This window comes from Mytilus edulis, chromosome 14, assembly GCF_963676685.1.
Source record: "Mytilus edulis chromosome 14, xbMytEdul2.2, whole genome shotgun sequence".
In the NCBI taxonomy this organism is placed as follows: domain Eukaryota; kingdom Metazoa; phylum Mollusca; class Bivalvia; order Mytilida; family Mytilidae; genus Mytilus; species Mytilus edulis.
Genome location: NC_092357.1, coordinates 43,733,210 through 43,877,388, shown reverse-complemented (window position 1 = coordinate 43,877,388; position 144,179 = coordinate 43,733,210). Strand labels below are relative to the sequence as shown.

General features: G+C 31.9%; 1 protein-coding gene across 1 annotated transcript; it reads left to right on the top strand.

The window, feature by feature from the left end:
* The first annotated feature begins 41,436 nt into the window (after window positions 1–41,436).
* Window positions 41,437–143,240, top strand: LOC139503270 (uncharacterized). Its single transcript, XM_071293030.1, has 18 exons — window positions 41,437–41,580; window positions 42,046–42,357; window positions 43,097–43,163; window positions 47,003–47,073; window positions 49,921–49,989; window positions 50,694–50,753; window positions 54,699–54,968; window positions 57,903–58,160; window positions 70,913–71,041; window positions 78,052–78,195; window positions 79,407–79,535; window positions 85,525–85,920; window positions 88,294–88,439; window positions 116,921–118,126; window positions 134,272–134,376; window positions 135,609–135,713; window positions 140,611–140,715; window positions 143,166–143,240. The coding sequence occupies exons 3-18, from the start codon at window positions 43,108–43,110 to the stop codon at window positions 143,238–143,240; spliced, it is 3,324 nt and encodes a 1,107-aa protein (XP_071149131.1). The 5' UTR covers window positions 41,437–41,580; window positions 42,046–42,357; window positions 43,097–43,107.
* The last annotated feature ends 939 nt before the right edge of the window (window positions 143,241–144,179 follow it).

Sequence of the window (144,179 nt, the reverse complement as noted above, 5' to 3'; positions counted from 1 at the left end):
AAATGTTTAACGGTAAATTTACAATACTTCTGCAATTTTAGTTCAAGGGGTTCAACGGAAAATACGGAAATAAGGCATTCTGACGTCTTCTTTGTGTGACATTTCAGTGGAGTTCAATGCACATGTTTTTAATGACATTTCAATCCGTCATAGAGTTCAAATGTCAACCTAAATTAGGATAATTTACTATCCATTTTGTCATAACAAGGACTTTTTTTATATTAACTATGCAGTATTGGTTTTGCCAATTGAAGAAGGCCATACAATCACATATAAAATTGAGAAAGGATATTGGGGAATGTGTCAAAGCGACAACAACCCGACCATAGAGCAGACAACAGCCGAAGGCCACCAATGGGTCTTCAATGTAGCGAGAAACTCCCGTACCCGTAGGCGTCCATCAGCTGGCCCCTTAAACAATATGTATACTAGTACAGTGAAAATGGACGTCATACTTGCTTAAATAGATGCAAAATAAGCTATGCCGGATACATGTTATATTGGTTAATACATCACATCGCTTCATCATGGTTATTTATTTTGTCACATAATTTACCAAACAAATGATTTTGGAATATTGTGACGGATAATACATGCCTACCATCGCTTTTTTCGTTAGTGGTCCTTTTACATCTTACACTATTTGTAATAGATGTAATTCTAACTTCAGACAATTTACAAAATATCTGGTCTATGAAATCTGTAAAATTGATTGAAAATCTTTGATTTTAATTTTAGTCCAGAAGAATTTGGTTCGTCACAGTTTTAGATTTAGTGAGTTTTCTATGCATTTTTGACGCTTGCTGCTGCTTGCTGTTAAACTTTATCTTTTTGTCATGATATAATCTTTCTTTTTCTATTTTGTTTGCAATGAGATATCTGCTTCACCTTTTTCAAGTATCAACCCATGTGCCAAATGCCTACCTGGACATTCAACTTTTCCAATTCCGATTAAGATTGGTAAAGAAATCAGAACAATAATCAGCAAAAACAAAATTACTGGTTTGAACTTGTTGAACACTGAAATGAAATTCATGAAAATTCAAATAATGAGATAAACTTAAGAATTTAAAGTAAGAATAAGTCTACATATCATATACTTTTTAAACAAATTTTTTTGCAGGGGTTCGTGTTGCTGAGTCTAAAGTTTGCTATTTTGTTTTCTTTGTTTCATTTTAGTAATGGCGTAGTTGCGCCTTATGAGTTTGAGTGTCCCTTTGGTATATTGCGTCTCTTTTTATGTCATTTTATATATAATTAATAAAAAAAATCAGGGAATATGCATAATTACTAGAATCAATGTCAGGGATTATACTTAATATCTGGAAAGAGGGAACAACGATTTAAAGTTAAATGATTTATTCTATCTAAACATATTCACACACAAAATTAATATTAAAATTTAAGCACAATATTTATGTACAAATCAATTATTTTTGGAAACGAAATGTAAATGGTAAATTTGGATGACATCTACTATGAGTGACAGGAAGGAGTTGTTCCTAATATCTTTATTTTTAAATATTTGATATTTGAGATCTTTTTAATCTATTTAAAACAAAAATATTTAGCCAATTTTTCTCTATTCTGTGTATTAAAACAAATCAAAATATTCCCCATTCCTCTCTATATTTCTATTTTCTTCGTTTAAAGCCTTTATTTCGCATTTATTGTCCTTTAATCGGTGTCTGTAAACCACATTCAGTCCCTTTCCTATTGCACATTGCTTTGCTGTTTGTGAATAGTTTTTATTGGTGACAATAACAAAACAAAAATCCCTAAAAAGTTAGCCTCCACATATTGGTATTGAATGCACGTGGAAAATAAATTAAAGTTGCTCAAAAGTTCCATCAGATATCTCTAGTTAATTTTTTTGATAAATAGATATTTGTCGAAGTGGTAATTAGAAAAATGCAAATGTTGAAATAAAATAGCAATATTTAAACATGCAAGGTGTGCAAATCGTAAAAGTCAGTGAATCATGTACATATTAATGCGAAGTGTATATGCTACTGCATATGAATACTAAATATCATTGATCTACCACAAGTAATTTTCCATAAACTAACCTAGTCACAAACAAATACACGCAAGAGTTACAAAAGTCACTAGATCATAACTGAAGGGGTGGAACCAAAAATGCTCAACAAAATGATTGTTGTATTATTGATAATCCCTGATATCATTTCAGGTATTTGTAAAATAATTCTTAAAATTTTAAGTTACTATGTCGAATCACTCTTCATTTACACAAAATAGCATACACTAACTAATGATTCTAGTGATAATGCAAAATCTTGGATAAGACAAAGTCACTGTAGCAAATACATGTATTTTTAGATAATGAAAGTTAATGACAAACACTTTTTCTCAATTTTTAAGATATTTTATGATTGTTTGAAATATTCATAAATACTTCATATTGTGTACACACGTTGTGGGTGTGCATGGTTGAAACGAAAACGATGTATAACTGATACTTTGCTTCCGAAGAAGGATTTGAAATAATTATGTAATGTTTCTGTATGTATTTGTAGTTAAAACACTACAAATTATGAAATGTACAATTAATTGTAATAATGATTGAATGCGTAGCTGTCATAACAAATTCGATACGGATATCTCGCTTATTTAAACTTCAAAATACGATAAATGACGTTAACCCTACTTCTATTCGATTTTTCTCGTTTTCACACAATTTAAAGGATAGCGACGTACATACCTAATACGCATCTTTTATTTGTGCATTGCTCAATATATTTGCAGTTTCGTTTCCATTGTTGGTCTTTTAAAAGATATGACAAAACAATGCTTAATATAAAACTAAAAGATCTCACAACCGATAACTACATAAAAAGAAAATTGTTCATCGTGTTCATTGTCTATTATACGATACAAAAGAAGAAACTATCACACGTCTAACATCGGTCAAATTATGCACTATGCCGATTTCTATAGAAAAATAGTTCTAAACTATTTATCATATTTACACAAATGATCTATTTTGGTTATATTATACTATGCAAACGCATTTATCATTTGAAAAAGGATGCAAGATATCTAGGTTGAAGGTTGCACTTCTGTAAATAAAGACAATGTAATTTCCCAAAGGATCTCCCTTTGTGGCTAAAGCTGTGCCACTTTTACTATGAAGTTTTGCAAAAAAATTATATCCTAAATCGGAAAGTTGATATGCACAACTTTTTTATTCAAAGGTCAAACCATAGTGCTGTATGCAAATTTTCATTTTTCATTTATATGACCCGAACTTCTAATAGTTTAAACTTATACCAAATTTCTGTACTACCCCTATCTTAACGATGGGTCTTTCTCATAATTCATTTTTCACAGAAACTATGTGTTTTTGTACTGGTAACATTCTATTTCTCTATAAGATGAAACATAAAGATCATATCTTAGAACCAGTACGTAAACACAAATTAATATCTATGAATATTACATAATATATCCCTTTAAGAGGCGTGGCTTGCCAAACAGCTGTATTTACAAAGTGCAACCTATAATGAGGATAAATAAATATTTTTTCGTTTGCACACCGATTACATGATATGACACTGTAAATATGTTAATGAGAATATGTTCATAAGTGAAGGGAGACGTACCTAATGAATTAACTCTGCTGACGCACTGATCACTTGGTTTGCACTCCTCCTGCTTTGTTCCTTTTACTATAAGTAATGATATTTTTTAGTTTGTTGCTGTTTATGCTGTGCAAAGAACGTTCTGCATATTAATTATGATTTTAGAAACACTTTAACTTAGGCATGGAAGGTTTTGTGGAATGAAATTGTAGCTATAGGAATTTTTTGCTTACACGTCCGGAGCACCTGATATCACCCCCAGTTTTTGGAGGGGTTCGTGTTGCTTAGTCTTTAGTTTTCTATATTGTGTCTTTTGTACTATTATTTTTCTGCTTGTCTGTTTCTTTTTTAGCCATGGCGTTGTCAGTTTATTTTCGATCTATGAGTTTGAATGTCTCTCTGGTATCTTTCGCCCCTTTTATATATACACTTATATACATTGACAGCACAGTAAACGTATTAAGGTGGCATTTTGGATTTGTACAACATTCTGTATTAATATAAAAATTCGTTCAACTGCATATAAAAGTACATTTCCCCTACTATGTACCTTAACATAAATCTACAAAAGAGGGGCGACGATACCAGAGGGACAGTCAAACTAATTGAAAATAAACTGACAACGCCATGGATTACAGAGAAAAAGACAAACAGACAAATAATAGTACACACGACACAACATAGAAAACTAACGACTAAGCACCACGAACCCCATCAAAAACTGGGGGTGATCTCAGGTGCTCCGGAAGGGTAAGTATATTCTGCTCCACATGTTACACCCGTGGTGTTGCTTATGTTATTACAAATTCGGTAGGTCACATTCGTGAAAAGGGAAGGGGATTGTAGTTACGACATAAGGAACATATGCGATATCATCTGTTAAACGGTTATTCCATAACTGTGAACCAACTCGTGATTGCGTTCGTAAAATTTACGAAGGGATGATTTTAACTTCACCATTTGGAACTTTTGGTTTGATAGCGTCCTTGTGATCAGCAATTCTCTATCAAGGAAATCATGATAGGAAATACAAGCCCGGGAATATCGTATCAATTGGGAGATATATACTCCGTATGCAGGCGCTGCTGGAAAGTTGCTACATAGAAATGGAAAGTTCACAATTGGGAAGCTGAAATCAATTCTTTTGTCGTAAAGTTTTGTTTTCAACCAACCCTCATTGTCAATTTCTAGATGTAAGTCAAGATATGAGGCAGACTTAACTGTATCTGTTGTATCCTTTATCTCTAGTTCGATGGGATAGATGCGTTCAACATAGTCACCAAATTTTGAATTATTTAATGAGTATAATCCTTGTCTTTTGATTTTTTAAGTACGATAAAATTGGGAATGAAAATGGGAATGTGTTGAAGAGACAACAACCCGACCTAAGAGCAGATAACAGCCGAAGGCCACCAATGGGTCTTCAACGCAGCGACAAAATCCCGCACCAAGAGGTTAGCCTCAGCTGGCCCCTAAATTTAAATGTGTACTAGTTCAGTGAAAACGTACTAAACTCCAAAACATATAAATGTACTATAATAAAAATAAACCATACAATGCCAGAGGTTCCTGACTTGGGACAGGCGCAAATACTCGGCGGGGTTAAACATATTTTGTGAGATCACAACCCTTTAGCTAACAAAAGAAACTAAGCAAAATGACCTTGATCAATAAATTAACAAATGATTACTAGCAGTTACTGACATGGGAGCTCCAGACCAGATTCAAAAAGCGTTTCTTATAAAGTTAGTGGTTATTCAGATACATTTGAAAAAAAGCATGGAAAATTTCATAACAATCCGAAATACCGCTCAAATACGTAAACTTTGCCTTGAGATGCAATATAATTTGAACATTTATACTGTTTTGTATATATTTTCAAATTATTAAAATCTAGTTTGGCACACTGGTTAACAAACCACTGGTTATAATAAACCACTTTCTAGTTCGATGCATTTCCGTCAAAAACTTTGGTTTTAGTGAACATCATTCGTGACTTCTTTTCCATGTTGATAGAGCGCTTGAAAAAATATGATGCTATGTTGCTCGAATATTCGGCATACTTAATTCTAGTAATTGATAATCAGCACTGATTTCATTAAGGAATTGTGATAAAGACAAACATTATTTCTATTTATTCTGCATAATGGTAATCACGAAGACGCTTGGTGGACCTTCATCATGTTAAAAGAGCAGGAATACAGGCGTACCACTCTATCTATTTTCACCGATTATACGCGGAAAAGCATACTATTTGACTAATAAGAAGACAAAATAAAAATAAATGGAAAAAGAATGTTTTGGGATAAGGCTTTTATAATATTATTTACCAAAAATTAAAAAAAAAGTGAAATTTCGTCGTACTCGATTTATTGAATGACATAATGTATAGGTCGTTAAAAATAGTAAATAATAAAACTGCTCTTATAAAGCATCGTTTTAAATTATTTAAATGAACGAAAACAATTCTGTGCAGACATTATCAGCATATGACATTTAAATTAATTTCTATATTCAAATAAAAGGGAACACAAATAATTTGTACTTCTGCATTAAAAAGCCAGACCGATCGACGAAGACAGAAGACTCCAATACAAATTTAAACGATAGTAACTTTACACATATCCCAATAGCACAATAATTCGAAAGTTTTATTCTTAAAGTATTACTTGTATTGTTCAAGTACAGTTTCAAAGAATCGATGATATTACAAAACTCTTAATAAAGGCAATATCTAAAGAAAGTAATCAAAAAGATTTTATATTTTATAATTTAGTGAAATACATAAAGTGAAGAGTTACCTTTAGTGATGCAATGAACTATATATAAGCCAACAATGGCTATGAGAACACCGACAAACGTCCATACTGTATTCTTTTCCCAGCAACACTCGTCTGTAATTGTAAATTAGATTTATTTTGGTTAAAAAGTAAATATATCCATTGTTGTTTCAAATCATTATTCAAGTCAATAGTACAAAAAAGCCAAACCAAGATCGGAAGATAGGCTTTTGACATTATCATGATAATGTCTTATTTACACGTTCACTGAGTTGATTAATAAGTTAAGACTTTCACTTCCATCAAACTTTGCTTATCACTCAATTACATGAAAGTAAAAGTATATAACAAATTAAAAATTACTGAAAAAAAGAGCCTAAAGATATCAAAGGGACATTTCAACTCAAAAGTCGAAATTAAACTGACAACGCTTTGGCGGAAAAAGGAAAAAGACCAAAAGACCTATAACAGTACACAAAGCACAAGATATTAAACTAATGACCGAACGCAACACGATCCTCATTAAAAAAAATGGGAATGACACCAGGTGCTCAAAAAAGGTAAGCAAATATTACTCTAAATGTGTTGTTCATATAAGTACACACCCAGTGACAAGTCTTTTAAATCCGTATGTCCAAATCAGATAAAAGAATTATGTTGTGCAAATATTCGCATACATAAATCAAAACACAGTAAACCAACATATTTTCACCGATTCTTTTTTTCGCATTTAGACCGACTTGGCGACTTTGTAGCAGTTAATTTTAGAATTAACCGTTTACATTGTATTCCTAACTTCAAAATCAATGGGAATAAACATTTTGTATCATTAAGTGAGTAAACACCATCTTCATAACACATGTAACAGAAGACAAAGTTAGGGATAGAATAAGTTGTTTTATCATCCTACTCGAAATTTGCATCATACGTACAAACAAACATGTAAAAAATATGTAGGTTCCCTTTTTTGAAAAGACTTTGTAGTTCGGTATCGGTAGTTTTGTTATCACATCCCCCCCCCCCCCCCCCCCCCCCCCACAATCTTAATGTCGAACACATAAGCCAAACGATATAACAAATATGTTGTCAATAAAAATCAATCATCTTGATAATGTCAGTTTTAGGTATCTTAATCAAGGTGTGCTTTCTTACAAGGTACGATTTATCATTTTTTAAACATCGCAGATAGTGTATATCTTATCGACAATGGACATTTTTTTTTGCGTGATATGAATCTGTCCTGAATTTTACAAATTTTACGTTTAACATTTTAAGCAAGTTTCATATTTTTTCTAATTCATTTTGGTAGATAATATTTGATTTCTCTAAACGTTGTCTTCAATCTGTAGTTTGGAAATAAAGCAGAAATAAATACGTGAACGTACAAGTTGAGATCAATGATCTTAATTTAATATTTGATGATTAAATATCTAAAAAAGATTATCAATACATTACGTTTTGAATTCTAATTATTAGTTATAGATTTTATGCACAAACATTAATAATAAAACGTTTTTACTGAGACAAGAATATTACACCGAATTTTATATCTTTTTTAAATGCCGCACCACGTTAGTATGTTCTTACATATCACAACCAATTAAAGATATCAATTAAAAAATGCTGACTTTTTATTTTCCATATATATTGTAATTTTTATATTGGTAAATGTGTTAATACCATTTCTAGGTGTGTTTTTCTTTTTATTGTGGAAATTTTGATCTTCCACATAGACTGATCATATATGCAAGTCTTTTTTGTACGCCAGACGCGCACTTTTTCGTGTACATAAAACTCATTAGTGACGCGCGAATAAATAAAATAAAAAAAAAGCTTTAAAAAACGAAATTAAAGAGCACTGAGACCTGAAATTTCGAAAAGGATTGCCAAATACAGTTATGGGGTAGAAAATCCTTAGTATTTCAAAACAAAAAAGAATACCAATGCAGTATGTACTTACCAGGTTTGCCATTTGGAATAGCTGTAATTAAGAAGAACGAATATAAATATCATATTTTTTGTTGAGCGCAGAATTATTGTTAAGTTTCTTTTGTCTTTTTTTAATTTATATTGTTTAAGCTACGAATTATTTATAGTTTGACATATCGTATAAACACCTGGCTATTATGGTAGATGGTAAATTTCACTTAGATGTCCATGTGTCTGAGCAGAAAGTTGATGAACCAGGGGTATGTCAAAGAACGTATTGTCCTTTTTGTAAAAAAAATCATCGGAAGGTACCAAGACCTTGTTGATAAATATTCCGTATCAACTTCACAAATAATATACGATAGTCTTGAAGTATAGATTCTGGGTACTTACGTGGTTTATCACCTCAATAACGTGTTATAGTATTCTTTTATTTGTCTTTATGGATATTACTTTTACTGTTTAGTCTGTTTTTGGTGATATCCATTTGACGTGACTCTGTACTTATACATTCCGTCATTGTGTTACTGTTCTATGATAATTTTTGTATTCTTGTCTTTCATTTTAGCTTATGTGCTTTGTCTATATGCCTTTTTGTGTTTCTTTGATACATAAGACGTGGCTCTGTACTTATACATCCCGTCATTGTGTTATTGTTCTATGATAATTTTTGTATTCTTGTCTTTCACTTTTACTAATGTGCTTTGTCTATATGCCTTTTTGTGTTTCTTTGATACATATAACGTGCCTCTGTACTTATACATCCCGTCAATGTGTTATTGTGCTATTGTAAATTTTCGTATTCTTGTTTTTCATTTTTGCTTATGTGCTTTGTCTATATGTCGTTTATGTGCTTCTTTGTGCTTCTTTGTTTTTATAGTGATTAAGATTATAACACAATGTTGACTGTTGTACCCTTATTTTTGACATTTTACCTATTATGTCTGTTTGTTTTGTTCACACATCGTTGTCAATATAATGGAATTTAATGCGACTGTCGTACAAGTGAGAGGTTTAGCTAGCTATAAAACCAGGTTTTATCCACCATTTTCTACATACAAAAATTCAGTACCAAGTCAGGAATATGACAGTTGTTGTCCTTTCGTTTGATGTGTTTGAGCTTTTGATTACGGCATTTTATTAGGGACTTTCTGTTTTGAATTGAACTCGGAGTTCAGTATTTTTGTGATTTTACTTTTTATCTGCTTCGCTAGGTCAATTTCTTATTGACGTTTAAACTCCTGCTCACTTTATTAACATATGAGTTGTATAATTACGAATCCTTTATAGCTGTTGGTAAGTTAAGACCAGTTAACGTCAGTTTATTTTATTGGAGTACTTTTGTAACCAGTATATACAACATACCGACTTGAATTCAAGTAACATCAGATCTAAAAATGGGGTAAACATATAAGAACAATCTGCCCCAAAACAAATAATACCATCAGTTTTCTAAAAAGAAACTTAAACATCTCCAATAAGTTTATAAAAGAAAAGCATATACGTCCCTTGTCAGACCAACATTGGAATGTGCCAGTGCAGTATGGGACCCGTACCATCAAAATGATATTCAAAGATTGGAAATGGTTCAAAGAAGGGCAGCAAAGTATGTTACTAACAGTTATCACAACACTTCACTGTTAGTCACATGTTTGAACATCTAGAATGGACTACCTTGCAAGAACGAAGAAAACAGAGCCGATTGTTAATGATCTATAAGCTTAATATCTACTATGTGAAAATCGACACATCAAAAAAGCTGATACCAAATGAACGTTCTTCCAGAAATACCATCGATTAAGCATTCAAAATACCACCATGCAAAACAACAGTTCGGAAGGAGTCGTTCTATCCTAGATCAGTCAGAGAGTGGAACACCTTGCCCAATTGTAACATGTGTAAGGTCTGTGCCCCGAATCCTAAATCTTTCAAGGCTCAGCTCCGTCAGTAACTTAAATGACGTGTTTTTATTTGCACCTGTATATAAATGTCACCCAAATTTTGTTTTAGTATAAAATTTTAAATTGTTTTCACGCGCACAAAATGTGACAGGATAGTCAATCAGTTGACGGTGGCCGGAAGAAGAAGACACATGTTAAACACTTAATCGTTATTTAGAATTGACGATTGTTAAAACAAGAATGCACACACTGAACCACCTTGCGTGCTTTACTGATTATGATTGCATTTATGTTGAAAGTTTCTAAGATTTACTAAAGGTTTCATATAAACATAATAGAATCAATGATCTATGTAAATAAAGTCAAGGACAGATGAACACTGCCAGAAGGACATATACCTTCCATAATCGCTGTTTGCATAAACAGAATAAATCTTATCTATTGCTAACAGTATCTGAAAAACAGACCTAACCACGAAAACATGAGGTTGGCAAATGAACTATGGAAATGTGATCAAGGTCCGATGAAAACTGCAAGACGTACATGTACATCACCAATCATTCTATACACACAATAAAGTTGGGGAAAAACACAAAAACCTAACATTGACCAAATACAGTTAACAAAAGGACCGTACACCTCACAACCATATATACACACACTTTAGGTGGTCTACTGTTTATAGTATCACTAAACTTCAACTTTGATCACTGATTGATGGAATGAGTTCAAGGTCAGGGGAACCGTTTAGAACGTACAAGTAGACATTTAAAATTTTCCTTGTATTTTAACTGAAGAGTGCCATTATTCACAAATAAGTGAAAAAATTCACGGGACAAAAAACCCGTTTTTTAAAGAGTCGCCAAACCATGAAAATGAGGTCAAAGACAAAAGACATATCACGAACTATAATTTAGTAAGAAAAGAATCTGTATACGGGGTATGAAAATTCCTTGTCTTCTTCATCAGAAATATAAAGCCTTATACTATAACTGAAAATGAAAAAAAATGCAAATGCTTTTAGAAGTACAATATTGTTTTAACTAGTACACCAGGAGCAGCACCGACCTTGTGGTTGTTATATATTTAAATATAAAAATATAATATAAATTGTTGTTACATAACACTTACCTTCCCGCAATACGGTGACATTGACAACCGCCTTACCTACGTTTGTTCCATGATAACATGTCCATCCACCATTTATGCTGTTATCGATGCGCCCTCTTACGGTGAGCATTGTGATGTTATGTAGAGCGTCTTGGGTAATTGTGCAATTTCTAATTAGCGAGTAACAATGAGAAAATGGTATTGGACTCATACAATATGCTTGCTCTTTGTGAAACTGGTTGAAAAACTTGACTTGCCATGACAAGGCATTTACCCTGCATTTAAAGGTAATCTCGTCTTTCAGCGCACTCCAAGTAAGACATACTTTAATATTGCAACTATGGGTTTCTTTAAAGAAAATATCGAATTATTAATGAGTGATAAAGTTTGATAAAATGGTGTACGAAGCTAACACGAGAGCAGTACAACTGATCGGAAGCATACAATAGGACGAAAATTGTCACCATAGTATTGTGATGTTACACTGTTGTTTCAGTTAAGGGTAAAGGTTGCATTGGTACCTATCAAAACGTTTAAACCCGCTGCATTTGTTTGCACCTGTCCTAAGTCAGGAACATGATGTTCAGTGGTTGTCGTTTGTTTATGTGGTTCATAAGTGTTTCTCGTTATTCTTTTTTGATATAGTTTAGACCGTTGTTTTTCCCGTTTGAATGGTTTTACACTAGTAATTTTTGGAGCCCTTTTTAGCTTGCTATTTGGTGTGAGCCAAGGCTTCGTGTTGAAGACCGTACTTGACCTATAATGGTTTACTTTTACAAATTGTGACTTGGATGGAGAGTTGTCTCATTGGCACTCATACCACATCTTCTTATATCTATATAACACTACTAACAAAAATCTACAGATTGAGTTACCTCGCCCTAAAACGGGAAAGAATGCAGGTGTTCGAACAGAATAGAAATTCCTGCTCCACAAATTTTACCCCCAATGTTGCATAATTCAGTTATAAATTAACATGACATTATTACCACCAAACAAAGATTTAAAATATCTGTATATTTTTGGAGTTTTTTGATTTACTCATAGGGTCCTTGCATCGGAAAAAAAGCACATTTATTCTTAAACCAGTTGTTGTTTTAAACAGGTTATGTTCTACTCGTATATTTTATGATGGTATGATAATTTACCCCACCTCTTAAGAAATCAACCAATCCCTGTTCTTAATTAGCACCACGTGAATACCATGTATTACTTATACCCGGTTTATGTTTTAGCAATACCCTGACAAAGACCATGTATTTTTTATACCCGGTCACTGTTTTAGCAATACCCTGTCAACGATAGAGTTATCGTTCTTTGCTCTCAACAGAAAATTTCAAAATGGCGACAAAACGGTTTGCGTCCCTGACAGCAGACGAGATTGAAAAAAAGAAAATGCTGATTAATTCTAAAGAAACAATCAAAAGTAACCAAAAAGCAGCAAGACTTCTTAAAGCATATTTAAAAGCAACAGACGAGGACGAACAGTTTGAGGAATATAACTCAGGAAAACTAAACGAAGTGTTGGGGCACTTTTACATGAACGCACGTAAACAAGACGGTGAACACTACAAAGCTACATCGTTCGAAAACACCAGACATGCTCTAAACAGACATCTACATGGGGTTTCTTACAGCCGGAAGATTGATATAATAAAGGACCCTGAGTTTTGTGATGCAAATGAGTGTTTTAAGGCAGCGCTTGCAGAGTTAAAAAGGTTAGGTAAAGGCAGTGTTGACCACCACCAAGTCATCAATGAAACAGACCGTATGAAGTTATATGAATCTATTATAATGATCCCTGACGCAACAGAAGCTCTACTGAACAAAGTGCAATTTGATATCAGGCTATATTTTTGTAGAAGATCACAGGAAAATATGCATGGAATGACAAAATCTACATTTAAAGTTTTAAATGATCCAAAGACTGGACTTAAATATGTGGCAAAGTGTGAAGATGAACTCACAAAAAATCATAGAGGTAATGACAGAGAATCAACCTCAGGCGTTATGCCCGAGTTCCCTGGATCACCCTATTGTCTTGTCAAATCTTATGAAACATATATCAGCAAACTTCATCCTTTATGCACTAGTTTATGGCAGAGGCCGAAGGAATCATTCAATGATGACGATACAATTTGGTATTGTAACTTACGATTAGGAGAAAAAACATTGGCAAAATTCATGACAAAGTTGAGTGAGGGGCTAAACTTTCACAAATTTACACAAATCATTCCATTCGTGCAACTGGAGCAACAATATTGACAAAAAGTATGTTTAATCCATCTCAAATAATGGCAGTGACCGGACATAAATCAGTTCAGTCTCTCACTGTTTATCAGAGAACTGACACTGAAGAGAAAATTGCAATGGGCCATGCAATGGGAAAAAGTCTAGCCACCCAAAATTCTGCTGTTCTAGCATTGCCAGCACCTGAAAATTCCACTTTACTTGCCTTGCCGCCCCCTGAAACAGTGAATGAAAGTACAAGTATTGTGCCGATGATTGAAGAATGTGGAGATGTACCTTCAGCTTGTCGTTCAGTCGCCATTTCAGAGTTGCAGGGTTTAAATATTTCTGATCTCTTTGCTGACTTTCAATCAAGTTCATTGCAAACTGAGACAATTGCAAATATCTCAAATGTTCAAAATAAACCAATCTTGCCCGCATTTTCAGGATGTACAATTGGAACAATTAACTTCAATTTTAATGTTTCAAAATGACATTGATGATCTTTTCTTAACATTCAATGACACAATTTGTCAAAATTTACTGAGACTGTGATATTAGTTGTTCATGCCATGGTGTTGTTATTGTTGAATTAAATTTTTGTTTACACTTATATTTGTAGTATTTAACAAAGAAAAAGCCAGTCGATTCTTACATACGCAACATTTGGTGTTTGTCGTCTCAAACATATCCATCACTTGGCATTTGTTGTCAAAAACATGCGCATCATTTGTTGTTTGTCGTCTTAAACATGTCTATTTATATTCATGTATGATTTCTATCAGTATGCATTTGTCGTCTCATACGTACATGTACATCATTTAATGTCGTCTCAAACATGTCCATCACTTGGCATTTGTTGTCACAAACATGTGCATCATTTGTTGTTTGTTGTCTTATTCTAGTCCTTTGTTGTCTCAAACATGTGCATTACTTGGCAAGTTGTCTCAAATTTGTGCATCATTTGGCATTTGATCTCATTAGGTTTTTGTCGTTTCAAACATGTGAATCGATGGGGTAAATTCGTTACATAGTCATTTACTGACCGGGTACGGAATTAACCCTGGTCAGTAGGTTTGATACCTGACTCGGCTTCGCCTCACCAGGTATCAAACCTACTAACCAGGGTAAATTCCGTACCCGGTCAGTAAATGACTATGTAACTAATAATACCTCTAACGGACAGGATTTTGCTTGATTTTCATATGATGAAGAAATTATTTTTCAATCAATTTAATTCAAGTCTGGAGCTAGTACAGGCCTTGAATGGTCTTAACTTCCCAAAAAAACGTGTATGGTGTAATGGTGAATGGCATATGGTGCAATGGTAGAAGGTGTATGGTGCTATGGTGTATGGTGTAGGGGGAATGGTGTTATGGTGTATGAGAAATGGTGTGATTGTGTAACGTGTATATAAAGTGTGGTTATCAAAGTTTAAAACTATGCAAAATATTGATAAGAACTGATTTTTAATTTTATACATTAATTTACTAATATTTAATTAATATTGGGATCAAAATTCGTGTTTAAAATAAATAATTTTGTAGTCCCACGCTTTCTTTGAAATTAAATTGCTTTATGGGTAATTTCGGATGGTGTAGATAGAATGTGTAAGGTGTATGGTGCAAAGGTGTAACATGTATGGTGTAATGGCCCAGGGTGTATGGTGTAATGGTGTACGGTGAATGGTGTAATGGTGAATGGTGTTAGTGGGAAGTTTACACCATCCCAGGACTGTATGTCAGTTACTGCTAGTAGTCCTTTTTAACCTTTGTAGCATTGTCATTTTATCTGGTTTCTTTTGTTACTTATTCTGACATCGGACTCGGACTTCTTTAAAACTGAGTTAACTGTACGTATTGCTATTCGTTTGTTTATTCTACATTAACTAGAGGTACAGTTGGAGGGTTGAGATCTTACAATTTAACCCCGGGTCATGTTTTCGAATCATAAGCATCTGGCCCTTATAAGTCTTATATGTGTTTTTAGTTTTGGTCCAGTTGTATGTGCCGAGTTAAGTGTGACATCCATTTTCGCTAAAGTAGTACACATTTGTGTTTTGAGGCCAGCTGAGGCCCACCTCCGGTTGTGGGATTTTCTATCCAATCGTACTTAAGATAAAGGATACAACAGATACAGTTAAGTCTACCTCATATCTTAAACAAAATATTAAAATTGACATTAGGGTCGGTTAAAAAGAAAACTATTCGACAAAAGAGATGATTGCAGCTTTTCAGTTGTAATTTTTCCATTTATATATAGCAACATTCCAGCAGCGCCCGCATACGGAGTATATATCTCCCAGCTGATACGATATTTAAGGGCTGGGATCATGATGCTCTTGATAGAGGGTTGCTGCTCACAAAAAAGCTATCAAGCCAATAGTTCCAAGTGGTGAAGTTGAAATCATCCCGTCGCAAATTTTACGAACGTCATCACGAGTTGGTTAACTTTATTGAGTATCTGTTTCACGGATAAAAACGGAAATGTTCCTATTTCCGTAAGTACAATCCCGTCCATTTTCCCCCGAATGTGACCTACCGACGTAGACTCATCACCCGATTTGTACTAACATGAGCAACACGACGGGTGCTACGTGTGGAGCAAATTATACTTACACTTTCAGAGAACCTGTGATCACCCCTGTTTCTGTGGAGGTCATGTTGCTCAGTCTTTAGTTTACTATGTTGTGCTTTATGTATAGAACCACTTATTCGTGCAGAGTCAGAAAGAATATAAACGAAAGTAGGACATATTCTAAACGCATAGCTGTATTTTTGTCAATATGTGAAATATTTGGGTAGTTTTGGTATCAAATGAAAGATGGGGGACTTGGGATAACTGTAAAATGCTTGTGGAAATTTCTGATGAATAATAAAAAAGTATATAGAATTATCAGAGGAGGGCACATTTGCCCTATTGTTCAGATCAGAATTACCTGTTGTTGAACATCAAATATCCGGGAACCAGTACGCTCTAATATGCAATGAGGGGGGGGGGGCAAGGGGGATCCCCATAACAGCAAAACAGTGAATTGATTTGGTGAAAAACAGATAGCAAGGAATTGAAAATGGATAATAACAGATAACAGTAATGAAATATGAAAATGAATCTGTCCAGGACCAATCCATTAGATGACTCGTAGATCTTAGTATATAACTTGTGGTATGGACCTAGAAACTTTGTGTAAACAAGACATTTCGGCCATTGAGGCAGTTCTGCCTTGGTTGATTTTTTTCCGTAACTTGTACAATAAGTTATAGTATGGATGTTGAATTTTTCTGAACGAAATTACTAGTTTCTGTTTTTGATATAGGGATATTTTTAATCTAGGGCATTTGAGGGATCAATTTTTAATGATTTAGGGTTTTTTATTTAATGTTTGAAAGTAGTGCAGCCAGTGACACTTTATTATCAATTTGATTGTTAGATAAAAAAAATTCTGAAAAGCAATATATATACTTTACAAGTAATAAAAAAAACATTGATGCACAATATATTTTTTTTAATTTAATGACCTCATGATAACACTTACTTATAAAATACAAAAATACCCAGATCATTGGAGACAGGACTTGTAACTGAAACACGCATGACAGTTGTGGTTATTCTGATAATAGAAATTGACTCAAGTGAAAATTCTGTTAGTATAATAGAAATTGGACGTAGTGAAAATTTGGATGACACCAAGTGAAACACCAATCATGTATCTTATGTGAAATTATAGAATATGGAAAATTTTGGTACAGCATTGGAGAAGCTGTAGGATTTTAAAAAGGGTATTTGTTGAAAAATTAAACTGAAGACACATCTGTATTTGCATCAATGGTTTCTGAGCTTCACTTTTCGCCATGTGAAGCAGCTAAAAAGCTTTTAAAAATATGGTGATCAGGGTTCTCTTTCATGTAAATGAAAAGAGAAGGAGTAGCACTTATAATATAAATGCTAAAAGAAAAAGATGTAGTATAATTCCCAAAGCCATAATTCAAACCCACACCACTTAGTAATATAAAACAATTCAAAGGAGAAAGCTAACTGCCTATAATTTATCCACAAAATAGTGAACGAGAAACTTAGTAACAACAGTAACAAACTACAACTACTGAATCCAGGCTCCTGACTTGGAAATAGGCACATACAGAATGTGACTGCGTCAACTTTAGCATGCTAGTTGGTGTCCAATCCTCCCCTAATCAGGGACAGTGGTGTAATAGTACAACATAAAGATTATTATGTGGTCATTGAATAAAAAAGTCTATAGGGTGTACCAATGCCTTTTTTATAACAAAATCCATACTATAAGTTATTGTACAAGTAATAAGTGAATTATAATTTGTACAAACTGCTACATGTTCACAGACAATGTAATTTATTACAAAGGATAATAATAATATATACGGGAATGGTCCTGGGTCCAATTGATTTTATATGTTTATGTGATGTATAATACTGAAATTCTTCTGCAAATACAGGGCCACCCGATATTACCGGTAGAAAGACCCCAATAGATATACATTGTAAGAAGATGCGGTAAGCATGCCAATGAGACTATTATCCATTCAAATCACAATTTTCAATTATCTTCAATTTCGACGGAAGATTGGCTGTCAAAATGCTAACATTTCCAATTTTCAATAACAGTTAACAGCAAATAGATTCTCACAATAACAGATAACAAAATAGATAATAGTCGTATAACAGCTAACAAAGAATAAGACAATAACAGCTAACAGTAAATATATTTTCAGAATAACAGATAACAAAGAATTAAAATGCCCCATAACAACATAACAGTTAAACCCCTTGCCCCCCCCTCTGCAATTAAAGGTATGTTGAATTTTTCAGCACAAGTCAAGTCAGGTAAATTTTTGACATGAAATGACAGCTCCACTTTTTTAACTTAAGACTAAGTAACCAGTCATGCTCGAAATTGCAGACTTTAATTGTAGGAAGCAATGGGTCTGTGATCTAGTGGCTTTAAACCTTTATGTATTGGTGTTTGTTTGTTTGTCTTTTTCTTTTTCTGTCAAGGCATTGTCAGTTTTTTTCGACTTAAGAGTTTAAATGTCCCTTTCGTATCTTTTGCCTCTCTTTTATGGACGCAATCACGAGTTGTTTGACCATAATGCAATATTTGTTTCACAGATGACAACATATATGTTCCAATTACCGTAATTACAAAAGAGAGGTAAAAGATACCAAAAAAACTCATAATAGTTTTGGAATTACTGGAAACTAAAAAATGCGCTAAAAAGAACATTTCAATAGTAATATTAACGCAAAAATTTTGTTTAGAAGGAAAAGGGATGAACATAATACAAAAGTGTTCAAAAGTCGAAAACTAACTGACTATAAGATAAAAAGACCAACAGACACACAATAAATAGCACAAAAAACACAACATAGAAAACTAAAGAGTTAGCAACACGAACACCATCAAAAACAGGTGGTGATCTTATGTGCTCCAGAAGGGTAACCAAATCCTGCTCCACATGTGGCACCCGTCGTGTAGCTCATGTTAGTACAAACACGGTAGTAAGTCTTATTCGTTAGGTCACATTTGAGTAAATGGGACGGGTTTGTAGTTAAGCCATAAGGAACATATCTGCTATTATCTTTGAACGGATATTCAATAGCGGGGAACCAATTTATGATGGCGTCCGAAAAATTTACAATGCCGTCCTCCTTTTCAAGAATGTGACCTACCGATTTAGACTTATCACCGGGCTTGTACTAACATAAGCAACACGACGGGTGCCAAATATTGAGTAGGATCTAGTTACCTATCCCGAGAGCCTGAGATCATCCCCAGTTTTTCGTAGGGTTCTTTTTGCTAAGTCTTTGGTTGTATAGGTTGTGGTTTGTGAACCGTTGTTTGTGTGTCTTTTTTTTTAACCATGGGGTTGTTGGTTTATTTTCGACTTATGAATTTGAATGTCCCTTTGGTATCATTTTCCTCTCTTTTTCTCTCTCTTAACAAATATTGGAGATAACATAACTAATGAAATGTCAATTTTTAGCTAATTTTTCAGTTTTCAGTAATTTCAAATTATTATAGATAGTGGGAGATTTTTTAAAGTAAAAATGACAAAAACATTAAGATCATAATACAACATGGCTGAAGTCTTCATTTGACCCCTTATATTGGTGCACTAAACATTGGTACCGTTAAGGTTATTATGAGAGGTATTGCTCTTAAATGACATATTACTCTTTTTTGAGGAAGCTATAGTAGATACTGAGAGAAATTGTAAAAAAAAACCAAAAGTTTTCAGCATATAGATTGACAAGAATTCAACATGGTCAAAATTGTCAATGCCCGCTTAAGGAAGTTATTTGCAATGAAAGACAACTTTACCAAATATTTGTGTTTTTTGTCGAAACTATATTAGATATAGAAATATTTGCAAATCAAAGCTGTTCAACGAAATACGATAAAAACCTAAGCCAAATGAGCGAAATTTCCAATCAACCTATTCTAGAAATGCCCTTTGAATTTTATCTCGAAAACTTTACATGTTATAGATAGTAAGAAACTGTAAACAGCTTAATTTTGTCCGTGGATGAGCGGAGAAGGCTCTAGGAGCCTCTTGTTAATTTACAATTTTTTTTCCAAATTCGAAATCACATAAAATTCAAATATCGGCAGACTACAAATCAACGTGAACCGAATTCTGTCTTAAATGTATACATTTGTCTATTGTGCATTTGTCCATTGTCCATTTGTTCATTGTCAAAAAAGGTTTTTGAAATGCGTATAAATAGAAAATTAAACAGACGTTGTAAAAAGAACTTTATGTACACTTCTTTTCTGTAATGTTTTTTTCGGGAATTGTTTGTTATGTTCTGAGAATATTCGATTGTTAACATACTTAGTTTCCTTATTCTAATTTCCATTACAAGCGGTGCATCCATAACAGTCGACGTTTACGTAGCAAAAAACCCGATCTCGCTTTATTTGGAGTTCATACGGTTCCCTCTGTCTTGTTTCATAATTTGATATGTATTTTAATCGAATTATGAGATTTGAACATCAGTTAATTACAATTGTTAAAATTAAATCATACCTGAAATATATACCAAAGTGATTATGAGTATTACTAGAACAACGTCTGCTTCCTTTGCAAAAGGTTTTTCTTTAAAAAGAATAATTAAAAATAATTAAAAACCAAAAGAGAACAATTGAAGGTCTTTCCATCGAAACAAAACATGTATTTTGATATGAAAATAGCAAAATTCGGTTTTAAATGTCATTTCCAGCGTCAAATGATAGCATATTGTACGCTGATTCCAAAAATATATGGTTTCTATACAATAATTTTAAATAAGGGAGATAATTTGTTACTTCCAGTTTGAAAAATGTTACTTCCGGTATTATTTGAATGTTTACTTGACACTGATTCCAAAAATATCTGGTTCTACATACTTAAATATTTATTAAGTACAAAAATAGCTACTTCCGGTTTACACCAGGTCACTTCCGGTTGGCTTTTCCAAGGGTAAATGGCATGAAACCTAATGCAAAAAGTCCCATGGCTTTATCATGTATACATATGAGGTAAAAGCAAAGGTCAAAATCTAGAACGTCAATTTAACCTATGACCTTGAGCTCAATTTCAAGGTCATCAACTAAGGACATCAAATCAAAAGACTCTAGGTCTTAATTATATTTGGTTCATGAGTTATATCACCATATGCATATTTTTAAATAAAAGAGGAGAGCAAACCCTAATTTGATGAAAGCGTAGTACCCTTTTAACCAATATGTATGTGTTATGACATGTCGTAACTAACAATTAAGTACAAATATGTTGTCGATATCTTGTATCGTGTTTGAAAAGTGTTGAAAATAAGCCAAAATCCAAATTTGGAAATGACGTTGACCTTTGACCTTGACCCTATTTTCTTTTTTTTTGGACCAAGGACCTCAAATCAAAATACCATAAGTCTCTAACACTTATGGTTTACCAATTACAATAACATTTTACTTATTTTAAATACAGAAGGGGAAATAACTCTATATGGAATTTACAGACAGCTTCTGTCAAAATTATTTTTAAGATCCTGAGTATATAATGAGCAAATTGGTGAAATAATTTTTTTATAATCTTTAACGGTTGCGAAGGAGATTTGTACACAAGAAAAACAGTGTTTGGGGAGATAACTCTTACATTAAAAAGTTGTTCGGTTAAACAAGGTCAGTTTCAAAGTCACAATAACTGTTCGATATCATATGCAAAAAATCTAAGCGACATCTTGCGAAACAAAAAAGCACAATCAGAAAAAAGTGGCGGAGGAAGAAGAAAAACATAATAATAATTAAAAAGCAATTGTTCAGAGAACAATTGAAGGCCTTTCCACCAAAAAAGAATGTATTTTAATGTAAAAGTTGTAAAATTAAGTTTAAAATGTCATTTCAATCGTCAAATGATGAATTGTACGCTGATTCCAAAAATATATGGTTTCTATACAATATCTTTTAAATAAGGGAAATAATTTGTTACTTCCGGTTTGAACAATGTTACTTCCGATAATATTTGAATATTTACTTAACACTGATTCCAAAAATATCTGGTTGTATATACTTTTATATTAATAAAGTACAAAAAATAGCTACTTCCGGTTTACACAAGGTCACTTCCGGTTGTTTATTTCAAGGTTAAATGGTTTGATACCTTTTGCCTAAAGTCTCATGGCTTTATCATGTATACATATGAGGTAAAAGCAAAGGTCAAAATCTAGAACGTCAAACTAAGCTATGACCTTGAGATCAATTTCAAGGTCATAAACCAAGGACTTCAAATCAAAAGACCATAGGTCTTAGTTATATTAAGTTTATGAGTTATATCACCATACGCATATTATTAAATACAAGAGGGGAGAAAACTCCCTTTTACTTTCAATGTACCCTTACAATCAAAATTTACCTGTTACGACATGTCGCAACTAACAATTTAGTAAAAAAAATTGTTGATATCTCATACGGTTTTTGGGAATAAGTGAAAATAAGCCAAATTCAAAAATTTGAATATGACCTTGAGCTTTAACCTTGAGCTTACTTTAATTTTTTTGGACCAAGGATCTTAAATCAAAAGACCCTAGGTCTCTATCACTTATGGTTTACAAGATAGAAATGCATATCTCTTATATCAAATTAATATGGGGAAATAACTCTCATATGGAGTGTTCGTATTGCTTCGGTCAAAATAGGACAAATCATACGAAGGATTTAACGAGCAATTCTATAAAAAAAAATTGTCTTAATCTTTTACGGTTGCGAAGGAGTAGTGGACACAAGGAAACAGTGTTTGTGGAGATAACTCCTACAAAGAAAAGTATTGGGTTACACAGTGTAAATTTCAAAAGCACATAAACTGTTCGATATCATATACCAAATATCTAAGCGACATATTGCCAAACAAATATTTATCAGAGAACAATTAAAAGTCTTTCCACATCAAACAAATTTTGATAAAAAGATTGTTTCTTCACACTAATTCGATAAATAATGGTTTAATTACATTTTTGAGTGATGTAAGGGAGATAAAATGCTACTTCTGGTGAAATGAATGTCATTTCCGGTCTCATATGATAGCTTCTTTCACACTGATTCCAAAAATATATAGTTTCTATGTACTTTTGTATGTAGAATGGGAGATAATTGGCCACTTCCGGTTTGTTGGATGTCATTTTTAGTTTTCAGTTATCAGTTTATGTATCTAAATGACAAAATATATGGATTCTGAGTAATTTTATATGAAAAAATTGCAAAAAAAGCTACTTCCGGTTTTCTCAAGGTCACTTCTGGTTGTCATTTTTCAAGGTCATTTGTCACCTTACCTTGTGTACAAGGTCAAATGCCTTTATAATGATTTTAGTTGAAGTCTTAATCAAATAACCTCATATCAAGAAATTTCAGGGTCACCAACTCCTATAAGATGCCATTTAATTGTATCAAACATAATGCAGCATATCTTCATAAAAATAAAGCAGACATTTTGCACATGTTCTTTTATATGTATCTTTCAAAGTGTCAGAGAAAATGCAAAAACAAGCAAAAGTCACAATTGAGAACTTGACCTTGACCTTTGACCTTGACCTAATTTTCGAATTTAGGACCCATGGGACTCAAATAAAAACATTCCAGGGTTACATGATTTAAGGTTTATGAGTTAAAAAAACATACCGACAAATTTATTCCGTAAAGGTAGATAACTTCTATAAAATTTCATCGAATCGATTCGATCCAAATTAGCCAAAAATTCCGGAGGATGTAACGAACAATTTGTAAAAAGAATTTTGTCGATATCTTTTTTTGTTACGAAGGAGATGCACTCTGATGATAAACAGTGAATAGGGAGATAACTCTTACAAAGAAAATGGTTCGGCTTAACAGGTTGAAATTTAAAAGCACATAAACTATACGATACAATATGTGAAATATTTAAGCGACATATTGCGAAACAAACATTTATCGCAAGAACAAAATTTGGCGGAAGAAAAAAAAACAAAAAACAAAATAATAATCAGAAGAAAAACAATAAGTCTTTCCACAGAAAAGTGGAAAGACTTAATAATAATCAGAAGAAAAACAATAGGTCTTTCCACAGAAAAGTGGAAAGACCTAATAATAATAATAATAATCAGAAGAAAACCAATAGGTCTTTCCACAAAAAAGTGGAAAGACCTAATCAAGAAAAAAAACCGTAATCTTTACAAATTCATTAACATCGAAGCACAACATAAAATAGATGCGGACACATGTAATTTTAAGTAGAAACTTCATCATTCAAAATCCTCTCAGGCGATTGAATGAAGATGGAGATAAAATATTAAAGTGATTTATTAATAATGACTTCCAATATGGCCTCGACCATAAACAATTTAGGTTGATATAATTACCCACGTTGAGCACGCTTAAATCGAAATAAAATGTAATTAGTCCCATTTTAGAATTCATACATTAAAATATCTCAATTAAAATTTATGAAATAAAATTAATTATTGTCTTTATATTTTCTATTATAAGTGTAACCATTTCTATAATCGATTCAGCGTGTATTTTTTTTATATAAATGTTTATTGCATGAGTATGTTAATAATATTGCCAAAGCCTAAAAATTGATAAACAATAATTTTTATTTTTCTAAAATAACAAGCGAAAAAATATTTCAACTACTAACAACTTTTCTTATAATACTTACAGATGCCATGTCATTGATATTATCTTATTTTTAAACCAATACGAACTAATTTACATTAATTAATAATAAATACGAGGATATAATTTTGTACATTTGCCAAAACAACCTTATCTGCATAGCGTCGCATAATACATGTAACTAACCTCTTGTATTAACCTCTTTGTAAAATAATTCATATCCTTTGATACACGTTTAAATCAATAGAACGTAAAATCGATGTCTTGATTAAATCACGGATCTCTGTTTGAATACGAAGTTATTTAATCTTTTTTTGATAAATATTATAAAAGATATACACAAAATATATAGAGGACAAAGAAGACACGTTCTGTAGAGAACTATGTTCTACGTATGTATGATGTTTTATTTGTTATTATTTTCATTTTAATTCTTTAGTTTATTTCAAAACTTGACAAAAAGTAAAATGCCGATATAATGTATCAATGAATATTGGCTGTTAATGAATGGTTCTTGTAGAACATTTAATGTACGCAATATGTTATGACATTTTCCTTTTCGTTTCTAAGTAAACTACATTTATCAATATATATGTATATATATAACTGACGAAGAAAGGTAACACACGGCCAGCGAAAGCTCTTTTTTGAGAGCCCAGGTGGTCGTGTGGTCTAGCGGGACGGCTGCAGTGCAGGCGATTTGGTGTCACGATATCACAGTAGCATGGGTTCGAATCCCGGCGAGGGAAGAACCAAAAATTTGCGAAAGCAAATTCACAGATCTAACATTGTTGGGTTGATGTTTAGACGAGTTGTATATTTCTATTATATATATATATATATATATATATAATAGAAATAGATATATATAATAGAAATAGACCTACGGTTAAGCAACAACCCTCACACCAAATAAAGCAAAAAAAAAAAAAAGAAAAGAAAAAAGAGTGTACTTATGTGGTTCATGTCCCACTGATGGCACCATTGCCTTGTTCCTTGAAGGGAAATTCATGTGAACAAAATTATCTCGACATCTTTAGTTTCAATGTCCCCATCTAGCAGTGGCGGATCCAGAAATTTTCATAAGTGGGGGCCCACTGACTGACCTAAGAGGGGGGCCGCTCCAGTCACACTTCAGTGATTCCCTATGTAAGCAACCAATTTTTTTCCCAAAAGGGGGGGGGCCCTCTAAATCCGCCTCTGTCTAGATGATTATATTGTGCTCACTTTCCAATGAGAAAAGAACTGGAAGCATCAAGTTAAACAGTGCATTGTCGAGGATTTAAATGACGTTAGATTTTCAAACTAAGAAGGAAACTTTTAAATTAAAATTCAACTTGAAAAAAAAATCATTATACGTTTCCATCGCTACAAAATTGTTTCCACGTCATTACTCAAATCAGATAAATCATTTGTAAATATTAAAACTATTTCTTTTACAAATCTGGTATATTACCTTTTACGAAAGCTGTAATTCAAATAAATAAGATTGATGGTAACATAGAACACTCTATTCGGAAAAAGTTTAAAGACTCACGAAATTTGTTAAGTGCTAAAAGTGTTTTACTATATTTAATATCAGTATTAAAAAAAAAACCCAAGTGAACACATGATTGAAGTCATTACTGGTACAGCCAGTGTAAGTTGACGTTGAAATTTATAAATGTAATGCTGAATGTCACATGTGTTATCATATTCTTGATTTCATGACTGCTTAACATTTTAACAGAAAAGTGATCGTTCATGACCCTTAATGTCAGTACCAAGTCTATAAAAACGACCAACCAGCAAATTTACTATGTACCGGATCGTCTATAATAGGCGATACTATGCAGATAAGGAAAAAATTATATCAGTCTAAAGATTTGCACAACGGTACTGATATAAGATGTTATAATACGAAAATGTTGTTATTAAATCGTGTTGACAAATATTTCGGCTCAACAAATGGCCTTCTTCAAGTGTCACAAGTTTTAACAATACTGATACATAATGTATAAGGTGTAAAAATAGATCAGTAATAATACAGGTAAGTTTTGGTCGATTGATTTTAATCCAAAATCCTGAATATCATAATATAAACAAAACACTATAATTCAATATACGTGACTGTGTATATTAACAATAAAAATGAGTGAAAAACAAAACCGTTAGTATTTCTTATTGATGCCGTTTGGATGATGTACATTAAGTTCCTTTATCCAAAAGCTTTCCCGAACCTGTCGCTGGGCATCACTCCAGTGAATGTTCTGTTCAATCACTAGAATTTTCATGCGGTTAAAGTCATCAGGTTTGTGACCCGACTGTCTGAAGTGCTGAGAAACTGGGAGAAGTGGCTTCTTAGAGATATCACTCCTACGGCCATTGAGGCGTTTGTGGAAGGGTTAACAATTTTCCTGATTGTCAATTTTCGAGAAAAAAACAATTATTCAAAGTAAAGATGAAATGAAGAAAGACGATAACATGAGATCCGCACTTTTTTTTTTTATAGTTGATAGAATATTATTTATACAAAATGACTTGTATTTCACATAAAACTTAACAATTCATTGTTGTTTACTTCATACATTATCAGTAGTATTTTGATCATGTTTATTGTAACAAGACAGTGATGTTTCATTATATAGATCAATAAGTGAGTTTTGATTCCCATTATAAATGAGTCGTAATGTGTATTTCAGCCTAAACGCTCTTTTATGTGATCGATAGAATAAGATAAAATGTATGACAAAAATCAAGTAGAGACAATTGGAATTATCTCCCTTTGATGTTTTGTATGGAAAAATCTATGATTCCACATGTGGCCCTCCGTATAATTTATTATTGGAAACATAGGGTTTGAACTAATTATATTTATTAGCTATTTGCATATATAACTATTGTTTATGTTATTAATGAGATGATTAAATATTAAAGAGTTTTTGAACATGATTTTTTCAAAACATATAGCTCATGTTTAACACGACAAAGCGGTTAAATCATTTTTTTTTGTCGTCAGATCTGGTCGTAATCTTTGACACAACATAGATTATTGGTAAGATCCAACTAAATTGACAAGTATGAGTAAGCATTACCACAAGATATATGTATTTCTTTTGACAATTGGTCTGTTAATCTTCGTGGTCAAAGATCAGCTCAGTAAAAGACTTTCACTTCCACTTTCACTTTCCATTAACGACGAAAACAGATAGAAATGATTTGAATAAATCCAAAACATGCCCCCACAATAAACGAAAAGTACACGTAATAAATGCTTGTCGATTGTTCCATATGATATGTATATTTTACAACCAAAGAGAATAATTATTTCTTATTTGATCTCTCGTATGAAAGCAAAATTGTAGCATGGCATGATTTTCCAAAATGGCGAGGTCATCAACAGGGATACTCAATGGCAAAATCAAGCTATATTAAAATTAGCATAATATAAAAGGTGACCCGCTTGCCTTCAATAGAAAACCTGATAAACAGCATATGTGTATTGTATTTTTAAAAGTGATTCTGGTAAAGCCGTGTATTTTTTGGGAATTTAATTTCATTTTCAAATAAAATCGAGGCAAACACTATCTCTAAAAGTATCCATAAATCAAAACCAAGACAGACAGACATTCTGTAAACACCTTTAGTAGTATGCCAAATTTTTAGGTTGTTTTCTTCAATCTTTTGGAATAGTTGATTGGTGTTTGTCCTTCTATTTGTTTTACTGGAATTTGACTATAGCGGAACCTTAACGCTTTTAGTAAAGAAGTAAACTTACAGTATTCAATAAATAAGTTGTTTCCAAAATAATAAGGTTTACAGGTAAACTATGTGATCCATATAATCAGACATACATACAATTGACTGTCATGGCTACCGTCCCGTGGAAATGTACTATGTGCTAAACAGAAGAAACGTGGCCGCGAAATAATAACAACCAATCGAATACAACGATTTAAATAAATCCCTAATGAATATACTTTGAAAATAAAGTGAATATTATAATATATAAAAATAAGGTTTGCAAAAATAGTTTAAACTAAGATACAATATCAAAAATATGTAATTAAACTTATGTGTTAAATATAGTAATTAAATAACCGATTTTAACAATATCTAAATTGATTATAAGAATCACTCTGCTACTTAAACTATAACCATAATGTATCAGACTGTGGAGTTGGTATCAATGGAGAAAAAAGTATGTTTACATCTTATTTAACAGTTTAAAGAAAATACCCAGTAGACTAATCATTCTTGATCATTATTTAAATCCCGATCATTATATGTAGTGCCTAATTAATACATTGTTAAAAAAAAAACGAAAAGGAAAAAAAGATTGTGAATTAAAACATTAATTATTATCATTAGTTATCTTAGGTTGACAAAGTGGTCAGTAGATTCCTATAAACAATCTGCAGTAAGAATAATGACTGACGTTATAGAAATTGGTTATTCTACTCGAAAACATATATTGCTACCTAGCTGCACTCGTGTTTTGTTTATTCTCAAAATAAAGCGTTGATTGAGCATCTATTTGGGTTTTAATAATTGTCTTTGAAATCAATTTTCATCAATTTACCAACAAGTAATCGAAGCTTCAGTATGTCCTTCATTGTCGCTAGAAATATGTATGTTTGGTTGAATAATCTATAATGATTCATATCAAAAGATTAAACTGTCCTGTAAAGTATAAATAGACTATTATCTTTTGAACAAACAATTGTATCTTGTGACTTAGCTTACATCCCTCGTTAACATGACAATGGAAGGACGAAGTATAGATATTAGCAATTGTATTCACTGATGTACAACACACTATGCATTTGATTTATCTGATTTAATGTATAACCATAATGTATCAGACTGTGGAGTTGGTATCATGGAGAAAAAAAGTATGTTTACATCTTATTTAACAGTTTAAAGAAAATACCTAGTAGACTAATCATTCTTGATCATTATTTAAATCCCGATCATTATATGTAGTGCCTAATTAATACATTGTTAAAAAAAAAACGAAAAGGAAAAAAAAATTGTGAATTAAAACATTAATTATTATCATTAGTTATCTTAGGTTGACAAAGTGGTCAGTAGATTCCTATAAACAATCTGCAGTAAGAATAATGACTGACGTTATAGAAATTGGTTATTCTACTCGAAAACATATATTGCTACCTAGCTGCACTCGTGTTTTGTTTATTCTCAAAATAAAGCGTTGATTGAGCATCTATTTGGGTTTTAATAATTGTCTTTGAAATCAATTTTCATCAATTTACCAACAAGTAATCGAGGCTTCAGTATGTCCTTCGTTGTCGCTAGAAATATGTATGTTTGGTTGAATAATCTATAATGATTCATATCAAAAGATTAAACTGCCCTGTAAAGTATAAATAGACTATTATCTTTTGAACAAACAATTGTATCTTGTGACTTAGCTTACACCCCTCGTTAACATGACAATGGAAGGACGAAGTATAGATATTAGCAATTGTATTTACTGATGTACAATACACTATGCATTTGATTTGTCTGATTTAATGTATATGTTTTTCCCTTTTTTTAATATAGGGGTTTACTGAAAAAAAGACTCTTTCATGTAACCAATTAATGAAATATACTATGTACTTTATAGGTGAATTTTAACCCCCCCCTTCTCTCTCTCTCTCTCTGTTTGTTTCATGAAGTAGACAATATGTCGACCCAATTTGAAATTCAAACGTGCCGCTATGTGTTAATTATCATAATCAGCGATCATATGAAAGTGAAAACACATGTTTCACAAACCACAGTTATGAATGCACACAGACTCAAGTTTTCTTCATGTCGAATGTCATCTTGTTATAGAAAATCGTTTTTTAATTTACCATAGTGTACAAATAATATACAGCCCTTTGCAGCAAGTTAACATCATTCAATAATATGACTAAATATTTCAGGATTATACACTTTTTTGCGATACTCAGTGTTCGTATTTCTATACTAAATTGTTGAACAGATTGTTTTGATAGATACTTACGAAATTTAAGTACAGTTTTGGTTTGTTTGTTTTTCATAAAAAAAATAACAATTGCAACCGACTAAAAGTAACAACATACATTGAATAGAAGACTTATTCTCTTGGAAACAAATCTCTTTTAAGGATTAATCAGATTCGTACAGGAACAAGAAGTGGTTTTGTGTAAAATACGTGTTTGTGACGAAACAAAGAATATGATCTGTCCAATAGTAAATAACTATATTTTGAACTGGTATAAACAATTTATGGCAAAATAACTAGGTTGTATTTCTGTAAATAAAGACAATGCAATTTCCATTTTGGAACTCTCTTTACCGCTATAAATGCACCACTTGCACAATAAAGTTCCAAAAAAATTATATCCTTGAATGCAAAGTTGAAATGGTCAAAACAAAGGGATGTGCGGCATATTCTAAAAAGGTCCATGCCCGGAACGTCTAAGAGTATAAACTTATACTAACTTTCTGCACTACCTCTTCCTTCACTTTATGTTTAACTCATAGTTCAATTCCACCGCCTACGCTGTGCATTTATACTGGTAACATGCACAAGAATTAGACTATTTACCGGGTTTGTAATAACATGAGCAACATGTAGGTGCCACATGTGGAGCAGCATCAGCTTACCCTGTCGGAGCACCTGAGATCACCTCCGTTTTTTTGGTGTTGCTTAGTCTTTTCTAAGTTGTGTTTTGTGTACTTTTATTTGTCTGTTTGTCTTTTTATGTTTTAGCCATGGCGTTGTCAGTTTATTTTCGATCTTTAAGTTTAACTGTCGCTCTGGTATCTTTCGACCCCCTTATGTCTTTATGAGATGACATGTGGAGACCATACCTAGAAACCAGCTCGTAAACAAACGAATATCTATGATAAATATATATCTCCCAATAGAGGCGTGGTTAAGAAACAACTGTATGTACAAAATGCTACCAATCCTAACATTTATTCAAATAGTAAATTCTTTAAAAACACCTTTTCTTACAACACTACTTATTTATCAGAATCAGAGCGTTAAAAAAATCAGTATATATATTATTTTACAGTACATTTTATACTCTAAACCTGTTTCCATTTTTAATGACTTTGAAAACAAGTGATTGTCAGTTACCCTATGTGGTAAGAAAAGTATAGAATCTGTTTAAATCTATTCTGATATCAAATTAAAAGCATTTTAAAATACCATGATGTAATGTTTATTAATTACAATGTAATCATTACAACATTCAAGATTATATAAAATATCCTATTCGGCAATGGTCTTCGGTCCACATCAATTTTTTTCTGCATCAAATGACCAGTTAAGAAATCGTATCACAACAATATCCTATTTTACCAGAAATCTACATTTTAACTAAATTTAGCTCAAATATGAACTAGAAGTGTTTAAACAAAACCATATTTGAAATAGTTGTATATATGACGTTATCACTTTGATGTATGCATTCACTTAAAATTTTATGAATTGACTGCTTACATCTGTTTTTTTTACATATTGTTCAAGCAAAGTCATTGTTTACTTTACAAAAGACCTGTATAGTAATAAAATCATAGCATTTACAAGTTAAATTATTTGTTTTATGATCAAAGAGGTAAGCATTTTTCTCCATTTCGCCCCGGGGACTCAAAATGTCCTAAATAGTTCTGTACATAATACATGTAAGGATAGAATACACTATAGTTTGTTTTATTGAGGTGTATTTGTATTTCTGGCTTGCTTTGTTTATGCTGCAGTCACAAAACAAAAACACATTTAGGTTGTACGGCTTATTTTTGGATCATCAATAGGACGAAAATAAGCCAGCAACAGTGTTCATCAAGAGTCTTTGGGTTTCAATGACTTCAAATAGTATATATAAGCATTTCTAACAATTTGAATAACAAATATGCATATATAATGAATTTACTATGCATTCAAAGCTTTAAATAAACTATTCATACTTAAGTTTATAAATTTATGCTAATTCAACATAGTTAAAGCCCAAGGTCTTCTCAATCTTAACGAAATGTTTTTATAAAACTTTAAATTTTCTCTGAGATAATCCAAATTCGATGAAATTCTATATGTTCTTTTTTTTACCAAATATAAGTTGCTTTTCAGTTAATTTAAACTATACAAATTTCCATTGTGGCTAAAACTGTGCCACTTTTACCAAAACATTTCAGAAAAGTTACATTTTAGAATTGAAAGATAAAATCTCCTGGTGATATGTCATGTGATATAATTTGATATGTTTTTCTATTGCAATAAGTAATATCTTCGCTTGGAATATTTTCTGTAGACTCTATATCACAATATACGGCTCGATTTTTTAAATATATGGCATCAGTATACTCCAGATTTCAATGTTTGTAGACAATTCTCACAAAAGTTATAAAAGTACTAAGTACACTGAATTTAGATTTTCGCCTGCGATTTGCAAAATCTGTATGTGTTCTGTTTTAATAAAACCCTTAGCGGCGACTTGTCGACCCTTTGGTGTGACGTTTCGTAATAATTACGTATACGTATTTATTTGTTTTTGTAAGCAAGAGTATTGTTACTGGCATCACCCATACACAAACTACTTTCATGCATGCAAAGCACACCCGCTGATATGAATTTCAAGTTGTCAGATACTTGTTTTTGACATTACTGAAACATCGATCATGTTGCAAATCTGGACTGATTACAAATTGTTCAATAATTATGTTCGGATTCATAGAAGAATTACCTAATCCATCTGTTTTTAATTACTGCATGTTGATATAAAATTGTCATTTGGATACATATTTCAGTTTTATTTTAATGACTAGGTTTAATTTTTTGTATTGTGAACATTTCTACTTGTCCTTGTAGTCGTGGATATATATTGTAAAATGTAGTTTTAAAAAAAGATGTCTTTTACCCTTTCAAGAAATGTTGACATATTTGTACTGTTCCCATTTTACATTTACACATCTATTTCTTCGGATAAGTATTTACTTGTAGAAACAATGCTGTCACACTCTTTAAAAAAAACTGTAATTCATTTAAATAATCAATTATATTTTTCGGACAAAGAGTCTGCCTAACTACATCGCCGATGTGCTCAAATATATGATTATTCAAAACATTGTTCTTTAAAATTAGATTTTCGAAATCACTGTACAGCTACAGGAGAGTTAAGGACGTTACTAATGTAAAATGTTATTTTTGCGACGTCAAACTGTGACATATCAGGAACAGATGCATTTATCGATTGATTTTTATCATTCAAACTGGTTTCATTTGAAAACAAGTACATGGACCACTTATTTTTAAATATCATTAGGCTTTATTACGTATGAAGATTATATGCACCAATTATAGTGCAAAAGTCAATATTGGATATTTTTTAACTTGATAAATATACCGCCAAAAAAAATGCCGTTTTTTTTATGAAATCCTGAAACTTTTTTAAAAATTAATTACTTCAAAAGAACTGTTGGACATATTAAGATCATATTGATGAGAATAAGATTTTCATAAAGTTCATAAAAACATCCGCGTGTGAGTATATGTTAAAAAGTAAGGTGTGTCTATCAAAAGGATAAAAATGTCAAAAAACGAAATTTTTAGTAAATGTCTAAATTGTCAACCCCTTTGATCTCTTACAACAGCACATTAAGATATATTTTTTAATACATATTCGAATTGGTTAGGTTTAAAATATCTTCTATGCAAATTTTCTAAATAATTCAATATGGGATTGAAACTGTATCGTACAAAATGTATGCCTTTTAACAAACATCACATGTTAACATGTTTGCGACAGCAACATGTATACTGGTATCTAGGCTTTTCTGGTAACACCAATAAGGTGTTTTAATTTTCAAATAAGCGCTGACTTTTTATTTTGAATTCCAGAGTTTTTACGCTGTTCCTGATGCAATGACCAATTTATTATTTTTTGTTTTTTAGCATTTTATATATTTTTCTGTCACATGTTTATATATTGTGACAGTCGTGTACAAATTGCGATTTTGTACAGGTTACAACAAGTACACAAAATTTGTACGTGTTATCATTTGTACAATGCAGAAATACAAATTATAAGATGTACAAAAATACCTCGTACATGTTATAACGTGTACAAAACATTGCTACAAAATGATTTAAACCTGTACACAATTTGAAAGTCAAATTAGATAATGCAGAATATATTTTTGAAATTGATTAAATAATAAGGAACAATAAGCAACAGCAAAAGAATATGCATTATTAAGAGCATGCATAACATAGTACATTTTCATATAATTTAAAAACCATGATTTTCTTTACTTGTTGCTACAAGACAGAAATATGTAACACCTTGAGTTGCACTATCTATGTATAAGATTATAACACAACTTTGACTGTTGTACCCTATTTTGTCAATATAATGGAATTGTATGCGACTGTCATACAAATAAGAGGTTTAGCAAGCTATAACACCAGGTTTAATCGACAATTTCTACATGAGAACATGCAAGTCAGGAATAGGACAGTTGTTATCTATTCATTCGATTTGTTTGAAAATTGATTTTGTCATTTGATTAAGGACTTTCCTTGGGGTTCGGTATTTTTGTGATTTTACTTTTTTTTTTAAACTTATATCACTCATTATGACTTCAAACACATTTTAAGTTACATTTGCAAAAAGCAACGAACCTGTACATGTATCTAGTATCTTTATTTGTCCAACGTAGCCGTCATGTTCATTTATATTTACCGCCATCTTTTTTATATATAGTCGTCGGCAGGACCCCTATCAATTGACGGAATTGTAATGATAACGTTATCACCTTGGGAGAGAAAATTAATAATTTGTTTTGTTTTTTGTATAGCCATCAGCTTGTACCTGTTGGCAAGAACGGACCCTTTTTCGTACACGCTTGATGTTAATATTTGAAATTTAGACAAACCTCCGCTAGTATTGACATAAGAATATCACCCCCAGAAAGCACCCTCTTTCTAGGAAGGAAAACAGTAGATGTACACACTAACAAGATAGACAATAAAAAAATTATGGAATTATTATTTAGGTTAATGACATGTGTTGTAATATTGGAAACATATATTCATTTTCAAATTTTGAACAAGTTAAAACCATTTTTAAGCAATATTTGATATATGTTATAACATGTACGCAGTACTTTTGTACATCTTATAACTTGTATTTTCGTATACAACTCATAAATACATGTACAAAATAGTTGTAATGTTATAACCTGTACAAAATCGCATTTTGTACATGACATATACGCGCTTTAACCGTAATGTTGACGATCTTGCACGAATATTTTATGCCTAACCAAACGTTTTTAAGGGCGTATGATATAGTTTCGATCCCACGATGTATGTTTGACTTAAATTTGCAGATAAGCTTTTCTTTACCCTAATCAATTCAAATATGTAACAACAAATATACCTTAAATAACTACATTAAGATGAAATTAAGGTCGAATTTTAGACATTTACTTATTTTTTTTTTAAATAGACATACCTAAGTTTTTGTTTCAAAGATAAACCTGATTTTTGTAAAAACATTTAGAGAAACGTCTTTACAAGAGTATACTCTAGATTTGTATAACAAATCTTTGAAAATAATGATATTTTATCAAAGTTACAGGACTTTAGAAAACAAACTGTATATTTATCTAAATCAACGCCATTACCTCAACTGTTACTGTATCCAATGCCCTTAATAGCAGAAAACAATAATATTTCGTTTTCACTTCTTTTATTCCAAAAAAATGTTTACATTGTATTTATGATATAAGAATCGAAAAAATAGTTATATTTCAATGATTATGTTGGGAAATATTTAGTTTCAAGCGCTGTAACAGTAATCTGTTGCAACTTTTGTTTTTGGTAATTATGAACTTCAAGATACCAGTGTAAGTTTAATTTGCTATACTGGGTCGATGCCACTGCTGGTGGACGTTTCTTCCCCGAGGGTATCAACAGCCCAGTAGTCAGCACTTCAATGTTGACATGAATATCAATTATATGGTCATTTCCGGTTATAAAAGCATTGATTTGTTTTGAAAAACTAAGGAATAGATTACCTTAGCCGTATTTGGCAAAACTTTTTGGAAGTTTTGGTGCTTAATACTCTTCAACTTTGTACTTGTTTGGCTTTATAACTATTTTGATCAGATATGATATAGTGACAGTTGCAACAAAGTATCATAAAATACTCCCGAAACCGCTCATGTGGCTAGTCAATCATATAATGCATATAAGACAAAACAATCCTACAAACTTAAATTTATATCATTGGTATATACAATACTACCTTATAGTCAAATATTGTAACACAATACTTACTGTATTAAAGGTTTAATCTTTATATTCCAGTTATTTACGAATACATTTTCAAGTTTATAATCCGAGAATATGAATTAAAATACTAACTATAATACAGTAAACAAGCACACTGCCTCCTTATAAGCAATGCTAAACGACACGATAAATCATGTACAGACTAACAAATCAGAGTATTTTCAACAGCAATTGTGTTTTAATTCTGAGTCCCACTATCGATTGTGACATAAACAGAATGATTTAGGCCGTGTTCACACCAAACGCCGTGTAGAGTAAACATGTTTACAATTAGTTTAGTGTAGTGTACACTGGATTCACATTACATTTGTTCACATCTATACACCTTGTTTAGCTACCTGTACATAAGATTTGTTCCCACTTGTAAACTATATGTCATTTAAATGTTCATTACGTAGAACTGAATTCAAAATTTTTGGAATTTTTTTCTAGCGGTAAGGGAACAACCAATTGACTTCAAAAGGGGGGCGGAGGATGGGAATGGAAATATTCCGATCTCCAATTTGATAAAAAAAAAAATGGTCATACAGATGATAAAAAAAATGTTCTGAATCAAGAGTGTCCCCATACATTATAGAGTTAAATATTGAGAAAAAAAAGTATTTGATAACCAGCATCGAAAAAAAAGGAATAAAAACGTACGCGCGAAAAAAAATCTGACTCAGATAAAAAAAAAAAACTCTCCCCCTTTTTTTAAGTTAAGTGGTTGCTACTTAAAGAAAACCATTTTTATAATTTGCAGTAGTTTGAATATACAAGAGAAGTCTCGATAACGCATTAGAAAACGTTAGCTGCAACAGCGTGCTTACAGCCGAAAAAAAAAAGGATTGAGATATTAGGGATCACTACATTTTTATCTTTTCTGTTCGTTTCAAATGGTATTTCTTCTCCAAGGAGTATTTGGTAAAGGAATAGGGTAGCGGTTTCTTTATATTTATTTTACGTGTTATTTAATGGATCTGAGATACTAGACAAACATATCATTTACCTCACACCTGTTTTAGTCATGCATTTATGCGTGAATCGTTTTTTGAGTAAAGACCAGTGGCGAATATTTCTGTGTACGTCAAGTCAATTCGGGAAGACCTTTTCAAATGAATTAGGCAACAATTATTTACTTCATTTTTTGTGGAGGGGGAGGGGGCGTGAGCTATTGATTTTTTTCAGGACAAATTTTGGTGACAAGTCGAAATCAATTTTAGCATTATATATAGTGGCAGATGAGGGTGAAACAAACAATTTTTTTTCAGGGCCAAAAACTGGAAACTTTTTTAGTTTCCAAAACAAAATCCATAGCTCACCACCCCACTCCCCTTGCCTTTATGTTTTATACTCAACTATAATAGCCCCCCTCCCCGAAAATCAATTGGTTGCTGCCTTATGGGTTCAGCAATGATGCTGCTTTGAGTCTTGATTAGGGATTAATAAAGTACGTTAATTTTTTTTAACAAAAAAAATCTGTAAAAATTTAGACAACTTATAATTATCAAAAATATCAATTTTACTCAAAAATAGTTTCCTCCTTAAATATATACACGATAAAACTAATGTTCTAAAGGCCTAGTTTTGTGTACACTTAACCTACACAAGGCCTACATTGACTATCGACTGTGTGTAGGTAAAACATGATTTAAACTACATGTAAACATTGAGTTTTATCAATGGGAACGCAATTGTGTTTAGTTTACGTGTGAGTTACACTAACACAACACCAAATTTAGGTCAATGTGAACACGGCCTTAGATTTCTAGTGCTAGATAAGTTTGAAAATCCCAATACAATAAACATTGCATCTTCTCGTTGATCGAGTATAAAATGTATTCATTATCAACATTACCTGTATTTTTTCATGCCTCACATGCGCATTTCGACAATTCATTATCTTATTTGATGTTTAGTCACTAAATAAAGAAAATAAAAACTTTATAAAGTGTATGTAAATTATTTATGGTTTTAGTTTAGTTTAGTCATTTTATATAAGCAAAATTAAGCAAGAAATACTGTACCTTAGAATAAAAGACTATATCATGGAGATTTTTTCATAGATAATTCGTAGTGGGATAAAATGTAGCCAGTAATAATCATATGAATTGAAATTTACAACAAACTGTCAAAATCTAATAGTATATAATTATCATGATTACTTGCGACAATTGAATGGTGTATTTCTGCATTTCTTTAAATCACAAAAAGAAAATAATCATTAAAATTCACATATTTAAAAAGAAATTTATTTTTATTTTTTCATTGCGATTTCATTGTTAGTTGTGTTAAGCACAATTTACCTTATTTTACGTTTAAAGACTCCGTTACAACCATTTTTTTTCTAAATTACTGCGCTTAGGGTTAAAACTGAAAGAAAGAAAAAAATACAAAGGACCATTTCCTTAAGGTATTCAAATATGTTAAATGTTTGATTTCATATTGAGCCAGCACTATCCCATTATCCTGTATTCAAAGAGCAAAGTTAAGATTCCAATATAAATTTGATATTCCGCATTTAATGGGGTAAATAATCTACGAAGACTACATTACAAATATTGAAAAAAGCCGTATCTATTCTTTAACATGAGAATGCCTGTTTAACACTGTCTCTCACAAGATTGTGTTTATCTTTAGAATTTAATCACATTAGACATGTTAGAACTGGTTCAGAATGAAACAGGTATTGTATCATTTAATTTCAGTTTTATCCGATGCCGCAGAAATTTGTCACAGTTTTGTTTGGACTTTATGATTTGGTTAGAACTAGGACAAGCCTAACTGAGATCTGTTTACATTTTGTCTAGATTCAATAGATCTCTTTTTTAATTGGCCTTTGCTACCAGAAATTACGACACATCACCTTTCTTTCCAATTACACTTATTGCCCGTTTGTCGATTTTTTATGTGATCTACCAAATAAGACGTATCAACGGGTTTGTACTGACATGAACTGGTGATATATATGAAACAGAATCTGCCTACACGTCCACAGCTTATTAGGAATAACAGTTTCAGGTGGGGATTGTGTTGGTCAGTCTTTAGTTTTGTATACTGGATTAGTCGTTTAATCTTTTTTCTTTCATATCCATGACATTATAGTTTTATTTTCATCTATTAGTTGCATGTCTTTTGCCTGTCTTTTTTTTAATTTTTTAATAGTATTTGTGTTTTTTCAGATTAAGTATCTACCATCAAATAATAGTACACGATTGCAATGATGATTTGGGTACTGGTTATGGTAAGAATTGATTTAGGAAAAAGAGAGAAAGAGAAAGAAAACGAAAGACAGAAAGAGAGAGAGAACGAGAGGTACAGACAGACAGACATACAGGGAGAGAGAGACACAGAGAGCGATAGAAAAGAAATAGAATGAAATACAAACATAACAAGTAGTTGTATATATTTCGGTGAATACATCATACATGTATGATGTGATATACAAAAAACATTACATACAGTCCCTTGTGCGTCTTGGCTGTTTAGTTGATATGGTTTTGTTTTCTGGAAAAACAAACATTATAACATCTTGCAGCTTACCAGGTCAAGACTATTTAAAATAATTCATAGAATTTTAACGAAGAAGTACAATCACTTAAGCAACGAATCAGTTTTATGCTGATCGGCAGAAATTCCAATCCGAGCACACTGCTTCAAGATTTCAATATGACGAAAAATGACTAAAACATGACACTGAATGAATATTTGTCGTAGTGATTATATTAAATGAGTTTAAATAAATCCTCAATGGATAGTGCTTTAGGAAGATAGTTTATTGACCAGATGAGCAGTCGTTTAATAGAAAAAATTGTTTTGATGATGAACGCAACGAGACTAATCTTATGAGTAAAGTCCATTAGACACACAATGTGTGCCGGCCAAAATTCAACAACCATTAAAGACAATCTAAACTGAACAAATAAATGTACCCAGAGAATCAACGGGAAAAAGTATTCATAGCTAAATTGTCAAAAAAACAGTTTATAGGTATTTAAACGCTTTCTTTGTTTGAATGCTTGTTTTGCAGAAGGAATATCCTATTATCGTTTGTAAAAAATCTTACTTTTTCATTCCAAAAAAGATTAACACAATAGAATGTTGGTTTTTTTTTCATACAAAAATTTTCATCAAGTTGGACTTTAATTTCTTTTTTTTAGTGACCTGTAGATCCTGTTGGATATATCCTTTAGATACTTAGAAGTAGAAATATAAGTTACTCGATTTTTTTCATACAATAAGATATATCGGACTCAAATGCGTATTATTATGCAGTATGGTTATTTGAAATCTTTGCAAATTATATGTATTTTGAAATCTTAATATATCAGACGTAGGAAATTAGGTTTCTCTAAATTAAAACATGTCATGTAATCAACAGAACGTTGCTTATCATATTTTTTTCAGGTTCATTTGTGTTTGGCTTTCAAATTTAAATGTCCAGCACCAGCACAATGGTCAATTCGAGCAAAAGGTCTTTGTCCTGACCCGTCGAAGTATTTCTGTCTGAAGAATGATCTTATTAATGGTTATTCAGAAAATTGCACAATTTTCGATTTTCAACAGCCAGGTAGAGTTATTTTATTGATAAAACAAATATATTAGTTGTAAAGATGTGCGCAGTCACGTACTTTTAATTACATGAATGATTGATTAAAATATTGTTTTATGTCATGTCTATTATTTATGAACAGAAACAACATATAAGCGTTGGTTGAATGTCAAAGAAGATACAACAAGGTCTAAACATCTTAAATTAGTCAATGAACTAAAAGAATCAATCTTTGACTGACAATTACTCTAAAAATATAACCCAGACACTCAGAGAACAAACTGTTATTTACTAGTACCCAAATCTAATTTCATAATGAAAAAAAGACTCATTCTAAATACACATGAAATAAAATGTTTCTTAAAATTATTTGTCGCTATGTTGACAAGTATGGTGAAAGATTTCTAACTGTCTACATACATCAGCAATTTCGGAGATGATAGCTTTTAACAGTGGAATCTGGATTTTTTGTTATCGCTATAGGTAGAAAAGGTGTTCTTCGTGGAGGTTTAGATGCAGACATTTGTTCGTATGAACGTTATCAGCCATGGCCAATAAAATTTTACACAAATGTTAGTACCAACTGTATTTTTCGGAAATCTGGATGTAGTGAAGAAGGACAAGTTGTCTATGGTAATGGAAATCGCAATAAAGACAATACCTGCAGATGCGACTATTCAAGAAATTACAATTTTCTTGTGAAACCTCGAAATCCATGCTTTTGTGTCCCATCAGAAGAAGATTGTTCCTGTTATCTGAAGGCATGCAAAAACTCACAGTATGTGCTATCTCCAGGTAATGTTAATGCTTTCTTCACAATAGATGTCCTGAAATGTTTCAAAAATGTTTAGACCATCGGTTAATCCACTGGCCATCTTTCCATAATCTTACATTATAGTTTGATAGAAATAAATGATTTCTGGACGTTACCGATGAAAGAGGGAAAACACATTTAAAAATGATACAGTACAGATACAAAATTTAAGAAAAAGGGTATAATTAAAGCAATATGAACCTCTCTGAAACATTTAGGTGTAAACAAAGATGCCTAGGAACATAAGATAAAAAAACACGTTATTACAAGATATGACCAGTAATTCAATAAAATAACTAAACGAATATAAACGAAATTATCCAATGACTCCTTAAGCAGTTATTCCTTTCAACTAACGACTTTGGTCTAATAATCTTCATTTTCCTATTAAGTGTACTTTTGTCGAAAACATAAATAGCTAGTTGAACCTGTCAACTGCAAATATGATGAGCAGTCATGTACTTGTCAATAACCGTAAACATTTACATAGTCGTGAAGTAATTGTACTTGAATGAAGATTAAAGTACAAGTTACACCACCAAAGACTATGATACATAGGTAAAAACTGTTATCATCAGCAAAAAGATAAACAGTAGAAGATCTACCAATAAATCAATACGTGCAATCTACACAAATAAACTAATTGCGATAAAGATATCAAACGTATTCAAAATGAAAACCTTAGTTGATTTTAAAGATTTTTGTATAATACATTTTCAGATTATAAATGCATGCACTCAAAGACGAAAATACCGAAAGCTCAATGTAAACCAATTGTTCACAAAAGGTAAATACTATTTTACTTACATTTTATTATGATAAACTCGCTTTATAATAAAATAGCAACTTATGCAAGCTATAAATATCGCCAGAACTGATAGAATGTGTATAGTTTTAAACAATGCATGAAGCTTAAGTCAAATTCCTTCCTAATAATTTTTCAATTGAATGCAAAAGACAACAACAAGCTTGGACATATACACATGTTCAGTGAATAATATACAACTAAATGAACATGATATAAGTCTCTTTTATGAGAAAATATAATGCATTGTTCGCACTAATTTAGAGTGCTATAAAGATTTACACAATAAAGTGCATATATGGTCAGTTTTGGTTGATGCGGACAAATAATTTTGTTATTCAAGTCAGTCTGAGTTAATAAAAACTACTAAAATTTGTTTGCGATTCTACATTTTGAATAAAAAGAGCACATGCTAGCACTCTAAATTGATGCGAACATTTTTTTTAGTCATCATGTGTCAATATCGCTATCATTTGTATTATACAATCCATTCTTGCATGAAAATATAACTCATTTACTATGCAGCTATAAAGATTTAACAATAAAGTGCAAATATAGTCAGTTTTGGTTGATGCGGACAATTTTTTTTATTCGAGTCAGTCTGAGGTATGAAAAATACCGAAATTTGTTTATGATTCAATATATATTTTGAATAAAAAGATGACATGCTGGCACTCTTAATTGATGCTAACATATTTTTTTAGTTATTATGTGCCAATATTGCTATCATTTGTATTATACAATCCATCCTTACATGAACATATAACTTATTTACTATGTGGCTATACAGATTTTAAAGTTAAGTGCAAATAAGGTCAGTTTTGGTTGATGCCAATATTGCTATCATTTGTATTATACAATCCATGCTTACACGAAAATACAACTCATTTACAATGCAGCTATAAAGATTTACAATATGGTCAGATTTGGTTGATGCTGACAAATATATTTGTTATTAGAGTCAGTCTGATGTATGAATACTACTGAAATTTGTTTACGATTCTATATTTTGAATAAAAAGAGGACATGCTAGCGCACTAAATTGATGCGAACAAATTTTTTTAGTCATGATGTGCCAATATTACTATCATTTTTAATATACAATCCATCCTTACATGAAAATATAACTCATTTACTATGCGGCTATACAGATTTACATACTAAGTGCAAATATGGTCAGTTTTGGTTGATGCAGACAAATCATTTTGATATTCGAGTCAGTCTGAGTTAGTGAAAACTACTGAAATTTGTTAAAGATTCAATATTTTTAATAAAAAGAGGACATGCTGGTACTTCAAATTGATGCGAAAAAAATGTTGTATTCATTATGTACCTATATTGCTATCATTTGTATTATACAACTCATCCTTACATGGAAATATAACTCATTTACTCTTCGGCTATAAAGATTTATATAATAAAAAGCAAATATGGTCAGTTTTGATCGATGCAGACAAATACTTTTGTTATTCGAGTCAGTCTGAGTTAGTGAAAACTACTAAAATTTGTTTTATGATTCAATATTTTTTATAAATAGAAAAAAAGGTGGCACTTTAAAATTGATGCCAACAAAATATTTTAGTCATTATGTGCTAACATTGCTATCATTTGTATTATACAATCCATCCTTACATGACTATGTAACTCATTTACTATGCGGTTATACAGATTTACGCAATAAAGTGCAAATATGGTCAGTTTTAGTTAATGCAGACAAATAATTTTGTTATTCGAGTCTGAGGTATGAAAAATACTGAAATTTGTTAACGATTCAATATTTAGAAAAAAAAATTAGGACGAACATGTTGGTTCCAATATTGCTGTCAATTGTATTTTACTGTCCATAATGACATAATGATATAACTGAATTAGTACGCTGCTATATAGATAACTTGATAAAGGGCAAATACAGAAAACTGTTTGATGTTGGTGATGATTGAATTAATTAAATAAAAGGACATACTTGAACTTTATTTTGGTGAAGAAAAAGAAATTTACTAGGAATAATTTTGATTATTTTTTTTTAAGAAGTGTGAAAACATTATTAATTTACTGTATTCGTCAACATGTCAATTGAAACTGACCAGTTGGTTATTTAATTTTGATGTACCTTATCATTTGATATTTTAAGTCAGTGTATCCATGATACAATGACAATCTGCGTTAGTGAGTGAGCTTTACCTTTGACGAAAACAGAGGACGAACATTTTTTCTCGTTAACGCGGAACGTGCGGAAGTAAACGCGAAAGTAGACGCCCGTTTACTCTTTACAAAATTAGAAGACGCAAAGTAAATATACAGTAAATGACTTTTACATGTTTCACCGAAAATGTGAAAAAACAAAGCGGCTATTTAATTTTAAATGTATAATGCGGATTGAATTATCTTTTTTTAAATCTTAACATCGCACATTCAAAATATAATATAAAAGTACTTTTCGTAATTCTGTTTTGTTTTGGGTAAAAAGAAATGCATTGAATTATTTGTTTGTACATATTGTATTTTACGTCAAAAATGAAGAATTTAATATGCTCAGCAATTATGCATTTTTTCAATTATTGTTTTTCAAATTTTAGAAATGTCTTGTTCAGCAACTGAGAAAAAATCTCAAACTAGAGTATTTTCAAATATGCAATGATACATAAACTTTGGAACGTAAATCATGAATTCTTTCTAAAATAATGGAATTTGTGTTCAGATTTTGCAACTCAAATCAAACGAATCGAATTAAGACTCAAACAAAATTGCAGAACGCTGTATATTTTTAATATGTCAAACACATAGTAAAGTGATTAGACTAAATGTATACCGAGGATGTTCTATTTCAATTCATGGTTAATGTAGTTGTTATCTAATAAAACACAGCTACGCATTCATGTATAAACCGTAAAGTAAGCCAATAAGATTTCACAATACCTTTTATTTTGTTAATTTAAAAAAATCAATTTCAACGGCTTATGATAAGAATAATGATCAATTATCCTGTATGTCGTTTTTTTATTCATTGTAATTGTTTTCACACCGTTCCTTAAATACATGTTTCGTCTATTGTATGTGCATTAATTTGTATCTCTTATTTTTAGTCAAGATACAACTAACTGTTGTTGAATGCCTTATTCATTCCTGTCGTTAATCTGTTGTATGATGAGTTTTCTTTCATGATTTAGAATATTAGTATGAAGTGTTGGACTTGTTGGATGAGAACCATACTTAGATGAAAACATACTATGGTGAATCATTAACAATCGGGTACATCCGATTAAGCAAATAAATGTGATTTTGGGACCTTGCTTAACTCACTATTTGCAACACTAAATTGAATCATGTTATTGCGAGATTATTAAGAATATGCGTGTTTATGTCTTTCAAAAGTTTTACAGAAATAGTACATTTTGATTATGCTTGTCACACTTTACTGTGCAGAAATTTGGTCAATTGAATTTCAAATTCTTACAGCAAATCAAAATATATTTCAACTGTTAATTAAAAGGAAATGATATCACATCGGTCGTACTTTTGCAGTTATAAAGTGCCACGTTTTATTTTTGTTACAAGTTAAGATAAAAGATATAAAGAAATAAGTAACACATATTCAGGTTTTACGTTTTTATTGTCGTTCAAATCATCTAAAGTAGTTGGTATTGATTTTTGGCATTGATACAGCTCTATATTTTCCTGTTCTTTTTCGGGTGTATAGAGATACCGTTTGACTGACGTTCGAAATAATAATCGATAACACAACTCAAACAAAAAATGCAACGCGTGCAACTGAACACATCTGGATAACTTCTCGTTTCAAAGAGATAATGTTTATATTTCAGAACTAACATAGAGGTAAATGGAAGTGACACTGAGTACACAACACAAAAAAGACGATTTATTTCAAATCAAGGTATATATTTGTTCACATTACAATTCAGAATTCAAATAATTTCACATACTTTTTTTGTATTGATATTGAAACGTTACAGTTCAATTGTAAAATAATAATCCACTACTTAGCACACGATATATATTTAGATAGAAGAAACACCCAGATATGGTGTCATTGCAAATGAAACAACTCCTGGTATGAGACCAAATAACACAGAAATTAACTCGGTACTGTTATTAGAAAAGCCCATACTGTACCACATATTTAGCTATAAAGTGCCCCGAAGTGAACAATTCGAACTTGTCTTGGGACAGGTGCATACATAATGTGGCGAGGTTGAACATTTTTGGTGGGCTTATTATATATCATATAATGTCTTTGTTCACTTTTTTAAAAATCTAAAAAAAGATATGTTACTACTGAAACGATGTTAAAATAAAATGTGTAATGTTGTAAAGGAAATGATTGCTATTTGTGAATTATATGACATATGTTTTATTAAAGGTAAATATTTAATTGTGCAGTAAGTTTGTCGACTCTTCTTAAAAATGTTATTTCGACATTTTGTGTTGAACATTAATTATCACATATTTTTTTTTCGACCATTATTACTAATAAGTAATGAAAATAACCCCAAATTAAATCCAAACTGTTTTTTGTTGTAAGGAACATTTTACTAAAATGTAATAGAGAACGATATACGAATAATCAATGTATTGTCTGTGAACCAGACATATAATTGTTTTTGTTAGGCCTTGTTGGCCCTTAATTCCTAAACAGCTGACAATAACCTCCAAAATTAAGCCCTAACTTCCTATGTTTATATGGAACCGTGTGCTCATTTTACTAAATGGGGCATTTGCAACGAAACTAACCAAAAAAATATGACTTTATTGTTCAATCATAAAGCATTGATGAACGTGCAATAGTGAAATAATAATTTGCTTTTAGAAGCCAGTTTGGTTTAGATTTGTTTTAAAAAAAAGCAGCGAAACATTGCTGATAAGTGATTTACTTGCAAGTTACTAATTATACCTCAATGAATCAGTATGTATATGAACTGCTATTAAACTACATGTATGTGTGTTTGGCTATTAACAATAAATGAATGTCAACAATGTCAACAATAAAAATGAAACAAGGGTATACTATTTCGTTTACTGATGCAAACCTCAAAATCTCGTTCTTATACATGTTAAGGTAGTTTTATTGTATACCGACGTCTTGGATTGTACAATCGCAGTACAAAATCGGTCTCATTATTTCCCGAAATCTGCAAATTAGGAGACAGATTTGCAATTTATTAATAAAACTGTTAATATATACATAGAAAACTTGACGATTAATTGTATTATTCAAAATTTTTACACAAATATCAAATCTTGTGTTTAAAGAATCATTTTTTTTCAAACTAAGCCATTTAAGAGGATATAACTCTTTGGTAAAAAATGTATACTAGACTGATAGGGAAATGTTGAATTGTAGCAAGAAGTTCAGTGACACCATTGTTTCTTTTTATTTCCTTAAAATCTTTTATAAAACCTACCTACTAACAATTTATTTTATCTCATAGATTTATTTGTATGCACACAAATGTGTTTTTTCATGAACAATTTAACAACATTTAGGCAATTTTTAACGTCTGATAGCTTGGAAATAGTACGGTGACCCATTATTTTTATTATATATTCAACTTTGCAAAGTATAAGAAATTTTATCACAAAAATATTAACATATGGACTATCCTAAAACGGTGATAATCATATAATATGAAATCAAACAGACCTACAAAAATCCAAATTGCACGTGTTCGCTATCTATGTATATGTATATAAATGTTAACAATGAGTAACATGACCGTCAGCAGTTTTCACATCGATGGTTTATTAAATACCACCTATACTAACTACACATGACATGCGGATACATATTATTAAGTTTATGCAATGCTAATTGTTCATCTCAGTTCATTGTTTTTTTTTTTAATTTGAAACACGTTTAGGTAGTCAAATATGAGATTTTAAGTCAAATCGGTAAACAAGAATTTGACAGCTAATTTTGTGTTTCACATTTACCGTTTGATAGTGATGTTATAGTGCTTTTAACCCGTTTAAGTCAACAACAAGAATTACTTATTGAATTTTTTTAATTTTTTTAATTTTGATCATTTATATTTTAATATTCGTTCTTTAGCCACGTTTCTTTTATTTCTTTAAGAAAATAAATAATTCGAAAAAATTAAATGGTCATCGGTTTAAAGTATTCGATAGACATACACTGTATGCAATTAAGACATGTAGATTCTACTCAATAACTTTTTTGATAATTTGTTTTATAAAGATTGCATTTTTTTTTCAAATCTTATTTAAAGTACTATTGAATTCAACTAGTTAACAGTTTTACGATACTGTAAAAACTTGGAAGTTTCCCTTTAAAACTTCAAACAGTTTAAGATGCAACAGTTAATTTTTTATCATCTATCCATTAATAAAAAAACACAAACAGAAGGAATTGCATGAACTAAACAAGAAAGGAGAGCGTTTGTTTACTGCTATGTATGTTAATCCCGTCATACAAGGTTAACTCATTAAAACATATCATGGACTCTTTTGGTATCTTTAGATTTCAGATTTTCAAGACTTGTCACTATTTTCTTGATACACTGTCAAATATATATATCCTGAGCATGACCATAACATCTATGTAGTGTATAAGTTAATATAAAACTCAGTTGTCAGGCGTGTTTTGTCTTTCGCAAAGTTTACGCATGACAACAGAGGACAGACGCCAATATTATATAGATTCTGGGTTAAAAGAATCACATGAATGTATGATAAAAATAATATCATTTTTTTTTCTTTACAGGAGAGTATCAAACTAAAGCAGCAATTTTAATGACATCATTTTTACCTGTACTTATTTTCCTTTCTTTTCGTAAGTTGGCGATATTACTTATCGAACATTTAAAAGTCCATAATGCATTTATCGGAGACAAAATACTATTCGACAGCATGTGATCTTTACGTGTATAGAATTAATGTGTGTCTAATATTAGATGATTTTATGGGGATTATGTTATGTTGTTTCATTCAAGATGTATCAATCAAATACATCAGTCCATGTAGTATGTCCCCTCAAAATATGCTAATTGACAAGGCAGAAGTAAACTCAGCAATTATTAATTCCCCAAAAGTCGGGTGAAAACTCTTGTATAAGATAAAAAAAAAATATGTCGGTGTGATATTTTTAAAGCTATGGAATGCCTATAACGTTTGTTGAGAAAATATTAATGCTTTTTGGAACTTTCCTCTTAGTATTCTTGGAGTTGGGATTCGTGTTTCTTATTATTTAGTGTTCTATGTTGTGTCATTTGTACTATTGTTCGTCTGTTCGTCTTTTTCATTTTTAGCCATGGCGTAGTCAGTTTTTTTTTTCGATTTATGAGTTTGACTGTCCCTCTGGTATCTTTTGTCTCTCTGTTTTGGACTTTAAAGATGGCATCTGTGTTCCGATTTAAACATTAGATATAAAGCTATCAATGTTAATGCAATACGGACGTGTATTGTGTTTAAACATACTCAGATACAACAAAATAATCGCACTTTTAGACTTAAATTTATATCTTTATTATTTTGTAGCATTAGCCTTGGTTCTTTGGATTATGGAAAGAATTGTTAGAAATTGTTGCACAGGAGACAGTAAGTTTCATTGCCAGTAAACTTTAGAAAAAATTATATGTCCAAGAAAAATGTTCATTGAATTGCCATCTTATTTTGTAGTTATGTTACCATTGGAATGAAAGTAATTTGATAATTGATATTTGTTGAAAACTCTCGCAATCTTATTAATTTTATCAAAGCAATATTGAATGTATAATAAATATGTATACCGACTCCATTCAACGTAATTGCAGACAAATAATCCACAAATAGCTTAACATTTAGATTTTTCGGTTTTACACGGGAACCTCAATGCTAAAAAATATGACCAAATTGTCGTTTATTCGTTCCCTTGGATGTTGATAGTTCTTTGTCACCATCTTACGGTGTTTATATATATCACAACTTGCTCACTTTGCCTGTATCTCGCACATACAAATTACTTAAAACGTTTACTATTTTTTTCTATAGATATACATATTTGGTTTCGTAGCTTGATGGAATTTAAACGGAAAAACACATCCTCATTTTACGAAGATGTTGTTTACCGTGAACAGAAATTTAGAACGATCCTGATAAACTTATCGATCCTTAAATGAATTTATTGTAAAAGTTTCCAATTCATCGCTGTAATTATATCTTTGTTTTTATTGCTATTTATATTGATTTTGTTATCACTTAACTTATAGCAAACTAAATTTTGATGTTATATGTATATATACACACATTCAGGGATGTAAAATATAGATACCTGTTTTCTCTGACTGTTTATGACGACTTTATACTAAATTCATTGGATATTGAATGTGTACTGATTTATTTTTTAGTCATAGATCCATAATTTGTAGGTTAGTTGATTAGTTGATATTGGCTCTGAATTATCTATTAATAACTGCGAGTACTCTAAGATATATACTTAGTGTCTTTTTGTTGTTGGGATGTGCAAGTACTCGGTCATGCCAAACCTGTGTTTTTTTTTAAAATTCATATTTATATATATCCATCTAATGAGCTCAGTTTTTTTCAGCTGATTGTTTTAGTTCGTTCTTATGTTGTACTGTTACACTACAGTCCAAGGTTTTGGTAGGGTTGGGATCACGCCAAGATGTAACCCGGCCACATTCTACATGCATGTGCCTGTCAATAGTCAGTAGCCTGCAATTCAGTGGTTGTCGCTTTTAAAGCCGTACGGTGACATTTGTTTCTGTGTCATTTGGCCTATTGTAGAGAGTTTCTAATTAAATATTGCAGCTTGATTTCTTTCAATATTGGTGCATACTTGTAAAGAAAGCACAAAAATCGGCGAAAAACTTTCTAAAATTTGTCTTATAATCGACAAATCTCTCATTCTTCTCTATAGATTTTTCTTAAAAAAACTATATCTTAAAATTGAGAAAGGAAATGGGGAATGTGTCAAAGCGACAACAACCTGACCATAGAACAGACAAAATCCGAAGGTCAACAATGGATCTTCAATGTGGCGAGAAACTTCCGCACCCGGAGGCGTCCTTCAGCTGGCCCCTTAAAAATATGTATACTAGTTCAGTGATAATGGACGTCATACTAAACTCCGAATTATACACAAGAAACTAAATTTAAAAGTATACAAGACTTACAAATGCCAGAGGCTCCTAACTTGGGACAAGCGCAAAATTGCGGTGAGGTTAAAATGTTTATGAGATTTTAACCCTCCCCTATAGCTAATGTAGAAAAGTAAACGCAAAACAATATGCACATTGAAATTCAGTTCAAGAGAAGTCCGAGTCCGATGTCAGAAGATGTAACAAAAGAACATACATTTTTGTAAACAAAATGACAAGAATACATAAATAACTAGCAGTTAACTGACATGACAGCTCCAGACCTCAATTTTGACACAAAAACTTCTGTTTTAATGATATTAAATAATTTTATTGTCACCGACTTCGTTTGTTGTCTAATAATCAAATTGTTATCGTGTAGAGAATCAATACTGTACAGCCTGCAAAGCGGTGACGTTACGATTATTCCGACGTTTTGTTTGATTTTTTTTTTACAAAGAACATAACTTTGAATGAAATATACCTTAAAAACGAAGTCGATATCCTATTTAAATTTTGCATCAGTATAACGTAAATGTATGTAGCACAAACATATAGTTTTTTGAAGACAATTCTATGGAGCAGAAATAACAAATGTGATGAGTTGAGGACACATTCTAGACGTTTAATTTATGTCCGTTCTATACAAATGTGTATGCACAATTCTACTGAAAGCTGTAACAAAGTCCATTTACTGTACCTTCATCTGAAACTATTCAATGTTGATTGATAGGGAAACTCAATTTAATGGGCATTTTTTTTGTTAGAAGACAACTTTAAGCACGAGTTGCGTAATTCCAAATCCTATTTATAAATTTGAATATAAAATGTATTTGTATAATTCATAATAAAAACATTGCTTACACTAACATCTTTATTTAGCATCAACGAAACTTACTACCATATCCAAAATCTTTTGTTTTACGCAGGGCATTGTTAATCTATAAGTGTCCTTTCCTTTTCAAGTGTGGTCATATATTACGTTTGTATCTGTTGTAAAAGTTGCAGAAGCTAATATGTATATTTTCAATTCGTCAACATTTGCATGACTTATTTGACAATTTGGTGAATAAACGATATGAATGATAACATTCCGATATCAATCATTTGCAAAACTAGCTGTAAATGCATCGAAACATTAGTATAAATGCAAGTAGCAAACTAATAGAAATAGCAAATAATGATATATTAGATATTCTTGTTTTCGAAATGTCTATTTGTGGCCCCCCAATACTTTAATGTATTAAGGCCTCGGACGATAGCACTATTCACTACGTTTTATACATGTTATAAAAAATAGTGCAGCCATGTGTTTTTATGGCTGTTTTCTAATGTATTTTATTGAATTTTTTAGCAGTCATTTCAAAGAACTACCCAAAGCAGCCATTTCGACTTTTTGAAATGGGTCATGGCAATAAATGATTGTTATGATCTAAACTGAAGGCCGTATGTTGACCTATAGTTGTTTAATTCTGTGTCATTTTGGTCTCTTCCGGAGAGTTATGTCATTGGCAAGCATACCACATATTTTTGTTTTATATAACTTTTCAATGATTGATGATCTTACCATTAACTGAACGTATGTTTTACAAATCGACTAAGCTATAAACTTGTCGATAGAATAGATACATTTTGTTTAAGTGCAATGTTAACTTCAACTTGATTAGTTGGTTGGTGCATTGTATTGTATTTTTTGTTATTTGTGTAGCAATGGAATAGCCTAAATTCCTATTGCTTTAGTCACTATTTGAAAAAAAAGTCAGATTTTGACATTATCGAAAGATTTAGTTTCAATCATATACTACATCTTAAATGGCTGGAACTTAAACCTTTGAAATCAAATGATCTTTTCCAGTGTAAATACAGGAATTTAGATATGTATTAACCATTTGTGAATCAAAGATAAGGAAATGGACTTTTTCAAGTCCACATTTCAGCTGCTTTATTTTGCCTTTTTACTTATAACTGACATGTTTATCAATAAGGTATTCATGAAAGAGCTATCAAAATATTTCAGATTAAAGAAAAAGAAATAATATAACAAAAATTTCCGAAGCTCGAGAAAATTTTTCAACAGAAAGACATTGATCAAATGACGAAATCATTTCTCAAACACATCATACAAATGGATAACAGCTTTATTAGTCATATTCTTAACATGGTAAAGGCATTTTCTTATGTGAAAAATAGTGAATTAAACCTGGTTGTAAAGCTAGCTCACATCTCACTTGTATCAAACGTCGCATAAAATACTATTATTTTGTAAAGGTAGCTACGTATATATGACCAGTTTAAACATTGAGCAATATTAATCTTGGGGTTTGTAGGTACAGAACCTAAATTATATCTGTTTTTTTTTCACTTTTTTTGCACTGTGTAATCATTTTGTTTTCATATTCATCAGCTTATTTTTCCAAGAACTTGAGTACCGATGTCAAAATCCCAGAAGAAGGAGTTACCGTTACAATAAGATGTAAAGTATTTCATTCAAACCGTAGGATTGTTGCGCAATGGTATAAGGATGAAAAACTTCTAAAAAACACAGATCGACTTTCCATGAGCATGAACGGAAGACAGTATTTACTGGTGATAAAAGATTCTAATATTTACGATAGTGGCAATTACTTAATAGACTTAAATGGCAGAAAGAGCAGTTTACGACTTCACATAAAAGGTAAGTTGTGTTGAATCTTTATAAACATAAGTCAGACTTTTAATTTAACCTTAAGATTACTGTAATGTAAAGGAACTATATTTCTTTTTCTAAAACTCCAGTCCTTTACTTGGCAATCATTCATGTTTGAAGCTGTGCATAGTTTTTGGGAAGGGAAAATATGCATTTGGCATATATATATATATATATATATATGTCATTCCATATCAAAATGTTGATTGCATGGTAATTAAGATAACGCTCGTTCATATTTGAACCTTTTGCAATCTCAATTCTTCTGTGACATTCATAACCAAAAGCTCATTCTCTTGAGTGGACCAGCAGAAGACTATAAATTTATCATGAATAAATTTTCTGTATTTGCTTTTGATGCTTCACCTTAATTTAATAATTTTTGCACAAGGAGACAGGAACACTCTACTTCAATCTAGATTGACTAAAATTGTTTTCTAACCTATGGTTAGTGGTTCTCTCTGGGCGCTACGCTAAAATTAAATTACCTCATGTAAAAGGTTATATAGGGCTGAAAGTGGTGTAAAACACTTATTAACCAACAACTTAATCAACCATCCATACAGGTTTACTTATGCATGAGTAGAAATACTATAGATATTGTTATGAAATACTAAAAACATGACTGTGATGTAGTAGGTAATTCTTTCAATGGATCTAAACCTTCCCCGAAATGTTTGAAACCTTGCTTTTTGTTAAATTGCACAGTCTTATTATATTCTATATATGTTGCATAGATCGATAGAGAAAAAATAAATCCGGGTTACAAACTAAAACTGAGGAAAACGTATCAAATATAAGAGAACTAGGACACAACAGAGACACAACACCAAAATCATGGAAATGTAAAACACACAGAAACGAACTATAATGTAACAATGGCCATTTTCCTGACAGGGAGTTTTATGAAAAAATGGTGGGTTCAACCTGGTTTTGTGGCATGCCAAACCTCCCACTTTAATGGCAGTGTTAATTATAACATTAAAATGACAACATTACACGACAGGACTACAATACATAAATGGAACAAAATAAAGGACATAGAAACAAACAAATAACATGGTTTGGTTTGAAGATTATACATCATGACCCTTTCTATTATTCTTCAATTATATCTCAAAAACACTTTTTTTCTCAATGTCGATGTAGTACTTTTGACAATTTTTAAATAAGGAAAAGAAGATGCGCTTTTCGGTCAACTATGAGTTACTTCAGGTTTTAAAGGATACGTTATTAACGCTGACTCAAAGAATATATGTACGTTTGATTAAAATAATAAAAAAAGTCACTTTCGTAGGGTCAGTTATGGTAGACATTGTTCAAGTCCAGACTTGGGGTCAATTACATTGGAATGTAATTAATTAAATTACACATTACATTGCAAAAATGGTCAATTACACTAATTACACATTACACAGTTTTTGAAATGTAATTAATTAAATTACAATTACTTTACTAAAGTAATTAATTAAATAACACATTACATTTCATCATGATATTTTTTAACAATATTTTACATGTATATATGATGCATGTGTAAAATATTCATGTAAGCATAGTTTAAGCGTTGCATTTGATAATCATTTAATTTATTTATTTTAATGTTTTGCCAATTAGTCTGAATCTTCTGGTCTGAAAACAGCAATTGTAAATAGTCTTTCGACAGGAGCTAATGTTGTGCAAGATATTGCTTGATCAGGACATGGAAGTTTTATGATTAGAAGATCATTATATTGATAGGAGAGGGAATTTGTTCCTATAAACTTGCCAATACATCAAGGGGTATTTTGACATCTAAGAAATGAACTCATTTGAATTTAACATAATATGAATAAAGAAATTATAAATGAATTTAAAATATTTTTTTTTATTTTACTTTAAAAATATTGAAAAGTGTGCTTGTCACAATATTGAAAATAATTTTTAGTACAAACAATTTATATAATGTCTAAATATTAGCAATATTTTGCTAATTAGATAAAATATCTGTAATAGTGGCATTGCCCCTGGACATTTTAATCTGATTAATTGCTGTTTGTTTTTACAGCTGTTAACTTTTATTTCTATAATCCTTTTGTGTATACTAATTTGACAAAATGATTGTATGCAGTGATTTTAAATTATAAATGAACTGTCTCAGAAAGATGTTTCACAGTGACACATTTTATTGTTTTTGTTTAACAAGGTGTTAATTACTTATCAATCTATTTAGTTAAAGATCTTTCTTAAAAACTGAACAACCCTTATATGATGTATATATCATTATCACATTTTTTAAATTATAAGACTATTCAAAAAAAAATCTGTAGGACCAATAAATGATATAAAAACTTCAGAATAAATTACAGACTTCATATATTAAAAAAGCATTGATATTAATATTTGAAAAATATATATAATTTTACAATTTATATTATTAAACACAAATCCTTAACTGTAACACCATAAAAGTACATGTAATTGACATGTAATTCAAAAGTAATTGAGCATTACATGCTTTTTTCAATGTAATTAATTAAATTACCATTACATGTAATTAAAAAAATGCTCAATTACACATTGCATTCAATTACCTGGAAAATTGTAATGCATTACACTTAATTACCATTACATTTTTAATTACCCCATCCCTGTTCAAGTCATCCAACACCTTTGCAAAAGACCCGATGACTTCAAAACGCTTCGGTTTAAAAAAAACAGTCAATAAATTAATCTTCACTCCAATTATTTCAGGAAATATAACTCCCATGACATATGATAAATGTATGAGCGATTCCATATGTTCAAGAAAGGATTTAATATTTAGCTTGTTTAACTCATTCAAATTGTCAGTGGTCTACAACGTGTATACACTAGTGTATAGAATTGTATAGAAGAAACATTCATGCATTTGATAATATCATTTAGTTTTCTATGTTCTAGCCAAATATAACATTCCATTGGAAATACAAAGCATGACAGAAGTAGACAAGAAAAGATATCGCAAAATACTGAAAGACGGGAAGGAAAAAAGATACTACATAAAAATACTGATATTAGGAAAACACGGTGTTGGAAAATCTACATTGCTGAAAAATATACTTAATGAACCTATTGATGACGTAACACCAACTGATGGAATAGACATAGTAAAAAAAAGTAAAGTGAATATCCAGAACGGAGAGTGGATATTTCATGAAGGTAATATTCGTTAAACAGTAATTGTTCAATGTTATGGTTTTCTTGTCTCACCAAACTGAAATGAGAAGATATACCTCTTTATTAATTCAAATTATTTTGACCGATATGATTGATATTTTTAAAAGATAAATACTATGGGATTGGTGATGAATTTTCAATAATGATTAAACTTGGTCACACATTTTTAGGTCTTTCCACTTTTCCGTGGAAAGACCTATTGTATTTGTTCCGATTATTATTAGGTCTTTCCTTTGTCCTGTGGAAAGACCTATTGTATTTGTTCTGATTATTATTAGGTCTTTCCATTTTTCTGTGCAAGGACCTATTGTATTTCTTCTGAGTATTTTTATGTTAATGCCCCATTCATGGGCATTATGTTTTCTGGTCTGTGCGTCCGTCTGTTCGTTCGTTCCTTCGTCTGCTCGTCCGTTCGTCCGTCCGTCTGTCCTGCGTCAGGTAAAAGTATTTGGTCGAGGTAGTCTTGATGAAGTTTAAGTCCAATCAACTTGAAACTTAGTACACATGCTGCCTATGATATGTTCTTTCTAATGCTAATGCCAAATTAGAGATTTCCCCCTATTATCACGGTCCCCTGAACATAAAACAATATAGTTTGGATGGGGTATCTGTGTATCGGGGACACATGTTTTGTTTCCGCCTAGTTTTGTTATTGTGATAATTATCTGTTTCGCAATATTCATGATATTTTACTTTATATATTTCTCATATTGTATCGTATAGTTTATGCGCTTTTAAACTTCACCCTGCTAGACGAACACTTTTCCTTGTAAGATTTATCTCTCTATTCACTATTTATCAAATGTGAACATCTCCTTCGTAACAAAATAAGATATCGACAAGATTCGTATTTTAAATTGTTCATTGCATCATCAGGATTTTTTTGTCTAATTTGGATCGACGCAATTCGATGAAATTTTATAGGAGTTATCGACCTTTACCAAAAAAATTAAATGTTTTATTTGAGGCCCTTAGATCATTACTTAGAAAATATAGTCAAGGTGAAAGGTCAAGGTCAAGTTCTCGATTTTGAATGTTCCATGTTTTGGCATTTTATCCAAGACTTTTAAAGATATATATAAAACAACAAGCGCAAAATTTTTGCTTTATTGTAATGACGATAGGTCACATTTGGTCTGAAACATTATAGTGGCATGTTTTAGGAGTCAATGCCCGTGAACTGTCTGATAATAAGGTTAATAACTTTGAAAATTGATGTGGAAAGACCTTATATTGTTCTATTAACAATTGGTTTTCAAAAATTTGTTTTTGTTTGAATCTGTTCTGATTATTTGAAATATACGGTGAAGATATCAACTCTGATTTTCGAACAAAACTTTTGACACAAGTATATCGTGAATTTTTTATTTTATTTTAGAAAAATACACCTTGAGGCAAAGTTGACCATAGATGATTATAAATTTCGATTTTAATGGGGTTTTAAGTAAAGTATGGAACGCCGGAACTGTCTTATTGTGTAAATATTTAATGTGTTTTGTCGCTTTGCCTTTACGTCCTGTCATGTCTTCTTTATGTTATGTGAAAATGTCTGTATTTCCTGACACGGCATCTCTTTGTTATGCCAAATTAGTAATTTGTTTGGTCAAACAATTGTATGATATGTCATTGCTAAACTTTTGTGTAAAATATGCATTACATTATGCTGTAATTACTATATATTCTGTGAATACTTGGAAACTTAATCATCAACCACTTTTACATTCTCTCATATTTTATCTATGTTGTGTCTATTCTTCTTTTACGTAAGTCAGTTAATAATTGCGTCCTGTCTCAAGTGTTATTGTTATGTCAAATGTTCCAAACGTTTTGTTTTGATACACCTTTGTTCTATGTAAATGACATGATGTTATAGCCTTTTGGCGTTATGTTGTGTTTATACATATGTATCTCCAGTGAAAAACATAATACATCATGGTATAATTCATATGCGTTTTGCCTTACAGTTGATACTCTCTGTGAGCATTCATTACGTCATGTGCAAATGCCTTTTACATTATTGCAAACAACTTATACGTTTTGTGCAGACCTCGTTTACCTTATGTGAAAAAATCGTTCCCCCTATGTGCAAACATCGTTAACCTTATGTGCAAACGCCTATTGCGTTATGTGCAAATATCTATTAAGTTATGAATAAAAACTACATCATTATGTGCAAACACTATTACGTTATGTACAAATACCGCTGACATTATGTGCAAACACCATGTAAGTAATTTGCAAATGCCTATTACATTATGTCCAAACATCTATTACGTTATGTGCAAACACCTATTACGTTATGTGCAAACACCTATTACGTTCTGGTAAACGCTTTTTTGACACAGATTAAAACAAAACGTATCAATGATATGCATTTGGAAAATAAAGAAACTTAAGTTTGACCTTTCTAACAAACTGTGGATTTTTATATATTGATTGGTGTAAAAATGCTATATACATACAATGTATCTAGTTTTATGGGAAATTATTTTGCTCTATTTTAAGAGTGTGCGTTATGCATAAAATTAAGAAAGGAAATGGGAAATGTGTCAAAGTGACAACAACCCGACCATAGAGCAGACAACAGCCGAAGGCCACCAATGGGTCTTCAATGTAGCGAAAAACTCCCGCACCCGTAGGTGTCCTTCAGCTGGCCCCTTAAAAATATGTATAATAGTACAGTGGTAATGAACGTCATACTAAACTCCGAATTATACACCAGAAACTAAAATTAAAAATCATACAAGACTAACCCAGGCTAGATGCTCCTAACTTGGGACATGCGCAAAATTGCGGCGGGGTTAAACATGTTTATGAGATCTCAACCCTCCCCCTATACCTCTAGCCAATGTAGAAAAGTAAACGCATAACAATACGCACATTAAAATTCAGTTCAAGAGAAGTCCGAGTCCGATGTCAAAGAAAATAAATAAATGACAATAATTCATAAATAACAACAGACTATACTAGTAGTTAACTGACATGCCAGCTTCAGACCTCAATTAAACTGATAGAAAGATTATGTCTTCATCATATGAATATCAAGCACAATCCCTCCCGTCAGGGTTTAGTATAATACTATCATAAAATATATGAGAAGAACATAACCCGTGTCATGCCAACAACTTTTTTTTAAATAAATGTGTTTATTTCCGATGCAAAGACCCCATAAGTGAATCCATGCTTTGAAAATTTGTTCATTTTACTTGTTGAAAATTTTAACAAATATACAGACACGACTCTAGTTTCCAAGAGTTGCAACCGAAAGGAACAATACGATATAAAAAGGAAGATGTGGTACGAATGCCAATGTGACAAATCTTCACATGAGACCAGGATGATTTGTTTTAGGGTTTTTATGTAGCGAGAAACGTGTACTAGATTAATGCTACAAATGTAATGACGTCTCCCACGTTTCATGTAGCAGCTAAGGAATCCTACAAAAAGTTTAAGATTTTATTTTCGTTCATTTCCCTTAACAGTTGTGAATATTATTCCGAATAACCTTCCTAAGACTTATTATTTCCTCCGTCCCTGGCAAGGCGTGTTGAGACGGGTGGTTGTCCTGAAAAGGGGTAGCTAGGTGACCCGTCCCTCTTATCTGTCAATTTTTTTTTAAACTAACAGGGATTTGGGAAAAAATTTGATCCGATTTTGGATCAGACAGGTAGAAGGGTGTAACAAAAAGCTGCATTTTCTAAAAAAAAAACCTATTTTTTTTATATTAAAAACTGCCTTATCCTGTTATCCACAAGAATGACGCATACACATATTTCTTCTGAATGAAAGGATTATCAACCTTGTTTCACCTTCACTGGCCATACTCGAAATTAAATCCCGCAATTTGAAACTCCAGATAATGACTTTCATTTATCCGTATTTGGTCCGGTAACTTTTCGAACCGTGTTATCAAGAACGATACAAAAAAATACATATTCTAGTAAATTGTTATTGTATACCGCATAGTCAGCTAATTTATTTATTTTTTAACCCCATTTAATTTTTCCACCAGTTTTTAAAAAAATGGTTACAGTTAAGTAATTCGCTTTTATCCTCCAATTAGCTAGTTATTATATACAAATAACAGGTAAACAACATTTTTTTGCTTTTTTTGTACATGTACAAATAAATTTTCCTGTTACCCGCTTTCATATTGATCAATCGGTAACATGGATATTTCTTTCTGGGTAATAGTTTATTTGGGGGTTTTTGTCCGCGTTTCAATAGTTGTAAAAATCAGAGACAATGGTTAAGATTTAAACAACTTAGGCTCAAATACCAGGTGTAAATTGTAAACAATATATGTACATTGTCAGAAATATAAAATGTATTAGTTTTCGCTGCGAAACAGGAGAAAATTCGGCAAGCCTCGCTTTTCGTCCTGTTTCTAAAGCTCGTACAAATAAATTTCACGTTTACCGACAAAGTACATTTATAATCAATACATTATTCCACAGTTGTTGATATGAATTTATCTTTTTGTTCAATATCTCAACGATATTCGTATAAATTAGAAACATCATATTATTTTCCGAACGGAGAGTCATAAATTCAATGAATACTAGAACACACCCTCGAAATCGCGGGCATAAATATATATATACAGCTTGTAAACTGTTGTAGGATGAATTTTTGTTAAAGATATTATGACTGAATAATTTCATATAAGGTATCAAAAGCCCTCTCCCTTTTCCTAAGTACATTATGTGTTTCCTTTCTGTTAAATTCAATTATTTTTCGTGTTTCTGGCCTTATACCACAATTATTCTTCCCCTTTGCTAAAATGCATTTTTTGATAAAAGTTCAAATTAAATTAAAAATTTGCACCGCTATAAACATGAAATAAATGAAACTGCTTATAGACCATTATTATTCTAATAAAATGTGCTTTTAGGACAATCCATCAGTGCTTTTTCTTTCGAGAGCCCTTTTAACATGCCAATGGTAGGATTTGAATCTCGTATAAATGACTAAGGCATATTTAAGGGGTGATCTGAGGGGCCCGGATCCCGAAATTCCGGGCTAAAACACATGAAATCCCGAGGTGAGTATTTTAACGAAATTCATTTCCCGACATCCCGAATTTAAAAAAAAAATATTCCCGCATCCCGTAAAGATCAATCCCGTATTTCCCGACATCCCAAAAATAAAAAAATAAAAATATTCCCGCATCCCGTAAAGATCAATCCCGTATTTCCCGACATCCCAAAAATAAAAAAATAAAAAAATTCCCGCATCCCGTAAAGATCAATCCCGTAATCCCGAGTTTAAAAACAACCGATCCCGACGTCCCGAATAAGTCCTGCCTCCCTCTAATCTCTACCCTACTTTCATTTTGGCCAAATCAATACTTTCACTGTCAACGATAAATGTGTATGTCCCATTTATGGGACTTATATTTTCTAGTCTGTTCGTCTGTCCGTTCGTTCGTCCGTCCGTCCGTCTGTCCCGCTTCAGGTAAATGTTTTTGTCGAGGTAGTTTTTGATGAAGTTGAAGTCCAACCAACTCGAAACTTAGTAAATATGTTCCCTATGACATGATCTTTATAATTTTAATGCCAAATGAGAGATTTTACCCCATTTTGCGGTCCACTACACATAGTAAATGATAGTGCCGATGTGGCATCCGTATACTATGGACACATTCTTGTTTCCCGTCCATGTTTTACGTATTTCAATGCCCTTCAATATATGTGCAACTGGTATGACCCCTTAGATAGTAAATATTTCAGAAAAAAAGTAGACAGAATACAGAGAGTCTATGTATATTATAGTAGTATAATCGTAGTTTACAGGTGGATAAACGCGAAAACATAATTGTCTCTAAGGAGGTATACAATGTAATAATTGTGGTTCTTGCGATCTCAAAACCATGATATGGAGAACGCTCTGATTGGCTTATTTATTTTTCATTTTTATTATCTATCATACGATTGGTTGTTCTTGTGCACGTTTAAAACCGGAAGTGTTATCTATGACTAAAAGTCAGTCTGATAACGGAAACAATTTCCGGACAACTATTTTGTCGTTTTTCTCCCAAAATAACTCAATCTGAATAATCATAAGAATGAATGACAAATGCCACTATGCATGTTCCCAAAGAACACAGAGGCATAATGATTAATTTATTGTGGAAGGAAGATTGATTGTTGGTTGCTTAACGTCCAGTGGCAAATATTTCATGCATATTCAGGACGATGTGGAAGGAAGAGAAGCGACACACAAAATGAGGTCTTCTCGTTTAATAGTATAGATTATTACGGGATATACGGTATAAACGGTAAGCTTCGATGCGTTTAGTTATGAACGCGAATGGTTCGATAAATATAGCTAAATACACAATTAAATGTTCATAAAAGGGATTTACTGCACATCATTATTCTAAAAAATATAAAATTTCATACAGATATATTCTATCTAAATGTTATCATTCTAAAATTTATGTTTTGGCAGTTTCCGTTAAATATTGCCATTTTTAGATATATCGGTCCCCCTTTTCACGGCTACTGTTAAAGCGAGACGTGTTTTTTTTTTATTAATTGCTAGCGAGGCATGAAGTTCATATGATTCAATCCAAAGTATCCTCAAAGTGCGGAAACAATCTTAAATTGATGCAATCTTTTACGCCTTAAAATCGACGTAACATATTTAGTCAATTTTTTTTTTTTAAAATCACCTATATAACGAAAAGAAAACTGTGACAGACTTTAACACGAAAGGGAAGGCTTAAATTCTTCTGTAATTTACCTGCTACTGATTATAAATTAAGAAAGTTCACTTGTCATGTTTTGTATTGTTGGAATTTCGGAACCCTCTTGTTCACCCGTTTAAAGCACCATGAAACAACTGCCAGCTAACTCCCAGTTTTAAAAAATCTTTAAATGTGCAGCATGTCATTGATACGATATGAGTTCTCAAATGAATCAAGATAAAATAAGGATAATAAGATATTTGTAAAATATATAAAACCCGTGTTATGTTTTATTACTTTTTGAGAACATCTTTATGTGAAAGATATGAATCAAAGTACTGAAGTACTGAACATCGGATGGCCGCAAGTTCTTGTGGACGGTCACAAGCACTTGTCGCAGAAAACCAAATCTCATCTCTTTACCTGAAAGTGATGTTAAAGTACAGATATATATTTTTTCTGAGACATGTCCGTGCTTGGATTATAAATTCAACCTCATCGTTGTAGTGATACAAATCAGTAAACTCTGTTTTTTTTGTTATACATTATTTCAATATTTGTAAATTACAGTTACATGTATATATAATTTTCATCCATTTGTATATCATTCTATTGCACTATATTAATTATAGTGCTGTACAAGTGCATGGTGGACACTCTTCTGTAATAATTCGATTTTTCTAATAGATTGAATTCGAGTGGGACATTCATATTTTCCAGCAAAATATTCAATGTCCCACGCAGAATGAGGGAGCAAAGACAGATAACTCTGCATGGGCGATTGCAAACGTTCTTGAGATATTCTTCCGCATGCGGTAACACACTTTTTCTGTACGTGTGTATAAATATTAAAGATTTTTTACTTTATTTATGTTTCTAACGAGTATAACGACATTTTCATATTATTAATTTATGTTACAGCTTTTACATTAATGCTAGCAAGACAAATCTTTTTTTGGCTGCTTGCTTTGTTTTTATCAATGTTTGCTCAAGCATGGTAATTAAGATAGGCGGGGCTTCAGCTTGTATACATCATTCTTAAATTTTATTGGACGTTATGTTGGAGGTTAAGGACACTTAATTTTAAAACATCACATGACACGTATTCTCATATGTTTCCTTACCTGTAAATATACAATAGTATACAGATAGGATTTTACTTCGTCGAAATTATCTTCCTATTTCGCCAGTTCATTTTCACAATCGTAGAAACGGAAGACAATTTTATTTTCAGAGATCCAACTTAAAGACTGTCGTCAAGCACTTTTAGTAAAATAGCTATTCGAACACACCTACTCTGATTTTGTGATCCATTGGATAGATATTTCACTTGACCCCTATATTTCATCTTTTAGTACTGTGATTTTGTTTATGTTATAAAGTCAACCTGTAGCTTTGCTATATAAAATGATAGAGTCTGAAGCGAGATGATGTATCAAATACTCTTGTTTTGTACATTTTCAAGACAAAATATTCATCTCAAACACACCCTAACATAAAAAAGGTGCACTCGATTTTCTCTTCGATATAATTGTTTCCCAGTTTTTGGAATATTTTCTCGAGTTGCATAATCGAAGGACAGACATGGAAATAACTGACTGAACTAATAGATTGATATGTTAGATCAATTAATGTTGAAGGCCAATTTCTCAGCTCATACAAGAAAAAAGTGTTTCTTTCATTGACAAATTATTGTATTTTTACAGGTGAGAAAACATGTGAGAATATTTGTCATGTGATGTTTTAAAATTAAGTGTCCTTAACCTCAGACATAACGTCCGATAAAATCTAAGTATGATGTATACAAGCTGAAGCCCCGCCTATCTTAATTACCATGCTTGAGCAAACACTGATACAAACAAAGCAAGCAAGCCAAACAAAGATTTGTCTTGCTAGCATTAATGTAAAAGCTGTAAAAAAAATTGTGATAGAATATAATTTTGCACTCGATAACGTCCGCGTATTTATTATTATCATGTTTATATATCGGTTACAATCTCAAAACGAAGGTTACGTAATGGAAATTTAGGCGACACACATGAATGCCCTCACGGTCATCCGATGTAAAATAAATAGAGAAGCTGTTCATTAAGATATCATTAGATAAAAAAACACACGCACCTATTTTTTTTCTCTTTTTGATTTCTCATTCAATGACCAGTGGCGGAACCAATATTTTTGAAAATGATGGAGCTGCATTTGTTGAATCTATAAGCAGTTTGATTAAGAGGGGGCTCGGGACTCAGTTTTACCAAAACTCCCTGCCAATTAAAAAAAAAATAGAAGATGAGAGGTGGCGAGAAAATATCTTCGTCCTTGGTCAATATAATCTGAATAGACGCATATATAATGTGTTGACCTTGTCGAAAGTCTATAATTCATAAATGTAATTCGGCGCCTTCCAAAACCATGTTATGATTATGTATGCAAGATATGGCGACCTATGAAATGACCCGCTTGGTGCTGATGAAAGAGAACATTACACAAATAAGGCCGTTAGTGCTCTTGTTTGAATTGATTTACATAATCTTTTCAGGGCCTTTTATTGTTGACTATGCGGTATGGGCTTTGCTCATTGTTGAAGGCCGTACGGTGACCTAAAGTTGTTAATTTATGTGTCATTTTGTCTCTTGTGGCGAGTTGTCTCATTGGCAATCATACCACGTCTTCTTTTTTTTTATATCAACTTATTTTCCGTAAAGAAATGAGGTTGCATTTTGTTTTTTACATGTAGCTTTTTTTTTTGCTTCGAATAACAGGGCAGAGCTTTTAGTTTCAGTCGATATACACGCCATCTTTAAATAACTACTTGTCACATATAAATTCTGTTTGTTTGCTTCATGATGTGGCTGATATTCAGCAACAACTATTGGCTTAAATGAGATAAAGAATTACAGACTGTTCTCTTCTGAGGATATTAAGCCATCAAATGCCGGAAAATTAACTATGTGAATTACATTTCAGATCAAATGTTATTAATTCATGGTCGTTTTATTATGCATATATTACACACTGAAATTGAAAATTTAATATCATTAATACGTCTTTATTTGCATTGCTAATCTGCAATATGCACGATTTGTTTGCTAACAAATGTTCCTGTACAATGTTTTCAAAAATGCATTAAATGTATTTTATGACTTTTGTCAATCTAGGCACACCTCGAGAATCGTGTCTATATATTTGTAAATATTTTAATTTTCAACAAATAAAGTGAACAAAATATAAAAAGAATGGATGTATAACACACACTTTTAAAGTAGAACAACATCATTTCCACTAAAAACTAATTTTTATATTAATCAATATATAGAAGTACCACATTTCCAACACTAAATCAACAACTCGATGCTCACATATTACCTTCAGTTCACATTCAGCATCTAATGGATATTACCTTGAAAAAGAATACAGCGAAGTAGTTCAGAGCTTTTTAGAAAGCTAAAACTTATAATTTTCTTAATTTTCAAAGTGTATATCACTGATGCGTTTTTGTTTTAATCTGTGTCAAAAAAGCGTTTACCAGAACGTAATAGGTGTTTGCACATAACGTAATTGGTGTTTGGACATAACGTAATAGGTGTTTGCACATAACGTAATAGATGTTTGGACATAATGTAATAGGCATTTGCACATAGCGTAATCGGTGTTTGCACATAATGTAAGCGGTATTTGAACATAACGTAATAGTGGTTGCACATAATGATGTAGTTTTATTCATAACTTAATAGGTATTTGCACATAACGCAATAGGTGTTTACAGATAAGGTAAACTATGTTTACACATAGGGTAAACGATGTTTGCACATAGGGGGTAACGATGTTTACACATAAGGTAAACGAGGTTTGCACAAAACGTATAAGTTGTTTGCACAAAATGTAAAAGGCATTTGCACATGACGTAATGAATGCTCACAGAGAGTATCAATTGTTCGGCAAAACACATATGAATTATACCATGATGTGTTGTGTTTTTCACTGGAGATACATATGTATAAACACAACATAACGCCAAAAGACTATGATATCATGAGGTTTACATAGAACAAAGGTGTTTCAAAACAAAACGTTTGGAACATTTGACATAACAATAACACTTGAGACAGGACGCAATTATTAACTGACTTACGTAAAAGAAGAATAGACACAACATAGATAAAATATGAGAGAATGTAAAGGTGGTTGATCATAAAGTTTGGAAGTATTCACAGAATATATAGTAGTTACAGCGTGATGTAATGCCTATTGTACACAACAAACTTTAGCAATGACAAATCATACTACTGTTTGACCAAACAAATAACTAATTTGACATAACACAGAGATGCCGTGTCATGAAATACAGACATTTTCACATAACATAAAGAAGAAACGACAGGACGTAAAGACAAAGCGACAGAACACATTAAATATTTACACTATAAGACAGTTCTGGCGTTCCATAATTAAAAGTGTGTTTAAGTCTTGTACAGTTTTAGAGGTCCTACCTTTTTAAACTGCATAAAAAAACGTTTAATCACATGCTCGTTGAAGGTCTAAATATTCATACAAATTAGTATTTTCATGGATCGAAAATTACTTGAGACTCAGAAATATAATTTAACAAATTGAATGTATTTTGATCAGATGTTTTCAACTAATAACAAGGTTAATTGTGTATAGTCCTCTTCTCCCATATACCTTAAAACAAAACACAAAAAAAAACATCAAAATTATCATTTATTTGTTATCTTTACAATATAGTATGGTTCTTCTGAAACTTGAAGTGCCAACAAAATATCAATTAGTTATATTTGGTAATAAATTAATAGTACTTTCTGATTAACTGAACTATATCTTAAAACGAAATCAATATATTTTGGATCTAAGATTTTTCTGGAAAATTTTAATAATAAGTTTGATAAAATAAAATTACAGTAGTAAATTTCACTATGTGACACTAAGTATCATCTAGTTGAAATATAATATCACAAACTGGATTATCATATAAGGTAAGGCAGAAATAGTAGTAAGTAAATAAAAGTTTTGTAATTGCAAAATACAGATTCATTGTCAGAGAACATTTAAGATTGAATAAACATGTACATAAGAAAATAGCTAGAACATGCAATGTACGTTTGAAAATATTTTTGAATATAAGTACTGTATAACAGGTACATAGTTGAGCACCAAATAGAGTAATTTTATATATACAAAACAAACAATTTTTCGAAACATTTCAGTCAATACAAACAAAGAACAATATATTGACAATGATTGACGCAGCTATAACATACATGTTACAGAGAAAGAAAAAAACTTATGCTGCAATGTTGTCACGCTTAGGTCACTCCGAACATACAAAATGACTTCTTTTGCTGTGTACAATTTTTAAATTGCAACAGGATTAAGTCCCTCCATACAAAACTACAGAATTATCATTTAAATAAGGCTAATGATCTTAAAATGAAATATGACGTAAACGATATGTAATTAAATGATCAATTTTGATCATGAATATTCAAAAAATGTTTTACATAGCCTGGGCTCCTTTAACTATGCTGTACTAAGTCTAAAAACGTCGTCAAATTACCATCAGTGGTAATGCAAATCGATCCAAGCGATATGTTCCTCACTATGATAAATGAATATTGATGCTGATTTTCAGAGTATTTTCCACTTTGATGCACCATTTTTTTTCTATTTTGTCAAGGACCACCAAACAAGCTCAACAACATTGACCCCACTTTAAAAAGTATTAAAAAAATACCGAACTACAAGGATAATTCGGAAATGAGATGTCCATGAAAACTTACAAAAGCAAACGCTGTCAATCAACAGGTTATACACAATTGCCTTAGCAATATCGATCCAAAATTAGGCACTAACACCTCGCTGTCATAGTTGAGGTTTAAATCTAGTAGTTGTCAAATAATGTATCAATCAACAATTTTACTCTGACATCGCATATGCCTACGATACATAGTCTTTCTTTTCAGTATAAAAAGAGCATTACTTAAATGATGCCTTTACTACTCATACATCCATTGATTATACTTTGAAGGTGATACAATAGATGAAAGGATTGGTAGAGTTTTGAGAGAGACAGCCAACATAAGTCAGTCTTTGCCTGCTGCTGTACAAAACACACAGACGGAAACAAAGCCAGTTGATGTTATTCAAACGAAGAAAAGTAATCGTAATACAAATATTGATTCAATAATTTATAAATTGTTTTATGCTTATTACACTTCCTAGATTATTATTTCAATTATTTTGACAAAATTTCTTGATAAAAAGTTTCAGACATTGTTTTTCTGTGCATTTTCTGTTCATTCAAGATATAGATACCGTATTCATACTTCTATGCGTTCAATACACTATAGTTTAAATGAAGTTAAGTAGTTTCCATTGTTAGTGATATACGAAAACTTCTGACAGCAGACGTAAGAGAAGAACGACCGAAAGACATAACAAACACACAAAATAAAAAAAGTTTTACTGTCAAAGCCACTAACAGGATGACTAATTCAAGTTTGCATTGGCTCACCATCAACATGTTCTCACATTCTTTGGCCTTAAATCACCAATACATTCGTCTGATTCGTTTTTCAAACGGTTGGGTCCTATGCTCGAACATCACTGTTTGACAGACTGTAGACTTTCATTGCAGTAATGCATGCATATCAAGAGACCTCATTCATTCTTGCTGTTTTTAGAGTTTTTTTTTGGAGTGTTTAATAACCTCAGTGTGTGCTTGTAACATTGATCTGTTTCCTCTTAATCTTTACCTGTTGGTTCTAATCAGACGTTTGTTTTTACCCTGATACAAAGACAACATACTGAATAACCGATAATCTAATGAACAATAGTGAGTTGACTGTTTTGAATATTTTTCAGAGTTAAGTAATTTTGTGATTTTGCTTTTTAAGACTACAAGTCGTTACAAGTGTGGCGATGTGTGTGTGTGTGTTTTGTTTGTTGTCATGATGGGTTATACATGACAAATCAATGTATACTATCACAGTTGATATAATCCCTTTAACGATTTGCATTGTTGAAGAATTGCAAATGTAGAAAAAAAAAGAAAATAGTTTATTCGGATTGTAAAACTTAAATTGTCTGAATATATTGATTGAATTGCATCATTTGTGAACAATTTGTGTGTTCTGTGATTGAAAATTGTGTGATTAGAGCAATCTTGGATTTTAAGGATGGATTCTACGAAGTTAAAGTACCGTTGAAAGGCGACACACCTTCGTTACCAAACAATTATAATATGGCATTAAGTAGATTAGAAAACACAGAAAAAAGATTAAACAAAGACCCGAGTATTGCAAAAGTTTATACACAAACCATAGAGAAATATATTGAGAAAGGATATGTTCGCAAAGTATCGACTCAGGAGGATACTGTTGCAGAAAAATGGTATTTGCTGCATTTTCCAGTGATTAGACCGGACAAGGAAACAACTAAAACGCGGATTGTATTTGATGCGTCTGCAAAATTTCAGGGGATTTCGCTAAATGACACTATTCATCAAGGTCCAAGGTTACAGCAGGATTTGTTTGATGTACTATTACGCTTCAGAAAGTACCCCGTTGCACTTGTTTGTGACATCGCCGAAATGTATTTGATAATTAAAATTGCACCAGACCACAGGCCGTATCACAGATTTTTATGGCGCGCAATGAAACCTGAACAAGTACCTGAGGAATATGAATTCAATAGTGTTGTTTTTGGAGTAAATTCGTCTCCATTTCAAGCTCACTTTATTTCTAGAAAACATGCCGAAATGACGAAAGATTCATATCCGCGAGCCGCCGAAACAGTTCTCAAATCTACATACATGGACGACAGGATGATCTCTGTAATCAACGATGAAGAAGGCATCGAACTTTATAATCAGCTATCACAGTTATGGGCAAAGGCAGGGATGTATGCACGGAAATGGCTATCGAATTCAAAGGCAGTTTTACAATGCATACCAGAAGAAGATCACGCGTCACAAGTTGATCTCGATGAGGGATATTTACCGTCAGTGAAAACTCTAGGAGTTATATGGCAGGCAGACAATGACATTTTCACGTTTAAAGCTAACCCACCGGCAGATGATTTTAAATTTACTAAACGAAACATTCTAAGCAAAGTTTCTACTTATTCGATCCGTTAGGATTCATTGCGCTGTATACAATAAGAGGAAAACTACTACTACAAGAGATGTGGACAGCAGGACTAAACTTGGATGACCAGTTAGACGAAGAACTTGTTAATCAATCTAGAGAGTGGTTCCGTGAACTGGATGAACTATGTTGTATTAAAATACCGAGATGTTTGCAGGTAGACGATGACCTTGTTTCAACGAGTCTACACACATTCAGCGACGCTTCTCAGGAGGCTTATGGATCAGTTATATATGCTAGACACGAGTATAAGAGTGGAATGATATCTACGAGATTAATAGCAGCGAAATCGAGTTACTCCTTTAACTTCAGTCAGCATTCCAAGACTTGGGTTAATGGCCGCAGTTTTAGGATTAAGATTAGCACTTTCAGTTAAACACGCATTAGAAGTGCCCGAAGAAAACATGACATTCTGGTCAGACAGTATGAACGTTTTGTATTGGATTAGAGGCAGGAGTATAGAGTACAAGCCGTTTGAAGCGAATCGAATCGGAGAAATTCACACTTCATCGCATCCTTAACAATGGCGATGCCAACAAAAGTTAACCCGGCAGATTTAGTATCTTGAGGTAGAACCGTTGAACAATTACAGTCGGACGTAATTTAGTGGAATGGACCGGAATTTCTACAAGATGAGGAACCACAATGGCCGAACACTAATATTCAGATATAAAACGTACGTGATATCGTACTTAAGTGTCAAAAGAAAACAAGCAACAACTTAACTTACTGCACTACACTGAAAAGTATTCATACTAGTGATTCAGATTGGCGTTTAAATCCCGTACGTTATTCAAGTTTTGTAAGACTAGTTCGTGTACAAGCGTATGAGCACAGATGTATTGACAACTGCAGACTAAAACAAGAACAACGTCGTCAAGGAAGTTTACCTACCGTCGAATATGCAGATGTCGAATTGGAAATAATAAAAAATGCACAAAGGGAGGCATTTTCAGACGAATACAAGAGGGACGAAAGATACCAAATGGACAGTCAAACTCATAAATCTAAAACAAACTGACAACGCCATGGCTAAAAATAAAAAAACGCTCTTATGAAAAGTAAAGATTTACCGAAAACCAGCAAATTGTTAGGATTACAACCGCGAATTGATGAAAATGGACTAATCAGATGTGATGGTCGTTTAGAGTACGCCAAATTTCTATCGTTTGATGCAAGATATTCGATTATACTACAACACAAAAATTGGGTCACGAAGCTTATTATGAAACCCTATCACGAACTTGGAAAACATGTTAGTGGGACAAATCAAACATTTTCAGCATTATCGTCACGCTTTTGGATTATTTCAGGGAGAGAAGAAATAAGAGAATATGAACATGAGTGTTATACGTGTCGTAAGAGAAAAGCTAAAGTTGCCGAGCAAGTGATGGCTCCGTTATCGGAAATTCGTTTCAAAACGCCGTTACATGCTTTCGCTCGTACAGCAGTTGATTTTGTGGACCGTTCATAACAGTTCAGGGCAGAGGAAAACGCCGTCAGAAAAGATACTTATGTCTATTTACATGTTACACGGACTCATTTCTTAACGCATTTTATCGGATGGTGAACAGGCGAGGTCTTCCGAAAGAGATAATTTCAGACAATGGAACTAATCTAATTTTGCTGGAGCAAATAGAGAATTGAAAGAACTAGTTGCGCTTTTAGACAAGGATATAATACATAATTCAATTAGTAACCAAGGGATTAAGTGTCATTTCAATCCACCGTTAGCTCCGCATTTTGGTGGTATTCACGAGACAATGATAAAATCGGCAAAAAGGGCTATTTATGCAATATTAGGAAATGCAGACATTAATAATGAGGAACTTTTAACAGCATTTACCGGAGCTGAAGCACTGATAAATTCGAGACCGCTTACGTTCCAGTCTGCCAATCCGAAAGATGATACACCTTTAACACCGAATCACTTCTTGCACGGACAATTAGGTAGTCATTTCGCTCCAGAAACCGTTGATAATAGTGATTTTAACACGTGAAAATGATGGTAAAGAATACAGGAATTGATTAGACATTTTTGGAAACGTTGCCGGGACTTAACAAACGTGACAAGTGGACTAAAACGAAAAGGGACATGAAAACCGATGATATTGTGCTTGTGATGAATCCGAACGTTCCGAGAGGACATTGGCCGCTTGGCAGAATAATCGAAGTTTTCCCTGGCAAAGATGGACATGTTCGCGTTGCAAAAGTTTCACTTGGACAGTATTTTCCAAAGAATGTATTACTGTGTAGAAAGTTAATTCTTAATCTTAACGGTATTCCTAAATTTTATGACACCTTCAGTTGGTCAGTCTAGTCATTTTGAGTTCAAGTAAAATCGTCTGCACATGTAGCTGTGGCGATTTGATTTAATTACTTTGTTTTGATCATCTCTAGTAATCAGGTTAAATTAGTGTTAAATGTTATGTCCAATGTTCAGACGTAAACAGATCGTCTTTATCATGTGATAAGTTAACATCGAAAACAATGTTGTGAAATTTTAATACGAAATGATTGTAAATATTGTAAATATTGGATTAAAACTTAGTTATTAGCAAACATTCGAGTTAGTTATATGTTATGGATATAATAATTCTATTGGTATAACATTTTTGTCGAACTCCCAAATCCCAAATCGTCGAACTTTATATGAAACAATTTCTTCCACTGCATATTTCAAATCGTCTCCGCAACAGCAAATTCGGCCATAGATGATTATAAGTTTCGATTTTAATGGGGTTTTAAGTATTACAAGTGTGTTTAAGTCTTGTACATTTCTGTAGGTCCTACCTTTTTAAACTGCATAAAAAAAGTTTAATCACATGCTTGGTGAAGGTCTAAATATTCAAACAAATTAGTATTTTCATGGATCGAAAATTACTTGAGACTCACAAATATAATTTAACAATGTATTTTAATCTAATAATAAGGTTAATGAAGCTCCTTTAATTTAATTTAATTGTTTATTTCATTTGATTGTGTATAGTCATATTCTCCCATATACCTTAAAAAAACAAAAAAAAAACACATCAAAGTTATCATTTATTTGTTATCTTTACAATGTACGTGTCTTATCTTTGGTTATATCACATTTAGATTATTGCAATATTATACTTTTTGGAATTTCACAAACTGATTAATAAAAATTGCAACGTATACAGAATATGTGTGCCAAACTTGTGTAACACCGTTCAAAGTATGATAGTGCCAAGCAGGCATTGTTTGACTTACACTGGCTTCCGATCAAAGCCAGAATTACATTCAAAATCTTAACATATATGTACAACTGTCGTGTAGGTAATGCACCGTCATATTTGATCAATTTGTTAAATCCTCAAGTGTCGAAACGTTCATTAAGGTCGTCAGAGTCATCTATTGGTTGTTATGCAGTCCCATATAACAAAAAGAAAACTTTTTCAGATAGAAGCTTTAGTACTAGTGGGCCAAAGTTGTGAAATGAACTAGGTACAAATGAAAGGAAATCTTTGGATACTTTTAAATGTCGGTTGAAAACATTGTATTTCGAAAATTATTTTGAACCTTTCTGACTTTTTTCTTGTGTATTTCAGCGTATATTTTCAATTTTTAGTATAGTACATACATATTGTATTTTTGTATAGTATTTTTGTATTTCATATGTCATTTATGTACAACGCCATTGAATACATATTGTATATGTAGAAATAGGCGTTTAATTAAGTTTTCATGTTTCATGTTTCATGTTTCGTGTTTGATTCTTCTTACACTTGAAGTGCCAACATAATATCAATTAGATTATATTTAGTAATAAAATAATAGTACTTTCTGATTAACTGAACTATATCTTAAAACGAAATCAATATATTTTGGATCTAAGATTTTTTTTGAAAATTATAATAATAAGTTTGATAAAATAAAATTACAGTAACAATTTCCACTATGTGACACTAGGTATCATCTAGCTAAAATATAATATCACAAACTGGATTATCATATAAGGTAAGGCAGAAATAGTAGTAAGTAAATAGAAGTTTTGTAATTGCAAAATACAGATTCATTGTCAGAGAACATTTAAGATTGAATAAACATGTACATAAGAACATAGCTAGAACATGCAATGTACGTTTGAAAATATTTTTGAATTTAAGTACTGTATAACAGGTACATAGTTGAGCACTAAATAGAGTAGTTTTATATATACAAAACAAACAATTTTTCGAAACATTTCAGTCAATACAAACAAATAACAATATATTGACGCAGCTGTAACATACATGTTACAGAGAAAAAAAACTTATGCTGCAATGTTATCACGCTTAGGTCACTCCGAACATACAAAAATAACTTATTTTGCTGTGCACAATTTTTAAATTGAAACAGGATTAAGTCCCTCCATACAAAACTGCAGAATTATCATTTAAATAAGGCTAATGATCTTAAAATGACATATGACGTAAACGATATGTAGTTAAATGATCAATTTTGATCATGAATATTCAAAACATGTTTTAAATAGCCTGGGCTCCTTTAACTCTGCTGTACTAAGTCTAAAAACGTCGTCAAATTACCATCAGTGGTAATGCAAATCGATCCAAGCGATATGTTCCTCACTATGATAAATGAATATTGATGCTGATTTTCAGAGTATTTTCCGCTTTGAGGCATCATTTGTTTCTATTTTTTCAAGGACCACCAAACAAGCTCAACAACATTGACCCCACTTTAAAAAGTATTAAAAAAATACCGAACTCCAAGGATAATTCAAAAATGAGATGTTCATGAAAACTGACAAAAGCAAACGCTGTCAATCAACAAGTTATACACAATTGCCTTAGCAATATCAATCCAAAATTAGGCACTAACACCTCACTGTCATAGTTGAGGTTTAAAACTAGTAGTTGTCAAATAATGTATCAATCAACAATTTTACTCTGACATCGCATATGCCTACGATACATAGTCTTTCTTCTCAGTATAAAAAGAGCATAACTTAAATCATGCCTATACTACTCATGCATCCATTGATTATACTTTGAAGGTGATACAATAGATGAAAGGATTGGTAGAGTTTCGAGAGAGACAGCCAACATAAGTCAGTCTTTGCCTGCTGATGTACAAAACACACAGACGGAAACAAAGCCAGTTGATGTTATTCAAACGAAGAAAAGTAATCATAATACAAGTATTGATTCAATTATTTACATCTTCTTTTATAAATTGTTTTATGCTTATTACACTTTCTAGATTATTATTTCAATTATTTTGACAAAATTTCTTAATGGCCTTCGTTTGTCTTGATAAAAAGTTTCAGACATTGTTTTTCTGTGCTTTTTCTGTTCATTCAAGATATAGGTACCGTATCATACTACTATGCGTTCAATACACTATAGTTTAAATCAAGTTAAGTAGTTTCCATTGTTAGTGATATGCGAAAACTGCTAACAGCAGAGGTAAGAGCAGAACGACCGAAAAACATAACAAAACACAAAATAAAAAAAGTTTTACTGTCAAAGCCACTAACAGGATGACTAATTCAAGTTTTCGTTGACTCACCATCAACATGTTGTCACATTCTTTGACTAATCACCAATACAGTCGTCTGATTCGTTTTTCAAACGGTTGGGTCCTATGCTCGAATACATGTATCACTGTTGACAGACTGTAGACTTTCATTGCAGTAATGCATGCATATCAAGAGACCTCATTCATTCTTGCTGTTTTTAGAGTTTTTTTGGAGTGTTTGCTAACCTCAGTGTGTGCTTGTAACATTGATCGGTTTCCTCTTAATCTTTACCTGTTGGTTCTAATCAGACGTTTGTTTTTACCCTGATACAAAGACAACATACTGAATAACCGATAATCTAATGAACAATAGTGAGTTGACTGTTTTGAATATTTTTCAGAGTTAAGTATTTTTGTGATTTTACTTTTTAAGACTAAAATTCGTTACAAGTGTGTCGATGTGTGGGTGTGCGTTTTGTTTTTGCCATGATGCGTTATACATGACAAATCAATGTATACTAACACAGTTGATATAATCCCTTTAACGATTTGCATTGTTGAAGAATTGCAAATGTAGAAAAAAAAATTAGTTTATTCGGATTGTAAAACTTAAATTGTCTGAATATATTGATTGAATTGCATCATTTGTGAACAATTTGTGTGTTCTGTGACTGAAAATTGTGTGATTAGAACATAACAACTGACGTTATGCTTCCTGGCCTTTCATACTTTGGAGACTTTATATCGATCTAATAAAAAAAAAACACAAAATTAGAACTTATTGGACACAAAAAAGTATTACCTGCCAGTAGAGTAAACATAACGCATTGATAACTGTTTTTTAAAAACAGCATCACATGCTACTCTTCTTAAATTGGTATTACATTTAAGGTGACACAACAGACGAAACAAATGGTAAAGAAAAGGCAGATAACTCACTCAGCAAAAGTCAGTCTCAGAGTCGACAGAGTGGGACGCTTTCTCGAGAAACCTCAGTGTATCCAATAACAACAGGAGAAGGTAATCTCAATACTTTCATCGATTATTTAACGCACAGTCTACTTAAAAAAACATGCAACGGGAGGTCATTATGTTTGATTGAAACTATGTGGGCTTTGTAGAATGTTCTATTACATATTTTTTCTATTGTGTTTTTTTTTTATTTATTATTATCATTCTTAAGCTTGGACGTTCAAAACGCCTTCGTAATGATATTATTTCTAACATTAAATTCTCAATTCAACTTCAATATAAATGTTATAAAATTAGGGAGACGGATTAATAAAAAAATTTCCAAACTTGTTTCCGAATCCCATATTTGAACTTTATGTATCATTGTTATATCTATCTTGTTATTTGTCATTAATACATACTATTTAAAATGACATAAATGTAAATCGGAGTCAAACACATCACCACATTAGAATTTCGAACTTACAAACTCAGTGTTGATAAGCAAGTGATACAGTTAAGAACTTCAAAGACCATTCAGTCTCCGAAAAACCTAAAATAAAATATGGACCAATTCGATACTATAACTGAATGAATGCAATAATACATTATGCAATAAAAGTCATATATATAATCTTAATTAAACCGTAAAATGAAACAAGAACACAACGAAACAAACTGGATTTGCAACATATACTGAGCTAAAAAAGTTTAGCAACATTTTTTTTTTTTTTTTGTGGATTTTTTTTTTATCTAAACATCATTGAAATTAGTTTCACCTGTTATTTAAAACAGTCGTACGGTTTTCGCTGCAGTTTGATTGGCGCCATTTCAGCTTTGCACGTGTAATTAATGTTTTAACTTCTGTACCTGTACTTTAAAAACGATATTAAAAATCTTTTTTCACTAACGTTCAGAAACACACCATTGGTAAGAAAAACACATAAACCTTTGGAAAAAATTGCGTGGGGCGTCGCCCCGAAAATGACCGTCAGAAAGCTCTTGGAATGGTTGATGCTGAAATGAGCGTTGCTGACATCTTGGCCCGATTTAATGTGCATAAGGTAACAGTTTAGAGACTAACAAACAGATATCGACAAATTGCAACTGCACACGATAGGTCGATATCTCGTAGACCAAAAAAAAACTATCGTCAGGGGAGGAGCGCTACCTTCGCTTTACGTCAACACGTGACAAGTTTTTTTCCGGTCACAAAAGTAGTGCATGACTAAGGGCAGCTGCTAGTGTGACTGCCAATCCTTCATTGGTGGACTCAGGGCATGGCTGAGAAATTGATTTTGAATAACACTATACTCATTTCCGCATTTTGACCTGCTCGCGCTCCATACAAAGAAAATCCTAATGAATGTGAGTGATGAACATTCATGTTACTTCTGACATGTCATAACTTCATTTTGTTAGTATCAAAATTATATGTTGTTATGATTTTGTAATATATAAAAATTCACATTTTTGTTGCTTAACTTTTGTGGCTCAGTATATATTTCTCTAATTTATACGTTTTTTCACATTTCTTGCCCCTTGTGAGAAAAATAGTTCTTCTCACCAGTGAAAAATTTGTTCTTGGCAAATGATTGGCTGCAATTTAACTGTGACGTTCAATTTTCTTGGCTTCTTCTGGATTTTCCTATTGTGACGTCATGAAAAAAGGCGACCATGTCTGATGACGTCACATTAAAAGTAAAACTTTCTTCATATCTTTGAAAAGGAAGATTAAAATCGTAAGAGAAACAGATTCCACCACTATAACTCCTGTATTACGACATTTCTCCCCTTCAACAGTTACATTTAAATTATTTAAAAAGCTCGGAAAAAATGGCCGCATCCGTGTTCATCCTCAACTTTTATATATGTTATGTATTATCATCAAATACAACTAACATTTGAATATTATGAATGAACACGAAAGCGGCCACTTTCATTTAAGATGGTAACCATCTAAAATTTAATTAAAATGCTAAAACTGTGACGATTTTAGTGATTAAGCATGACTTAATGATGCTAGTACCCGATATACGTGCATTGAAACAGCCTATATTCATGCAGAAGAAGCATTCCACTTTGCAATAAATAGCTCAAAGATTACATTTTCACAATTTTTTAAAACTGCTATATTTTTGGGCCAAAAAGGGGTTTTACTGAACCATGCTCCTTTATTCCTTTGGCATATCATGTAGTATATTTTGTTAAAGGTGAACAATAGGGTAAAACATGTTATAATCCTGGTATCTTTGATAACTATATACACAGAGGAAAAAATTATCAGTGTTATTGAGTTTCTTATCGAAAACATATATCTGTTGAATTTGTAGTTAGACTTTTTCAACAAATTGTCGACATTCATATGGGAACAAAATGCGCGTCTCTCCTTGCCGACCTCTTCTTATTTTCATATGAATTGGAGTTCGTGCAGACTCTTGTCAAAAACAAGAAGATCAAGGAAGCCAGATTATTTAATTTCACTTTCAGAGATATTGATGATGTTCTTTCCGTTAACAATCCCAACTTTTCTGATTGGGTTTTATTAATATGTATCCCTCAGAACTAAAAATTAAAGAAACAACAGACGGCTTCCTCCGCCTCATATTTAGACTTATACCTCGAATTTGTCATACACAGTCATCTCAGTACAAGAATCAATGACAAATGAGACGATTTTTATTTTGAAATTATCAATTTCTCCCACCTTAGTAGCAATATACCAACTTCACAGACTTTATAAAAAGTCACCAGTGTCTTTCCAGAAAATTGATGAACCAGATGTTTGTCAAAGAACGTCTCGTCCTTTTACTAAAATCGGAAGGTTCCAAGACCTTATTGATAAATATTCCGTATCAACTTCACAAATAATAAATTATGGTCTTGATGTATAGATTCTGCGTATTGACGTTGTTTATCATCTTAACAACGTGTTATATTGTTCTTGCATTTGTCTTTGTTTTATTATTAATTTTACTTTTACTGTTTGGTCTGTTTTCTGTGATATCTATTTGACGTGGCTCGGTACTTATACATCCCATCAATGTGTTTGTATCTTTCTTTTTTGCTGAGGTGTTTTCTATGTGCGACCTTTTGCGTTTCTTTGGTTCATATGACGTGACTCTGTACTTTTGAAAATCCCGCCAATGTATTATTGTTCTATTAATATAATAAATTAATTTTACTCGCGTAGGTATTTTAACCATAAGTGGATTCTTAAAAATTTAAAAAAACTTCTGGATAATTTTCCATCTCAATCTGTTTCTGAAATAAGTTGTAACTTACGATTGCCTTTTTAACCATGTACACCCTATGTGAAATTATATTATTTTTTTTTTATAATTAGCGGGAAAATTAATCTTTATTTCTTCCTATGTGACGTTTACTTTTTATGACGTCAAACAGACACAGTAATGCATGTGTTTTTTTAAATATGATAGATGCTTTTTGTGCTTTTTTGTTAAATATTTGTTTGTTTTGAGATTGTGATACAGTGATGATTTTCGTTGTAAGTATAATGGAAATTTGATGCGACTGTCATACAAGAGAAAGGTTAAGTGCTTAAAAATCAGGTTAAATCCACCATTCTCTACATTTGAAAATGCCTTTACCAAGTCTGACAGTTGTCGTCCAATCGTTTTATTATTTTTATTATCTGATTTTGCCATTTGATTCGGAACTTTTCGTTTTGAATTGGCAATCATACCACATCTATTTTTTATATAGTTTTTGAAGAAAAATCAATGGAGTACAATTAAAGATTTGATGATTTTAAGACAAATTTAAGATTTGTTTTCGCTAATTTAATGAGTATTCTTTACGAATAAAATTGAGAAAGGAAATGGTGAATATGTCAAAGCGACAACCACCCGACCATAGAGCAAACAACAGCCGAAGGCAACCAATGGGTCTTCAATGTAGCGAGAATTCCCGCACCCGTAGGTGTCCTTCAGCTGGCCCCTAAAATATGCATAATAGTACAGTGATAATGGACGTCATACTAAACTCCGAATTATACACAAGAAACTAAAATTTAAAATCATACAAGACTAACAAAGGCCAGAGGCTCCTGACTTGGGACAGGCGCAAAATTGCGGCGGGGTTAAACATGTTTATGAGATCTCAACCCTCCCCCTATACCTCTAGCCAATGTAGAAAAGTAAAAGAATAACAATACGCACATTAAAATTCAGTTCAAGAGAAGTCCGAGTCTGATGTCAAAAGATGTAACAAAAGAAAATAAATAAAATGACAATAATACATAAATAACAACAGACTACTAGCAGTTAACTGACATGCCAGCTCCAGACCTCAATTAAACTGATTGAAAGATTATGTCTTCATCATATGAATATCAGGTACAATCCCTCCCGTTAGGGGTTTAGTATCATACTATCATAAAATATATGAGAAGAACATAACCCGTGTCATGCCAACAACTGTTTTTTTAGAAATAAATGTGTTTAGTTCCGATGCAAAGACCCTATCAGTGAATCAATGTTAAATCCAAAATATGCAATCTTTAATGACCTGACAACAGTATCGTAACTATATCCCCTTTTAATAAGTCTATTTAAAGGTTTTGTTAGTTTCTGAGGAGAATACTGACATTTTTGTGCTTTATAAAGAATATTTCCATAAAATTTTGGATGTGAAATACCTGAACGTATAAGATGTCTGCATGTTGAGTTATATTTACGAATTATTTCCTTATACCGGTGATAAAATTTAGTAAATGTTTTGACCAGTTTGTGATATCGAAAACCCTGGTGTAATAATTTTTCAGTAATACATAAATTTCTCTCGCTAAAATCTAATACATTGTTACATACACGAGCGAATCGTACAAGTTGAGATATATAAACACCATAAGATGGTGACAAGGGAACGTCACCATCTAAAAATGGATAATTAACAATAGGAAATGAAAAATCATCTCTCTTATCATAAATTTTTGTATTAAGCTTCCCGTTTATGATATAGATATCAAGATCGAGGAAAGGGCAGTGGTCATTGTTATCATTAGCTTTATTTAAAGTAAGTTCTACAGGATAAATTTCTTTAGTATACATACTGAAGTCGTCATTATTTAGAGCCAATATATCATCCAAATATCTAAAAGTATTGTTAAATTTTTGTATCAAATGTTGTTTTGATGGGTCTTTGCTAATTTTAGTCATAAATTGTAACTCATAACAATACAAAAACAGGTCCGCAATAAGTGGTGCACAGTTAGTCCCCATTGGAATTCCAATAACTTGACGATATACGGAATCTCCAAAGCGAACAAAAATGTTATCAAGTAAAAATTCAAGTGCATAAATAGTATCAAAGCATGTCCAATTGACATAGTTCTTTTGTTTATTGCTACTAAAAAATGATCTAAAAGAGTTTGAACATATGTACTCGCATTCCGACTTTTTAAATGCCCAGTTAATTAGGGATGTGAATTTTTTCTTAATAAGAATATGAGGCAAAGTGGTATATAGGGTAGAAAAATCAAAACTTTGAACAGATTCAAAATCACCAATATATGAATGTCCATCTATTGTGAAAGAATTCAATCGGTAGATTTTCAGATTTTTCGATTTTTAGTTTGAGATCAAAGAGCCAAAATTGTATGCAAATTATTATCAAAATCTGTGACATAGCCCATTTACTGTAACTTTACCTTAAAGAGCATTGAGGACATAAATTGCACAAAATTTCTACCAAAAAAGACTAAGATTATCTGTGCTTGGGATAAAAATACTTTTAGTATTTCAAATAATTCATACTTTTGCAAACAGTTTATTTATAAAAGTAACCATATAATTAACACCGAAGGGCTGACTACTAATCTGATGATACCCGCGGGGATAAAACACTGATCATTAAAATAGTGTTTTTGTTTTTTCTTATCTACATAGTGAAATACACTTTTATTGATCATAACGAACTTCATATTTCGAAAGATAATACTTTAATAATTGTAGATTTATAACATCTCAATGAGATCACTGTAGTAAAAATTAACGAGTATCGTTGTACAAAATGTAAAGTTCTTCCTCCTTTGTAGTTCAAGACGGAGGAAACAAATTTGACAATGACCGTCACGATACCATGGATACATCAAGCGAATACGAAAAGAAGGATTATAACATGCTCAACAAGACAGACGGACGTATGAAAGATATTAGAAATAAAGATCAGTCGGATATGCGTACAATAATTGACGAAAAAAAGATCACCAAAGGAAACATTAAAGAACCAGATTCTATAGAAGCAGTATTAGATAACGCAGGAAAAGCCACTGTTTCCAGGCACCAGTATGCAGATTGTATAATAATGGATTTTGCCGGTCATAGAGAATATTATTCTACACATCAAACATTTTTGACGAAAAATGCTATTTACTTAGTAGTGTTAAGTTTAAAAAAAGAAAATTTACTTTCAGAAACATATTCTGAAACAGGTTGGTAACTCTGTTTTGGTAATTTTCTAGGTTTTTCTTTCTCTAACTTTCGAAATCGTCGTTTTTTTTTAAATACATGTGGTATGTTTGCGAATTACCCAACTTTCTATCGAAAACCAAAAGAGGTCAATGCAAATAGTAACATAGATCATGTTTCTCTACTCTCGTATATTAAAACATTTTTGAACAGAGTATTACATTGTCTTCAAGTATATATAAGATATGAGCACTACTAACCAGAAAGAAAATACCAGCAACTATTGTATAAATACAAATGAATTGAAAGTATTAAAAAATAACTGTCAATGGTGTTTAGCAACATGTTGAAACTAATGGATTTAAACAAACATTAAATATTGTAAGGTAATGGATATTTAGGTGATGATTTTGGTAGACTTTGTATCTTTTGTAATCCACAAATGTATTGCGTTTAGGTTTTGAACATTTTATAGTATTAGCAATTATGGAAATGTAGAAAATACGAAACTATTGATCAGATGTAATTCACAAAACACAGGAGTCACTGTATTTATTTTTGATCTAAGGTATAAGGTGGATGTTTTGAAAAAATCACTTGCAACTGGGTGTTTTTGTTTTTGTTTATACATTTCCAGCCTGGGTTTTTTGGTGTTGGTAACAAAAAGAAAGGATTATAATTGTATTCACATTAAACAAAATTGAACAGTTCTTCCGCTATCACTGCAAACCTTTTATTTGACAAATTTAGAGAATCCCTCCTTCTACATATGCATGGCTTAGCGATCAAAGTTACTGTCCTGTTTCTTCCATTAGTACTGTATTTTTTGGCACACAGAATGGTTATATCCTCCTACCGTGACGATTAGCTATTAGAAGTCTTGTTCATTTTTACCAGCTTGTGAAATAAACCCTCAAATGATGGGTACATTCTCAATTTAATGATTATCTCTTTTATATGCTTTATGAGGGGTACAAATTTGCACATATTTATTTTGTTTACAGAAACTTTTCCCGAAAATAAATATTAAGTTCGTTTTTTTTATTACAATAGAATAAATTATACAATTCAAAATACATTTATGGATGATACAATGCCTCTCAATAATATGATGTCGTGTTAAGTATATACACTAAAGAAATTCTTCCTGCAGAACTGATTTTATATACAGTTTAACTGTATTCCTTAAGGAAAGAAAGAAATCTTTGTATTACTGAAAATTTACACCAGGGTTTCCGATATCACAAAATAGTCAATTCATTTTTATTGTATCATCTTGGACAACTTTTAAAACAAAACAACTAACAGACATATTACACGTTCATATATTTCACATCCAATCGTTCATGGTGATATTCTAAACAAAGCACATAATGTTGGCATTCACCTCAAAAGCTAACTAAACGTTTAAACAGTACTATTTAGCAGGATTATAGTTACGATGTTAACGTTGTCAGGTCATTAGAAATGGCATATGGTGGTATTGATATTGATTCACCTGTAGAGTCTTTGCCTCGGAAATAAACACAATAAATATAAAACCAGTTATTGGCATAATACGGCTTATTGTTTAAGCAATATATTTTATAATGGCGATACTAAACTCGTAAAGGTGGGGTTGTTGCTTGTTTTTCATATGAATATGAAATAATCTTTGGATCCGTTTAATTGAGGTCGGCAAGCAGTTTTATTGAAAACTGTTATCAGGGATTGAGTTTAACTCTGCGTATTGCTGTGTGTTTGTATAATCCATATTAGATACAATAGCTAGAGGTATATGGAATGGTTAAGATTTCACAAAATATGTTTAACCCCAACGCATGTTTGCTCCAGTTCCAGGTCAGGAGTCTCTGGCCTTTATTGGTCATTATTTCAAAAACCCCTTTCATCGTTTTCAAATAGTCTATTTATACAACCAATCTTTAAAAAAATAGATATAAGAAAAAGATAATCTTTCTATTGTACTTGGCACATAAATTTACCAAACAATTCAGAAGCCTTTTGAATAAAAAAAAAATCAAAACTTAAGAACCTGATAGTCTACACTACTTGTATGTACGTGCGATATTACAAATATTAGTAAAAGAGAAACAACGCGCCAAATGAACACTAAAGTGCTCATAATTTAACCTACACATATATTGTGTGTTTCTATTTGCTGGTTTATTTTTTCAAGAAAGACTATATAAAACTGATGAAAATCTAATTTTGTCACTCGGGATATGATTTAAAAATCTAACCAGTGTGTATATATAACTTTGAGAGTGGACATTACTATGACCTTGAATAAATCATTTAGTCTTTATCTTTATGATCTTCTAATAATGTTCTTATTTGACTGGTTAAATATGTGTTTGTCTTTATGCACATTATGGTTTTTATTTCATGTTTTTCAGAAAAAATGAGCTTTTGGATTGATAATATTCATTGTTATGCGTCCCAAAATCAACAAGCCGGCCAAAACACACAAGACACACAAGACGAAGGTCTCAATCCTCCAATAATGGTCGTTTGTACAGGAGACGAACCCGAAAAAGATCCAGTAAGTGAAACACTTATACACATTCTAACAACTAACACCTTTTATATGGTAATTTATATCTAAGATCACCTTGCGATCTATACCGAAGGAGGAGGTATATGTGATCTGTGTTTTGATGTATCTATAATAATGAATATATATTTTGCTTCTTGTTACACTTAAAATATGTATCTGAGTGATCCAAATAAAGTCTGTTAATGATAGACGTTAAACATTTAAATCTAGCCGTGTACGCAGTTAAACTTAGTTGAACATTTCTGTAAAAAAGTTGGATTCTTTATATCTAGGAAATCCTTTTTGTTTGTTTTATTAATACATTTTAAAATCATATAGTTTTACAATAATAAAAATGAATAGTTCAGAGATCAATTGAATGTCTTTCCACCCAAGGAAGACATATCTGAACATTGTTTACGATGTCAGTTTTGGTGTCAGATAATAGCCTCATTTATGCTGATTCCAAAAATACATGGCTTTCGAATATATTTGCTAAAAATAAATAGATAAGTAGATTCCTAAACAAAATGTCCATACCTCTTCGGTCAAAATTAATCAAAACATTCTCAGAATTAACGAGAAATTTAGAAAATAAAGAGTAGGTGCAGTAAGACCCCTTTCGGGCCCCAACATATAGCAGTTTTACAAAATTGTTCAAATATTAACTTTAATAACATTATCGGTACCAATTGTCCTGCACCAGATGCGCATTTCGACAATACATGTCTCTTCAGTGATGCTCGTGGCCAAAATATTTGATATCCAAAGCTTATATAAAAGATGAAGAGCTATAATCCAAAAGGTTCAAAAAGTATAGCCAAATCCGTCAAAGAAATCAGAGCTATTTATTGTTAAGTAGAATATTTCTGCTACATAAATATGTGCTGTTTTTGACAATACAATGCACATTTATCGGGTAATAGCATCATTCAGTGATGCTAAATTACTAAAATCCTCACAATTGTAGCAAGTAAGTTCGGTAAGTGCCATATTTGGCCCCAATTATAAAGTTCATGGTTACAAGACAATAATTGTTTTAAGTTGCCTTAAAGACATGTGAGAAAGTTAAACAGAGCTGTTTTTGTCGAAGTTTAATTCTAACACGTTCATTTTTACATCCCAAAAAGGTAAAGATAAGGGATTTTGGTGAAATTTGACAAAATCAGCTGGATTTCAGCCAAATAAATGACCAGAAAACATAGAGCGCAGGCGTCGACAAGCTTAATATTCAAATGAGACATGTTAAATGTCTTCACAAACATTATTTTAAAAGATCTTTGTTGTCGACATATGCGCTCTATATTTCCTGTCAAATAATCTGTGGAAATTTACCCATTTTCATTGATTTTTTCGTGAAAAATCAATATGAGTACGACTTGTGACGTCATAATGAAACGCAGAAACGTAAAATTTTTAACAGAATGGCTTATATCCTATTTAGTCTATTAATTAGCTATAATTTATCGTGATATTGGTCAATAAATCCGAATTTGAAATTTATGCTAAAAAAGGGGGCCATTTTAGGACCTTATCGAACATACTCCTTTTAGACAGTTCCGTCATAAATTGAAATGGCTGCATCTGTGTTCATCCTTTTTATTTAAATGTAAGTTGTATTTGATGATAATACATAACATATATAAAGATTGAGAATGAACACGGATGCGGCCACTTTCATTTTTGACAAAAAACATCTAAAAAGTGACATGTTGTGGCATATTTGATAGATGTTTCATACTTAAGCTTGATTTTGAGCATCTGAAATGACGAAATTAGTTCAAATCTTTCACATTAACTAATTAAATCGACTAAGAAGACACTTAATCAGATGAGCCTCAAATTTGGGGCCAAAATCTGCCCTTACCGGACCTACTCCTTTGTCGGTTTCATTTACGGTTGCGAAGTATAAGAAATAACAAGAAACATAGTGATGGGGAGATAACTCTACATAAATAATTATCTGTTTAGCGGTGTGAGTTAAATAAAAGTGTATAAACTGTTCGATATAATATACCAAATATCAAAGCGACATCTTGCGAAACAACCAAACAGTGAGGAAGAAATTAGCCTGGAAAAAAATATCGAGACCAAAAGCATTAGGTCTGTCCTCGAAAAAGTAGGAAGACCTAATAATTCATAATCAGATATTTAGTAATAAAGGAAAATATGTTCTAAAAAAATTTAAAATTCACATTGCCATTATTAATGTTGTTGATACCTACAAAACTTTTTTTCAAATTAGTTTGTGTTTGAATACTCAATATGAAACTGTTACACATATGATCATGGCGTTGTCAGTTTATTTTCCATTTAAGAGTTGACTAGGCATAGATGACCTTAGCCATATTTGGCACAACTTTTTGAAATTTTGGATAATCATTGCTCTTCAACTTTGAACATGTACTTGTTTGGCTTTATAACCATTTTGATATGAGCGTCACTGATGAGTATTATGTAGACGAAACGCGCGTCTGGCGTCCTAAATAATAATCTGGTTTCTTTGATAACTATTTACACCATTAGGTCGATGCCACTGCTGGTGAACGTTTCGTCCCCGAGGGTATCATCAGCCCTGTAATCTGGTACCTTTCATAGCTATTTACTTTTTGAGAGTTATCTTCCCAAACACTTTTTTTGTGGCAACTTATCCTTTGCAACTGTAAATGATTACGACATATCTATTTTACCAAATTGCTCATTACATGTACATCTACAGGAGTAGGATGACCGTTTGGACCAAAGTTAGCCGGAGACTCAATTTTTATTTTGGCTTTTCGAAAAACTAAGGTTTTTCTTATCCCAGGCATAGATTACCTTAGTCGTATTTGGCACAACTTTGGAATTTTGTATCATCATTGCTCTTCAACTATGTACTGGTTTGGCTTCAAACTATTTTAATATGAGCTTCACTGATGAGTCTTATGTAGACGAAACGCGCGTCTGGCGTTCTAAATAATAATCCTAGTACCTTTGATAACTATTTACAACATTGGGTCGATGCCACTGCTGGTGAACGTTTCGTCCCCAGCCCTGTAGTCAACATTTCGGTGCTGACATGAATATCAGTAATGTGGTCATTTTTATAAATTTCCTGTTTAAAAAATTTGGAATTTTTCGAAAAACTAAGGATGTTCTTATCCCAGGTATAGATTAACTTAGCCGTAATTGGCACCACTTTTTGGAATTTTGGATCCTCATTGCTCTTCAAATTTGTATTTGTTTGGCTTTATAACTATTTTGACATGAGCATCACTGATGAGTCTTATGTAGACGAAACGCGCGTCTGGCGTACTAAATTATTATCCTGATACCTTTGATAACTATCGTTCCTCTTTTATACTACTATAAGCGAATAAATATTTTCTAATAAACTTCATGCAGGTCATATTTGCTTTTATGCGGAAATCTCTTGTACATATATGCACAACGAAACGTGTTATAGGACTGCTTCTTGTTTGATATATATTTAATGGCAATATACCATCTACATTCGGGACAAAAACAAAATGTATCAATTCTTCAAGGATTGATAGCACAAAATTTGTCAAATATAAACTACCTCCTTATGAAGAGGTTGTGTTGAATAGGACAGAAATCAATCATTCATACCATTTAAGGAGATATTTGAAGGATTCTTTAAAAAAACAGAGGTAGTGACATACACCTACATGAGGCAATGGATATAAAGTTTTCATTCCGATTGGACGTGGCTGCGTAACTTATGATCCAACGCATCCTTTATATAATTGTATTGTTAGATCTAAATGAAACTTGAGAAACGCGAAGAATTATAACTTTTGACCGAAAATAGTCTTTCCATTATAAAATTGTTCAATGTTTGGAAAGCACACAATAAGACACAGGATTTTTTAATTAAAGTGTTGTTGGTTTTCTTTTTAAATGATTGACTTTTGAATACTAGAAAAGCGCTCCGTATTTTTCATACGGCTGAAATATGTTTGCATCCGTATACTGGTATGTCGATGGTGTCTTCGTCCGAAGATATTTAATATCCAGACAATATAACTTTAATTCAAGTGATGGTATCTCTATAAGATAATCTTCTTCCATACCACAAAAGTTACAGATGGGTGCAGTCCTAACCTGTACAGCAAGTTAACTTGATAACCAGTCATTTGGACTGGTCAAAGTTTACCTGTGACCAAATTTAGGACTGCTCTGACCAGTCCTAGGACCAAAATCTAGTTAACTTGAAAAGCGGACTTGGTCGTAGGACTGTTTTTATGTCTGCCAAAAAGTTAACTTCGAAACAGGTCCGCTATTGAATACGGCAGGACTGGTTCGAAGTTAACTTATATCATTGATATAAGTTAACTTCGAACCAGTCCTGCCGTAAAGTTAACATAAGTTAACTTCGAAACCAGTCCTGCCATAAAGTTAACATAAGTTAACTTCGAGACCAGTCCTGCCACAAAGTTAACTTTTGCTTTGACAAATCCTATCGAAACCAGACCTGTTCCCAAGTTAACTTTTGACTGGTCTGCTCAACACTAAGTTAACTTGTAACCAGGACCGCTCTACATCGTTTTTTTTTAGATATTTTTTAATATCTTTGTTTCGTAGTATAAACATCGAAAATAAAGTAAAACTAATACTTCCGTTATATAAATATGATTTAATACAAATATTTGAAAATAAAGTTCGCATAAAACGTTGCTTGAAACACACATTTATCTGTGATCTGCCAATCTATCAATTAAAAAACAATCTAGGTTACAATGATAACGGGCACTGAATATATATTCCAATACCGATCAAATTCAACCATATTTGCACTTTATTTATATGTATATCTATGCAAGGACGTATTTTAGAGGAAAGCATCATTTTAACACATGACTACAAATTTTTGTTCGCATAAATTTAGGGTGCCAGCATGTCCTCCTTTTATTCAAAATATTGATGCATAAAAAAATTTAGTTACGTTTTGATACCTCATGCTGACTTGTACAACACAATTATTTGACCGCGTTGACCAAAACTGACCATGTGTGCATTTTTATTTATAAATCTATATACCTGCATAGTAAATCAGCCATATTTTTTCTAATTTTTGTTCGCATAAATTTAGGGTACCAGCATGTCCTCCTTTTATTCAAAATTTTGATACGTAAAAAAATTTCAGTAGTTTTGATACCTCATACTGACTTGTACAACAAATTTATTTGACTGCATGAACTAAAACTGACCATATGTGCACTTTAATTTGTAAATCTATATACCAGCATAGTAAATCAGCCATATTTGTTATGTCAGGATTCAATGTATATTACAATAGACAGCAATATTGCTATACAATAACAACAATTTTTTTTTTGCATAAATTTAGGGTGCCAGCATATGTCCTACTTTTATTCAAAATATTGATACGTAACAAAATTTCAGTAGTTTTGATACCTCTTGCTGACTGGTGCAACAAAATTATTTGACCATGTTGACCAAAACTGACCATGTGTGCACTTTTTTTTATAAATCTATATACCCGCATAGTATTAAATCAGCCATAAATTTTCAAATTTTTGTTCGCATAAATTTAGCGTACCAGCATGTCCTCCTTTTATTCAAAATTTTGATACGTAACAAAATTTCAGTAGTTTTGATACCTCATACTGACTTGTACAACAAAATTATTTGACTGCATCAACTAAAACTGACCATATGTGCACTTTAATTTGTAAATCTATATACCAGCATAGTAAATCAGCCATATTTGTTATGTCAGGATTCAATGTATATTACAAAGGACAACAATATTGCTATACAATAACAACAATTTTTTGTTTGCATAAATTTAGGGTGCCAGCATATGTCCGCCTTTTATTCAAAATATTGATACGTAACAAATTTTCAGTAGTTTTGATACCTCTTGCTGACTTGTGCAACAAACTTATTTGACCGTGTTCACTAAAACTGACCATGTGAGCACTTTTATTCATAAATCTATATACCAGCATACTAAATCAGCAAATTTTTTCAAATTTTTGTTTGCATAAATTTAGGGTGCCTTCATGTCCTCCTTTTATTCAAAATTTTGATACGTAACAAAATTTCAGTAGTTTTGATACCTCTTGCTGACTTGTGCAACAAAATTATTTGACCGTGTTGACCAAAACTAACCATGTGTGCACTTTTTTTTATAAATCTATATACCCGCATAGTAAATCAGCCATATTTTTTCAAATTTTTGTTCGCATAAATTTAGGGTGCCAGCATATGTCCTCCTTTTATTCAAAATATTGATACGTAACAAAATTTCAGTAGTTTTGATACCTCTTGCTGACTTGTGTAACAAAATTATTTGACCGTGTTGACCAAAACTGACCATGTGTGCACTTTTTTTTATAAATCTATATACCCGCATAGTAAATCAGCCATATTTTTTCAAATTTTTGTTCGCATAAATTTAGGGTGCCAGCATATGTCCTCCTTTTATTCAAAATATTGATACGTAACAAAATTTCAGTAGTTTTGATACCTCATACTGACTTGTACAACAAAATTATTTGACTGCATCAACTAAAACTGACCATATGTGCACTTTCATTTGTAAATCTATATACCAGCATAGTAAATCAGACATATTTGTTATATCAGGATTCAATGTATATTACAATGGACAGCAATATTGCTATACAATAACAACAATTTTTTGCTTGCATAAATTTAGGGTGCCAGCATATGTCCTCCTTTTATTCAAAATATTGATACGTAATAAAATTTCAGTAGTTTTGATACCTCTTGCTGACTGGTGCAACAAAATTATTTGACCATGTTGACCAAAACTGACCATGTGTGCACTTTTTTTTATAAATCTATATACCCGCATAGTATTAAATCAGCCATATTTTTTCAAATTTTTGTTCGCATAAATTTAGCGTACCAGCATGTCCTCCTTTTATTCAAAATTTTGATACGTAACAAAATTTCAGTAGTTTTGATACCTCATACTGACTTGTACAACAAAATTATTTGACTGCATCAACTAAAACTGACCATATGTGCACTTTAATTTGTAAATCTATATACCAGCATAGTAAATCAGCCATATTTGTTATGTCAGGATTCAATGTATATTACAATGGACAACAATATTGCTATACAATAACAACAATTTTTTGTTTGCATAAATTTAGGGTGCCAGCATATGTCCGCCTTTTATTCAAAATATTGATACGTAACAAATTTTCAGTAGTTTTGATACCTCTTGCTGACTTGTGCAACAAACTTATTTGACCGTGTTCACTAAAACTGACCATGTGAACACTTTTATTCATAAATCTATATACCAGCATACTAAATCAGCAAATTTTTTTCAAATTTTTGTTTGCATAAATTTAGGGTGCCTTCATGTCCTCCTTTTATTCAAAATTTTGATACGTAACAAAATTTCAGTAGTTTTGATACCTCTTGCTGATTTGTGCAACAAAATTATTTGACCGTGTTGACCAAAACTGACCATGTGTGCACTTTTTTTTATAAATCTATATACCCGCATAGTAAATCAGCCATATTTTTTCAAATTTTTGTTCGCATAAATTTAGGGTGCCAGCATATGTCCTCCTTTTATTCAAAATATTGATACGTAACAAAATTTCAGTAGTTTTGATACCTCTTGCTGACTTGTGTAACAAAATTATTTGACCGTGTTGACCAAAACTGACCATGTGTGCACTTTTTATTATAAATCTATATACCCGCATAGTAAATCAGCCATATTTTCTCAAATTTTTGTTCGCATAAATTTAGGGTGCCAGCATATGTCCTCCTTTTATTCAAAATTTTGATACGTAACAAAATTTCAGTAGTTTTGATACCTCATACTGACTTGTACAACAAAATTATTTGACTGCATCAACTAAAACTGACCATATGTGCACTTTAATTTGTAAATCTATATACCAGCATAGTAAATCAGCCATATTTGTTATGTCAGGATTCAATGTATATTACAATGGACAACAATATTGCTATACAATAACAACAATTTTTTGTTTGCATAAATTTAGGGTGCCAGCATATGTCCGCCTTTTATTCAAAATATTGATACGTAACAAATTTTCAGTAGTTTTGATACCTCTTGCTGACTTGTGCAACAAACGTATTTGACCGTGTTCACTAAAACTGACCATGTGAGCACTTTTATTCATAAATCTATATTCCAGCATACTAAATCAGCAAATTTTTTCAAATTTTTGTTTGCATAAATTTAGGGTGCCTTCATGTCCTCCTCTTATTCAAAATTTTGATACGTAACAAAATTTCAGTAGTTTTGATACCTCTTGCTGACTTGTGCAACAAAATTATTTGACCGTGTTGACCAAAACTGACCATGTGTGCACTTTTTTTTATAAATCTATATACCCGCATAGTAAATCAGCCATATTTTTTCAAATTTTTGTTCGCATAAATTTAGGGTGCCAGCATATGTCCTCCTTTTATTCAAAATATTGATACGTAACAAAATTTCAGTAGTTTTGATACCTCTTGCTGACGTGTGTAACAAAATTATTTGACCGTGTTGACCAAAACTGACCATGTGTGCACTTTTTTTTATAAATCTATATACCCGCATAGTAAATCAGCCATATTTTTTCAAATTTTTGTTCGCATAAATTTAGGGTGTCAGCATATGTCCTCCTTTTATTCAAAATATTGATACGTAACAAAATTTCAGTAGTTTTGATACCTCATACTGACTTGTACAACAAAATTATTTGACTGCATCAACTAAAACTGACCATATTTGCACTTTAATTTGTAAATCTATATACCAGCATAGTAAATCAGACATATTTGTTATATCAGGATTCAATGTATATTACAATGGACAGCAATATTGCTATACAATAACAACAATTTTTTGTTTGCATAAATTTAGGGTGCCAGCATATGTCCTACTTTTATTCAAAATATTGATACGTAACAAAATTTCAGTAGTTTTGATACCTCTTGCTGACTTGTGCAACAAAATTATTTGACCGTGTTGACCAAAACTGACCATGTGTGCACTTTTTTTTATAAACCTATATACCCGCATAGTATTAAATCAGCCATATTTTTTCAAATTTTTGTTCGCATAAATTTAGCGTCCCAGCATGTCCTCCTTTTATTCAAAATTTTGATACGTAACAAAATTTTAGTAGTTTTGATACCTCATACTGACTTGTACAACAAAATTATTTGACTGCATCAACTAAAACTGATCATATGTGCACTTTAATTTGTAAATCTATATACCACCCCATAGAAAAAGATGACAAAATTCCAGTGGAATTCCACTGGAAAGCCACTGGCAAAATCAGTGGATTAACCACTGGATTCCAGTGGAATTCCAGTGGAATCCAGCGGTAAAAAATGTCTGGCATTCCACTGATCTACTGGAATTCCACTGATTTACCAGTGGTAACTCCAGTGGAATGCAACAAGTTCCAGTGGAATTCCAGTGGTATTTTCTCTGGCATTCCACTGATCTACTGGAATCTTCACTGGTAAATCAGTGGAATTTCAGTAGATTCCACTGGAATTATCACTGGTAAATCAGTGGAATTCCAGTAGATTCCACTGGAATTATCACTGGTCAATCAGTGGAATTCCAGTAGATCAGTGGAATGCCAGACAATTTCTCTCCAGTGGAATTCCAATAAAAAATTGTTGTATTTAATAATTTGCGGTCAAGTACTTGTTTTGGAAATTAGGGTTTCAGTAAATCATGCATCATGCTAACTCACAGTTTAACAAAAACAACCATAAATCTTTGTGGTATGATCATTCTTTAATCTTCACTATAAAAAATTCATTTCTACTGAAAGTACAAATATAATGAAGCAATTATAATATCCACACTATAAAAATTATACTGCATGAAAATTCCAATTTAAATAAAAAACTAAAAAGTTATGAGACATAGGATCAGCGTTTTCTTCAGAAAATTTGTTCAGATGGGGATATAATCACAAGCCCGCCTTGTTCTTAAATTGTATTAAAGAATACACCATTTTTGAAGGGGCATTAATTGAGAGGGATCTCCGTCATCCCTTGCTCTGAAGAAAACCCCTGAGGATGCCCCTATTGTTTTCTACACCTCTGAAACCGCTTGGCCAATTGGAACCAAACTTGGTCACAAAAGTCTTTGAGCGGTCCCATTTCAAAATTGTATCCGTCATGTCCACACATGATCCAAGATGGATGCCATTTTGGGAAAATGTATTCAACGATCTCCTCTTCTGAATCTACTGTACCAGTTGGAACCAAACTTGGTGACAATGGTCCTTAGGTGGTTTTCTTTAAAAATTGTATCCGACATGTCCACACCTGATCCATTATGGCCACCAGCAGGGAACATAGTTTAACATTGGACCCTAGGGGAAAAGATTGCTCATTTTGTTCCAATTTGTCAAAAAACATGGACGGTTGCTGCTGTTGGGTATCCAACAGGTTACCAGGTGTGCGGCTCCAGGCTCCAGGGAGCCTCTGGTTTTATGCCTTATATATATTGTTTGTTCAATTATTACACGTTAATTTTGTATTTTTTTATTTTGTAATTAGAAATGTACATATGTCATTTGGGATCTATGCATTGTATCAGTATTTATGTTTATAATTCATATAGATTTACTTAAATTATATAAATTTAAAAAGGGCATGTTGTTTGTTATATATTATATTGTTTGTTCAATTATAACTTAATTATATGTACATTTAAAATAAGATATTTTTTTTTCCTTTTGATAGTGCCCCCTGCGAAATGATTATGAATAATTCATGAATGTTCATGGATGATTCATGAATGATTCATGAACACAATTCATGAATTGTTCATAAAAGATTCATGAACAGTTAATGAACTAGACATGAACTACAAATGGACATGCATGTTCATGAACCAGTGAATAATGAACTATTCATGAACAGAAAGTGTTCATGAACTCTTTGGTTCATTAAAGTTCATGAACAAAAATAGTTCTTGAACTTTTATTATTCATGAATTGTTCATGATTTTATAGTTCATGAACACGCTTGTCCATTTGTAGTTCATGTCCTGTTCATGTATATAGTTCATGAATTTTTTATGAATGATTCATGAATTTGTTCATGAAATATACCAGTCCATGAATCATTCATGAACACATGAACTACTGTGTTCATGAACTGTTCATCAGTAATTTAATTCATGAACATTGTTTGTCCACTTGTAGTTCATGAACTGTTCATCTAAAGTTCATGAAATTATTAAAAAGGATTTTCTTGAATATTCATTTTTGTGTTATTATCATAAGTAAACTTCTCTTCCTGTCTGTAATTGAAATTGCTGGACTTCCAACTAGAAATGCTACATAACATCTTGGTGAAGTTGTTCTGCTTGAAATTCTTCCCAGTTGAACAGATCTTTTAATCAATAAATGCATCTAAGTTTCCCCCTGCAAAATCAAAAATCACTCCACAAAGAATCAAAAGTCCTTGATATTTGTTTTAAATAAACACTCAAGATTAAACAGTTTCTAACAGGTATAATACAATGTAATAATTTAATTTAATAATTGTTGTTTTTATTAAAATATCACATTAATAACATGAATACTACTTGCCTTTTCATGACATTTCAAATAATGTACCCCCCCCTTTCCCCTTTTAATTTGCCCACACACAATCATAAGAATGGCTGAAGCATGAATTATGTTTACCTTGAAATAAAATATATTGTACAAATCTATCAGTTATTCCTGAATGGAAAACATTAAACCAACACTGTAAAATGTAAAGGTTACTTTCACTTTCTGGTGTTTTATATTTATTATAATTAATCAATAATTATTATAATGCTTCAACAAATAGTTATTCAGCAAAAAAAATAATCAAAAATATATATAATTTACTTATCTGATAACAAATCTGCTTTATTTTGACAGCTATATTACTTCATCTTCATTTGTATTGTAAGCGTCAAAACCACCATTTTGCTGACGTAATTATGACGTTTTTCTATTCCCAGTCACTTGTAATCATTTGTCTGCATTGCAATCTTTTGTCAAAGTCATTGAAGCGTTTTACAATAGGTAAACGTAATTCATTAAATATGATAATTATTGACACCGGTCTGCAATGTTTGGGAAAGAATGAATTGTCATTAATCTGGGCTTTGTTTCCAAGTTCCTCTATGTGCCGTATGATGGTTAAGAAAGGCACATGTTTGAACTTGGAGAGACAATCAGAAATTACATCTTTAGAAGAAAGAAATTAAGTTTACCATTGTCATGATTGTAAAAACGAAACATGAGAAACATCTCCATCTCAAAGTAAGTTACAAAACTTCAAAGTTAGTCCCAAATTTTGTATGACTCTCAAAATGTAACACTCTTCTGGTGTAGTATGAAAAAAAAAAGAAAAAGGTGCTGAGCTAATTTCTGTTGTTCAATGAAAAGGAAATATTTTTTATGGACATACTTTTGCTTATAATTACTTAAGCTTACACTACATTTGTAAACACATTTGTATCACATGTATTGAAGTAATATGAGACTCTACCTGCATGCTGTGAAAGGGAACTAATCAAATCTGTATGATTTTTTTTTAATTTTGCCTCTGCCATAGCGGAGGGGGCAATACGTTTTACCCTTGTCCCTCTGTATAGATGTACATGTACGTCCCAAAGTTGGTTTCAATTCTTTAAACTTTTGGGGAGTCGCAGCACAGCAAAAGTGAGTATATCAGTGGTTGTTGTTTGTTTATGTGTTATTTGTTTTTCGTTCATTTTTTCACATAAATAAGGCCGTTAGTTTTCTCGTTTGAATTGTTTTACATTGTCTTATCGGGGCCTTTTACAGCTGACTATGCGGTATGGGCTCAATGCTCATTGTTGAAGGCCGTACGGTGACCTATAGTTGTTGTTGTTTGTGTCATTTTGGTCTTTTGTGGATAGTTGTCTCATTGGCAATCATACCACATCTTCTTTTTTATATATTTATATTTTTAATGCTTTTTGATAAACAAACATGTACATGTATTTACACTTTTGCTATTCAACTGAATTTTGTCTCAAAATGATCTCAAGATCTGTAAATGAATAACCTGGAGGTCATGCTAAAAGCACTTTAATTGTGATGTCATAATACAATGTAAAGATGTTTATGAGAACTTGTATGACAGTCAAATTTATGAATTTATTTATGAACTTAATGAATTCATTTATTCATTAAAAGTTCATAAAATGTTCATGAACATGTGTTATGAACAATTTATGAACATTATGAACTGACTCACAGTTCATTAAAGTTCAGAAAATATTCATGAACTGCATTTTATGAACTATTCATGAACTAAATTCATGAAGAAACTTAATGAACTCATTATGAACAGTCATGCATTGTTCATGAACATTCATGAACAGTTCATGGTGGTTCATCATCAGTTCATGAATTTCATCTCGCAGGGGTCCAGTGGTATTCCACTGATTTTTTTTCCCACTGGTATTCCACTGATTTTTTTTTTCCACTGGTATAATTATTTCAAAATTCCAGTGGAATGCATCTTTCCACTGGAATTTCAATGGTAACTCCACTGGAATACCACTGGAATAAGTCATTCCAGTGTTGTCCAGTGGTATACCACTGGATTCCAATTTTCTATGGGGCAGCATAGTAATTCAGCCAAATTTGTTATGTCAGGATTCAATGTAAATTACAATGGACAGCAATATTGCTATACAATAACAACAATTTTTTGTTTGCATAAATTTTGGGTGCCAGCATATGTCCTCCTTTTATTCAAAATATTGATACGTAACAAAATTTCAGTAGTTTTGATACCTCATGCTGACTTGTGCAACAAAATTATTTGACCGTGTTGACCAAAACTGACCATGTGTGCACTTTAATTTGTAAATCTATATACCCGCATAGTAAATCAGCCATATTTTTTATGTCAGGATTCAATGTATAATACAATGGACAGCAATATTGCAATACAATAACAACAAATTTGTGTTCGCATAAATTTAGGGTGCCAGCATGTCCTCCTTTAATTCAAAATATTGATACATAACAAAATTTCAGTAGTTTTGATACCTCATGCTGACCATGCTGACTTGTACAACAAAATTATTTGACCGCATCAACTAAAACTGACCATATGTACACTTTAATTTGTAAAGTTATATACCTGTATAGTAAATCAGCCATATTTCTTGTGTTAGGATTCAATGTACAATACAATGGACAGCAATATTGCAATAAAATAACAACAAATTTGTGTTCCCATACATTTAGGGTGCTAGAATGTCCTCCTTTTATTCAAAATATTGATACGTATCAAAATTACAGTGTTTTGATACCTCATGCTGACTTGTACAAAAAAATATTTTGAGCGCTTCCACCAAAACTGACCATATGTGCACTTAAATTTGTAAATCTATATACCATACATGCCATATATACCCGCATAGTAATTCAGCCATATTTTTTATGTCAGGATTCAATGTATAATACAATGGATTGCAATATTGCAATACAATAACCAGCTGATAACAACAAATTTTTGTTTCGCATAAATTTAGGGTGCCAGCATGTCCTCCTTATATTCAAAATATTGATACGTAACAAAATTTCAACAGTTTTGATACCTCATGCTGACTTGTACAATGAAATAATTTGACCGCATTGACCAAGACCAAAACTGACCACATGTGCACACTAATTTGTAAATCTATATGCCAGCATAGTAAATCAGCCATATTTTTGTATGTCACGATTCAATGTATAATACAACGGACAGCTATATTGCAATACAATAACAACATGAACAACAAATTTTTGTTCGCATAAATTTAGGGTGCCAGCATGTCCTCCTTTTATTCAAAATATTGATCTGTTGATACGTAACAAAATTTCAGTAGTTTTGATACCTCATGCTGACTTGTACAACAAAATGATTTGACCGCATTGACCAAAACTGACCATATGTGCACTTTAATTTGTAAATCTATATACCATGTACATATGTATACCCTCATAGTAAATAAGCCATATATTTTTTTTGCCAGGATTCAATGTATAATACAATGGACAGTAATATTGCAATATAATAACAACAAATTTTTGTTCGCATTAATTTTGGATGTCAGCATGTGCTCCTTTTATTCAAAATATTGATACGTAACAAAATTTCAGTAGATTTGATACCTCATGCTGACTTATACAACAAAATTATTTGACTGCATTGACCAAAAACTGACCTGCATATGTGCACTTTAATTTAAAAATCTATATATATCCGCATAGTAAATCAGCCATATTTTTGATATCTGGATTCAATGTATAAAATAAATGACCGCTGTTGGGATGGCGCCTAATTATGTCTGCTCCTGGCACCCCTGTGAACATGTTAGTAGGAAGGCAAATGTAAGCAATAAGGAAAACAATTAATGCAATTTTTTTTCCCGCATACATTGAGAATGTCAGCGTTTCATCTCTGTATTCATAATATTGAACAGTCACTAGGGTGTGTACAAATCTCTCGACAAATCTGACGAATTTGACGAGATTGTTGGTAGTTTTACCACATCGTACATATCCGGACACTGTACAACTGTACAATTTTCGTTAGAATATTCTGCGGGAAAAGAATAGTAAATCCAATCCAAATAAGTAGAATAACAATGAAATATCCATGCATGAATAAATGCGTAAAGTAAAAATTATGAAGGGACAGGTAAAACACGGGGAACGAAGTAACGTCGACAAAGATGTTGATATCCCATGATATACGAATGTTGTTCCGATGCGTTGGATAACCCTAATTTCTATCCGCCTTCCAATTAAAAAAATATGATAGCTCTATGTAATTGACTAATGTTTATAAGAATATATAAAAAGAAAAAAAGAAAGAATTGTGTTGTTATTAATAATGTCTAGTAGAGTATAGCGAGTAAAGAAATTTGCTATCAGAGGCCTTCTTGGGAAGAACAATGCGAATGTTGTTTATACATATTTTAATAAAGCTCAAGTCTGATATGAAAAGTCACAAAAACGATAACATTTCATAAGCAGACATGTCCCCAGGTCTGGTCAATAGCAGACTTGTCCACAGGTCTGGTCAGAAGCAGACCTGTCAACAGGTCTGGTCAGAAGCAGACCTGTCCACAGGTCTAGTCAGAAGCAGACCTGTCCGCAGGTCTGGTCAGGAGCAGACCTGTCCACAGGTCTGGTTTGGGGCAGACCTGTCCTCAGGACTGGTCAAAAGCAGACTTGTCCACAGGTCTGGTCTGGAACAGACCCGTCGATAGGTCTGCAGCAGTCATAAAAAAGCGGACTGTAGGTCTGGTCCACCGTAGACGAAGTTAACTTGCTGGTCTGCTTAAAAATTCTCAAGTTAACTTAAAAAGCAGTCAACAAGTTAACTCTAAGTTAACTTTTGTCAAGGTTAGGACCGCACCCATCTGTAGCTTGGATTGAGATTTGTTTTGGGGGTATTTTTTTTATTGGGGGGAGGTAATGACTCAACTTGACTGTTTAGGGATTGGGACCAGACTATGACTTTTGTATAAGTGTAGGGATCGTTAAAAATATGTAACACAAGGTTCCATACCAACAAACAATCAGGGTAGCATCAATTTCAGTGGTAATCATCCTTGCCAAACAGAAAGTAGGGGTCCAAACAAGCATTTTTTCTTGTTTCAGGACAGTAACGTGTGTGTCAGTGTATATAAAGCGTTCAACATTGCCCCATACCCCAAAATGCAGGCTAAGATTGATTAAAGGGGTTACGGTTCAAACCGTCTAGCTATAACGGGGAATAAAAACAAGGATCTTCTGGTTTCGTGACAAAAAATTAAAAGTTTTTCAATCGGACCCAAAATTAAACTTTGTTTGATTTCATCCAAATTTTTTGGGATTCTATGATATCTTAACTTGTTTTTGGATCTTTAATATTTGCACCTCACCCAGCCCCATCCGCCATAATAAAGCTACGTTTATGGTTAATGCATCATGTCCCACTTTGAATTAACATTGTCTTCTCGGTAAGTATCCTTTTTACATCCTGGATAGGCATTCACAACAGGATAGTCTATTAACTTTTAACGACGTGCGTATAATTTTAGTACAAAATACAAACAATAAATGTTTTTAATAAGAATAACCAAGTTAACTGATTTTATTTAAAAAGGAAACTCGAATAAGGAATCGGTATTAAGGTTGTTTTTTTTATAGTTTTTTATATATAACGCGGTCCTCACTGTCTATTTCCGGTATAGTTGAAATTCATGTTGTTATTCATGTTATTTATGAGTAAAATACACATCTTTATTAGTCTCTAAAGAATCAATTCTGTCGGCAAGAAACTTGAAAAATTTTGTTTCGTTGTCATCTTCACAGAGAAAACTTCTCCAAACCCTGGTGTTCTACCATAACGAACACCTTTCCGTCTAGCACAAGAACCTTGCCTGTGTCTTGTCACAGCTAGCCTTATAAATTATTCATTTAGTAAACAACAAATACAATGTCTACTCTTAAATACTGGCAGTATGACATCATATATATATTCTTGAATTAACCAATGCTGCCCCACCAACGATAAATACGTCAGAATTTGGATCAGCAAATCGCAAAATGTTTCAAGTATACCCATTTGCACCGATTTAATACCACTGTTTAAAGTGACATCCTGAGACAAAAATGGAGGAGCAGTTTGTTTTTTATGGATAAAGAAATATTCCAAGTCAATTTGTCTACTGTGACAAGAAATAAAAGTCTGGAAAAGATATTGCAATCACTTTTAATGTTCTCTAGCTTTGTTTTTAACAAAAACGTTTACAGTTTTTTTTTACGGACATAATAGGAAGTTGTTCTTTTTGATCAGGTTATAAAAAGCAGGTTCTCCTTCGTTTTGCCTTTGCTTCAAAAGTTCTTTGTATTGTTTGCCTTTGATCTTTTTAAAGATATCCTTTTGTGTTTTCGCAGAGTGTTCATTAAGTCGTTCGTCTGTTATAGAAAAACCACTAGATCTTTCAAATTCATCTGATAGTCTATTGACTTCTGGTCCAGCTACCATCCATATGTCCAAAAGGGATCTTCGGTTAAACATATGACAACAACATCGCCCTTCACAATTGCATTATTCTGGGTTTTTTTGCCTGATCAATTATGCTATAAGAAAAATATTTGTTGGTCTTACGTACAGTGAAATTATCATTTTTAAAATCAATTTCCATCTGTGGGTGATGTTAAAGAAGGGAAGTCATATCTCGGAGAAGGTCGGTCACGATCGAGAATAATTTACACAATCAAGACCTAAATAAATACAGTATCATGCTTTATATGGACTGTTTGTACAAAATCTGACTTACTTTTTATGTTTCTCTCGTATTAATCACATTTTACACCTTATCCATCGAATACCTGATCATTGTAACTGAATGGACTTTGTTGTCGCTTTGACACATTCCCCATTTCCTTTCTCAATTTTATTGTTTTTAAACAGTGGCATCAAAGATGTTACACCTACTTACAAAATGTAAACAGCTGTACATGAGCCTCGATTTTTAGAGTAATGAGATGAACTACGATTTATTCCAGTGTGCCCTGGTTGTGCATACAAATAGCTCTTTATGTCTATAAATAATTTGCGCATGCGCAAAGTTGTTAAACATGTGCATCATAACATTAAAATCATAATATCATTGAAAATCCCAAAACCCTAATTTTATAGTAAATAGTTCAAATGTTTTAAATGAATTTTGTTACATTTTCTCGCATGTGCAAACCCTGGATATGTCAAATATTAATTTCTAGTAAATACTTCACATATAAGGAAGGTAGCTACCAAAACTGATAACTGCTTTTCACTAAAAGAAGGTAAAAGAAAAGTTTTCCAGAAAAAATCAGTATTTTCAAACTGAAAAAAACAGCCATTTTAGAAAAAGGCCGTGGCCATCTTGAAAAAATGATTTTTTTTAATGGCTAGCAGTTGTTTCTTAAAAAGTATATAATAATGATGCTTTGTGGTAAATTTCATGCTTGTATCATCGTTTGCACAATTCCCTCGATTTTGCCTGCTAATATCTTCTACTAGTAATCCGGATTATTTTTTTCTCAGTCGGTGTATGAATGTCGAACAGTGGTATACTGCTGTTGCCTTTATTTATTTATGTTAACAATTTTGATTTGATTATCATTATGTTTTCCGGCAATTATTTTTTGATAGTGCATAGTGGTTTTGCAAGAATCCTGAAACAGTTTTTGCACTTGTTTAACTGAAGACTTTTTTTGTAACAGTTATTTTCCAAATTACTTTTGGTTCTCATGAGCACTTCATACGTTACTAAAACAATAACACAATTGTTTTTCGTACTTGTTCGTTGTATCATCATAAAATGTTGACTGATTTGGAACCTTAGCGATCTGAAATCTGATAGGTATCTTTACAAATTGTATGTGACGTAACTACAGACAACAGTATGATACCACCGTTGATTGTTTTTATTTGATGTCCATTGGTCCTAGCTTAAAAATTGAGGTAAATGTCAAAGAAGAGGGACGAAAGTTACCAAAGGGACAGTTAAACTCATAAATCAAAGGTCATGAACATGTTTTACATTATGACTTTTACTTTATATCAGCTCCTCAATGACAAAGTGAACAATATCAAATAGACGTTGAACCAAAATGTAAGTCACAACATGTCAAAACATTTCAAGATGTGACGCATCATTTTTTTTTGGGGGGGAGGGGGTTAATGGCCTTGAATAGATGAATTCAAGAAATTAACTAACACTAACTTCAAACTTGTAAAGCTCATGGTATTTATGTATATTTTCTAAATTACTCAACCAAAGTCCATGAACATATTTTTTATCAAGGCATAAAGAACATACGAAATTACGCAACAACGTTTGGCCAGCATGAAAACGTTTAATTCGATGTGTTACGTAGTGAGCGCCATGCAAATTACTAATCAATTAATCAATCACTAAATCATGCAAGTTTCGGTCAAATGTGTTTATTAGGGGAACCATTATCTCTCTGTTTTCTATTTTAACTTGTTCATAGCGACCTCATCGTATGTGTTTTATTCCTCGTTTATACAGGTTTTCAACCAACCAACCATCTAGCCAATCAATAAATCAATCATGTTTTGAAGGGGAAAGACCGTTTAAAGTTGCGTCTAAAACAATTGATTTATATTTGATATTTTTATTAATTAAATACGTTTATGTACCGAAGCTTAGTAATTTTGACAAGGTTTTGTTTGGAAAGATATGAACGAAAAAACATTTCGGATATGTATCTATTTGCTTGTGTTTTTAAACGCTTTTTACAAAAACACATGTCACGAGTATTTATGTTTACAATCAATAATATCGAACACATGTTTTCTTAGACTGTTTCACATTGAGCTATACCCTACACGTGTATATGTTCATTAGTTTTTTTTACTATTGCTATATTCAATGATATAATTATATACAGATGGGTGCAGTTCTAAATTGTACAGCTAGTTAACTAAATAAGCAGACTTTACGACTGGTTAAAGTTAACTGTGTCTTTTTTATGTGAAAACAAATATCAACTATGCCATCAGTAAAATATACTAAATATCAAACCTGGAATAAAACATATACGTGTGTTCAAACAAATTCTACTTTTGTAGAGAAAACAGCATCAGTATAATAGTTCGAAGTCTCGGTTATTTAATTCAATGTGTGAAAATAAATGAAAGGATTACACAATTCAATAAAAATCAGTCGCAATTATAGAAGATGAAATTGCATTTCCAATTTGCAAGGTATCTTTAAAAGGTATCTTGATAAAATTATTATAACAAGATGAACAATAGTAGGAAGTTTCACTTTATAAAATGAAGCATATCTCATTTCGATACATACTTAGTGTAGATCGCATTGGAGTTTCATGGTCTGATGTTTAACAGTATGGAACGTGTTGGTTTATTTTTATTTATTGACGGTATTTCTAGTAAAAAACGAGCACTTGGTATTGTTTTCAGTAGGGTTTCTCATTGTCTGTCGGAGAAACAGCTTTATTTTGCTCCCTGCATCACATCAGTGTTAGAAATTCAATTAAATGATTCTGAGACCAAACGGAAGGCTTGGCGTACGATATTTCCTGGCAACACACACACTCATACAATAAAGGCATTGGTAACGACCACAGTACTGAGTAGAAAACCTTTAGTTTGTAAACACAAATAAAATTGCTTGCAACAAAATGTTTGTAAAATATGTTCATCTTGAAGTATGTATATTGTATGTTGCGATCAGTGAAGGAAAAATGTCTTTGTCATAGCACGAGTTGTCACATTACTACAGTTTTGTCAATTTATAAACAATTATATATGCTGGTTATAATGATAAGTGTAGAATATCAGGTATCTATCATCCTACAAATTACTCTGTCTGCATTCAAATCTCCATTTCTGGAACAAGTAGAATATCATAGTTTCCAACATGAATGATGGTTTTAAGTTACTGTTGACTAATCATTGTTTTTGCTAATCATTTGAACAACAATTTTTGCATTTCCCATTCTCCATTTCCAATAAAAAAAAGGTATAAAAATTACACAATGTATTAGGTTCGAAAGTTTCGTTGAATTGCTTAATATCTATTGATCGTATAATATAACCATGATAACAATTATTTAATAACATTAACAGTACCAAATTTCCTGCACCAGATGTGCATTTCGACAATACATGTCTCTTCAGTGATGCTCGTGGCCAAATAATTGAAATCCAAAGCTTATATAAAAGATGAAGAGCAATAATCCTAAAGGTCCAAAAAGTATAGCCAAATCCTTGAAAGTAATCCGAGCTTTCCATGAGGGAGATACATTCCTTAATTTATAATGATTTTTTACATTTTGTAACAGCAAATTTTAATAACACAACAAACCCGTATTCTTATGCCAGTACCGAAGTACTGGCTACTGGGCTGGTGATACCCTCGGGGCTCACCGTCCAACAGTAGAGGCATAGACCCAGTGGTAGTAATAACATTAACGGTACCAAATTTCCTGCACCAGATGCACATTTCGACCATACATGTCCCTTCAGTGATGCTCGTGGACAAACTATTTGAAATCCAAAGCTTATATAAAAGATGAAGAGCAATATTTAATATTCGCACTGAGTTTTTTTGTATTGGATTCTCAGTTACAAAATCAAAAAAAAAAAGTCATTAACACAATAAATGTGCATATAAACATTGGTTGAGTGTTTATTCAAATATAATTATATTTGCAAATATAGATAACATTTATATATCATCTTCGACGACCTGTGAATAAAGAAAAAAAAGGAAAGGATATGATATGAGTGCCATAGTTCCATAATCACATGTCAAAATCAAATGACAAAACGCATCAAAAACAAATGGACAAGAGCTGTCATATTAAACATTTCTTGGTCATACACATTATATTTTGGGGATTCCAAAGTACCTTTTTTTTTTACTTTTTGGGTTTCTATAGAATATTTTTGAAATTTGAGATTACATAGCTACTAAAGCTTTTACACATGTTTTTAAAATGGGTAAATTTGATTGCTTAACTTCCAGGGATGTTTGTTTTCTTATATGCAATGACATTTTATGGTTTTTTTCTTTTCTGAATCACTGGGCAGTTTTATTTTTGAAGTAATTTATTAAATTGCAATTACTTTACTAAAATAATTAATTAGATTACACATAACATTTTATCGTATTTTTTAAAACAATATATAAAAGCGTGTGTTAGATATTCTTTTAAGCTGACAATTCTAAATAGTCTTTAGATGTGACAGGTATTGCTAGATAGTTATTCAAGGTACCAGAATTATAACTTAGTACGCTAGACGCGCGTTTCGTCTACACAAGACTCATCAGTGATGCTCATATCAAAATATTTATAAATCCAAACAACTACAAAGTTAAAGAGCATTGAGATCCAAAATCCCATAAAAATGTGTCACTTACGGCTAATATAAAAAAGAAGATGTGTTATGATTGCTAATGCGATAACTATCCACAAAAGACCAAAATGACACAGCAATTAACAACTATACATGTAGGTCACCGTACGGCCTTCAACAATGAGCAAATCCCATACCGCATAATCAGCTATAATAGGCCCCCATAAGACAATGTAAAACAATTCAAACGAGAAAACAAACGGCCTTATTTATTTTAAAAAAATGAACGAAAAACAAATATGTAACACATAAACAAACTACAACCACTGAATTACAGGCTCCTGACTTGGGAAAGGCACATACATAAATAATGTGGCGGGGTTAAACATGTTAGCGGAATCCAAACCCTCCCCCTGACCTGGGACAGTGGTATAACAGTACAACAAAAGAACGAACTATAAAAATCAGTTGAAAAAGGCTTAACTCATCAGATGGACAAACATACAAGTAGACGTGGCCGGGTACTTATACATCCCGACACAAAAAGACGCAATGAACAGATATGAGAGTACTCGTCGTTATCTGACAGCTAGTTCAAAGCCACTTATTACTAATAAAAAAATCATGCATCTAAGACTAAACTATCAATCCGTACACATCCAACATCCAATGGATTTAGTGTAAAGACGTCATAAACAGCCAGAGAAAAACATGACCTTGTGCAATGCCAAGTTACAGGTATCGACAGATTGTAGATCTATAAATATGTATATGTATAAGTAATTTATGGTAACGATATCCCTGGTTTAATAATTTACCAGTAATACATAGGTTACGTTCGTTAAAATCAAAAACGTCACAACACACACGGACATAGTGAACAAGTTGTAAAATATAAACACCGTAAGATGGTGCCAAAGGAACCGTAAATTTTAGTGTGGAGTAAGGTCATAAATGACTGGGATAAGAAAATCCTTAGTTTTTCGAAAAATTCAAAGTTTTGATGAAATGACCACATTATTGATATTCATGTCAACACCGTCGTGTTGACTACTGGGCTAGCTATAAGATGTGTTGATAGAAGAGGGAATTTGTATATATTAACTTGCCAAGACATTTATTGTTTTTGACATCCCAAAAATGAAGTCATTTAATAAAAGATAATTTAAATACAAACATTATAAATGAATTAAAAATGTAAAAGTATACTTGTCACAATATTGAAAATCATTTTTAGTACAAACAATGTATAAATTGAGAATTTTAGCAATTTTTTGCTGATTTGACAAATAAAACACATGTGATAGTGGCATTATCCCTAGGCTGTTTTATTACACATTTTAATCTGATTAATTTTTTTGTTTTACAGCTGATAACTTTTATTACTATAATCCTTTTGTGTAAACTAATTTGATTATGTGCAGTGATTATAAAGTATAGATGAACTGTCGAAGAAAGGTTACTCAACCATATTTAGCGTAGGGTTTTTGGTTTAAAGAAAGTACACCACTAATTAATGGCCCCATTGCTTTCTATGTTAAACTCCTAAATTTCGAGTGGTCACATCTCTTTTATCTTAAGTTCAAATAAAGTGACAATCATTGCATGTCAAAGCAACACCTTCTGGTGTCCTGTACTGAAAAAATCAACATACCTTACATGGCATATAAGACAGAACTGGTTCCCGGAACTTCGGATGTACCAAAACAGGTACTTCCGATCTGACAAAAAGGCAAAATGTACCCTCCTTTTAAGATTTCATGCCATTTTTCAATTATTTAAATTTATCAGTCAAAAATTGTTCTGCAATGATCAACAGTCATGCAGCTTTCATTTGATACCAAAATTAATAAAATGTTTTAAATATTTTGAAAGTTATGTCCATGCGTAGGAACTATTTTGTGTTAAATATGTACTACTTTCTGGTATGTGCTTTCTGGCCGGGCCTGAATTAGTGGTGTTACACCTATAACACAACCAAACTTGCTATATTGACTTGAGCATTACTTTATTTCATTCTATGACCTATTTCAAGCAATAAAAAACATATGAAGCTTTAGTCCAAATACTATTTTATTAATTTTAAGCTCAAATTGGACTGGTAGTAACATATGGATTATTCAAAGAAAACTGCATATGGATATTACCATTGGCCAATATACTTTTTTATTCTCACTATTATTGTTTTATTTATTAATTTCTATTATGCCCGCGTCACACTGTCCCGATTTTTATATACGATGGACACCCGAATGCGAAAATTGTAAGTTCGTACGAAGTTGGTCCCGATCTCGTTAAAATACCAAAAAGTGACCGAAGCAAGTACGATGAATAACGAAGTCTATACGATGGTGCCTAAATTATATACGACAGCAAAAGATGGACATAAGAAGGTTAACCGAGGACGGGTATTTAAGCTTCATATCTCAGCCGAAGCCTACACGATGGATTACGATGATGGCGCGATGGCCATACGATGTCTAAAAGACGTCGTGTACAGCTTACGATGCATTTAAATTATATGCCGAAGGCATCACGCGTTTTAAATTGTTTGATCAATATTGAATATATATTATATTGTAAATTTAATTTCTGGTCAAAAAATAATATTTTATTTGTAAAAGTAAATCCTGAGCCTGTGATAGCTGCTCTTCTTGTTCCATTTGAATTAACAGAAACAACGCTGTCACCTTTCTTGTTCTACTAGAATCATATGATATGAGCTCCATGTTTTGTGAACGTCTTTCTTAACTGTCGTATAAGACTGACCAGTGCATATCGCGCATGGCACTTTAAATGTATTTTAGCTCGAAAATTAACTTACAGTTAGCTGGATTTATTGCCGTCGTAGTTCCATCTTGTCGCCTTCGTACTTTTATTCGATGGCAACACGACGGGATTACGAGGTCTTCACGAAGTCGTGTTGCCATCGTAAGACCTTCGGGTATCTTCGTGATTCATTCGTGAAGACATCGTAATGTCAAAACTGCCCGATGGAAACGATGGAAACACGAATGCAATACGATGTTCAAAGATGCATTCCCGGTGACATTACGATTATGAGGATGGTGATACGAACTCAATACGAGCCCTCAACATCGGACGCACCTTCGGGGATTTTTTAACATGTTAAAAAATTTAGAACCCTTCCCGAAGTTGTCCCCGAAGGCTAGAAAAAGTGGCCGATGGTTATACGATGGTTAAAGATGGCACTACGAATAGCCCGATCTGGATACGATCAGTCCCGATTTTGAAAATTTCCAGAATCGTGTTGCCATCGGCGTAAAAATTGGGACAGTGTGACGCAGGCATTAGGAAAGTTATGTGCTTACTAATAGTCATATTTTTATTAGAGGTTCTTCATTAAATGAAAATATATCAGTTTAAACTTAAGACATAAATGAGAAATTATCTCCCCTTTTTTCTTGAAACTGGAAAAGGGCTTTTTTTGTATATACCATAATTCTGTGGTAAAACATAGATTAATAAGAGCAATTTATATATCCCTCAGCTAGATAATTTGCTAAACTGATTCAAAATTGCATGTACAGTGAGATTTTAGAATTCTTATATGAGTATGGTGCGGGAATTTTTCGCTACATTGAAGACCTGTTGGTGACCCTCTGCTGTTGTTTTTTATTTGGTCGGGTTGTTGTCTCTTTGACACATTCCCCATTTCCATTCTCAATTTTATGTACCATTTGCCTTGATTGTAAAAGGCTACCATAAGAAAAACAAAAAAACTTGAAAAATCATAAGATTACTTTGACCAAGAGCTATTTTGTTCCATAAACAGGTCATAAAATACTTGTTTAATTGATTTCAATCAGAAAAAAATGCAAAATAAGAACTTGGAGTAAAGTCTTAACTGCATGCATGCTGTATGACCATAAAAGGCTAACATACTTGAGTATGCCAATTTAAGAGCTTAAATTTCCAGTAAGCAGGACGGTTGACCAAAAATAGTTGATTAAACATGATTACTAACATCAAATTGGACTTATTTTCATTGGAATAGGTACAACTTCTAAAAATTGGATTTCTGGTGATTCTCTGTAATAGGAAGTACACCACTAATTAATGGCCCCATTGCTTTCTATGTTAAATTCCTCAATTTCGAGTGGTCACAGCTCTTTTATCTTAAGTTCAAATAAAGTTACAATCATTGCATGTCAAAGCAACACCTTCTGGTGTCCTGTACTGAAAAAATCAACATACCTTACATGGCATATAAGAAAGAACTGGTTCCCGGAACTTCGGATGTACCAAAACAGGTACTTCCGATCTGACAAAAAGGCAAAATGTACCCTACTTTTTAAATTTCATGCCATTTTTTTATTATTCAAATTTATCAGTCAAAAATTGTTCTGCAATGATCAACAATCATGCAGCTTTCATTTGATACCAAAACTAAAAAAATATTCTAAATATTTTGAAAGTTATGTCCATGCGTTGGAACTTTTTTGTGTTAAATATGTACTACTTTCTGGTATGTGCTTTCTGGCCGGGCCTGAATTAGTGGTGTTACACCTTAACAAGATGATTAATCACTTATCAATATAAGAAAAAAACAATTAAAGAGAAAAACTATCATCTTAATATTTTATGATTATCTCATATTTTTTTTTTAAATTATCAGACTATCAAACAAATATTTCTGTTGCCAAATAATTAATATAAAAACTTTAGAATAAATTACAGACTTGTGTATTTAAAAAGCATGTATCTGATATATAATATATTTGATATTATATATTCGTAAAATAAACATTATTTTACAATTTATATTAACATAATTTCTTATCATTTACACCATAAAAGTATATGTAATACATACGTAATTCAAAAGTAATTTAGCATAACATGCTTTTTTTCATTGTAATTAATCAAAATACCATTATATGTACATACAAAATGCTGAATAACGCATTCAATTAAACTACATGCAAAATTGTAATGCATTACGCTGAATTACCATTACATTTTAATCACCCATCTCTGATCTCCAACATATACCTATTGTATCATGTGTATTTTATTATATGAACTTATGTAAACTATAACATATCGCATCTCAGTATGTTGATTTTCATCATTAATCAAAATACATTTTCAATATTCAACAGTTACTTATTCAAATGAGTCTTTCATCGAATATCACCCAAATGCTCACCTTATGTTATGTTTGATGCTTGTGGTGATCAAAATTCAATTGTTTACTATTTCTAGATTTATTTCACTTGACTGGGCGGGGTATAAACGTTCGCTTATTTAAGACCAGTCCATCTATAAACAGGAGTTTTGGGATAAACTTATCCAGTATATAGGTGAAATCAATCATAATTAGAACGGTAATCATCATTATCACACACATCTTCAAATAGACTGTCCATAAGCAAATCATAACATAAGTTCCGTTGAAATTCCATTGGTAGTACATTAAAATGTAGTTAGTATTAATTAAAGTAGCAAACGTCATTAGAACAAATATTAAACCAAATTCTATTATATTTAACATATTTCAAAGTGGAAATAAACAAGTCTATAATAACAGTCTTTCATTGCAGAATATAGAAAAAGAAAAGAAAGAAGTAAAAAATAAGTTTGCATCTGCCATAAAAACTAATCGACGTCATTGCCATGTCCGTGGAGGAATGCATTTCATTTCAAATATAGAACCATCTGAGAATACTTTCAGTCAATTACGGAGAACAATTTTCGATATTGCCAAAAAAATGCCTGCCTGGGGCGAAGACTATCCTATCAGATGGACCAATCTAGAACGAAGAATAGAGCAACTACGAAAAGAAGGGTCTAATGTTGTAACGCTTCAATCCATTAAGAAAGTTGCAAAGGAAGGTCTTGTCGCTATCATAACTCACGAGGAAATGATATTATTTTTAAACTATCAGCATCAAATTGGCAATGTAGTCTTCTACAATGACACGAGCTTAAATGAGTGTGTTATAATCAAGCCGACCTGGTTAATAAACGCATTTAAATGCATTGTTTTTGCAGATGACATTCCCCCGTTTGTCACTACACACCAAAAACAGATACTCTTGGAATTCAAGCAAACTGGAGTTATAACATTAGAGATTTTGACAGATTTGTTTAAGCAAAAAGGCCCTGCATTTATTGATAATCTTGGATACGTACTGAACGTTATGATGAAATTCGACATCATCGTTAAGGACAAATTGGACAACAAAAAATTTATATGTCCATGTGTTATAGACAAAGAGTCATCTTCTTTTGAGACAATTCTCAAGGAAAGCGGCAACTGCTTCCGTTCACCGTGGCTCTGTATAGAGTTCAGCTTTTTACCACCTGCTTTATACAATCACTTATTAGTTTTTTGTATGCGTGATCCTCACTTTGATCAACCAAAACTGTTTTATGAAATTGGACTTTTTTGTTTTAAAAATACCAACGGCCTAAAGAAATTTGTTCTTTGTTTGTCGAAAATGACAATATGTGTTCAGGTTTGGTCAGACACAAAAGACGACAAGTCATGCTTACAAGGAAATGAAACCATAAAAATTGGACAAACTCTCTTCAAAAATATATCAGATAAAATCAATGATATATTGCAGAAATATGAACTAAGAGTGGAATATAAATTGAGAGTTCTATGTTGTGAGTCAGCTTATGACATCTGTGAAACTGCACATTTATATTACCTTGGGAATATGCAAAATAGCGAATACACAATGTGTGGTTATCATGGAGAGATTCATAACTTTGAGGCAATGTTCAGATTTTGGATTCCGGTAAGTACTATACAAAGAAAAATAGTCAAATTAATAGTTATGACCACACTGATTTTTTTTCTTCAGAAAATATCAATCGAAATTGGTCGAGATCTATATCACGCATTAAATTAAAAGATAAAAAGCATCCACAGGTTGCGAATTCTTTAATCAAACCTGCTAGTACGCTCCAGTTTGATAACCCCATATCAGAGGTACCTTTTATATCATCACATACAAATTAATACACACACTACATCGACTCACCTATTCTTCATAGTTCGCCTTTTGATCTCAAGAAATGAATTAGCTTACCTTCTCTGATGTTAACATGTAATAACTCTGTTTAAAGGAACATACTATAGACCACCATACAATAGATGGCTATTGTCCTTGAATCTATTACATAAACATCCGTGCCTTAAGGTTAAGTATTAGTAAATGAACGCTGTGTAGCAGATTTCGCGAAATATTGCGATGTTTTGTATGAATTACGTCCCTTTGACCAGATTTTGCAATGTTATAATTGCAATCAGCGACTTTCGATAGAATAATGGTAAATTAAGAATGTAACTTTTAGAAGGATGAACTTGTTTGCTCAACTTGAAGAAATGCTACGGGATTTTGAAATGAATATGAAAACAGACATTTAGTTTTCTCGTTTGAATTGTTTTACATTGTCTTTTCGGGGCCTTTTAAAGCTGACTATGCGGTATGGGCTTAGAAGTATTGATTCGTATGGTTGTCTCCTCAAAGGAAATTGTTATATATATAGATAAAAATTAACCAAATAAAAAATACAAATATTCCCTGAAAATAGCATCTCAAATATATAATAGAACTGTTCTCAATTCTATTTCACTCATGAAACTGGAAGGCCGAGACCGATATTATATCTCTATATCATACCACTACTATATATCTACTAAAACAAATATGCACAGTGTCACAGACTTTCAGTACCTAAAGTAAAATGTAAACCCCGTAAGTAGTCAGTTCTTCAAAAAGACAGCAACCAGACAACAACACAAGGCCAAACGAAAATTAAAATGGAAAAGATATCTGTTGATCGATATGCATTTGTGTGGTTTGGGGGGGGGGGTTGTAAGAGGAGTCCTGATCCTGAAATTCCGGACTTAAAATTAAAAAAACCAGGAGTCCCGAATTTATAGGAATTTTATTCCCGCCATCCCGAAATTCGAAAAAAAGAATTCCATTTCCGGATCCCGAAAGGACCTATTCCGAGAACTGGTGAATAAAAACACCCTATCCCGGAGTCTCGATAAAGGTCCTTCCCCCTCATTTGCGTAGACGGACTAAATAACAAAACACCACATTTCAATGCATGTCTCAGTCTGTGTGCGATTGTTTTTTGTTGTTGTTGGGGATGGGTTTTTTTCTAAAAAATTTTTTTGGGGGGGGGATTATTTTTGTACGCATAATAAACATAAAAATGTACATCTGTTGTTATGTAATATCTCAACATCCGTATGTTTTGTTTCGATGTAAATTGTTTACACGATGTATCTTCTGTATAATACACTGTACTACAAAGACCGTACAATGTCTTGAGAGAAAGCGAAAATCATAGAGAGAAGCACATGTATTGTAACATATAATAAGATCTCAAAGAGAGCTGCAGAATAGAGGATACTGGCGAATGTAAAAATTGAACAAAACAGTTTGCAAAATTATAAAGAATTACAACGGAAAATAAGATAATATTTTAATACAATAGTGTAGACACAGACAAGAACCATGTACAGAAATAAAAAATCATTTATTGATAGAAGAATTTAAAAAAATCGATTATGATGACTTTACAGAACAAGCGTTATAATTAAAGATAAAGAACATTTAGGTCTACACTTTATATGGACCCTTAAAACTCGTTGGATTATCTCAGTGTAGCTGGTCAGTAATAAATAAAAAAAAAATCACTGGTCAATTCAAAGGTTGTTGTAAGTGATCTTATATATTCTTATTTTCCTGTTCCCCTTATGTAACTTCCAGTTTTGTTGAAGTTTTTATCGATCAAAGCCTTAGTTTAATTATGTTTCCTGTTATTACTACCCCCCTTTTTGTCAAATGTTGTGTATCATGTACTGATTCTATATATACTTCGAGCATACTTATGTCCACTTCTGGAACAATAACCATTTAGTTAAGGTTTTTGTAGACTATTATACAATAAATTTTATACAGAACAAAAAGGATATTAACAAAGATGTCAGTTTGTCTGCGTGTTTTACTTATTAACTTGCAGATGTATAAATAACCACACGACACTCTTTCAATAACTTTTAGAAGCATAGATATAATGTTTGTTTATATATGCGTTTGTTAAGCAGGAGTATATAGACGGAACACGTTCTGTCGTGATATAGTACCAAAAAAAAAAGCTATAACATGTGCCGCTGCTAAAGTAACCGTGTTTTCAAAAAGTCACCAAATCATATATCGGAACGGAGGAAAAATGCAAACAGATGACCTACAAGATAGTCTAAAAGATTAATGAATTGGTTACCCAAAAAATGACACAGTTCAACTATCTCCCATTAGAGCAAATATTAATAAAGATCAAAACACTGACCACATGCATACTTTCAATAAAATTGCAGAATAAAAGGCAAAGAAAAAACGAAGAAGAGTATAATGGGGTGCTTGAATATAAATAATAAAGAATACTGGTAATACAAAATAAAAATTAATGACAATTATCCAGACTCTTATGATAAAAAGAATCTATCAATACGAAACACATAATCATCGTGCATAATCAACACGAAGAACGTTGGAAATTATTAGCATGATAACTTGACGGTATGTAAAAAGAATTACGACGTCACGAATTTTGATGTTTTTATTTGCCAAAATGTTGAGTTTGCGTCGCTTCTACAGGGAAAACGAAGTCGGTGACCATATTCTTTTTTAACATCATCTAATTCGTAAGACGAAATGGAAGAAAATATAAATTTTAAACAAAATTCTATGGAGTGGTACACGTAATTTATACCGGGAACCGAAAATTGTAGAAGAAAAATATAGATTGTTTCCCCTATATATTCAATGTAATTTAGTACAATGTTGAATCATAATAAAAATGGCTTTTTCACGAAAACGAAGTCGGTGACATATACTTTTGTTTACATTGTTTGATGAGTATTTTCAATATCTAATTGAGTTCTAATTTTTTTTTAAATCTATGGACTGGTTATTTACTGATCCTTACCTTAATAACTCGTCTTTTTTTCCAAAGGGTGTGAAGTGAACACAACACTTCACTGTTATTCTTGTATAATTAATTGTTATTTAATTTTAGATTAGAAAGTTGGAAAGTTATTTAAAGAACATTTATCTTGTCTACGATGTACAAGTGTTGATGTGAAGAAATAGCATGTGCGTGTGTACGATGTAGGACAAATGTTGAAGAAATGAAAATTAAAAAAAATATTTTCTACGATGTATGACTAGTTCATTCATTAAAGTGTTTGCCTACGCTGTACTCCACATTTGTTACTTTTATTTTATCCCTGTTTGATGAATAGGTAGATAAATACAGGATGTTTTGATTTTCTTTTTACCTGACAATCAGTTGTACTCTTCAATAAGAAAACAAGAGGATGTATAGATAAATGTGGGTAAGAGACTGTAAAGATCTCTAGATGTGAGACAGGTTCTACGTCTTCCATTCAAGCAGAGGTTGTAAAGAACTTTGTTGATGTATCCACTGACATTCCAATTTTGCCTTTAGAGGCTACATTTAATGCAGATGCAGTTTAAAATTTTGATTTAGACTACTTTTAGGATACAGTACGTAGTACATGTATCTATTTTCGAAGTTTGGGCTCGGGCTGATGATTATCTAATCCAAGCTTCTTTTGAACTTGCATTGGGGAATTCAGATGCCTTTCAGGCTCCTCTTAGAGAAATTATTGTATCAGTGTCTCAACCTGTTGTTGAACAGGTTGGACAATTTGATCATGTAAGCACAGTAGAGTAGTCTTTCCAATTCTGTGAATATTTCCATATCTATGGAACGCCACAGCTGCCTTATGATAAGAATAACCATGCCATTAAAGTTATATATATATCATGAATCAAATGTTCTATACTATAAAGACATTTAACAATAATACTCTGTCAATTCGCTATATCACTAAGATACATTTATATACTATAAAGACATTTGACTATAATACTCTGTCAATTCGCTATATCACTAAGATACATTTACATGTATATACTATAAAGACATTGGTTTAAAATACTCTGTCAATTCGCTATATCCCTAAGATACATTTATATACTATAACGACATTTGACTATAATACTCTGTCAATTCGCTATATCACTAAGATACGTTTATATACTATAAAGACACTTTGATATAACATGGAGCTACCTTTTCAAACTATTTTGTCATTTCACTTTGTTATGAAGATAATATTTCATACTATGAAGACATCTGGATATAGCACGGAGCTACATTTTCATACTGATTTGTCAATTTGCTAATCGATTTTGTGATATCGCTATTGCATACAGATACATTTTATACTACAAAGACATCTTAATATAACATTAACCAACTTTATCATACTAAGTTGTCTCCCCCGTATATTATAACGATATATTTCTATACTATGCAATCATCTCGATATAACATGAAACAATTTTGTCATACTTTTATGTCATATAAATATCTTATAAAGACATATTTCAATATCCAGCTAACAATTCTTATTTCACGGGTTGTCATCTATATACCAGTAGACTATTTGATTACACTATCAGATCATTTTATCATACCATAAGACCATTTCATCGTACCATAAGACAAAGCTATAAATAGCAGCGAAAATTCCCCGCAAAATTCATCAGCAACATCCATTGTAAATAAAGCAAAAAAAAGGCCGTGAAGGAAATATTTTTTTGCGGACCTTAGGGAATCGTTTTCAAGATGAATGAATTTATCGACTCCAATCTTGCATTGCCCTCAGCAAGCCATTGCGAAGGTGAAAATATTTGGTGTCGACAAGATAGGCGACACATATAGATTGGACCCCCCCCCCCCCCCCAAAAAAAAAAACAAAAAAAAAACTTTTCTAAATATTATTTTTATAGGTGTCCAACTATACAGATTTAACTAGCTTTAACAAATTTTCGCAGTCATCTGCTATTTTTCCCATGAAATATGAAATGTAATCTTTCTGAAACACTAATTGCCATCCTGACGCAATTATCTTTCGTATCGACGCTTTTGGGTCAAAGATTGGTCTCTTGGGACTATTAAGATATCATTTTCCTCAAAAATCTTGAAGGTAGACAGATATAAATAGATAGAAACTTGTGAATTAATTAAGGCTTGAAATTATTTATAATTTGTAACCCAAAACAATTATATATGTTCCTTAAATAAGTGTCATTACTATTTCTTTCAAAGATGTAAAAAATAACTTATTCAAGTAATATTTTTGTCATTAATTTTAAAGTAACCCTTAATCTCTATACTCCTCTTAAATCTAATATATTCTTAATTTTATGATATAAAATGCTATAAAAATTCATGAAAACTACATTTAGTCCATGCTTCTATTGAAATTTAAAATAACTATGGAGTTATTTTATATTTTTTTAAGTAACTAAAAAAAAAATACAATTTTAAGTAATGCCCCTGATTGTAAAAGACGGAAAAAAAAGATATTCTTTTCGCAAAATTTTGATCATCATTAAAGCAACCAATTAGATATTTTACTTAAACCACGTGTTTGCAAAATGCAAAACCGTATCCCGTACCAACTTTCCCCGTACCCATTATAACTAAGCCGTATTCTTGAATATTATTATTAACTTAAAGCTGAAAGATAGTCAAGATCGGCAAATGTTTGAACTGACATTAATGTTAAAATAATAATGATCTGTAAAATGAAGTTAACAAATCTATGCTGAAAGTCGATAAATCTTTACTTTTCTATCTACATTTTACGAACTTATCTAGCGGTTTACATATAGACATCTTTGGGTCTTGTACGCTAACCTTTTCGTATAAGAATGAATGAATATTTTAAAATTTAAGTGCAACCTGAATTATAACAAACAATTACATACATATATACAAGTAATTTTCGGTCAGCCAAATAGGGTTACGATCTAGTCTTAGATGCATGATTAATGTATTAGTTGTTAGTGGCTTTAAACTAGCACTAGCTCTTAGATAACTGAGAGTACTCTCAGATCTGTTCCTAGTGTCTTTTTGTTGTTGGGGTGTACAAGTACCCGGCCACGTCCACTTGTATTTTTTAATCTGATGAGTTAAGCCTTTTTTAACTGATTTGTATAGTTCTTATGTTGTATTGCTATACCACTGTCCCATGTTAGTGGGAGGGTTGGGATCCTGCTAACATGTTTAACCCCGCCACATTATGTATGTATGTGCCTGTCCTATGTCAGGAGCCTGTAATTCAGTGGTTGTCGTTTGTTTATGTAATACATATCGTTTTTCATTCATTTTTTTTATATGAATAAGGCCGTTAGTTTTGTCGTTTGAATTGTTTTACATAGTCATTTCAGGGCTTTTTATAGCTGACTATGCGGTTTGGACTTTGCTCAAGTTGAAGGCCGTACAGTGACCTATAGATGTTAAGTTCTGTGTCATTTTGGTCTTTTATAGTCAGTTGTTTCATTAGCAATCATACCACATCTTCTTTTCTTATATATTATGATGCACTGTACATTAAGTATCATTATTTATTGAAAACAATAGTCGTATAATTAAGGTTTTAAAAATGTATAACATTTAAAAAATTGCTTATGTGAAAGTTTACCTTTTTCCATTATGCATGAATTGGATTCATCTGGTGTGTTCAGAAATTGAGTACCAAAGTGTTGATGAGGGAAAATTATCATATATTTCTGACATAATCTACTACCTATTCACATATTCAGCATGCATTTCTTGTTTAAAATATGCGGATAGTAAAACTACCACAACTATCTCCTGTCCCGATATGAATGTAATATTTGTTACTGGACGATAAACACTTGTTCATAACTTTCATCCATTTTTCTCCAATTAACAATCCAGTCTAAGACTTGAAATTCAACGGGATATAGTATATATATTTCGCATCGATGTTATTTGTATAGTGTTCAATTTGAATCCTTTATTTCGGTTTATTCATTTGTTTATATTTCGTTTCTCACTTTATTGTCACCCAATAGTATCGTACCTGCCTGATGTTGGTACGGAGGTTACTGTTCGGTTTGGGTACGGAATGATATTTCAAAACATAAATGTTTTCAGCATGTCGTCATCTCAACAGGGGGGTTAGACTTCCTGTATACTAGGTTATATGGTGTGCTGCCTGAATATGTTCATGTTTCTGCTAATTATTATGTGAATAGGTAGGGAAAAATATCAGAAATATATGATAAGAATTTAAAAAAAATCCCTTTACTTGTTAATTAAAAAGCTCGGATTTTTTTATCACAGCCCGTAGTCGGAGTGTTCATGCCTGTGTTTCTGTCCATAAATTTTCCTGATCGTCACTTTGGTAGTAATTTTTTTAATTAACACACCTCATGAAACTAAACCAAAATGGAAAAAGGTCACACTTTCGCATATGCAAGTTTTAAATGTTGTGCATTTGTAGAATCTTAATTATACGAAAAGGGTAGGGTATCGAAACCAAATGGCACCCTCTATCAATTGAGTATAGAAATGCACCCCTCCTGGGTCCCTTTGACCCGAAGATGTCTATGTAAAACGCCCGATAAATTCGTAAAAGTGATATAGATATGTTAAGATTTATCAACTATCAGCATTGATTTGTTAACTTCATTTTACAGATCATTACATTCTAAAAATGACGAAAAGGATAAAGGCCATCTTTTTGGTTTTGTCTTTTATGTTATTTAGTTTTTGTTTGTTTATTTTTAGGGGTACCGATTTGAATGTGTCGCCTATCTTGTCGACACAGAGTCTTTTCAACTTTGCATTGCTGAGGGCAAATGTACGGAAGCCGATAAGGGCCATTCAAAAAAAAAAAAATTATGTGGTTATCTGGACATAACATGTCGTTATAACGACATCCCTATGTCGTAGTTTCGACATAACTTGTCGTAATAACGACATCACTTTGTCGTTTTAACGACATAGCTATGTCGTATTAACGACATCGCTATATATATATAAACTTATTGTATTGACTTGTGTCTAGATGTAAACTTGTCCAAAACAAAAGTTACTATTTTTAATAAGCCTGGAATTTTTTTGAAGGAATCACTTTATTTAGATAAAGAGGCTATAGCATGTGTTAATAAATGTTAATATTTAGGGACAGTCTTTACTTCTAGTGGTCTTTTAAAATCCTTAAAGGCAAAATTTAGATTACAACAAATCCATGTCAGCTTGTAATCCAAGTTTTGCAATTCATTTATATGATCACACAAGAGAACAAATTTTATTATATTGTAGTGAAATTTGGGGTTCATTTAAAATCAACTCTGCTGCTTGCAAGAAAACAGTGATTATCTATTTGAATTAATCTACATATTAAATGATTATTTGGAAAAATCATATTTCAAACATTTAAAGTATATTCTTGGTGTAAATAAGAAAGCCTCAAATTTAGCAGTGTTATCAGAGGTTGCAAGATTTCTTCTTTATTTTTCTGTCATTATATCTATGGTAAAATATGTACACAGGCTTAACGAATTGGACAAAGGGTTACTTTATGATGCTTATGTTTGTAATAAAATCTTAGATGCAGAAAACATTAAGTGTTGGTATTCATCTATGAGATATGTACTTCAATCACTTGATATACAAAATTTAGATACAAAGCTCAATAAATTAATTAAATTGTAAAATCTAAACTTTGTAATAGTTTTATAACATTTTGGTTGGTCAAAAGATCTGAAACATTATCACAAGGTAATAGTAAATTAGAAAATTATTTCAACCTCAAGACTGACTTTGAAAAGGAGGCTTATTTATCAATTAAAGATTTTAGTATAAGCAGAGCTAATTGTTTCATGTTATATCGAGATGATTGTATAGTATATAAACATATCTTAGGGATATAGCGAATTGACAGAGTATTATAGTCAAATGTCTTTATAGTATATACGTTAGTGATATAGCGAATAGACAGAGTATTATAGTCGAATGTCTTTATAGTATATAAATTAGTGATATAGCGAATTGACAGAGTATTATAGTCAAATGTCTTTATAGTATATAAATGTTTCTTAGTGATATAGCGAATTGACCGAGTATTATAGTCAAATGTCGTTATAGTATATAAATGTATCTTAGAGATATAGCGAATTGACAGAGTATTATAGTCAAATGTCGTTATAGTATATACATGTATCTTAGTGATATAGCGAATTGACAGAGTATTATAGTCAAATGTCGTTATAGTATATAAATGTATCTCAGTGATATAGCGAATTGACAGAGTGTTTTAGTCTAATGTCGTTATAGTATATTAATGTATCTTAGTGATATAGCGAATTGACAGAGTATTATAATCAAATGTCGTTATAGTATATACATGTATTTTAGTGATATAGCGAATTGACAGAGTATTATAGTTAAATGTCGTTATAGTATATAAATGTATCTTAGTGATATAGCGAATTGACAGAGTATTTTAGTCAAATGTCGTTATAGTATATAAATGTATCTTAGTGATATAGCGAATTGACAGAGTATTATAATCAAATGTCGTTGTAGTATATAAATGTATCTTAGTGATATAGCGAATTGACAGATTATTATAGTCAAATGTTTTATAGTATAGCACATTTGCTTCGTGATATATCTCTAACCTTAATGGCATGGTTATTCTTATCATTAGGCAGCTGTGGCGTTTAATACATATCTGTAAAATCAAATCAGGATAGTATCATGTTGATAGGGGGAAATACTATCGTCCTTAAAATTTGAGAATCTTTATGTTTCAAGGATAAATAAGGTGATTTAGACGGCACTGCCTAGTGAGAACCTCACTGTGAATTCTAAAACCCAGAGATATTTTGTGAAGGGGTTGACCCCCATTATGCGGTTTGCTAATTTTTGTTGTTATAATGAGACATTAGATGTTGATAATACAAGAAAGCTAATATCAGATTCTTTTTGTTAGTTAGACTTTTTTTTCTCTGACACAGCGCTTAGATGATAAGGATAAGTTCAAACAAATTTACAATATTTGTTCCGGTGGATTCATCACTAATCGGTTCTGCTTGCACGAATCAGATGAAGGAACTTGATGATTACACCAATATTACAATAGCTAATTGAAGATTCCCTGATAGAGATTACAGGTTTAACAATAATATTGCTCAAGGCACCTATGAGAGAGACAAATAACTGTTTTTTAACTCAGGGGCAGAGGAAAAATTACTGAATAGATCTCAAAGAGGTCACAACTCTCAGAGAGGGTCCTACCAGAACAACCAACTCCGACAGCAGTTTAGAGAGATATTAAGTATCTCAGATGGGAAACAATTAGTAATGATCTATGGATATTAGATATAGAAAGAAAGAATTATAAAATTGAATTGGACGTTATGTCACAAGGTTCATCTTTTATGAATGAAATACATTTCCTTTACATAAGGATGAATTAATTTTTAAAGATGTCCAATTGATAGCTAAGGGAGCAATTAAAAAAGTTGAATCATTGGAGAACTTGTTTATTTTTTCCCAATATAAAACATGGGTCTTCAAGGAATGTTATTAATTTAAACAATTTGTGGTTTATCATCATTATAAGCAGACACGTTGATCATTTGTTTTAGATGTAATTCAAAAACATGAGTATCTAACGTCAATAGATTTCACAGATGCATATTTAAGTAAAAGTATCAATTACGATTTTTTTTAATATTTACGTTTCAATAGGAAAGGACAATTATATGAATATCAGGTTCTTTGTTTTGGACTGGATTCTGCACCAAGAGTTTTACTAAGGTTTTTGAAACATATCTATGCATTTTTTTTCGAACATGTATTTATTGCATTAATTATTCTGTAATCATGAATTAAAAATCAGAATTTTGTTTTGTAAATACAGAAGAAATGATGAACACGGTGTCAGAATAAATCTTTTAGAAGTCTTTCCTAATTCCTTCAAAACGCATCTTTTTTTTTGTTGTTGTCTCATTATTGATATTGAGTTATTTGAAAAGTTTTGGACAGATGAGGAAATAGACAAAAGTATCTCCCTTTAGAAAGTTTGTCACTGTCAAAGAGGGACGAAAGATTCCAGAGGGAGAGTCAAACTCTTAAATCGAAAATAAACTGACAATGCAATGGCTGAAAATGAAAAAGACAAACAATAGTACACATGACACAACATAGAAAACTAAAGAATAAGCAACACAAACCCCAAGATGTATTATTGGTCTTATTTTGCATTACCATCTATATAAACATGGAGAAAAAAACCTGAAACACTGAACATTGTTGTGGGAATTTTGACTCTGAAATTATTATTACCCAAGAGTAAAAAATTAAGATTTAGATTTTTTGTATATTAACAATTGAAAATAAATAACTAAAAAACTTATACACATTCATTCTTTGATTGAAACAGATGCCTCATTAGAAGGTTGGGGATCCAAATTTGAAGGACAATTGGCCGGTGATAGAATGAGCTTTTCAGAACGCTTATATATAGAAACTTTTGAAAACTACCAGGTGTTAGTCTGCCTTATGTTGTGTTAAAGCGTTTTGATAATCCAGAACATTGTGTTGTTAAGACAACGAATAACTTTGTTTTGCGTACAAAAGAGGTCAAGAGGACATCTAGTTTTTTTTGGTTTTTTTTTTCATATCCAACTTTTCGTAAGGTTTCAACTTCTGCCTTATCTAGATGGTTAAATACAGTTGTACTTTCAGCAGGCGTTGATATCAACATTTTAAAGGCTAACTCATTTAGAGGTGCTTCTACTGCAGCTGTCTGAGTTTGTTCTATTAAAAACATTATGGCATCAGCTAACTGGCCATGTGCTTAATCCGAAGGACTTTTCCTCTGTCTTGATAAAATGGTCCTGCGATTGTATATGCTTTATCAAATTTGGCATTTGTATACATTTTGTTTTCAGTTTGTGTCTGCACTTCAAACAAGCTAATTCATTACTTTAGACCGAAAGGTAAAATGTGAATAAGAATTTCCTTCAACCAAGCATATCTTTGATGTACAGAATGAAGGCCATTCTTAGAATATGAAGTAATTACTTCCTACCCAATTGATTATCAGTAGAACAAACCCTTTTCATATGGGTTTTATGGTCGACACATACTTACTTTAAGTTATGACTAGTTATTAAGGAACAAGTGTTTATATATTAGGATAAAGTTCACTGGCCATCCATGATCTGGTGATTTTAGTTTTTTTCTTTAAACAGAAATATTGCATGTTAACTTCACTCCTCATAGATAAGTAACTAACAAGCTAATTCATTACGTCAGAGTCTCAATCTTATACTTTAATAATGACTATCATCCTGCATATCCAAGACATGTTTGAATGAAGGACCATTATCCCTAAACTGGTACATACATAAAGTTGAGTCTTGACAAGCTTCTTTGAATCTATAAAATGTGACTACATGTATAGATAGTTAAGACATATCATATTGAACGGGATTTGGTGGTGAAATCGGTTTCTCTTAGACTTTTAGACGATATTCAGATAAACTTTGTTTTTAAATAACTGCGAAAAAAAATGTGATGTGTATACGTGACGTCACAATATCATTTTCATTTGACGTTATAACCATGTGGTACGATGAAGAACTCAGACTAGTTTATATAACACAATAAAATGACCAAATTAATTAATACTCAACATATCTGCACTAATTAGCAAAATAAAACAGCCTACGAATTCTCAAATTGATAAAATTTGGTTGCTCAGGATGAATGGATTGTATAACATAAAAGAAATCATTAATGATACACAACGACTTCCTAATTTTGTCTTCATCATTTAAATGTTTCGATATTTCCTCTATTTATTCAAAATACATAGATGTCATGAACAATCAGTAGTGTTCATATCTCGTATTGCTTTGTCTAACAGAATTATTTTACTGCATTTTCCAACATTGACAATATATTCGTTTTGTTATGCAAATAATACAGGTGTATTGGAAATCCGTAAATTTGTAAGTTCACAATTAACTGTATAATATGTAAATTACAAATAACTTTTGAAGAAACTGCGACGTCACTAAAAATCCTTAAATATCTTAAGCAGTTTATTTGTCTCTGGATGAAATGAATAATAGCCAGCAGCAACCCAAACTGATAACATTTGTACAATACTGTGTAAATTTATTAAAAGTTATTTACCAGTATCTTATATCAGTATTTTATCTTAATTTATGATAGTTAATAATACTGACATCAATATTAAAACACAATGACTACAAAATTTTGTCCGAGTCAATTAATATCTGATCGTAAGGTATAAATGTGGCCAATTTTGGTTAATGAAGACAATACGATTTGTCATACAAACAATTTTGAGATATTTATATAGAATTAAAACATTTGACTTTTCCACACTTTATACAAGTATTCCTCATTTTCAAATAAAAGAAAAATTTGAAAGAGTTGGTATAACACTGTTTCATAAAAAAAAAATGGGCATCGTGTAGCTTGTCTTATAGAGGGACTTTTAATCCTACGTTGTACATTATCACTCTGCTTCGAACAAAAAATATCTCTAAAACTGACATTGTCAAGATGTTTGATTTCTTAATTGATTATATAAAAAAGAAGATGTGGTATGATTGCCAATGAGACAACTATCCACAAAAGACCAAAATGACACAGACATTAACAACTATAGGTCACCGTACGGCCTTCAACAATGAGCAAAGCCCATACCGCATAGTCAGCTATAAAAGGCCTCGATAAGACAATTAAAACAATTCAAACGAGAAAACTAACGGCCGTATTTATGTAAAAAAAATGAACGAAAATAAAATATGTAACACATAAACAAACGACAACCACTGACAACATATTTGTAATGTTTGACGGACGTGTTTTTCAAAAGACTGTCGGCATTACAAGGGGAACCCATTGATCCACTCGTCTTGCCCACTTAATCTTTTATCATGATGAGACTGACTTCATACAGGAACCTCTTACTAGGAAGAAAGATAAGAAGTTAGCAGTATCCTTTAACTTAGCTTTCCAGTATATATATATTCTCATTAAATAATTCAAAATATGGTGACTCTGTTTATCCTATCGATCTGGAGATAAAGGATACAACAGATACAATAAAGTCTGCCTGATATCTTGACTTACATCTAGAATTTGGCAATGAGGGTCTGTTGAAAACTAAACTTCACGAAAGAAGAGATGATTTCAGCGTCCCAATTGTGAACTTTTCATTTCTATGTTGCAACATTCCAGTAGCGCCTACATACGGAGTATATATCTCCCAATTGATATGATATTCCCGGACTAGTATATTCTATCGTGATTTTCTTGATGGAGGGTTGCTACTCACAAGGAAGCTATTAAAACCAAGAGTTTCAAATGGTGAAGTTGAAATTATTCCTTCAAAAATTTAACAGACGCCATCACTGGTTGAACGTTATAGAATAACCGTTTCACAGATGAAATTGGGTATGTGCCAGGATCTGCTTACATTTCTGGAGCACCTGCGATCATTAAGTTTTTGGTAGGGTTTGGGTTGCTCAGTCTTTGTTTTTCTATGTTGTGTCTGGTGTACTATTATTTGTCTGTTTGTCTTTTTACTTTTAAGACATTGCATTGTCAGTTTTTTTTTTCGATCTATGAGTTTGACTGTTCCTCTGGTATCTTTTTCCTTAACTGAGAGTCGTAACTACAGTCGCTTCCCTTTTCATGAATGTTATCTACCGAATTTGACCGAATTTGACTAAAACTAGGTTTGTAATAACATAAGCAAAACGATGGGTTCTATATGTGGAGCAGGATCTGCTTATACCTGTCAGGAGCACCTGCGATCACTCCGAGTTAATGTTGGGTTCATGTTGCTTAGTCTTTAGTTTTCTATGTTGTGTATTTTGTACTGTTATGTGTCTGTTATTCTTTTTCTTTGTTAGCGTTGTCAGTTGGATTTTAATATGTGAGTTTGACTGTCCCTCTTTTATATACACTTGTGTACATGTATAATAAATCTCGTCAAATCATCTCGGCTGCTCCGACAAAATCGTTCAAACAAGCTGTTGTGAAACCATTACATCAAAAAACAAAGTCTAGGTAAAGATTTGTTCAAAAACAACCGCCCAGTCTACATTTCAATGGCACTGGAACAGGTTGTCGACAGTCGACTGGAAAATAACATGAGTTATCATTCTCTATTTGATAACGTGTTCAGTAAGCATACCTTCGTGTCATTTTTCGGAATCTGCTCTGTTACGTGTTTATCACGATATTTCCTAGATAATAACTGTTGTACCATTTGGTCATTTTCAATCTATCGGCCGGTTTTCATGTCTAACGTGTTGCTTTAGGCCCAGTACAACCTGATTATATCAAACTCAATTTTGGTGTACTGCAGAGCTTTGTCTGCTGTGCACTTATTTGTGATAATGTTCCCTATTATGTTTTTTTTATATATTGCTGTTGATATAATGGAATTTTACGCGACTCTCATACATGCGAGAGGAATAGCTAACTTTAAAACCAGTTAAATTCACAATTATCAACATAAGGAAATAGCTTTACCAAGACAATGCTTTTGATTATGCCAGTTTACAAGGGACTTGGACTTCTGTTTGTTTGTTACTTCACTTTTTATTTGATTTATTGGAACATGTTAAAGTCTATTAAACTTGCAACACTAGATAGTGAATTACTTTTATCTAAAAAAAAAAAAGTGCTCTACAAGAGAGACGAAAGATAACAAAGGCACATTCAAACTCATAAGACAAAATACTCTCTGACAACTACATGGTTAAAAAGGTTAAAGAAAAAAACAACAACAGACAGACAGAAAGACAGAAATTAAACACAAAACTATGACCACTAAGGTTATAATAACATCGTATGATATCTAATGATATAAGTATTTTTCATCAACATATAATTAAATTGAGCTTAAATATTGGCAAAATATACTATGTCTTTCCATATGTTCCAGGGGAAAACAGCATTACATATAGTTGCTAGTGTGTGCTTTTCAAATCCAGATCTGATTAAATCTTTAGTTGAAAGAGGCTGTAAACCAGATGAAAAGGACGAAGAGGTAAAGAATAAAAACATGGCCATTTAGTATTTTAATAGTCCAATTATCAAATATATCCAGAGCACTGCATTTCACTTAATTATTTCGGCACTTGCTATTGAATGAAAGAAAGACTGAAAACAACAGGTATTACAATCAGATCAGTTTTAATGACCGAGAATAAAATAATGTTCATAAAAAAGTATTTAAAATGACAGGGTTAGCACATTAAAATTTTCTCTCTGACTCAGAGTTTGTGAGTAAAGTACGCATAGAATTTACGCCAATAACGAAAAAAAGAAGAAAAAAAAACATGATACCGTATATATTCGTGATAGACGAATGGTTATGTGAAAATGATTAATTGAGTGATTTTGGCGGTTCCTAATGAGATTCAAAACAAATAAATACAGCAGACGGGAGATTACTCACATATTAACAATTTATCTAATTAATAATGATGAGCCATGAGCGGGTAGTAAACTTTCGATATACTGAAATACATAATCGATAAGTTGATTTAACGGCAACACTTGCTAAAAATAATTGGGTAACGACTTGAACAAAACATAATAAAAAACAATTGAAAATATTAAAAAACAAAAAAGTACTAAACATTACCATATTGTATATCTTATGTAGTGCTCGTAATAACTTAAATTAAGCGCTTAATACTTAATCTAAATGTTGTATTTTTTTTTCAAATTACACACAATTGGATGCAAACAAAACAAAAATCTTCTCAAGTGTTTTCTACTATGACTCAACAAATTCATGTTACTGAAAAAGAGCTCGACTGAATAATAATTTTGTGAACTAAACACAGAAATCTATAGGATAACAAAACATTTGAGATAACAATTCGAGACCCTGCTTGCTTTATTAAGCTTTATTTAAGTACTTTTAAAACACAATGCATCTCTAGCATTTCCAATCTTTCTTATGAGTAGTACAGTAGTATATTGTATCAAACTCATATACCAAATGAACTCTTTGTTTGCTGATGCCGACACACACGCATTTCTCATAATTAATGTAATGTGTTTAATGTCTGAAAATAGTGTTTGCAGAACGATCGTTTCTATTATCAACATTATTTAGTCGTGTGAATTTCCTGATTTTTATATCGGCTACTCTTCTTTTGAGTATTTTAGAACTCAATGAATAATTATCACCAAAACTATGTGTCTATAAGACAATAAACATGATAAATAAAGGTAAATATTACGATATGTTATTTTTTGTTATTCAAGGGGCGAACATCATTACACATAGCAGCTAGCTTACGTTTTGCAAATCCATATTTTGTTGAAAAATTACTTCAACATGGCTGTCAACCCGATGAAACGAATGCAAAGGTAAAAACTGTTTTACTATCACAATACTGTAATCTTTAAATGCAATTAAGTTCAAAGCAATGCATCGAACTCATATTTAACACTGCAATTCAATAAGAGAGATCTGGAATAAGGTAGTCAGTAAAAATTCTAAATTCAAACTTAGAAAATGTTCTGTGGTGCATCGTTTACCAAAATTAAGGTAGATTCGTGGTATACTGCCACCTTGGACTGTACTATCGCAGTTCAAAATCGGTCTAGGTCTTTGCCCAAATCTGCAAATTTGGAGAAAAATTGGAAATTTATAGATAAGAAATTTTATTCATAAAATGAACCCGCGGTGAGTTATTGCATTACATAAAATGTTTAAATACATACCAAATATTTGTGTTTTGGAATCATTTTTCAAACTTGGCCATTTAAGGGGAGATAACTCGGTAAGTAAAACTAGTATATACTAGATTGATAGGGATATTTAATTTTTTACTTGTAGCAAGAAAACAAGTTCGATGACACCATTTTTTTTCTTCTTAAAGCATATTATAAAACCTATCTTCCCATATTTGATTTTTAAAATTCAACCTCATAGATTTCTTTTTTTGCACAAAAATGTGTTTTTTCACGAACAATCTATGCAAATTTTGGCAATTGCGGATGACCAGCAGCTTGAAAAATAGCACTGTGACCCATCCTTTTTATTATATTTTGGAAAAAAGCAAAGAAAGATCTTTATTTTTGCAAAGTATAAACAAATTATATCTGAGGAAATATATACATGTGATTTACCTATATCCTAGAAATTGAAATTTCTGCATAATTAAGGACTAGAAAAATTATGAATATGCACGTACTGTTCGATACGTATACTCAATGTGGCGACAGCTATGCATAGTCGTACATCTAGATGTACACATTGACATTGCGGTCTTTAAACTTTAAACTAGAAATAGTATATTCTACAAAGATCTATTTAAGGAATAACAGTACTGTAGTTGAAGAGTTGGCACCGTTAATTGTCGATTTGACTGTCGCAAACGCAGTTTTACTGGCGACGCGTATCGGAGACTGTGGATTTGACGGTAACTTTTAGCAAATGAATAAATTGTTACATTAAGAATGCATTAGAATATATTATAATACTAGAACAAACTTATACACTAGGTTAGTGTAGACAAAAACTAAATAAAAAAAAAACAGGCTAATTTAAAAACGAAACATTATCGAATTAGAGCGAATTCAGTGCTTCATAGTTCTGTGTTGTCATAATTGTTTTTCGTAAATTGTTTTGTATTAATTATGTTGTTTTTTGAAGTGTGTTTTGCATTGTTCATGTTTAGGCCTTTTACAGCTGACGGTATGTTTGTTTTTTTATTGTTTCCGGCAGCACAGTGACCTACACATGTATGAACGTTTCATATCCTCGTCATTTGAACTCCGGTCGATACAATGTATTTGTCTCATTTTAAACTCACCTTGCCCGAAGGGCCAAGTGAGCTTTTCTCATCACTGGCCGTCCGGCGTCCGTCGTCGTCCGTCGTCGTTAACTTTTACAAAAATATTCTCCTCTGAAACTGCCGGGCCAAATTTAACCAAACATGGCCAAATCATTATTAGGATATCAAGTTTAAAAATTGTGTCCGGTGACCCGACCAACCAACCAAGATGGCCGCCATGGCTAAACTTAGAACACAGGGATAAAATGCAGTTTTTGGCTTATCACTCAAAAACCAAAGCATTTAGAGCAAATCTGACATGTGGTAAAATTGTTAATCAAGGTAAGATCTATCTGCTTTGAAATTTTGAGATAAATCGGACAACCTGTTGATTTTAAGGAAATGTTGCTGTTTTTGGTCATTATCTTGAATATTATTATAGATAAAGATAAACTATAAACAGCAAAAATGTTCAGCAAAGTAAGATCTACAAATAAGTCAAAATGACCAAAATGGTCTGTTGACCCCTTTAGGAGTTATAGCCCTTTATAGTAATTTTTTAACCATTTTTCGTAAATCTTAGATTTCTTTTACAAAAATCTTCTCCTCTGAAACTACTGGACCAAATAACCAAACTTGGCCACAATCATCATTCGGGTATGTAGTTAAACAAATTGTGTCCGGTGACCCAGACAACCAACCAAGATGGCCGCCATGGCTAAACATAGATCATAGGGATAAAATGCAGTTTTTGGCTTATCACTCAAAAACCAAAGCATTTAGAGCAAATCTGACATGTGGTAAAATTGTTTATCAGGGTAAGATTTATCTGCCCTGAAATTTCGAGATGAATCGGACAACCGGTTGATAGGTTGTTGCCCCTTAATTGGTAATTTTAAGGAAATGTTGCTGTTTTTGGTTATTATCTTGAATATTATTATAGATAGAGATGTAAACTGTAAACAGCAAAAAATGTTCAGCAAAGTAAGATCTACAAATAAGTCAACATGTCAAAAATGGTCTGTTGACTGCTTTAGGAGTTATTGCCCCTTATAGTCAATTTTTAACCATTTTTCGTAAATCTTAGTTATCTTTTACAAAAATCTTCTCCTCTGAAACTACTCACCGTGTATCATCGTATAGCGGATATAGGTACTAACCAAGCGGACCTGAGCGATTTTGATCTTACATGGTAACGAAAAATCTTCGTTTTGTTCACATAATATCAATGTGTACTTCAATCTAAACATAATTGCTGTTTTAAGAAATGATTTGTTCGTAGGTTGATGATTTAAGATGTCTCATTATTTTCCCAAAACAAAAGGAATTACTAAAAGCATGTGCAAATACTTGTTAAAGAAATTGGCTCTCGTCTCATCCGATATAATTCTATATTCATGGCAACTCTCTTTCTGATAGAAGGTCAATGTGTGTGTGTAATAAATATAGCTGTTTCAATAATTGGCATTGAAATCTTTCATACATATGTTATTATTCGATATTTTATCCCTAAAGAACCGTTGTGTACGGTGTTTAGCTGACCACATAAATCCTTATGTACGGTGGATAGTTAAGTTGTTGTACACCGTGCACAAAAACTTTATTTTCATACTTGTTTATTACCCAAACAGTTTCAAGGAATGAGTAATCACAGGTAGGTTTATGATTGGTAACCATTACTGTTGCCCTGTATTAGGTTTCTGTCAGATAAAACATGTAAATGTCTCAACAACTGTTTCGAAATTGAAAGTGGGTGTTGACTTTCACAACTATTTGCGCATGAACAAGTTAATTGTTCTTATCTAAATATCAAAGTTGTTTTATGAATAAAAAAAAATCGATGCAAAAATTATTTGGGAGCAGGAATTTCAAATGTTGAGAAATGTACATTGAGTATTGATAAAGCAAAACAAAGATCTTCGTTACCTTGTAAGGTAAAAGTCTATCATGCCCGCTTTGTTAGTACCTATATCCGGGGTACTGATGATACACGGTGCTACTGGGCCAAATTAAATCAAACTTGGCCACAATAATCATTCGGGTATCTAGTTTAAAAATTGTGTACGCTGACCCGGCCAACCAACCAAGATGGCTGCCATGGCTAAAAATAGAACATAGGGGTAAAATGCAGTTTTTGGCTTATCACACAAAAACCAAAGCATTTAGAGCAAATCTGACATGTGGTAAAATTGTTTATCAGGTCAAGATCTATCTGAAATAATAAAAGAGAGTTTTTAACGACCTCAGCTGGCTATACAACCCTTGCACAATCAACTGAATTTTGCAGAAATCATTAATAGGATAGATTGCCCTTATATGATAATTTTTTATTACCTTTTTGGTTTTTTTGGCAAAGGGAGGGGCAGGGGGGTGCGCAACAACAAAACAACTTCACAACTTTCTCATTACTTTGCATTTCTCGTTAGATAAATTTTACAAAAATTCTCCCCTGAAACATCTGTCAAATTTAAACAAACTTGGTTTAAATCACCATTAGGATATCCAGGGACCACTGTGTATGATGACCCTGCCTGCCCACATGGCTGAAATAAAACAGGTTTCAAACGCACTTTTTAGTATTATATCTCTGAAACTAAACGACAGTTCAGCAGTTGCATTTATCATGCATCAATTGTAAATAAAAATATCAGGTGAGCGACACAGGGTCATTGGACCCTCTAGATATTTCTACCACATATCTTTGATTTATATAAGTCAACAATTTGTCGTTTTTTCGTCAGATTTTGATCATGCATAATTTTCATGTTAATAAACAGTATATTACTGCTTGGCTTAATGCAGATATTTGAAACATCTATGTTGAAAAAAATGTAAAGATGTAAACATTTTTATGATCTTTGTTGATCTATTTAATGGAAATGCAATAGTACGCCAGCGTGTGCCGAAATCATAAGCATCTCCTACAAGCATTACCTACCATGTTAGTTCCTACTCAGTCAAAATATTACAATTATTGATAGGACGCAATCAGAAAAAAGCTTAACATAGCTTCTTCTACGAAAAATGTAAGACTGCAAAAACATGTCGCTCATGAATTGGGACACATACATATCGTATCGGTTAACACATTCGTGATGGTGATTGTACATTTGTTTTTATATAAAACTTATGCTCAGTCGGTTATTATCATAATCCTACTTGAGCCGGTTTTTTTCTATTATTGTGGACATGCACGAGCAAAACATTTATCAATACAATGCTTCTCTGCATCAATCAAGTCTCTTCATATCTGTTCTGTGTAATGCAAATTATATATCGGTATTACAAATCAGTATATGATGAACTCAAAATGAATAGTATAATAAAACTGACATCCACATTGATACATAATGACAGCTACATTTTGTAGGTTTCACTTTAGACACGGTTAAATTTTTGTCTCTGCTCAATCCATGTACGTGATAAGAATATCGGCAAGCTACTGACACTTTAATCTTAATATATATTATGATATGTCATTACAGGGAAGAACAGCTTTACACGAAGCTGCTGGAACACAGAATGCAAATCCAGCTATTATTGAAACTTTATTGAAAAATGGTTGTCAACTTGATAAACAGGACAACGAGGTAAACTGCTTTCTTCTTTTTTTTGGAAGATTTATTAAAGCATTCCACATATTGTCGCAGTTCTCGTTATTAAATGGAAATAGTTGATCAAAGGTGAAACCCAGAACATCAAATATACCTTACACCTAGCCTTCAAAGATAATGTAAAAAATCCTAGATTCATAAGTATGTATAAAAACTCATCCTTTCAAGCAGCTTCTATTTTACATTCAAATAGAGGAAACACCATTAAAGTTGATAAGTACACAACGAACCATATGTATTGGCGTTGTGTCAAATTTCAACGTATAATATAAAACAACTTATACATGTATATGTCTGAAACAATTATCATTCTTGGATTTAGTCATAACGGGAAAAGTTCTAAATTTATTTCATAACATTGACCTGAATTGATAGTTTATTGAACAAAAACATCATATCCCAGAATATTCTAGGTCTTTTCTGACTAAGGGATTATCAATAACGTGCACTGCATGAAATAATACGTTTACAAAATTTATTCTCATATTAAATTTCTAGTTTTAAATTTAACTTCTGATTTACGAAGAATTATTTAAGTAGTTTATGAAAATTTAATGCTTTTGTTAAATTTCTAATTTTCTTTAGTTTAATTCCGATTTATGGGTTTTTAAATTTGTTAATTATTTGAAAAATAATACAAGTTTAAATTTGTTATTTAAAAGATTTAAATCTAGTTTACCCTCATTAAAACTTTTAGTTTACAGATAGGTTTATATTTTAACAAAAGTACTAATATAAGACAATTTAATTGAATTTAAATTGGATTAAGTAACAAGATTATACGAATGTATTTTTTTCAATAAATTTGAAATTTAATGCCAGTTTTCGTAGCGTGTTTATATCTTGTTTTATTACACAGGACTTCTTCTCCTTCTTCTTCTTTGTGCCAACAAGGCTTCAATACTGACGAAAACATGGTGTTCAAAGTAAAACCGAGCGTTATTAAGAAGAAGAAAAAGACAACATTACAATCCGGCTTATTAAAATTGTCAAACAGAAAAAAAATAGAAAGTTTCGTTGCAAATATATCAACAACTTACGTAAGGAAATATTCAAATTTTGATATCCCAAAACTTTTCACAATGACAACCAATGAGGGGTATTGTTAAACCAAGGTAAAGGTCGTTCTCGGATTTCCTTAGATATTTCTGGTTATTTTTCTCTATAACAGAAAATACAAAACTGACAAAGCAAATGACAAGAGCTTAAATATTTGCTTGATTTCATCGTTTGTTTTTATCGTGTTTTTTTTTTTTAGAAATTATTCAGTTCTGATAAGTTTCAACAAATAAATTTATTGAATTACATATGTACAATACAATACACAAATAGAACAAGCAGTTTTGATTATTCCCCTTGTAATAAACTAAATATATTTTGACATTTATGACAAGTCATTTTAATTACAATTGATATCATAATATTTATAATAATCATATATATACTATTTTTTTCCCGCAACAGTGTACTGTCTCAAGTATTTCGTAAATATCGTATTACTTTAGTAATATTTATAATGGGATACACTCTAATCTTTTTGTCAACAATATCTGTTTCAGAGGAATTTAAAAAAAAAACTTAAGTATCTCCCCTAACATTGCATTGGCAAAGCTTAAAACAATACATATGAAATCTGTCTTCCTCTTCATATTTAATACAAGTTTAAGAATGGTTGGACAATTCTTTATAAATTTAACAAAATTTGCCGCACACTAGTATAAAAGGACACACAAAAAAAAGTGAGAGCTGTTTTAAGCGCAAATTTTTGAATATTCACGAAGTAAACGGGATTTTTCTGTATTCCGGTTGTATTTGCTCCTGACTTTTTCGTAAATCATATTAGAGGTTTCTCAACATCTTACGAACGGACGAAATTCGACGAACGTATCGTTATGGAGCAGTCATTGTGAGGAGTAAAATATTTCCAACGATATTGTAGAATGTTTAAAGACAACAATAAACAATTATATACTCTTTGCAACCTTGCATTTTATTGTTGTGGTTCAAGATAAGTGTTCTGATTGATTTTCTGTTGTTGAATGTTACGTATTCATACGTTGACTTCGTTTGTTTACATGTCAAATATATGCGTTTGATTTATCTCCCTTACCCATTTAAAAAGAAATTGTTTCTGGTTTCTCGTTTTTTTTTATATAGATTAGACCGTTGGTTTTCCCGTTTGAATGGTTCTACAGTAACACTTGTAATTTTGGGACCCTTTATAGCTTGTTGTTCGGTGTGAGCCAAGGCTCCGTGTTGAAGGCCGTAAAATGTCGAAGTGTATGGAAAATTTTTTGTCTATGTAAAATGGTTCTAGTATGATTGATTAATACAAAATCTCTTTGTTTTGTTTTGTTTGTCCGCTTTTTAGATAAAAATAAATTGTAGGATCGTTTGTAAATGATGAATTTGTTTGAATTTATTAGGTGTTCAGTTTACACAGATTGAAGCAGTCAAGGTTTGAGTTGTATAAATTGAAAAAAATAGAAGATATGGTATGATTTTCAATGAGACAACTCTCCACAACAGACCAAATGACACAACAATTAACAACTAAAGGTCACTGTACGGCCTTCAAAAATGAGCAAAGTGCATACCGCATAGACTTTTAAAAGACCCCGAACTGGCTATTGTAAAACAATAGAAATAAGAAAATACCGGCTTCATCTATGAACAAAAAATGAACGAAAAAAAGTTAACAAACCAACAAACGACAACCACTGAATTAGTCTCCTCACTTGTAAAAGGTACAGTTTGTGACACTACAACATGAGAACAAACTACACAAATCAGTTGATGAAGGCTTAACTGATCAGATGGATATAAATAAAAATACTAAATAATCTGACAAAAACACAGATATATGATGTTAATTTTCAAGAGAGTGTAAGAGTAGCCTGATTCGGTATGAATTTTGGTGTCTTCTCTTTTCTGTAGTTAAATCTAAGGTCTATGTTCTGCTTTATTGAATAATGAAAATGTAAATATACAGGACTGATAATGATTAACCAAACAAAATAATTGATTGCCAAGAAGGTACATTAAGATTTGTTGTGACTTGAAAAAAGGTTTTTATTTCAATGTTGAAGGATTTTTAAAATATATTTTATCTTTAAAACGGATAACAAGATTCTTTCGGAAAGTATGACACAAAAAATAGATTTTTAAAATTTCGGTTACAATCTTTGTTTCCAAAAATGAAAAACAACACGACCATTATCACTGAACTAGCACACTTTTTGGTTTAAATGAAGCACACATTCGGGTGCGAGATTTTCTCGCTGTGTTTAAGACCCATCGGCTGTTTTCTGCTCTTTGATAGGGTTGTTGTCTCCATCTTCATTTTCAATTTTATTCGTGACATTTTATTATAGTTTCTTGTTTTTATGGCTCGCGGCTGACAATTTGACCAATGTGCCAACCATATACTTTTATTGTAA

Coding starts and splice junctions, on each gene's coding strand:
- LOC139503270 (XM_071293030.1), top strand. CDS start 43,108: ATGCACTCAAAGACGAAAATACCGAAAGCTCAATGTAAACCAATTGTT. Junction 79,536..85,524: donor TCCAATAACAACAGGAGAAG/GTAATCTCAATA, acceptor CCTCCTTTGTAG/TTCAAGACGGAGGAAACAAA. Junction 85,921..88,293: donor AGAAACATATTCTGAAACAG/GTTGGTAACTCT, acceptor CATGTTTTTCAG/AAAAAATGAGCTTTTGGATT.